The sequence below is a fragment of the Eptesicus fuscus genome, chromosome 4 (genome assembly GCF_027574615.1).
Source record: "Eptesicus fuscus isolate TK198812 chromosome 4, DD_ASM_mEF_20220401, whole genome shotgun sequence".
Taxonomy (NCBI): domain Eukaryota; kingdom Metazoa; phylum Chordata; class Mammalia; order Chiroptera; family Vespertilionidae; genus Eptesicus; species Eptesicus fuscus.
This window is the reverse complement of record NC_072476.1, coordinates 3,241,368-3,379,007: the sequence shown is the minus strand read 5'-3', so window position 1 is coordinate 3,379,007 and position 137,640 is coordinate 3,241,368. Positions and strand designations below refer to the sequence as shown.

General features: G+C 47.9%; 1 protein-coding gene and 2 pseudogenes across 1 annotated transcript; 2 read left to right on the top strand and 1 right to left on the bottom strand.

The window, feature by feature from the left end:
* The first annotated feature begins 18,969 nt into the window (after window positions 1–18,969).
* On the top strand, window positions 18,970–107,001 carry USP31 (ubiquitin specific peptidase 31). The gene is made up of 16 exons (XM_028127385.2): window positions 18,970–19,592; window positions 53,471–53,608; window positions 54,775–54,863; window positions 54,949–55,041; window positions 55,587–55,722; window positions 57,843–57,987; window positions 68,318–68,495; window positions 71,001–71,112; window positions 71,633–71,727; window positions 79,371–79,448; window positions 80,009–80,138; window positions 84,388–84,507; window positions 87,266–87,491; window positions 89,977–90,135; window positions 91,796–91,948; window positions 100,567–107,001. The coding sequence occupies exons 1-16, from the start codon at window positions 19,008–19,010 to the stop codon at window positions 102,108–102,110; spliced, it is 3,981 nt and encodes a 1,326-aa protein (XP_027983186.2). The 5' UTR covers window positions 18,970–19,007; the 3' UTR covers window positions 102,111–107,001.
* On the bottom strand, window positions 59,734–67,091 carry LOC129148650 (eukaryotic translation initiation factor 4E-binding protein 1-like; annotated as a pseudogene).
* Window positions 107,002–111,795: 4,794 nt separating the features above from the next.
* On the top strand, window positions 111,796–112,349 carry LOC103296200 (EKC/KEOPS complex subunit TPRKB-like; annotated as a pseudogene).
* The last annotated feature ends 25,291 nt before the right edge of the window (window positions 112,350–137,640 follow it).

The following is a 137,640-nucleotide window of genomic DNA, read 5'->3' as shown; positions in this document are numbered from 1 at the left end:
AGCTTTAGAATTATGTCCTTCCTTTCTTATGGATGTTACCTTGCCCCACGAGCATGAGGATGTTACCTTGCCCCACGAGCTCTCTTCATGCATGCTCATTAAGCCAGTCTTTTTAGAAACCTACTCTCCTTGATCCCTGGGGACTAGGGGACAGGATCCTTAGATTCGCTTATAATTTTCCCGGTGCTGCTTCTCTTGCCAGAGGCTGGCTTTCAGTGGTCAGCACCGCGGACAGCAGCCACAGATGTGTTCCTGGGTTCTCCCTTTAGGCAGGAGGTCTGCAATGGGACGCTCCTGTCCCACAAAATGCCACTTGCAGCTTGGAGATAGATACAGAAAGAAGGTGAAGTAGTGAAAGTGACCTCCAACAGCCAGGTCATTCAGCTGGCAGAGAGATGTAACAGAGTGCCTAGAAGTGTACAGTTGATGCTTGATATTTGTGCTTGCAATGGCTATGTTCTATAAAGTCACCATAAACGCTGAGTTAGTGAATAGCGAGTCATTGCTCCAAGGTGAAATACAGACTTCGGTCCCTGCGAGCCTCTGGTCACAACATATTCATTAACCGATTGATGCATACCTTTTATTTATTTATTTTTATATTTTTATTGATTTTTAGGGAGAGAGGAAGGGAGAGGGAGAGAGAGAGAGACAACAAACTGAGAGTGAGACACCAGTTGGCTACGTCCTGCACACACCCTACTGGGGATGAAGCCTGAAACCCGGGCATGAGCCTCTACAGAAAACGGGATGACACCCAACCAACTGAGCCACACCAGCCAGGGCTCAATGTCTAACTTTAAAAAATGTGTTTCTGTGTAAGACACCCTATTTGATAGATATGATTGATTCATTAACATTGAACTCACGGCCAACAGCACTGTAACTCATACCTGGACAAAGCCTATCTGACACTCATACTTGCTCTGGAAGGCACACCACCACCTTGCACAGCCACTCTATTTGAAATTGCAACCTCGAGAGAAATTTTCTGTTCCTCTCTGCTGCATTATTATTTTTTTCATAGCACCAATTTTCAAAATGGTGCATGTTACTGGTATCTTGTCTGTCTTTCCCCACTAGAATGTAAGCTCCTTAAGAGCAGGCATTTTTACCCATTTATCCCCAGGGTAGATGGAACAGTGCCTGGTATACAAAGGGGCTCAATGTGTATTTTATGAATAAATGAGTGAGTACAATAACAGAGCCAGTTCCAGTTTGGGTTACGGTTCGCTCCCCTGGCCCTAGAGGGTATGCCTGGGGAGAAACGAGTTGTTTCACCCAGGGGAAACGCCCAGCTAACTGCAGGCTGGAGGGTTGGATGGGTTGCGAAAAGACAGGTATATTACAATCTTTGTATTCCAAAAGGGCTTACCCTTGCAGCTCGATGATACACAGAGGGCCCGTTTCATGGGAGCATGGCTTGAGTGGTTGTATCAGGTCCTATGTTCAGAAGGGGCTTGTGCTATGTTTAATGCTCTGCTGTCATCATCTTGAAATTTTTAATAATTTATGAACAAGGGATTCTGCATTTTCTTTTTCACTGGACCCCACAAATTAAATAACTGTCTCTAGGTATGCAGAACAGGTTCCATGGTCTCCTTGGATTTAGGAACGTTGTGAGTGATGACGGTGGGAACTGCCACAGCTAACATGAACAGAATTCAGAGGACTTGGAACTTTCCTAATGGGAGAGGAGCCAGTCTGATCGAGAATAGGAACCAGAAAGTTCAGGTTCTGGAGGGGAAATAAAAGTAAGCTAACATTCATGAAAGTTTAAGTTATATGAGGGCAGGAATTTGGTCTGTATTAGAGAAAAAAGAATGGCTGCTTAATGCACTAGTCCAGTGGTCGGCAAACTCATTAGTCAACAGAGCCAAATATCAACAGCACAACGATTGAAATTTCTTTTGAGAGCCAAATTTTTAAAACTTAAACTTCTTCTAACGCCTCTTCTTCAAAATAGACTTGCCCAGGCCGTGGTATTTTGTGGAAGAGCCACACTCAAGGGGCCAAAGAGCCGCATGTGGCTCTCAAGCTGCGGTTTGCTGACCACTACACTAGTCTTTCAGCTTTTTTCTATGTTTGAAATTGTTCGTGTCCTGGCGGGGTAGCTCAGTTGGTTAGAGCATTGTCCTGATATGACAAGGTTGTGGGTTTGATCCTCAGTCAGGGCACATACAATGAGTGCACGCTTCTCTCCCCCAATCTCTCTCTCCTTCCCTTCCTCTCTCTCTGTAAAATCAATTAAAATTTTTCATAATAAAAAGTTTAGGAAATAAGTAAATCGTTAGCAATATGGGTCCATTGAGATAACATATATATTTCCATGTTTTTTATTCATTATTGATGAAGTTGATCTGTTGCTTTATGGTTTGCTCAATAACTTACTGAACAATTAATTGATATCCACAATGTTTTTAAGCATCTCTTAGCAAATAATTAATTTAGATGATCCCCAGGGAGTTTCCAATAGCTATTAATGTTTTCTCAGCTATCCCCCTTTTGAAAAAATGTACTTAAGTTTTGTTTGATAAAATTAATCATTGTAAAAAAATTAAACATTACAGAAAAAAATGAAAATATTGCTTAATAACCACGTACCTCAGACACAAATCCCACCTCATTCTTAACAATTTTGTATGTTCTTTCAGACTTAAAAGTTGTTATACAAATATAGAAAACTATATTACCTACATGGGCTTACATTTTTTTCTGCAATCGTCTTTTTTTTTTTTTAATCGATGTTTTACAGAGAGGAAGAGAGAGGGATAGAGAGTTAGAAACATCGATGAGAGAGAAACATCGATCAGCTGCCTCTTGCACACCCCCTACTGGGGATGTGCCCACAAACAAGGTACATGCCCTTGACCGGAATCGAACCTGGGACCCTTGAATCCACAGGCCGACGCTCTATCCACTGAGCCAAACCAGTTTTGGCGTCTTTTTTCACTTAATTAAAAATTATGGTCATCTTTCCACGTAAATCCATAAAGGGGTATCTTATTCTTTACAATGGCTGCATAGTATGTCTTATATCCCTTAGTCTATAGCTATTTTTCCTTATCAATTCAAGTAAGATTTAAAAACATGCTCTTGGTGTTATAAATTTTCCCAATTACATGTCTTAGTGGGGAGCTCTTTCAAATACATTATGCTGGGTACTATCAATCTAGACCAGTGATGGGCAACCTTTTGAGCTTGGTGTGTCAAATTGTGCCAAAAAACTGAGCATAACTCGGGTAGTGTGTCACTTTGAGGAAAAAAACATTATTTCACAAATGTTTCATCCTCGGCATGCGGCCGCCTCAGCGGCCATGTGTCATCAGAAATGGCTACGCGTGTCAGTGCTGACACGAGTGTCATAGGTTCGCCATCACTGATCTAGACGCACACATTCTCTAGTCCTAGACGTTTTCTTCTGTTGTTTTCCTGGTGGAAATGACTGCTCTTTACTTGGAGGAAATGGAGACAAAGTAGAGAGCTAAAGAAAACTATTAAAAATTGTACTTATGCTCAAAGAGATAAGTAAAGTATTGCATCTATAAGACAATAATATTATTTTTAAAAATAAGAATATAAATGGCTTTGGAAAATAACATTTCAATAGAAGAAATTTAAAATTAAATAAAAGCATTAATAAAAGATAATGTTTCAGTCTTCTGGTGTGGCTCAGTGGATTGAGTGTTATTCTGTGCACCTGGAGGTCACAGTTCGATTCCCAGTCAGGGCACATGCCTGGGTTTCGGGCTTGATTCCCCGTAGGGAGCATGCAGGAGGCAGCCGATCGATGTTTCTCTCTCATTGATGTTTCTATCTATCTCCCTCTCCCTTCCTCTTCCTCTAAAAATCAATAAAAACATTTTTTTTTAAAAAAAGATAATGCTTCAGAAATCTCCTAGAAAGTAGAATTAAAAAGAACACAGATGGGAAAGAAAAAAGAAAAGATAATGAAATTAGAGAATTAATTTATTGAAATTCAACATTCAACTTACAGGAGTTCTATAAAGAGAGTAAGTGCAGGATTCAGATTCTGTTTTCATTGGAAATTTTGATATTTTGTTCATCATGGATTTTTTTTGCATTAAGTTTTTTTAAAAAAACAAAACAAAGATCCGCCCTAGCTGGTTTGGCTCAGTGGATAGTGCATTGGCCTGCGGACTCAAGGGTCCCAGGTTCGATTCCAGTCAAGGGCATGTACCTTGGTTGTGGGCACATCCCCAGTGAGGGGTGTGCAGGAGGCAGCTGGTTGATGTTTCTCTCTCATCGATGTTTCTGGCTCTCTATCCCTCTCCCTTCCTCTCTGTAAAAAATCAATAAAATATATTAAAAAGCAACAACAACAAAACAAAGATCCCCTCACCAATGTGGGTGTGTCATCCAATCCACTGAAGGCCTGAAGAGAACAAAATGGTGGACAAAGGGCGAATTTAATTTTTCCTTCTCCTGCCCTGGAACATGGGTGTCTCTGGACTCAGACTGAGACACCACCAGCTTTCCTGGCTCTCCAGCTTGCAGACGGGAGGCTGTGGGACTTCCAGGCCTCCATAACTGTGTGAGCCACTTCCTGTAGTAAAGCTCCATAAATATGCATATCTCCTATTGGCTCTGTTTCTCTGGAGAGCCATCATGCACGAGTGTTCCGGTGCCCTCTTAAAATCGATGTCCAAGGTGACTGCCTCACTAGCCTCACCTTGTACCTGGCCCTGCCCTTGGGTTGCGATTGAGCTTCTGGGCTGCTCCTGAGATCCCTTCACTTTGGTGCTACAGGCTGTGGTTGGCAGAGTGGCCTGCCTGCCCTCTGCCCCCGGCCTCCCGGGGGTGGGATAAGCCTCAGCTCCCCAAGGGAAAGCCCTTCCTGCTCGCCATACAGAGCAGCTCTGCTTTCCGGATGGAACCTTGACTTACATGTTCTCTCATCAGCCGTGCTCTCCTTTTTATGATCACTCTTTTTATGGATTTATACCAGTTTATTCTTTTACTCTCATCTTAGTAAGGCTTTGTATGGAACAGAGGAAAACTTCAGATTTACAGGAAGAGTTGTAAAGATAGTACAGAGCTCTTACATAACATTCCCCATTTCCCCCGATGTTAACATCTCACACAGCTGTGGTACATTGTTAAAACTAAGAAACGAACATTGGTACAACACTAGTAATGTCCTGGCTTTATTTGTATTTTATCAGATTTCCTACTAATATCCTTTTCTTTGCCAGGGCCCAACCCTGGGTGCCATGCTGCATTTAATCATCACGTCTTCTTAGTCACCTCTGGACTCCGATAGTTCTCAGTCTTTCTCTGGTTTTCCGGACCATGGCCATTTTGAAGAGTACTGGTCAGTTACTTTGTAGAATGTCTGTATATTTGGGTTTATATGATTTTTTTCTTCATGATTAGACTGGGTTATAGACTTATAAAGAATACCAAAGAAGTAAAGCGCCCTCTTCATCATATTGTATTAGGGCTTGATATTAAATTTTATGTGTTTACTTGACAGGGTTCCAGGGAGCACAGATATTTGATCAAACGTTACTCTAATTGGCTTAATTTAACAATTCGTGAATCAGACAGCACCCCATCTAGCAGATAAAAAAAAGAGCTCTGAGGAGCTTTATGTTTTATATTTTAAAAGCAAATTAATCCTCCTGGAAAAGTATAAAAATATTTTTTGTGATTCTAATGCTTGAATGATAGTGGTAAAATTGTCTCATGAGACGAGAATGGATAGTCTATTTTTCAGAGGAGGTTGGGTAGAATCAAGATGGGAAAGATGTCTTTATATACCTTTGTCTAATTGCAGGAAGAATTGTGTCTATGGAACTGTGATGTTCTTCTCTGTTTCTGTCTTGACTCTTTGCCTTGGCCTTCTTTTTCTTTAAGTCATTTTTTATTTCTCAATGACAGTTGATGTACATTATTATATTAGTTTCAGGTGTACACCCCAGTGATTAGGCATTATAGACTTACTAAGTGATCATCCTGATAAATCTGTACCCATCTGACACCATATATAGTTATTAATTCCCTATGTCATATTTGACATCCCATGACAATTCTGTAACAACCAATTTGTACTTCTTAGTCTCTTCACCTTTTTCATCCATCCCCCCAAGTCCCGTCGCATCTGGCAACCCTCTAAATGTTCTCTGTACCTATGAATCTATTTCTGTTCTGCTTCTTCATTTATTTTGTTTTTTAGATTAAATTGCTGATAGATATGTATTTATTGCCATTTTATTGTTAACATTTTTTATCATTTCTTTTTCCTTCTTCTCCTTAAAGAAGACCCTTTAACAATTATTTTAACACTGGTTTGCTGGTGATGAATTCCTTTAGCTTTTTCTTGTCTGGGAAGCTCTAGCTGTCCTTAGATTCTAAGTGATAATTTTGGTTGTAGGTTCTTGCTTTTCATCACTTTGAATATTTCTTGCCACTCCCTTCTGGCCTGCAAAGTTTCTGTTGAGAAATTAGTTAATAGTCTTATGGGAGCTCCCTTGTAGGTAACTAACTGCTTTTCTCTTAATGCTTTTAAGATTCTCTCTTCATCTTTAACCTTTTCCATTTTAATTATGATGTGTCTTGGTTTGGGCCTCTTTGGGTTCATTTTGTTTGGGACTCTGCACTTCCTGGACTTCTATGTCTGCTTCCTTCATCAGGTTAGGGAAGTTTTCTGTCATTATTTTCTCAAATAAATTTTCAATTTCTTGTTCTCTTCTTTTTCTGGCATTCCCATGATGCAAATGTTGGTACGCTTGAAGTTGTCCAGAGGCTCCTTACACTATCCTCATTTTTTTTTTAGATTAGTTTTTCTTTCTGCTGTTTTGATTATTTTTTGCTTCCTTATATTCCAAATAACTTATTTAATTAATCTACTCTACTGTTAATTTGTTAATTCCATGTAACTTATTCTTCATTTCAGTTAGTGTATCTAACGTGGTCTGAAGCTGTCCACTGTGTACACTAGCTCTGGGGCCTCCCAGGAGGTGTAGGCCAAGGTCAGTCATAGCTTGTGCTCTGTACAAGGCCACCCAGCATGAGGTATATATATATCTACACACACACACATTAGAGGTCCGGTGCACGAATTCATGCAGCAGTGCGGTCCCTCGGTCTGGCCTGCGGGATTGGGCTGAAACCGACTTCCTGACATCCCCCAAGGGGGCCCGGATTGTGAGAGGGTGCAGGCCAGGCCAAGGGACCCCACCGGTGAACAATCAGGGCCGGGGAGGGATGCAGGAGATTGGCCAGCTGGGGAGGGACTGTGGGAGGGCTCCAGGGTGTGTCTGGCCCCTCTCACTCAGTCCCGATTGGCTGGACCCCAGCAGTAAGCTCACCTAACGATCAGAGCATCTTCCCCCTGGTGGTCAGTGCATGTCATAGTGAGCAGTTGAGTGGCCTTAGCATATCATTAGCATGTTATACTTTGATTGGTTGAACAGCCAACCAGGCGACTGGACACTTAGCATATTAGGCTTTTATTATATAGGATATATATATATATATATATATATATATATATACACACATATATATATGTATCTCCTATATAATATATATATATATCCTATATAATATATATATATCCTATATAATATATTTATATATATATATATATATATATATATATATATATATATATATATATATCAGAGAGCAAGGGAGAGGGAGAGAGAGATAGAAACATCAATGGCCGAAACCGGTTTAGCTCAGTGGATAGAGCGTCGGCCTTCGGACTCAAGGGTCCTAGATTCGATTCCGGTCAGGGGCATGTACCTTGGTTGCGGGCACATCCCCAGTAGGGGGTGTGCAGGAGGCAGCTGATCGATGTTTCTCTCTCATCGATGTTTCTAACTCTCTATCTCTCTCCCTTCCTCTCTGTAAAAAAATCAATAAAATGTATTAAAAAAAAAAAAAAAAGAAAAAAAGAAACATCAATGATGAGAGAGAATCATTAATTGGCTGCCTCCCTGCACACCCCCTACTGGGGATCATGACTGGATCTTTTTTATGGTTTTCATGTCCTTTTTAGTCCTGTTGAAGTTCTCACTAAGTCCCTCTATTATTCCCCTAAGTTCATTGAGCATCATTATAACCAGTGTTTTGAACTCTGCCTCTAGTAGATTGCTTGTCTCCATTTTGTTTAGGTCTTTTTCTGGAGTTTTGTTCTGTTATTTCATTTGGGACATGTTTCTTTGTCTCCTCATTTTGGCAGCCTCCCTGTGTTTGTATCTATGTCCCCATAGGTAGGGATGCTATGTCCCCTGGGCTTGGTAGAGTGGCCTAATGTAGTAGGTGTCCTGTAGGGTGCAGTGGCACAGCCTCCCCAGTCACCCAAGCTGGGTACTCAAGTTGTACCCCAGCCCCCGTGTGGGCTGTGTGCACCCTCCTATTGTAGTTGAGTCTTGATTGCTGTTAGCATGTCAATGGGAGGAATTTACCCACAGGCTGATCACCTGCAAGGACTGGCTGTGACCAGCCCACCCCACAGAGCAGTACTTGCTTCAGTGGGGCTCTGGTGTCCACTGAATCTGCCCCTTGAGTGTGCTGCTTGTGGAGGTTTTTGGGTGGTGGTACTTCAACATGGTCTGAAGCTGTCCACTGTGTACACTAGCTCTGGGGCCTCCCAGGAGGTGTAGGCCAAGGTCAGTCATAGTTTGTGCTCTGTACAAGGCCACCCAGCATGAGATATAAAGTGATCTTCAGATGGCTGCTACTTGTGCTGGACTTGGAGGTGCCTGGGCGAGGCCAAGGTTGGCTACCATTTGTGTTGGGCCTGGGGCCATTTAGTGAGATGTATGGGGCATGCTGAGGCCACATGTTGCTTGTTTGAGAGATTTTAGGAAAGTCTGAAGCATGAGCCAAGACAGGCCATTTGTATAGAAAAGCCACTGGAAGCAGCTTGGGTGGGCCCACAAGTTGGGTGGGGAAGAATCTCAGGGAACCACTAGGGCAGGACACACATTGATAGCCAGGTTGATGGAGTCTCAGATAAGGCACAGCTTGCTGGCTCTGTGGGAGGAGTATTTGGAAAAGGAACAATGGCCTCTGTTAGCACTTCTGTCAGAGAGAAAGCTGCTGCTCCAGTTCTCATTCTGATGCCAGACAAGTTAGTCCCTCCCCATATCTCTGGTGCCTTTCAAGCTGCTGCCCCAGTGCTGGGGCTCAGAGTGAGTGAATCTAAGTTAGTCTGTGTGCAGGCTCTTTAAGAGGGACTGCCCAGGATTCCAACAACCCTCTATCTCACTCGGGCATAATTTCTGCTGCATTTTAGAGCCAGAAGTTATGGACTTTTCTTCCTGGCATTGGAACCCTGGGCTGTGGGGGCCTGGTATGGGGCTTGGACCCCCTCACTCCTTAGGAGGGAACCTCTTCAGCCAAGACATCCTTTCCAATTTATATTTGCCACACACGGGTATGGTGAGACAGGACAGGTGGAATAGGGAAACTAAGACAGTTGGACAAACTGGCCTAGCAATTTACAGCAGATACAGGTCACCGCCATAGAGGTAACATTTAGGCCTTGGTTGTGTTTCAGCTCCAGGCCTAGAAAAGCAACAAAACCAGGTGGGAGACACCAGGACCAGCTGTAATGACTATGACCCCCTGCCCTGATACTGACCAATCAGTGGAGGCCACAGCCCTGAAAAATGATGAATATTCTGCTGACACCCTCCCCTGAGATCTCCCATAAACTCCAAGCCTTTAAAAACACTGAAAACAAAGAAGCTGGCACAAGCTCCCCCTTTGGGGAGCAGCCTGCACCATTATCTTCCCTCTTCTTCTCCCAGAGGCATGCATCTCCTAAACTCTAAGGGACCCCAGGAGACTTGCAACCAGGGGAGCAACGAGCAGCAGTAGCTCATCCCAGGCTAATGCCCTGAACCTGATCCCAAGACCCTTTTCTCTGACTTCCCAGAGCTAGGGCAGCCCAGCCTAGGCTCTCCTGCTGCTTCTTCTATGATAAGCCTTTCCTTGTTTTACTGCCCCCTGCTTTAATAAACGTCCCCTCATAGTCACCTGGACTTGTGTTGTGAAGATTTTCCTGCATGAATTCAGTCCACACACTGCCTGCTGGCCTTAGGCAGACGACCCACTCAGGCCCAGGTCCCCTGTCTGGTAACAGTGGGGCTAGCCTGCTTCAGTTTCCGCCCCTCCTACCAGTCTCAATGTGACTTCTTCTTTATACACTTAGCTGTAGGACTTCTGTTCAGCTAGATTTCTGGTAGTTCTGAATGGTGACTGTTCTGTAGTTGAGTTGTAATTTAGCTGTTGTGGGAGGATGTGAGTACAGCGTTTACCTATGTTGCCATTTTGACCGGAAGCCCCTGGTTGTTTCTGGATGAGACTAACATTTAAACGATACATTGAGTAAAGCTGATTGCTCTCCTCAATTTGGGTGGGCCTTGTCCAGTCAGTTGAAGGCCCAAATAGAACAAAAAAGTTGACCCTCTTCTGAATTCCTCCTGCCTGACCATAGGGGTTTGGCCATTAGTCTTTTCCTGACTTTGGACTCAAACTGAAACATGAGCTTTTCCTGGATCTCAAGTCTGCTAGACTTTGGACTAGAACTACCTCTTTGGCTCCCCTGGGTCTCTAGCTTGCTGACTGTAGACCTTGGGACTTGTCAGCTTCCATAATCATCATGCAAGTCAATTCCTTATAATAAATCTCTATGCAGACACACACACACACACACACACACACACACACACACACACACACACACGTAGGTTCTGACAAACACAGGGATCACGACATCAACATGCCCTATCACTGAGTGATGTTGACCTTGATCACTCGGTGAAGGTGGTGTCTGCCAGGACTTTCTACTTCAAAGTTACTATTTGTCCCTTTCCACACTTTGTTCTTTGAAGTGAGTCACTAAATCTAGCCCATACCCAAGGGATAAGATGTAAAAATTAATAGAGGAAAACAAAAATGTAACTAAGATCTATCTAGATACTTGTTTGTTTATCTAATTGTTAAGTAACAGATCACCCCAAAACTTAATTGGTTGAAACAACATAATTTATTTTGTGATCTGGATGGGGTTTGGCAAGGAAGGCTCATCTCTGCTCTACGGGGCACTATAGGGTGGGAGAGGGCTGGGGACTCACTTCCAGGATTGTCCATTCACCTGGCTGGCAAGTTGGTGCTGGTTGTCAACTCGAGCTCAGGCAGGACGTAGGTCTCAGGGCCTCGGAGTTGGTTTCTCTCCAAGGGACTCTCAATGTGGCCTGGGCTTTGTCACAGTGTGGTGGCTGGGTTCCCAGGGTGACTAACCTGAGAGAGCCAAGTGGAAGGTATATTGCCTCTTATGATCTGGCTTCAGCAGTCCCATAGTGCCTGCCATGTCTCCCGAGTGCTATCAGCCGAGGCAGACCTAAAACTCTCCAAATTTCAAAAGGGAGGGGCCTAGATTTGACCTCTTGATGGGGAGTGAGTGGCAAGGTTCTCTAAGAGCATGTGGAACATGAGTCACAAATTACCCCAGTAATGTTCCTACTGAAGGCTCTGGACTGGAGGCCTGCTCCACTGTGCTTAGAGGGAAAGAAAGAGCCCTAGATGGTTTGGCTCAGTGAATAGAGCATCGGCCTTCGGACCTAAGGGTCCCGGGTTCGATTCCAGTCTAGGGCACATACCTTGGTTACAGGCTCTTGCCTGGCCTGGGCCCTGGTTGGGGCTCATGCAAGAGGCAACCAATTGATATGTTTCTCTCACATTGATATTTCTCTCTGTCTTTTCTTCTCTCTTCCACTCTCTCTAAAATTCAATGGAAAAATATCCTCGGATGAGGATTAAAAAAAAAAGGGAAAGATATGAGCAGGTGGTAAAAAGGTTTACAAAACATACTAGTTTTGTACCTAGACTAGTTTTGTACATAACTAGATTTTTAAAAAGGAAATGAACCAAAGGATGTACTCTTCTTATCATGTATTTCTGAGTTTGTGGAGCAACCTTGAACTTCAGCTTCCTGAACATATCAAGCCTTTCCATGTCCCTGTGTCATTACACATTATTTTCTCTTCTTAAGGTTCCCTCACTCCCTTCTCGGCCTAGAAAACTCCTTTTCACTCTTCTAGACCCACTCCGCCCGCCCAGGCAAGAGCAGCATCTGGTTTGTTCGAGCCCTTATTTGTCCCTTGTGTTGTAATTTCTCTGAGACCTGTTTGGGTTTCCAAGTTCACTCACCACCGCTTGAATTCCTAAACCATAGGAACCACATCTTATTTATAATTATGAGTGCCCCGCCCCCCCCGCCTCCATTCTTATCTAGGCTTGTAACACCCACCTCCACACTATTTTTCTGGCCAACTCCTACTCATGCTTAAAAACCCAAATTGACTTACACTGTCTCGGTGAAGTGTTTGCTCCTCCTCCTGATTGAGTTATTAACTTCATATTCACAGGCTAGCTCGCTGACAATGCCCAGGTGTTATGGTGTAATTAATTAGATGCTATGCCAGCTTCTAAGGGCAGGGATTAAGTGAAAACATTTTTGGCTGAGACCAGTTCCTCAGAAGCAGACCCTGAGATGAGAATTCATGTGGAAGTGATTTATTAAGGAAGAGCTCTTAGAGAAACTCTTAGGGGTGAGGAGAGCAGGCCACCAAAAGGCAGAAAGGATGACATTTGGGGCAAGGTCCTGGAAAGAGTGCCTTTGGCCTCACCCTGCAGGGAGCTCTGGGGTGTAAGCTATGCCTCAGGATCTGTCAGGACGGGAGGCAGAGAAGCTAGGCTTCATACTCCTGCACCCAGCAGCCACTGCTTGAGAGGCCCCCAGGACATCAGCCCCGGCACCTCCAGCTCTGTGTGTCGGATGAGGCAGTGCCAGTGGCCCCAAGGCAGGCAAGGAGACAGCCACAGGTGAAGCCCCTGGAAGCAAAGCACACAGGGTCTGGCTCGGACACCTACAGCGCCACTCGGCATTCTGGGGTTTGGTGAACGTCTGTGAGAAGGAGAAATGACTGGTGGACAGGGGACGCCATTGCCATCGGCCAACAATAATAGAGTCGCACATTAAGAAATATATTTAAATCATTTCTGTGGTCCTGAACTGAAAAAGAAAATGGAATCTCAAGACAATTCTTCGTAAGATTTTGCTAGTAAACTGGAACACAGGAATGTTTTCCTAGCAAAGTAAAATGACTAGAATTAATTCAAGAAGAGAAAGAAAATTTACAAAGACCAATATTAATGGATGAAAGTTACAAAATATTTTAAAGAATGGCCTGCTCTACCAGGTCTAGAGAGTACATTGTGTGAATTCTTAGAACCTTTGAAAACACATTGATTGATTTATCCTCACCCGAGGATATGTTTTTATTAATTTGAGAGAGAGAGAAGAAGGAAGAGAAAGTAAGGGGGAGGGGCAGAGAGAGAGATATGAGAGAGAGAGAGAGAGAGAGAGAGAGAGAGAGAGAGAGAGAAATATTGATGTGAGAGAAATGTTGATCAGGTGCCTCCCATACAAGTCCCGACCCGGGATATAACCCGCAACCTATTGGTGTACAGACGACAACCGCAGGGCCAGGGCTGAAAACACATTTAAACTGTTGCAAGACCCTGAAGATAATAGGGACCCTTCACAGCTGTTTTTAAAAGGCTGGCAAACCGGGTAACCTGCTTTGGGCCCCTTCCTGCTGCCCTCTGGCGGCAGGAAGTCTGCCTCTCTCCCAATAAACTGTTTCAGCCAGAAAAAAAAAAGGAAAAAAAAAAGCAGCAAACTGAAACCTGACAAGGACAGTAAGCATGCACACAGACTGCAAACTGGCTTTCTTATAAAAAAAAATATAAATTGCCCTGGCTGGCTGCTCAGTGGTTAGAGCGTTGCCCTGCGGACTGAAGGGTTGTGGGTTCGATTCTGGTCAATGGCACGTACCTCTGTTGCAGGCTCGATCTCCAGTGCGTGTGGGAGGCAACCAGTCGATGTGTCTCATCAATGTGTCTCTCTCCCTGTCTCTCGCCCTCCCTTCCATTCTCTCTAAAAGAAAATCAATGGAAAAATATCCTTGGGTGAGGATTAACAACAAAAAAAAAGGACATAAATTTCTGTATGCCATGTTAGCAAGCAGATAAAGCAATACCTTCAATGCGATCAATATGACACACGCTGCATGGATAGTTTGCAGGGGACAGTCGTCATTTTTGGCTGTCAGCATTAAATAGTCTTTTTTTTTTTTGAGGGGATCTCAAGGCAGATGGAAGGCACCCTGTCCTCCCTGTAGGAGATGTGGTCCCTTCCCTTCTTCCCAGCAGCGAGTGGCGAGACCAAGGACGCAGCCCAACCACATAAATGCTTCCACTTGGGGCTTAGACTTGGGAAGGTGTGGTCGCAAGAATTCCATCAAAAATTATTCAAGATTAGCCATAGTGCCCATAGCAGCGCCAAGAGTCCAGCAGGGTGGCTGCCGCTGCGCAGTGGCGTGCCAGCTTCACCCATGTGCCGTTTTCCGGGGTGGGGGGGTGGGGTGGGGGGGGGCTTGGCTATGTGCTGTCTTCCTGGGTTTTCTAAGTCTGACCTGAAGTTTTTCTGACAGTTCTGTGAGCTGCTCGATACCCACACTTCCCACGGACTCCTTTTCTGCCTCAGTTAGTTCAGAGAAGTTCATGTTCTTCACTACCAAGAATCTATGACGGGCATACGGTCAGAGGAAAACCAAAAGCCGGGGCTCGTCTCTGCTGACGCCCGTTTGATAAAATTCCAGATCCATTTCTGATCACAGCCCTTTCTGAAGTAGGAATAAATGGATGCCACTTTAATGCAATAAATAATATATATCTCAAACCAAAAGCAGGCATCGTGCTTGCTAGTAAAGGCCTGGAAGCATTGCCATTAATGTCAGGAACAATCAAGCCTTCCCACTCTCATTACTACTACTTAACTGAATTCTGGAAGGGCACTCAGACAAGAGAGAGAGAAAAAAATGAGGTATAAACAGTATAAAGGAAGAGGCCAGGTTATTACTTCATGCATTGACACGAATGCCAGAAAAAAACCAGGAGAACCAACAGGAAATTAGGAGGAAGAACTACAGTACATCAGGTGGCTGATTACAAAATAATTCCTCCTAGAGACAAACAACTGAAAATATAATGGCATAAAAGTATCCCATTCATAGTATCAACAAATAGGAATCAATGTATTAATGTTGCACAGACCTATGGAAAGAAACTATGCTGTTCTAAGGACATGAAAAGCTTGTATAATTTTTAAAAGACACACTTTGTTTTCAGGGAAGATAAATTATGATGAGGTCAATTTCACCTAAATTAATCTACATAAATTAATACCCGCGAAGGATTGAATTCTGAGAGAACAACCAAACAGTGAATAAAGTACTGGGAGGTGTGGCCCTACCCAACATTTCAATATATTCTCAGTCTGTGTTATTGTGGATTACAGACACACAGCATGAGATAGGACAGACTTTTTAAATACCCTAAATATATGTGAGGTTTACTATGTGATTAAAAAGTGACATTTTAAAGCAGGGGGAAAGGTTAGATTGTCAAAAATCCGTACCTCTCAGTCACAGCACTAACGTTATCATATGGGAATGAGCTTACAATCTGTCACCTGCCCTAAGGTACAGGCCTCCTCACAGCAGCAGAGGCTCGTCTGATTCATTAGTGGACACCTAGTGAGGTATCCTTCATACAGATATTGATTACTTAGAGAGAGTGGAAGGGAGAGAGGGAGAGAGAGACACATCTATGTGAGAGAGATACATCGACTGGTTGTCTCCCACATGCGCCCTGATGAGGGCCGGGGATCAAACCTGCAACCCGGGTATGTGCCCTTGATTGGGAATCGAACCCTTTGGTGCACGGGCCGATGCCTAACCACTGAGCACACCGGCCTGGGGTCAGCTCTAATTTCTTTGAAGCACATGACAACAGAGGAATTCCAAGTAGCTTGCTTGGACTGGAGAGGAGGGCCCAGCAATGGGGTCATATTCAGGCTATGGCTCCACTTTAACTCCCACTTTAATAAATTAAAAAAAAGAACATTTGTTAGCACCTAATGGTAGCAGATGCATGCCAGGCTTGCATGCCAGTAAAGAAAAGTGTTCCGAAAAGCAGCCACCACCTGGAGAGTCACGTGGACACACCTGCTGGAGGAGGCTGAGGATTGCTCGAAGCAGGTAGGAGACGACCCCATCTCGGCCAATTCCAGGTCTGTCTGGGGCTTGGATTCTCCAGCTCAGCCTCTGAGTGTGGGTTCTCCTTACATCAGAGCCCGAGACAAAGATAAACAGCAGGTGTTGAACTGGGGTGCTGTCACAATGCAATGGCTGACATAGTTTATAGTTGTGGCTGAAGTTAGGGATGGGCTCCCGGCATGAGACACGAGGAATGAAAAAGCGTTTGCTATGCTCAGTTTCCTCCTAAAGCTGTTTATTCATTCAGCCAAACATTCATTAGACCCATGGTCAGTACTAGGCATCTATGGTCTGCAAAACAGACCTAGTCTCTGCAGACTGAGCAAGCGTGATGGGAGGCATGAATGTGAGTCTCAAACGGAGCGTGCTTTAAAAATAAAGCAGTGTAGGGAAGCTAACCTTGGGGGCTAACTTCCAAGTGGGCTTGACCCCTAGGGAGACCCAAGACCCTTCCCACCTCTGAAAAACAAGCAAGCAAACAAACTACAAGATGTTAACATGATGGTTGGATATTGTGATAAAATGTCAGGCTGTTTGAAAATCCACCAAAAACTATTCCTTTTTATGTCCCTCCTTCCCCCACGATCTTCATATTTGAAGAAACTCAACCATGTCTGCATGGTCGTGCGCACCGTTTTCTTCCTGCTGTCCGGATGGGTTAGTTCAACGTGAGTGAGGAGCGGATATATTGATTAGGAGGTGAGAATGGGGGTGGGGGGGCAGTGCAGAGCACCCTGGGGGTGTCACCGTAAGGGCCCTGCTTCCTGTGGGGTGGAGGCCAAAGGGAAAAGCCAATTACTTGGATGTCTAGCGTAAGGTGGGATTCGAGTTTTAAGAAGGGATCTCTCCCTTCTCTAGGAACCAGGTTCAGGCTAAGGGTTAGCAGAGGAGACTCTACAGAGGTCACACACCAGTGGCTTTGGGGCTGAAGGCAGCCCAAAGATGTACTTTCTCCCCTGCTCTATATTTTCTTCTCAAATTAAACAAACATTTAAAAATGGGATTTCCCCCTTCTCTTAAAAAAATCGGATGATCTGAGCCCTCATGTCCACGTGGAACAACTGGCTGGAGCCGAGCGGCAGCCCCCGCTAAGGATGCTCGTTTGCAGCATGCCCTTCCCCCTGTCCTCCCGGACACCGAGCCCAGCCACGGGCATTAACAGGCCCACACGATGACGGAAACAGGATTCTTCACCCACTGACATGGCTTATCCTGGTCCCTATGACATTTCTGGGTCTGTGACCTTGCGTTTAGAGGTCAAGTCCAGGGGAGTTGAAACTGTGAAGAAGCCACCTGCTAACCTGACAAGCTCAGGGGAGGCCTGCGTGGCAGTCTTGAAAACTCAGAGACCTAAAGTAACCACAAAAGATGGCCTGAAAATTAAATATTTAACTACAAACAGGTTATAGTGGGCAGTCATGTCCTAGGCCGATATTTTCCCTGACAAAGATCAACTTAGATCTTTCCTGAGCCCATTTGCCTTTTTGCCTCTAAGATAACATCTGTGAGATGTCTGTGAGATGTCTGGGTAACGTGTAACTTCCCTTTTGCTGGAGCCCCTGGGGCACAACCAGATGTGGTGGGCGCCAGGACAGATGCCTCAAATTCCTTCATTATCATGTTAATTGTTCCTGTACCCACCTAAGTGTGTGTCCATCATTTTACTTTTTATCCAATCCCAGGGGTTTCCCACCGTTTGACTTTATCCCACCTCCTTAATCCGTCACCAATGAATTTCATGTAGCCCACCTATGTCCCTCCTCTGATGGCAATGTATAAATACAGATGTAACCCGCCATTCTCCGGAGCATTATCTCAATTCATTGAGGTTCTGCTTCCCAGCATATGTCGACAGTTTGGCTCAAATAAACTCACTAAAATTCTTTACAGGTTTCAATGGTTTTTTTTCGTTAACAAAACAAACTTGGGCTTGAAACTTAGGAGCCCTATCGGCGCGAACGGCGCTGCACGGAGATGGAGGGTTCAGTGCTCGCGGGGCCCTCAGCCGCCCGGAGGCCGCCGCAGGCAGGCGGGCAGCCATGGTGCGCGCTGCACCGTGTCCGCTCCGGCGCCGGCCGGTGCCTGGCCCAGAGCCACTGTGTTCCGTGAGGGATGACGGTGGCCTCCGGCGGGACTTTATTTGTCATCCTCACCCTCCCGCAGGCGCCCCGAGGGAGACGGGAATGGAACCCGCAACCCCAGTACGTGCCCTCGACTGGGAATCCAGGAATCGAACCGGGACCCGCGGGCGGACGCGGCCTTTGAAGGCTGAGCTGAGGAGGCGGCAGTCCTGTGAGGCGGTCTCACTGCGACCCCGAGTGTCGCCTAGAGACGGCGGCCGGGACGCGCCGGGAGGGCTCCGTGACGGCGACGGTGGGCACCGGGTCAGGGTCCTGTCCACCCCGCCGGGTCTGGTCCACAGCGGCCCCCGCCGCCCGCCCCACCGCAGGCCCCGCCGTCAGAGAGCCGCCCCCGCGCCGCCGCCGCCTCCCTCCGCGCCGCGGCCGCCCGCACTAGACATGGCCCGGCGGGCTTCACGCCTCAGGACCGCGCCGGAGCCGCCAGCTACCTTCGCGGCGGGCGGGGGCGGCGGCTTCGTTCCCACAGTCAACATGGCGGCGGCGGCGGCGGCGGCAGCGCCGGGAGGGCGGCGGCGGCGGCGGGTCACGTGAGCGGCCCAGCTGGGCCGACCGCGCGCGCTCCCGCCCGCCCGCTGGCTCGCTCGGCGGCGCTCTGAGGCGTGCGGGGCGTCCGGCCCGGCTCGGCGGGATGCGGCGGCGGCCGTGGCGGGGCCGCGGGCCGGGAGGGCGGGCGCGGGGATGAGCGTGGGCGGCCGCCGCCATGTCCAAGGTAACGGCGCCCGGCCCCGGGCCGGCGGCGGGCGGGAAGGAGAAGCGCTCCTTCAGCAAGCGGCTGTTCCGGAGCGGCCGCGCGGGCGGCGGCGCGGGGGCCCCCGGAGCGCCCGGGCCGGCCGCGCCCTCGCCGTCGTCGGCGCGCTCGGTGGGCAGCTTCATGAGCCGCGTCCTCAAGACGCTGTCCACGCTCTCGCACCTGAGCTCCGAGGGCGGCAGCCCGGACCGCGGCGCCCTCCGCGGCTGCTTCCCGCCCGGGCCGCCCGCGCCGCCGCCCTGCCCGCCGCCCTGCCCGCCGCCCGCGCCGCCCGCCTGCGAGCCGGTGCCCGGCGTGGCGGGGCTCCGCAACCACGGCAACACGTGCTTCATGAACGCCACGCTGCAGTGCCTGAGCAACACCGAGCTCTTCGCCGAGTACCTGGCGCTCGGCCAGTACCGCGCCGGCCGGCCCGAGCCCGAGCCCGAGCCCGAGCCGCCCGCTGGCGCCGCGGGGGAGGTCACGGAGCAGCTGGCGCACCTGGTGCGCGCCCTCTGGACGCTGGAGTACACCCCGCAGCACAGCCGCGACTTCAAGGTGGGCCCCCCGCCCGCGCCCCCGCCCCCGCCTCCCTCCTCCCTCCTCCGAGCTAGAGGTGTGCGTGGCCCCGAGGCCGCGGCCGGGCCACCGGTCGCGAGGGAGGGGGGTCCATTGATGGACTGAGCGAGTGACGCATCCATCCATCGAGTGTTTATTCGGAGTCCCACCTGCCAGGCGGAGCGTCGGGGAGTGCACCCGGCTCGAGCCGGGCCCGGGGCCCGCTCGGGTCGCCGGTCGTGCAGCCTCGCCCCGGTACCCCGCACTGTGCCGGCTTCCTCCGGCCCGGCCGCGGCGGTGGCTGTGAGCTCCAGCAAGTCGGTCTGTCTTTGGGGCCCCCCACGCTTTACCCCCTCACTCGGAGCTTGGCACGGAGAGCGTTCACCGCACGGAAGCCTTCCGTGGCGCACTGGACCACGAGTCGTTGCTGCTCTGATTGTTTTTATGGTCAAGACTTTATGATAAGTTAACGGGCCCTGTCGGTGGTTTGAAGACAGTGAACCTGGTGACGCCACCACTGCAAGCGGGGCGGGCGTGGTTGGGGGACCCCGTGGAGGAGGGGGCCTGGGAACTGAGGCTTGAGCGGCGGACAAGGGCCTGGCGGGGCCAGAGCAGCCGCGCCCGCGCGTGGGGAAGGCGTGCGCTGGGCCCGGGGCTGGGGCCGGGCGGTCTGTAACGGGCCGCGGAGTCAGTACTTCAGGCTTTGCTGGCCAAGACGCAAAACCGAGGCTACTAGGTAGGTACCTGTATAACAAGAGAAAACCAATGTTTACAAACTTTTTATTGACTGAAATGAAGGTACAGTGATAGCTGAGTACAATGCTTTGTAATACAGTCCACTAATGAGAAGAACGGGATTGTTATTTCTGCAGGGGAGAACGGGGTCGCTTCATTGCCGTTCAAAGTTAGGGTGGGAGGCCGAGGGGAAAGCAGAGTGCCGTTCCCGGTGTTCTCCCTAACACGGGTTTAACACAAGTATTCGTTTTTACCCATTCTCAGCTCACCGGCCGCACGGGTACAGGCAGTGCGCTGGGTATGGCCCTTGGGTCCCCGCAGTGAGCGGGTTGGAGCTCAGGGCCGAGCCAGGTGATGTGGGACCATTAGGCTGCACTAAGGAAATGAATGGGCTCTTATTCTCAGCAAAAGGAGAAGATGGTTTGAGATTGTATGAGGATTCCTTTTAGGTGGGAAATAGAATTAAGTAGAATGAAACCACACAGTGAAAAACGTAATTCCTTTTTCCTTCTCTTTCTGCCCTGATCACGCTCAAGAGAAAGTCTCTGCGCGGCGGTTGCCTGGCTCTTTAACACTGCTTGCTCACTCCCCACTTTTTTTTTTTTTTAAACAAAGCGAGAACAAGCCTACTTTGCCTACTGAAGCCTCTACTACAGTTTAGTAGCCAACAGTAGCCGGAATGTAGTAAGGTGATGTGGTTGGGCTTGTTTGCACGTTTGTCTTGTATTCATGGCCAATGGTACTGGCTTTTCACTGATACTGTGAAGTTTCCTTTAAAAATCCTTTTGTTTAAGTGAGAGTGAATGACTTGATTAAAACATAAAATGGTAATCTGTCTGAGGAGCCAGAGCTTGGTCGAGGACTTCCCTTCTTGCTGAGGAACAGGCTGCAGGGTGCGCCCCTCTCCTTTAATACACTTCACTTACATTATGTTTATATTTACGTTGTTCTGCCCTGTTTTCTCAGAGAGAAAAAGTGATTGCTGTTTGGTCTTGGAAATTTGAATGGAAATACTTGACTAGTATAGGGACTGGAAAAAAATGAGGTCCAAGTCAGAAATCTCAAAATAAGTAAGTAGGAGAGGATGACAACCAGCCATCGACTGCAAGAGAAAAGTCTTCTTCTTTTTTATTTTCCTTATAGTTCCCTGTAAGTAGCCACAGCAATTACAAACTTTTTAAGGTCAGAGCCCAGTGTTTTAAGTTTCATTTTCTACTTTTTTCCAAATGTGAAAATCAGTTTCAACAGCATTTTGGTATGAGAACATTGCCATTGATTTTTAAGAGATTGTGTTCATTCTTTTATTCACTAAAAAGCTGGACAGAGCTGAAACCGGTTTGGCTCAGTGGATAGAGCATCGGCCTGCGGACTGAAGGGTCCCAGGTTCGACTCCGGTCAAGGGCATGTACCTTGGTTGCGGGCACATCCCCAGTGGGGGGGTGTGCAGGAGGCAGCTGATCGATGTTTCTCTCTCATCGATGTTTCTAACTCTCTATCCCTCTCCCTTACTCTCTGTAAAAAATCAATTAAAAAAGAAAAGCTGGACGGAAATAGGTCAGTGATTCTAGAAATGCCAAGACTAATTTGTAGATATGCTTTCGTAAAGTTGAACAGATTCTTAGAGGACCTATTTTTTTAAAAAGTGTGATCTCTGAACCTTAGTAGGTTTCACTTTGCACTCATTCATTCACCTCCCATTTATTGAAGATTTACCCAGCCATTTAGGATCCAGACCATTTCTGGTTTCTACTCTGTTATCCTTAGTTCTTAATGGTTTTTTGTCCTTAGTGTTTGCCACCTTGACTTCTACCTCGTCAAGGCAGGAAGCCATTAGGGAAAAAAAGTTCTCCCAGGAGCCCCTCAGCAGGCTTCTGCTGACATCTCATTGACTCTGACCATGTCACTTCACTCCTGGCTGCTGTGGAGGCTGTAGGTGGACATTTGGGCTTTGCTGCTTTAATAGAGGAGATGAGTGGAGGCAGCCCGCCCAAGCACACCTGCATGTGCCACACACATTCAGCTGGCGGGGACACTACCTGCCTGTGAAGAACCGAGTCTCGAGGAACCTGGCAAGTTTCTCAAGACACTGTCTCCACACTTTAATGTGCCTATAATTCACCTGGGCTTCTGTTCCAGAGCAGAGCTGGGTGGGGCCCGAGATGCTGCATTTCTAACCAGTTTGCAGGTAATGCTGGGTGGAGCGGGAGGGAGTACAGAACGTTTGGGAGAAGGAGGATGTGAATGCATTGTAGGCTCCCCTGGTTGAGACGTTATCCTCTGGAAGTTGAAAATCCAGAGCCAACTTTTAAGTAAGAGAGTGATAGGATCAGGTTTCTTCTTCTTTTCCTTTTATTTCTCCCAGTTTGGTAAGCCTGGTGGATTACTTTCTTTTTTTTCCAGAATGTTTTATTACAGCCACATTTAATGGCTGTGATTTTGAGCATTAAGAAAGTTGAACACCAAAGGAGGTGGATGTGAGGCCTGCTCGTCACCATGCCCTGCTGGTCCACATTCAGCCTCAGAATCCTGCTCCCTTTGGGGCTCCAGGCAGCCACTGCCCGGTGATTGGACTTGGCAGAGAAGTTAAAACCCGTTTGCCATCTTGAGATAGTTTATTTTGAGGTCTGGAAAAGCACTTAGTATGTCTTTGAATGTGCTTTGTAAATTTTTCAATTAGAATTCTTTCTTACTTTCTAACTGTATTAATTGGACCTTAGAAGCTTATCAGATAAATGGATTTTTTGGTGTTGGGAGAGCTAAATGGTGGTTAAGGCTGGATTTTCATTTCCCAGAATGAAATGGGTTGACTGTCCAACCTGGGTGTGCTTTAAGAAACTGAGATAGATGGTCATCTTTCAAGTAAGAAAGATAAGTTTTATAGCAGCCGTGCTCAAACCATGCTCCCAAAGAAAACTGGAACATAGTGATCTCCTGATAAAAGAACTGTGGGAACTCCATCCAAGGTTGCAGCAAAACAGAAAGTAATGGAATTTTCTCTCCCATGGTGTTTTCCTTGAACTTTGGTGCCTGGTGTTGCTTATTTATTAGTGAGAGTTCTCGGGTTACAGAGGGAGTGAACATGTAGAAATGAGGAGTGGCAGACAAGCTAGCATCGGGCTGACACTGGCTCAGTGTCACACCTTGCATTTTCATGGACTCATGCTACAGGCCATTGAGAGATGTTTCCTGGTTTGTACGAAGCTATTTAGTACATTGAAATTTCATAGTGGTTTTTAAGAAGTACTCTGAACTCAGGTATCCCCTGAATTCCTTTGAAAAATAGAAGAAAAAAGAAATTGTATAGGTCCTGTTTAGATTTTTGATAGTATAAATAGAAGGTACGTCTCTTCCTTTAGTTAGTGAAGCTCCAAGTCTCTGAAGGAGCAAGGAGGTGATAACATCATCATGTTTTTGACTTGGAAGGAGACTTGGGTGAATGTGAGCAGTCCCCGGCCTTTCCGGGTGATGGGACCGAGGTTCACCTGCTGGCTGGAGGCCGAGGGAGCAGAACCGGAATTTTGACTTCCACTTCCTCACCCTGCATTGCTGAGGCTCACACTGAGTCCTGTGTCTGGTTGCCTTATTAGTACAACCACTGAAAGGACAGGTCTCAACATAAAATGTCAGCTGACAGGTGGACATGCTGAAACGTGTAGCATTTTCCTCTCTGAGGTTGTGGTGCTGAGTGGTAATGAATATAAATAAGGTCAGCCACAGCTGCTCACACACGTGCCATTGCTGCTCGTACCTTGGCACTTTGCAAGTCTCTTAAAAACCGTTCTTTCTGACTGGTTCAATGTGTATACGAACATGTATACATTTCTTATAGGCTCATACTCCACAGGTAGCTATGCATATATACTCTCAGTCTCTTGACTTATTTCCCCTGTACCCTCACCTGGTACATTTGGGAGGAGAGGAGGATAGAGGCTGGGAAGGGTTGGGCAGGTGGGCAGAGGCCGGTCATACAGGGCCTTCTAGGTGCACATATGGGGTTTAGATTCTATTCGAAGGGCAGTGGGGAGTGGCTGTAGGACTTGGACAGAGTTCTGTTCTGATCTCATTAAAACATGGAGTGATCACTCAAATGCTGAACAGTGGATAGAACAGAATCAAGGAGACCAGGTAGGGGCTTCTGTGATAGATTACGTAAAAGTGGGGGTGGATGGAGATGGAGAAGTGGGTGGATTTGAGATATATCTGCAGAGGTAGACTCCACAGGACTTGCGGGGGGTGAGGGGTACATTGAGGCAGAGGGATGCATCCAGAATAACTCCCAGTTATTTGTCTTGAGCAACTGAGTGGTTACCAGTGCTTACTTGAGGAGCAGCAATTTTAGGGGTCAGGAGTTCATTTTCAGATGTGTTAAATAGGATATTCATGGGATGTCTAGTAGGCAGCTGGATAACGGAGTCTGGAGTTCAGAAGATTGAAACTAGCTAAAGAAAAGTAGGGAGCCATCAACTTCTCGGTGGTGCTTAAAGCCATGGAATAAGCTTTGAATGGGGTTTGATGATAAACAAGTCTTGGGTAGTTAAGAAGAGGGGTGTCGTCTCAGGATGGTGGGGAAACATTCTGAGCAGAGGGATAGAGTTGGCACATGGTCATGGAAGCTACTGGGCTGTCTGCCATGGAGGCTTGATTTGGAGTTGTCCCAGCCTTGGCACTGTTGACATATCTGGCATTATTGGCTGGGTGATTTTTTGTTGCGAGGTGCTGTCCTGGCATTGTAGGATGCTTGTTAGTGTCCCTGTCCTCTCCACATCCCACTGATGACAATTAAAAAATGTCTCCAGATATTTTCAAATGTCTCCTGGGGGACAAAATCACCCTTGGTTGAGAACCATTGATTTGGAGAGAAATAAATGTAGATGTCTGAGGAGATGAGAGGAGGCAAATTATGGTTGGCCTTGAAAGTCTGTCACAGTAATTTAGCCTTGAGGCTGCCATCAGTAGTGATTCAATTGAGGCTCTTGAGCTGTGCAGACATTGATTAGAGGAAAAAGGATTTAGAAAAAGTGAGTCTGATGGTGAGTAAAAAATGAATCAGATGGAGGACAAAATAAATGCGGGGAGAGAGCAACCACAGGTATGAGGTGAGGTAAAGCAAGAGGAAAAGGTGAATCCAAGAGACATTTGGAGGACATCATGACATTATTAAGGAGAATCCAAGAAATGGAGAGGTAAGGAAACACCGAGGTCTCAGACCTGGGTGATGGGGAGAATAATGAGTATCTCTGACAACAGTGGAGTAGCTGGAAGGGGGGAGTGGTTTGGGGAGCTTAAGGGGCAGAGAAGATCAGGCATTTAATCTGAGCATGTGGAGTTGGGGCCTGGGATATCCAAGAATGTCTTACTAGACTGTTGGGGATGTGCCACGAGTTAGGACTAGCTGTGTAGACTTGAATTCAGCTGCATATAGGCGATAAGTGTAAAGGTCAGAAGGCCAAGGCCAGGCCGTTAGGGGACTTAAAAATAAGATGACAAGAGAGGGAGTGGACCTGCTGAAGGGGCAGTCTGAGAGACTGGGGAAACCAGGAAGGCAGAGTCCTGGAACCTGGTTTACGTGATGGTTTGACTCCCTGCTTTTAGCCCTGAATACAGTGTAGGGCAGCAGAAATGCCAGTTTATACCCATTAAGAATCAAATTCAGGTTGGTATTTTGTAGACATGATATGGATTTATTAAGTGCACAAAATTATTGAGCACGCTTATTGATTCCTTTGCTGGTTTTGTGTTGCAAAGCACTGGGGATATGAAGATGGGTGAGATGGTTCATACCCTTAAGGAAATCAGGATCTAGAAGGGAAGACTGATGGGTAAAGAAGTAGCTGCATAGGATAGGATGCTGTGATAGATTGTGTACAAAGTGCTGTGCGAATGCAGGGGAGAGCACTTGAGGAATGGGAGGGATGTGGGGGGACCAAAGAGGTGTTATCTGGACTGTGTTTTGCAGGATTTGGTAGGTTGTTTCTGCTTTTTGGCCATTGAGAATAATGATGCTGTGAACGTAGGTGTGCAAGAATTTGAATCTGTGTTTTCAATGATTTTGCATCATGCGTTCCTTCTGTGTTTAACTATGAGGAACTGTCAGCTGTTTTCCACAGTGGCTGCACCATTTTATACACACAACGGCAATGCATGAAGGCTCCGATTTCTCCACATCTTTGCCAATGCTTTTTATCTTCTGGTTTTTGTTTTGTTTTATTTTGTTGTTGTTGTTTTTGATTAGCCATCCTAGTGTGTGTGAAGTAAAACCTCATTGGGGTTTTGATTTGAAGGAGGAGATGAAAGTAACTGAGATTTTGAAACAGGGTGTCTTGGGATGGATGGTGGTCTTCAAGACCAGAAGCACAGAATGGACAGCAGTTCTGGAGGTGGGTGGTACGCTCAGTGTTAGGCAGGTCACATAGTATCCTAATATATAAAAACCCAGGGTCTGTAACGACTGGCTGAAGGCTCGACCAAACACCGAAGTCAGTCCTGCAGTCAGTGCTGGGTTGCCTTGGCCACCCAGCACTGACTGCCGCTGGTACGGGCATGGTGACCCAGCACTGACTACCAAGGGGGCTGTGGATCATTCCCAGAGAGAGGCCCAAAGAGAGAGGAAGGGTCTGATCCGCAGCCCAGAGGATCAGGAGTTGCCTCTCTCTTTCTCTCCGGGCTTCCCCAGTAGCCGGGCCTCTGCAGGGGCTGCTGATCAGCCCTGCCTCTCTGATCAGGCCCGGAGACGCTGACTGGCATAGAAACCGACCAATCAGAACCAAATCTGGGTGAACTGTGAGGAGCCAATGGCTGCCTAGGAGGCAGAGCTTTTGATTATGACTGGCATAGAAACTGACCAGTCAGAACCAAATTGGCCAGCAGGGGAGGGCAGTTAGGGGTGATCAGGCAGGCAGAGTCAGGGGTGATCAGGCTGGCAGGGGAGAGCAGTTGGGGGTGAGATCAGGCCAGCAGAGGAGGGTAGTTAGGGGTGATCAGGCAGGCAGAGTCAGTTAGGGACGATCAGGCTGGCAGGGCAGAGCAGTTGGGGGTGAGATCAGGCCAGCAGGGGAGAGCAGTTAGGGGTGATCAGGCCGGCAGGGGAGAGCAATTAGGGGTGAGATCAGGTTGGCAGGGGAGGACGTTGGGGGTGAGATCAGGCAGGCAGGGGAGGGCAGTTGGGGGCGAGATCAGGTCAGCAGGGGAGGGCAATTGAGGGTGAGATCAGGTCGGCAGGGGAGGGCAGTTGTGGGCGAGATCAGGCCGGCAAGGGAGGGCAGTTAGGGGCAATCAGGCAGGCAGGTAGAAGCAGTTAGGGGCGATCAGGCAGGCAGGCAGAGAGGTTAGGGGCAATCAGGGAGGTAGGCAGAGACAGTTAGGGGTGATCAGGCAGGCAGGCAGGCAGGCAGGTGAGCGGTTAGGAGCCAGCAGTTTCAGATTGCAAGAGGGATATCTGACTGCTGGTTTGGGATCGGGCCTAAACCGGCAGTTGGACATCTCCTTAGGGGTCCCCAATTGGAGAGGGTGCAGACTGGGCTGAGCGAACCCCTCTTCCCCCCACTCCGGGCCACTAGTTTGATCTAAGAGCCCTAGGAAAACTTTTTAGTTATGTTTGTTGAATGTCTGTCATGTATCAGGAACTGTGCAAAGGGCATCATTTAAGTTTTTGGTGACTCATGTGGAAAGGAGCTGATCTGGTTTAATCATGGAAATATCTCTGCAGATACAGAGATGCAGTAATCCAGACTTAGTTGTTTTACATCTTCTTTTGTGTGGCTTACAGTTTTAGTTTGACTGCCACTTTGGTTTTGTTATTGGTGTGTGGTTTGATGGATTTTTCCTGTCCCCATCTCTACACTTGTCACAATGATGGGCTACTAAATAGGGCAGTGTTCTCTGTTTGTGTGGTTCTCCACAGCTGTTTCCTAGAGTAAAGACTCTGGAAAACAATGACCTCATGGTTTCCACAAGGAAATCTTTTATATATGGTAGTGGAAAAGAAATCACTCAAATGGAAAAGAAATCACTCAAAACTGAATAATTTCAAGTTGTGTCCTCTGTAGCTTTTTCCTTCAAAAATATTCTGGTTTGCTCTGCTAATTAATCGTTTACTGGATGTTCCTCAAATACTCTTAGTTTAACAAACGACTTCTTTGCAGTTGCAGTGGAGCGGATGGGCTGTGTTGTCTTTCATTTGCGATCTTTCTCTCTTTGGAAATCATTGTTTTGTGCCCTGCCCAGTCACTGAACATCTGTTGCTTCTTCCCCCCGTTGTTGAGATTGGAAGGCAGCAAACAGAGTGCCCACAAACCAACAGTTCACGCTTTAGGAGGCTTCACAGGATTGATCAGGAAATGCCTTGGCTGCTTCTGCTGTCAGGAACCCTTGCAAGCTCATCACCAGCTCCATAAATTCTTTGCTTTTACTCTTGGTCTTTCTGTCTTTAAGAGTAAGGCTGAGCTGTCTGATCCTCAGGAGAGATTTAAGAAACAATAATAATCATAATCCTGAAAATACCATTTGTGTGGCGCCAGATCACTGACAGTGTACATTCCTATACAGTTTTTCATTTAGTCTTCACAGTAGCCATGTGAAAGAGGCATTGCTATTCAATGTTTAAAACTAGGATTTTGGGATTCAGTTCTAGTAAGTATCAGAGCCAGAACTCCAAACTTGCATGGTTTTTTATGAAGATTAAATGAGAAGATAGAAGTAAGGATTTAGTATAAAAACCCACCCATAGTAACAATTCAAGAAATGGTAGGCGATAACAAAGCTGCTCATTTTAAGTCTGTGGTCACCTGAGGACCCTTCCCCGTTTCCAAACTCTGTTTCTTCCATTTGATAGGTTTTATTGCTTCCAGATAATCTTCTTAAAGTTTACCTGTAATTATATTTCTCTTCTCAAAAAAATGCCTCTACTACCCTGGCCAGTGTGGCTCAGCTGGTTGAGCTGAGAGGTCACTGGTTCGATTCCCAGTCAGGGCACATGCCTGGGTTGCAGGCTTGATCCCCAGTAGGGGGTGTTCAGGAGGCAGTGGATCCATGATGTTTCTCTCTCATCCATGTTTCTATCTCTCTGTCCTCCCTTTCTCTCTAAAATCAATAAAAACATTTTTATCTTAAAAAGAAAAATGCCTTTACCTTTTCTATTATATACAAAATGGTATAAATTTCTTAGCTTGGCATTTCAGCTTTTCCAGAAAAATGAAATAAGGCATACATAAAATCAGCGCCATTTAAAAAACTGTTAGATTTAATTAGACATAAAATGATTGTTTATTTGCTTTAAATGTTTCTATGTTTACTGTCAGTTTCTGTACTTATCTCGTCACAGACAGGTGACAAGTTCACAGATGGGCACCTGTCTGTGGATCATACTTCGAAAAACACTGCTGTGGAGCTTCCCATAGTCTGATTTTGCCTGTTGTAGTTTCGGTCAAATTTATGTCCCTGTGTTTCCTATAAAGTAGTAGTTAGATATGGAGGATTAATGAGGTTTAGGGTTAAGGTGTGTGTGTGTGTGTGTGTGTGTGTGTGTGTGTGTGTGTGTGTTTTAACCTCCATTTTTTTGTAAAACTAATTTGTGAGTAGTGTTATTAACCTCTATCAGGAAGCCTAGTCTTGTCTGGTTGTGTCTCTTGTAATGTTAGTAATGATTATTCCTAGATCATTAAGGGTCAGAACTGGGGATGTTATAATTTTAACATTCCTTTTTCACTTAATAGCTAGAACACGTCTATAAGACTTTTGCCCCTGGCAATTATTTGATTACCCCAAAGTAAATTTGGAGAAGAAAGGTAAAATAAATGCTTGATTTTTTTCCCCACCTTTATTTTCTTTTTATAAAAATTATTATTTTTAAAACCCTCACCTGAAGATATTTTTTTCCATTAATTTTTAGGGAAGGTGAAAGGGAGGGAGAGGGGAGAGGAGAGAGCACGAGAGCGAGAGTGAGAGAGAAACATCGATGTGAGCCCAGCCAGCATGGCTCAGTGGTTGAGCATCGGAGGTCATGGTTCGATTCCCAGTCATGGCACATGCCTAGGTTGTGGCCTCGATCCCCAGTGTGGGGTGTGCAAGAGACAGCCGATCAGTGATTCTTTCTCATCATTGATGTTTCCATCTCTCCCTGTTCCCCCCTCCCTTCCTCTCTGAAGTCAATTAAAAAAAGAAAGAAAGAAATGTCAATGTGAGAGAGACACATTGATTGGTTGCCTCTCTCACATGCCCTGACTAGGGCTGGGGATCAAACCTGCAACATAGGTACACGTGCCCTTGACTGGGAATTGAACCCATGACCCTTTGGTTCAAGGGCCAACACTCTAACCACTGAACAACACCAGGCAGGGCCCCACCTTAATTTTCTATTTTTCAAAATAATTAACTTGATTTCCAAATGTGGCTAGTGAGATTTTTGTTGTAACCATATGAACTTATGGGTTTAAATGCATATTTGATGTTATTCAGTCAGTTTCAGTTATTAACCTTTTTGTTGCTCAAACTGTCTCATTTTAGGCTAGAGGGACAATTTGGCTCCCAAGTCCATTTGACATCATACTAGTAGTCTGTGATTTTAGACCAGAATTCAAGGAGATTAAGGTGTTCCAGGCTCATGTTACTGTCTCCTGCGCCAGATCTGGAAGTATACATTTCTTTAAGGAGCCCTGGGTCCTTTTGGTGACAAATCGCACTGAGAGGCCACATGCTGGGCACCAGGGTGCACATAGTTTCCATGTCTTCTAAGTAGGTAGAGCTAGGAAATGTATAATTTATTTTATTTTTTGTTTTATTGTTTAAAGTATTACATGTAGTAGTACATATATCTCCTTTTTTTCCCCATTGACCTTCCCCCAGCCTCCCCTACCCCTTGTCGCATGTCCTCATCCCACCCCCCCAGTGTCTTGTGTCCATTGGTTGTGCTTATATGCATGCATACAGGTCCTTTGGTTGATGTCTTTTCCCCCCTCCCCAGCACTCCTCTGCCTTCCCGCTGTAATTTGACAGTCTGTTCGATGCTTTACTGCCTCTGTATCTATCTTTTTGTTCATCAGGTTATAATGTTCTTTATTTTCATAAATGAGTGAGATCATGTATTTTTCTTTCAAATAAGCCTGTCTTATTTCACTTAACATAATGCTCTCCAGATCCATCCATGCTACTACAAATGGTAAGAATTCCTTCTTTTTTATAGCAGTGTAGTATTCCATTGTGTAGATGTACCACTGTTTTTTAATCCACTCATCTGCTGATGGGCACTTAGGCTGTTTCCAAATCTTAGCTATGGTGAATTGTGCTGCTATGAACATAGGGGTGCAAATATCCTTTCTGATTGGTGTTTCTAGTTTCTTAGGATATATTCCTAGAAGTGGGATCACTGGGTCAAATGGCAGTTCCATTTTTAGTTTTTTGAGGGAACTCCGTACTGTTTTCCATAATGGCTGCACCAGTCTGCATTCCCACCAGCAGTGCACGAGGGTTCCTTTTTCTCCACATCCTCGCCAGCTCTTGTCGTTTGTTCATTTGTTGATGATTGCCATTCTGACAGGTGTGAGATGGTACCGCATTGTCGTTTTGATTTGCATCTCTTGGATGATTAGTGGCTTTGAGCATGTTTTCATGTGTCTCTTGGCCTTCCTTCTGTCTTCTTTCGAAAAGTTTCTATTTAGGTCTGTTGCCCATTTTTTATTGGATCATTTATCTTCCTTTTATTAAGTTGTAAGAGTTCCCTGTAAATGTTGGAGATTAACCTTTTGCACTTGGATGTCTAGTGTGACTCGACATGGTTAGCATCGGTAGCAGCTCGTATGTTGAGCCACACTCGACATGTAGTTTCACTGCGGGGGGAAGGGGGATTTTTGTCTATTTTTCCAGTATCTTTTCTTGTTTTCATTAGCATGAAAGGACAAGTAAAATGTAAATGCTGTCTCAACTGATGCCAAAAAAGAAAAAATGAAAAACGCATGTGAAATTTATTAGGAAACTAGTACATGATCTTGTTGGAGAATTCAGAGATGGTACACTAACTTCCAGGGGTAGATTATTATCCACTAACTTAGAGCAACGTTTAGATGGAAAGCTCCATATAATCACACCTCACCCTAACAAAAAACACAAAGATTGTGTTGTTTGTTCTAACAGAAAAATCAAAGGAGGAAGAAGAGAGACGATTTATATTTGCGAAACATGTGAATGTAAACCAGGTCTTCATGTGGGTGAATGTTTCAAAAAATATCACACCATGAAAAATTATAGAGATTAAAATTACTCTTTGAATGTATCAATAATTTGAAATATAAAAAAATCCAAATAAATAAGTTTGTATGAAAAGAAACTCCAGTTTTTTATTCTACTGTTGCACTTTGTAAAATCTGGGGTATTTAAAAAATTAAATCCCGAGTAGAATAAAGGAATCGAGAAAAAAGCAAGCGAATGCAAAGGGTTAAACCTTTATCAGTGATAACATTTGCAAATATGTTCTCCCATGCAGAGGGCTTTCTTGTTGTTTTGTTGATGGTTTCTTTTGCTGTGATAAAGCTTTTTATTTTGATGTAGTCCCATTTGTTTATTTTCTCCCTAGTTTCCATTGCCCTAGGAGCAGTATCTGTGAAGAAATTGCTTCGGCATATGTCTGAGATTTTGCTGCCTGTGGATTCCTCTAATATTTTTATGGTTTCCCATCTTATGTTTAAGTCCTTTATCCATTTTGAGTTTGTTTTCCTGTATGGTGTAAGTTGGTGGTCTAGTTTCATTTTTTTGCATATATCTGTCCAATTTTCCTAACACCATTTATTGAAGAGACTGTCTTGACTCCATTGTATGTTCATGCCTCCTTTGTCAAATATTAATTGAGCATAGTGGTTTAGGTCGATATCTGGGTTCTCTATTCTATTCCATTGGTCTATATGTCTGTTCTTGTGCCAGTACCAGGCTGTTTTGAGAACAGTGGCTTTGTAATACAGCTTGAAATCTGGTATTGAGATCCCACCTACTTTGTTCTTCTTTCTCAGGATTGCTGTGGCTATTCAGGGTCTTTTTTTATTCCAGATGAATTTTTGGAGAGTTCTTTCTAGGTCTGTGAAATATGCCGTTGGTATTTTAATGGGGAGTGCATTGAATCTATAGATTGCTTTGGGTAGTATGGACATTTTAATGATGTTGATTCTACCAATCCATGAACATGGTATGTTCTTCCATCTGTTTACGTCGTCTTCTATCTCTTTTTTCAGTGTCCTGTAGTTTTCCGCGTATTGGTCTTTTACCGCCTTAGTTAAGTTTATTCCTAGGTATCTTAATTTTTTTGGTGCGATGGTAAATGGGATTGCTTTTTTAGTCTCTCTTTCTGTAAGTTCACTATTGGTATATAGAAATGCCATAGAATTCTTGGCGTTAATTTTGTATCCTGCTACATTGCCGAATTCATTTATTAAGTCTAGTAGTTTTTTGATGGAGTCTTTCGGGTTTTGTATGTACAATATCATGTCATCTGCAAATAAGGACAGTTTTCTTTTTTCCAATTTGGATGCCTTTTATTTCTTCTTCTTGTCTGATCGCAATGGCTAATACTTCAGTACTATGTCGAACAGGAGTGGTGAGAGTGGGCATCCCTGTCTTGTTCCTGTTCTTAGGGGAAATGGTTTTAGCTTTTGCCCATTGAGTATGATGTTTGCTGTGGATTTAACATATATAGCTTTTATTATGTTGAGGTATTATCCTTCTATTCCCCCCTTGCTGAGAGTTTTTATCAAGAAAGGGTGTTGGATTTTGTCAAATGCTTTTTCTGCATCAATTGATATGACTGTGTGATTTTTATCTCTCAATTTGTTTATGTGATGTATCACGTTTATTGATTTGCGAATATTGTACCATCCTTGCATTCCTGGGATAAATCCTACTTGGTCATGGTATATGATCTTTCTGATGTACTGCTGGATCCGATTTGCTAGAATTTTGTTGAGGATTTTGGCATCTATGTTCCTGAGGGATATTGGCCTGTAATTCTCTTTCATTGTGTTGTCTAAGAAACAATGGTAATAAACTACCTAACCCTACAACTCAAAGAGTTAGAAAGAGAACAAGAAAAGCTCAGTGTAAGCAGAAGGAAGGAAATAACAAAGATCAGAGCGGAGATAAATGACATAGAGACCAAAGAAACAATACAAAAGATCAACAAAACCAAGAGCTGGTTCTTTGAAAGGATAAACAAGATTGATGGACCTCTAGCCAGGCTCACCAAGAAGCAAAGAGAGAGGACCAAATAAACAAAATCAGAAATGAAAGAGGAGAAATAACAACAGACCCCGCTGAGATACAAAGGATTGTTACAAAATACTACGAACAACTCTATTCCAACAAACTGGACAACCTGGAGGAAATGGACATATTCCTAGAAAAATATAACCTTCCAAAACTCAATCAGGAAGAATCTAAACAGCTCAACAGGCCAATAACTATGGAAGAAATTAAAGCAGTCATCAAAAAGCTTCCAGCAAACAAAAGCCCGGGGCCAGACGGCTTCACAGGGCAGTTTTACCAAACATTCAAGGAAGAACTAGAACCTATCCTCCTCAGATTATTCCAAACAATTCAAGAGGAAGGAACACTTCCAAGCTCCTTCTATGAAGCCAGCATCACCCTAATTCCAAAACCAGATAAAGACAACACAATGAAAGAGTATTATAATTTCTTTTAAAGATACACTAAATCATGAGTTCATGTTGATAATTCCAATTCAGGGTATCAGGTTTTTTATTTAACATCATTGATCTTATCTGTTTTTCCTTTCTCTCATACTGAAAATCCTGTTAACACCAGTGTAAATTCTTATTTGCGTTATCCTACAGTGCACTCCTAAGTCTCAGAATAATAATCCCAGTAGTAGTACCACTAATAGTGTGAGTCTTCGAAAAGATTTAAGATTTATTGTTGTTTTTGTTCATATAATATATGCCCTACTAGGACTGTATAGTCAAATTACTATATTTAAAAGTTGCTTGGAATAATTCTAAGTGTGGCTTTATTACTGTCTGCATATATATGTAAATTTATTTGTTTCTTTTTGCTTTTGATTTTGAGGAGTTGCTTTTTAAAATTTAATTCTATTGCATAATTATGTAAAAAAATAAATATATGGCCTGGAGCCAAATTTACAAAACAAGATCTGTTCAGAGAAATCTAGTTTCTATCTCTGATCCCTACACCCTGTCCCCTTTCTCCCTAAATTTTATGATTTATTCTTTCATTGGTTTTAATATACGTAAACATGTGAGTATGTATATATATTTGTGGTTGTATATTGTGTGTGTGATTGTATTTTCCTTTTATTGAGATAAATGCTAGCACACTATGTAATTTTCTCCATCTTGCTTTTTTCCTGTAGCTAACATGAGTGCTTACCCTATGTCTTGCACAGTGGATTATTTTATTTACTCCTGATAACAGTGTAAGGTAGACACATATTATTATTTCTGTTTTGCAAATGAAGATACAGGTGTTTCTTTAGAACTTGAATTCTGTGATTCTCTTTGTTTTCTACAGTAACTGGTCCTGTCCTCTATGCATGTTTATTAGTGAATGAATGGACAGGGAAGGAACTTTTGTATTGCTTTACTTTGAGCAATGACGAGGGCAGAGAAATACTATTTTTAAACTGTAAGGAAGAAAATTCAACCTTTTCTTTGAGGTCCATAGCTCTCTACAGGTGGGGAAGACTAACCCCTTTCCTGATCAGAGGTGCTCCAAGTGTGTAATTACAAAGCTACTAGAGGCCTGATGCACGAAATTAATGCAAGAGTAGGCCTTCGCAGCTGCGGCGGCTGCCTCGATCCTGCGGCTGCAGCCCTGGCTTCGTCCGGAAGGTCGTCTGGAAGGACATCCGGACATTTGGCCGATTTGCATATTACACTTTTATTATTATAGATATTAGCTTAATGTTCTTCATCTTACCCTAATACTATAGTCCCTGGTGCCAGTGCAGGTGCTTGGTGCACTCCCCTTCTTTTAGAGCCTTGACTGCATGGAAGTGATCACGAACTAGGATCGCTAAAGGAAAGATAGAGCCTTCAGCCCCGGCCCGTTTGGCTCAGTGGTAGAGCATCAGCCTGTGGTCTGAAGGGTCCCAGGTTCGATTCTGGTCAGGGTACATGCCTGGGTGTTGGGCTTGATCCCCACTAGTGGGTGTGCAGGAGGTGGCCAATCAATAATTCTTTCTCATCGATGTTTCTGTCTCTCCCTCTCCCTTCCTCTCTGAAATAAATAAAAAAATATTTTTTAAAAGAGGATAGTACAAGCAACAGCTCATGGGAAGTAGCTACTAGTTGATGATTTTAGGACTTTAATAGTGACAGGAAGGGCAGGAAGAGGAGAGGAGCCTTTTCCCTGCTGGAGGAGAGAAGGAGCAGGGCAGCCTTTTGTCTTCCATGCCGCGGGAAGAAGGGTTAGTTAGGTTGGGGACCTGTTGGTCCTTCCCCTAGCACAGTGATGGGCAACCTTTTGAGCTTGGTGTGTCAAACTTCGCCAAAAAACTGAGCATAACTCGGGTAGTATGTCACTTTGAGGAAAAAACATTATTTCGCAAATGTTTCATCAGAAATGGCTGCACGTGTCAGTGCTGACACGCGTGTCATAGGTTCGCCATCACTGCCCTAGGAGCTGCATTGTCATGTCAAGCAGAGTTAGGCTCTTGTAACTGCTGCCCACCCCTTCCTGGTGATACTACTGATTCTGTCTCAGACCTCAGGCTGTCAGCATCCCAAGATGGCTCTGGAAGGAGGGTGAGAGCAGTCTGTGTCCAGGTCTACTCCTTTTCTTTGGAAAATTAGTGAATCCATGAATTTGGAATTTAGTCAGAATCTGGTGCAGCTGGTCCTGAGTTAGTTACTGAGTCTTGGTTATCTTGTTTTCCCTTTCACTGCCATATAACACCAGCCTCACAGATCGTGGTGTTCAATAACCATTGGTTCCTTTACACCTGAGTGATGGGAACATTTTAGCAAGAAAGCCCAGTGAGCCAGCCCACCCACCAATCCCCCACCCAGCCTGGAAGAGCAAGCCTTACAGGAAAGGGGGGATGCCAGTAGGAAGAGCTGGAGGACCCTGCAAAAGGCCACTGTAGTTCTATGTGGAGGAGAAATGCGTTCCTCCTCAAGTTTTCTCTGGGTCTGGCCTTGCCACGCTGTTCGGTATCTCACCTTTGATGCGTGTGTGTTCTTGGTTTTGACCAATTGAATTGTAGACTGTTTTTGAAGGAGTGATATTTAAATCTCCAGTGTTACAGTGCTAGATGATTCCCTGGGGACTTCTCAGTATGGTATATTCTGTGCCATTGTTATGTTATTGTATGATCTTTTTGAGTTACAATAACCCATTCATCTGGTCTTTTGGGGGACTAGAAGTTACTTCCCAGATAATTATTATTACTATTTTAATATTTTTACTGATTTCAGAGAGGAAGGGAGAGGGAGAGATGGAAACATCAATGGTGAGAGAGAATCATTGATTGGCTGCCTCCGTCATGGAATAGAACCATGACCTCCTGGTTCATAGGTCAGAGCTCAACCAATGAGCCACAACGACTGGGCCCAGATAATTATGTATTTGAACATCAAGTCTTTAAAATTTAGACTTTTGGATTTGTAGCTTGATAGCATATTTTATACACTCACTTTCCCAGGAGAGGATCCTGGACACTCTTTACTGTTTCCTTGGTGATTTAGACTGTCATGAGCATCGTCTAATGTGCTCTTGGTCTGAAAGGTGGCTGTTTCTTTGGGGCTAGTGGGACTGTATAGGACTTGATGAACAGTTCCAGATTGCTGTATAGTTGAATTCTTATTCCTGCTCTTTATAATGCTTCCTCTTGTTCCCCTACCCTCTTCCTTCATGGTCCTTCCTTAGTTTTTCTCCTGCTTTATCCTGGGAGCCTATACCTTCTACTGTCTCACTCCTGTGTTTTGCAGTTTCTATTCGGCTTTTAGTTAGGTAACCAGATAAATAGAATCAGCTCTAAATAAGACTAAATAAACTGAATTAGGGCCTGAGACTCTGGCTAAGTTAAGAAACTTTAGTGTTTTTTCTTTCTAAAGTCAACTAGTTTTTTTAAATTTTTAAATGAAGTATAGACACATACTTCAGCATAAGCTTGATGAATTTTTCTTAAAGTGATAATACATCAACCTGATCAAGAAATGGGACATCAGCAGCATCCAAAAGCTCCCTCTTTTGCCCCTCCCCCCAAAAGGTAACCACTCCTCTGACTTCTAACACCATTGATTTGTTTTGCCAGTTTTTGAATGTTATTATGAGTAAAATAATGCAGTATATATTCCTTTTAAAAACAGCTTTATTCAGGTACAATACATGCCATCTACTGCACTCACTCAAAGCGCACAGCCCAAAGGTTTGGGGTATTCAGAGTTGTGCAGCCATCAGTGTTAGAGCATCTTTATTATCCCCGGGGGAACCCGTACTCATTTGCGGTCACTCCTCATTCCTCCCAACTTTGTCTCTGTAGATTGACCTGTTTGGACATTTCATAAAAGTGGAATCGTGACATGTGGCCTTTTGCATCTGGCTCCTTCCACTTAGCATGACGTTTTCAAGGTTCATCATGTTGTAGCATGAGTCATTCTTTCTTCCTTTTTATGGCGGAAAAATATTCCATTATATGAATATACCACAGTTTGTTTATCCATTCACATGTTGGTGAATATTGGGTTTATTTCCTTTTTTGGCTATTATGAATAATGCTGAAGTATGAACATTCACGCACAGATTTTTGTGTGGCCATGTTCTCATTTCTCCTGGGTATATTTGCCTATGAGTAGAATTGCTGGGTCATATGGCAGGTAACTCAATGTTTAACTTTTTGAGCAACTGCCCAACCATTTTCTGCAGTGCATCATTTTACATCCTCACCAGCTTTGTATGAGGGTTTCTAGTGTTTCCATATTCATGCCAACATTTGTTTTTGTCTGTCTTTTATTATAGCCACTCTAGCGGGTATGAAGTGGTATTTCATTGTAGTTTTGGTTTGCATGAAGCATATATACTTTTGTGTCTGGTTTCTTTTGATAAAATTTATTGTAAGATAACATCACTTTTGATAAGAATATTATTTAAGTTGTTGTAGAAAACTTGGAAAATATGTGTAAGTTCAAAGAGGAGAATTGAAAATGTATAAAAGTTGTTTGGCATATTACTTTCTTGCCTTTCCAAACCTCTTATCTGTGTGTTTCCACATAATTGGAGTCAAACTGCATATACAGTTTTACATATGATTTTATTTCATATGGTATTATGAGTAATTTTTGTCAAAAAATCTTCAGATCATTGTTTGATGGAATAATAACCTGTTTTGATGGTTTCTGGTTGCATGAACGTATATTTTACATAAAGCTTTCATTTTTATGAGCAGAAAATGGTTATTATCCATGACATAAATGAGTTATTAAAATCAGTAAGATAACTACAATTACTTTAGGCTATTTTTTAGGATATATAGAAGTGAAATTCCTGGGTCAGTGGTTATCTGTTTTGAAGGTTCTTCAGTCTAACACTCTTCCAACTAAGCTGTTTCAGCCAGGCCTTATTTTGAAGGTTCTTAAGTCGTATTTGTTACCTTATTTTACAGGATTGTGCCATGAATAGTGTGTAAGAATGTCTGTTGTACCCTCTGTTGCAGAATAGGCATCTTTACATTGATAAATGGAAAATCGCATTTTGTTTTGAATTGAATTTCCTTGTTGATAATGAGGTAGGGCAGCTTTAGCTGTTCTTTAAAGTAGAAGTACACGTATGCGATGGTAATAGTTCAGTAATTCAGGGAATTACCCTATTTTTGATTACACAGAATTCTCTGTTCTGTATGTATTCATGCACTCTTCCATTTAGCCTTCACATTCTACAGGCAGATGACCAAGGCCTGGACTAGCTAGAATTGGTCAAGATTGGGGCAGGCCAGGCCAGGCCAGGCCAGGCCAAAGCTAGAAAGGTTTTAAATTGTTCTTTGCTAGGAAAAGCCTGAAGCCACGTTGAGCTGGAGATTTGCACCAGTTTTTATGCGATCTGATTCTTGTGAGGGTTGGGAGAACTGGCGGAGGCCAGGGTGCATTTGGAGACCGCCTCTGTGTATGGCTTAGGAGTCAGTCCGGCTTACTCTCAGACATGCACAGCGTTGGGTGTGGAGAAGAGTGGTATGGCAGGCCTGGGCCTTGCATCTCCAGCCAGTTAAACTTTATTGAGAGTACTCTGGGTTTATGGCACTATGAACTCATAATTTATATATGCTTCAAATCAAGGTTATTTCCAGAATATTTTGGATTCCTTTATAAAATTAGCTGTTTGGTCAAAAACATTTTAGAGTTGTTTATCATCAAATACCATTAGATTCAAAATCAAGAGGCTATATACTTTGTCTCTTTGCACATGTGCGTGTATGTTCACACACACATACTGATTATACAAGACATACTTGCATGCTTGTCTCCTCCACGCCTTTTCTTCCCCACCATGTGCCATCTCCAAGAATGTGTGCATCATTTCACTTCTACCCCAAATAGGAGTGCCACTGAATCAAGAACATAGATTGGCCCGGCTGGTCTGGCTCAGTGGTTGAGCATTGATCCATGAACCAGGAGGTCACTGGTTCGATTCCTGGTCAGGGCACATGCTCAGATTGCAGGCTTGATACCCAGTAGGGGGCGTGCAGGAGGCAACCAATAAATGTTTCTCTCTCATCCATGTTTCTATCTCTCTATCCCTCTCCCTTCCTCTCTAAAATCAATAAAATCATATTTAAAGGCACAACTCTCCTTTTTCTCTCTCTCTTTCCCTCGTTTTTCTTTGATGCTGTCACATTTTTCCTCTAGTGATAAGGTCCAAAGCTTGTTTTTGGCTTTGGGTTTAGGATTAACATGGGCAGAGAACTGTAGTGTAAGGCTCCCTAGGTCGGTCTAGCAGACACGAAAGAAATTCTCAGTGGAGTGCTGCCTATTTCACTGGGATGAATTTTTGCTAGCCCCATCTTTTGTGCATAAGATTGGGGTTCCTTGGCCAAAATTCCAAGGTGTGCTATAATCAGATCATTCTTAAGTATCACCTAGTTATTGTTATCAACAAATTTATTTTAGAAAATGTGCAAAATACAGAAACGTGTGAAGAAGTAAGAATCACCTAACACTTGCCACACCTAAGATAATGCTTTGGTGTATATTTAGAAGGATACAAGACAAAAGGTATTTAAAATGTATTTTAAAAATTTGAAATCATGTTCATACATAGTTTTGTATCTTCTTTTCAATTAATTGTATTATTTATTTATTTCTCCATGTTTTCTAAATTAACTTTCTCATATCTATAACACTCCATAGTAGGAATCTATCCTCCTATATAATAAAGAGGTAATATGCAAATTGACCATCACTTCAACACACAAAGATGGCTGCCCCCATGTGGTCAAAGATGGCCGCCCCCATATGGACACAAGATGGCCACCACAAGATGGCCAGCAGGGGAGGGCAGTTGGGAGGGACCAACTGCAAGGGAGGGCAGTTGGGGGCGATCAGGCCTGCAGGGGAGAGCAGTTTGGGGTGACCAGGCTGGCAGGGGAGGGCAGTTGGGGGGACCAGGCCTGCAGGGGAGGGCAGTTGGGGGGACCAGGCCTGCAGGGGAGGGCAGTTGGGGGGGCCAGGCCGGCATGGGAGGGCAGTTAGGGACAATTGGGCCGGCAGGGGATCAGTTAGGTGTCGATCAGACTGGCAGGGGTGTGGTTGTGGGGGGATCAGGCTGGCAGGCAGAAGCGGTTAGGGGCAATTAGGAAGGCATGTAGGTGAGTGGTTGGGAGCCAGCAGTCCCGGATTGTGAGAAGGATGTCCGACTTACTGTTTAGGCCTGAACCCACCAGGATTGGGTCTAAACGGACAGTTGGACATCCCTCGAGGGGTCCCAGATTGGAGAGGTTGCAGGCTGGGTTGAGGGACACCCCCCGCCCCCGTGCACGAATTTTGTGCACTGGGCCTCTAGTCCTATCTAATAATAGACAAATATGCAAATTGACCGCACCTTCGCTATGCCCAAGCCATGCCCACCAACCAATCAGGATGAATATGCAAATTACCCCAACAAAGATGGCGGCTAATTTGCATATCAAGACAGCGTAGAAAGAAGCCAAGAGCTGCAGAAGGGAGCAAAGCTGCGGAGAAGCAAGCAAGCCAGGGGGAGGAGAAGGGAGGAGTGGAGGCGGGGCCAGGGGAGAAGGGAAGAGCGGAGGCGGGGCCGGGGGAGAAGGGAGGAGCGGAGGCGGGGCCGGGGGAGAAGGAAGGGGAGCAGGCTGGTGGAGAAGGCGGGGCGGGGGAGAAGGGAGGAGCGGAGGGGCCGGGGGAGAAGGGAGGAGCGGAGGCGGGGCCGGGGGAGAAGGGAGGAGCGGAGGCGGGGCCAGGGAAGAAGGGAGGAGCGGAGGCGGGGCCGGGGGAGAAGGAAGGGGAGCAGGCTGGTGGAGAAGGCAGGGCGGGGGAGAAGGGAGGAGCGGAGGGGGCGGGGGAGAAGGGAGGAGCGGAGGCGGGGCCGGGGGAGAAGGAAGGGGAGCAGGCTGGGGGAGAAGGGAGAAAAGCAGGGAGGCTGGCGGAGAACGCGGGGCGGGGGACAAGGGAGGAGAGCAGGCAGGGTGGGGTAGAGTGCAGCAGGAAACCCTATTGCAGGATTTTTCCTGCAACGGGAACGCTAGTATATATATATATATAAAAGGCTAATTAATATGCTAAGTGTCCATCCAACGGTTGCTGTGACATTCACTGACCACCAGGGGGCAGACACTCAACGCAGGAGCTGCTGAGCTGCAGTGATTTGGCAGTGGTGGTTCTTGGGTGACATACCCCAGAACAATATAGGAGGGAGCCCAATTTCTCACGGGGGCCACATGATTCTACCTTCGGCCGAGGGTTATGTTGTTGCTGGGGCACTGTCAGCCCTGAATCTGGTTTACTGCTCACTTGTGTTTGTGTTCCACACCCAGTACGACAGCAACTTTGCAGAGTGCCCTCTCGCACTCTGGGACCCCTCGGGGATGTCAGAGAGCCGGTTTCAGCCTAATCCCTGCAGGCCAGGCTGAGGAACCCCACCTGCCGGAGGGACCCTGCTCACTCCGCAGACACCCTTCGAGCCACAGTGCCACCCCAGGTGCAGCTGACCTGGGGAGGGACCACGGGAGGTTGGCTCCAGGGCATGTCCATCCAGTCCTGTCCAGTCCCGCCCCGCCCGCCACCTTCTAATTAATGTCCTTTCAATGTGCACGGATCTGTGCACCAGGCCACTAGTATATAATAACTTCTTAGATATTTAGATGAATTTTCTAGTTTTTCTTTTTTGACTTTTAACTGCTAAACTTATTAAACTTACTGTATGACTACCCTTTAGTTACATCAGGACTAAGTGTTAGCTTTTCAGGTTGTGTTGATTGTTAGCCAAAATTTTCCCTTCCTCAAAAAAAGAGAAAGGCATTATTTTTGGGAAGAATATTAGATTGTGTTGGAAAATAAGGAGCTCAAAGCACACACTCTTGTGGCAGGACAGACTTCCTCCTCACAGCAGAGCTATCACCCCCTTGCCATTAGCCGAGGAGAGGCAGGCGGAGTTCTCCAAAGCCAGACCCTTGTCTTTTGTTGGCTCTGTCACAGCCGAAACCAGGACACGGGCAGGACAAAAACCTTCACAAGCTGCAACTTGATCTTCTGACATAGTCTGCATTCCTCGTTATGCCTCAGATAACAACATCTCAATGAGATAAACGGCATTTTTGTTTCTGGGCCACATTTCAGTTGTAGGAAAAATGCAAATTACAACAAAACGAACATTAATTAACAAGGATTTGTTTAAGAGCAATAAACTCCCAGAAGTCTCAGGCTTGGTGCAACTGTAGTTTAGTTTCCTACACGGATTTATGTCTGCATGGAGAACTGACACTCGGAATAAAGAACCCCAAGGCCTGTGTGCTCCTGACTTGTATATGGAAAGGGAATCATTTGTGGAGGAAGGATTATTGACAGAATGGTTTGAAGGCTGTTTCCATAAGATGAGGTTGAAGAATAATGGTAACTTTGGACAAGTTACTTCACTTCTCTGAGTCCGAACGTTTTTCGTCTAAATAGTAATAATAATGACACAGCATAGGGAATTTTCAAGGGGTTGATTTTATAGGAAATAACACCTATAAACAATTAGTGTAATGCCTGATACATTATAAGCACTCAAATATTAACTGTAATTGTTACTCTTTGTATCAAGTATTGCATTTGTTAGGTGTGGGCGGGGGTGGGGCAGATAATATTGAAAATATCCCTATCATTGTATAGTGGTGGAGGCAGATACGATATTGTATTTCCTGATGACATGAATAAAATACAGTGTAATAAGTGATGTAATCCACTGAGGACCAAAGAGCCTCTCCTAAATGTTAGTGCTTTAGAAGTGAAGCTGCAGAGCTGTTCCAGCGTGGCCACGTTCTTTCTCCCTCTTGGCTTCCCATTTGAATTGTTAAAAAGAAGAATCACACGTGATAAAAGATGAGCAGTGATCAGATCCCACCGTAGGCCTGGATCTGCTGCCAGGACATGGCTTTTATTTTTAAAAATTTCCCAGATGATTCTGATGTGTAACCAAGAGTCAGGTGACAAAGCCTTAGGTATTTTCTCCTTTGCTTCCTCTTTGGGATTTTCCAAATATGGTGCCCTATAGCACCAGAGGGTAAGTCCTTTCTTTATTCTTGACTTTTGAAAGTTATGTAATAGCAGCCATACAGAGTTTTAGAATTTATGATGCTTTATGATTTGAAGCGCCACAATAATTTTTTTAGAAAAATATTGCCATCACCATTTCGCAGAAAAGATAGCCAAAGCTCAGAGAACTGCTAAGTAAAAAGTGGAAAGAAGACTTGAACTCAAGTGTTCAGGACCCAGTCTTTCTGTTTATTGCATTTCTAGTGGAAACTTCTGACCACTGTTCCATACTTGGGGGGTCTCCTCTTGTTGTCTGTTTTGTTCCTGTATAGCTTTATTATCTGTTGGGAAGTCTTGGCTCCTTGTTCATCTCGCTGAACCACTTGTAGTTTCTTTTTTATATTTCATCCTTTTATCCCGGCTCTAATGCTCTTGACCATACTTCCACCCTTAGTTACAATTTCTTAAAATGGAGTAATCCTTTCTCAACCCTTTTAGACAAGATATATGCCTTTTCCTAGTCTATATCCCAAGCAGTGAATTTCTGTCACCAAGTCTTTGTGGTACATACAAGTTTGTTTAATCTCCAAAGTTAGTTTTACAGCAGTGCAGATAGCTCTTGCTTTCCATGTCTGTTTAGTTCCTGAATTTGGGTCATGAGAACTTGGATGCAGGGATATCTTGATTTGAGTTACCCTGTGTTAGGCCCCTGTGTCTATAAAGGTCAAGGAACTCTGTACTGAAATAACTCATTTTTTCTTTCTTTTTTAAATAAAACATATCCAACATTTTGTGACTGTCTTTTTAAAAAAATTAAATACACTTTTATTGATTTTAGAGAGGGGGAGGGAGAGGTAGAGGAAGAGGAAGAGAAACATCAATTGGCTGCCCTCCTGCATACCTCCTACTGGGAGATCGAGCCGCAACATGGGCACATGCCCTGACCAGGTATCGAACCAGTCATCTCCTGGTGCATGGGATGACATTAAACCAACTGAGCCACACCGGCCGGTCTCCCTGTGGTTTTTTGACTCCCATTACTTTTCTTTCTCCTATAACATACTAAGGGTGGTTATTAGATTACTAGAGGCCCAGTGCATGAAAATTCATGCACCGGATGGGGGGGGTCCCTCAGCCTGGCCTGCCCCCTCTCACAGTCCGGGAGCCCTCAGGGGCGGTAGGCGATCCGGCGATCAGGGGAAGGCGATGCCCTCATCACACCTCTGCTGCTTCCCCTGCCGGCAGCACAAGCCTTGGCCGGCCCTGGTTACCTGAGCCTCGGGCCGGCCCTGGGCAGCTGAACAGCTGCCATCAGAGGCTTGCCTGTGCCTTGGGCTGGCCTTGGGCGGCTCGGGGTCTGAGGGGACTGGGGACTCTGGAGGCAGGCGCATGGAGAATCCGGACCCACCTCGGGGTGGGCCCTGTCGTGCCGCACGCCTGCCGCCCCGGCGGGGCTGAGGGGACTGGGCGCTGCCATCTTGTGGCTGTGGATGCCGCCATCTTTGAGGGCGTGGCAGTCAGTTAGCATATTCCCTCCTTATTGGCTGTGGGCGCCGCCATCTTTGTGAGGGCGTGACAGTCCATTAGCATATTCCCTCTTTATCAGATAGGATCTTATGATTTGTTTTGCCTGGGGTTAAAGGAAAGTCCCTGGGGTACCTGCAGCAGGAAGATGTCACCGTTTCGAAGGCACAGAAAGAGGAGTCTTTGTGTTTGTGTGTGTTCAGTGAGGTCTCCTGTAAACTTGCCTGCAGTTTGTGATGTAATGATTTAGGGTGAGGTTGACCGAGAGCAGTTTTTGCCCCAGTTGCAGAGGGTTGTGGAAGTCGCTGTGGCCTGTTTCATCGTGCCCAACAAAAATGTTGTTGGGCGGCTTTAGCACAGTGCCTGGAACATAGTGATTGTGGATAAACGCTGGATGAGTTGAAGTGATAGTGGCAGGAAGCATAAATCAAGTTGAATGCAAGCCTGATAAAGAACTTAATATTGTCTCCACCCTGAAATTTGATGACATTGTCCATAAATATTTGCTCTGACACATAATGAAGCATTGAATTTCAGCTAATCTGTTTCTTAGAATGCAGATGCTGAGGACTTGCCCTGCTCCCTCACTGGAAATAGTGAGAGAGGGTCCCGAACAGAAGCTGGTCATGCTTCTGGCAATTTGTGTACCCAGTGGTGTGCCATGATACTTGTTTCTACCCTTGCTGTACCCAAGACTTCCTCTTGGCAGTTGTCCTCTGCTTCCTCCACAAACAAACAATACAAATCAAACTTCCCCCCTTCCTGTCTGTAACTTCTCTGAACCATTACATATTCTTACCTCTGTTTCTGTCTCTCCCACCTCCTTTTTAAGGCAATTTACCTATTCTGAATCCCTCCTTCTGCCCTTACTGAAGAATCGTCTTTCTTGTCTTGGCCAGGTGGCTCACATGTTCGATTCCTGGTCGGGGCACATACCTGGATTGCAGGTTCAGATCCCTGGTCAGAGCATGTGCAGGAGGCAACCGATCAATGTTTCTCACATTGAAGTTTCTCTCCTATTCTCTCTTTCTTCCTCTCTCTAAAACCAATCCTACCTAATAAAAGAGTAATATGCAAATTGACCATACCTTCGCTACACCCACAAGCCACGCCCACAAGCCACGCCCATCAGTCAATCAGAGTGAGTATGCAAATAGACCCAACCAAGATGGCTACAGCCACACAGAGCAGGAGGGAGGCTTCGGTTTCCCAGGCAACGGAGGAAGCCAAGCTTTCCGCCTGCCCTTGCTGGCCTAAGCCTCCACTCAAGGCTACAAAGTTTCAATTATAGAAGGCAGCCATGGAGCAAGCAGAAGGCTTGGCTCCGCTCCAGGCTACAAAGTTTCAATTGTAGAAGGTAAATAAATTCCAGATACCAGGGCCTCAACTTGGGTTGCCAGGGGGCGTGGCAGGCCTGAAAACCACCATAGGCCCCTCGCCAGGCTGCCCCATGCCCCAAGGGAACCCCCACCCTGATCTGGGACACCCTTCAGGGCAAACCAGCTGGCCCCCACCCGTGCACCAGACCTCTATCCTATCTAATAAAAGAGTAATATGCAGATTGACCATCACTCCAACACACAATATGGCTGCCCCCTTGTGGTCAAAGATCCTGCCCCCATGTGGACACAAGATGGCCACTACAAGATGGCCAGCAGGGTAGGGCAGTTGGGAGGGACCAGGCCTGCAAGGGAGGGCAGTTGGAGGCGATCAACCCTGCAAGGGAGGGCAGTTAGGGGTGACCAGGCTGGCAGAGGAGGGCAGTTGGGGGCAAACAGGCTGGCAGGGGAGCAGTTAGGCATTGATCAGGCTGGCAGCGGAGTGGTTAGGGGGTGATCAGGCTGGCAGGCAGAAGCAGTTAGGGGCATTCAGGAAGGCAGGCAGGTGAGCAGTTGGGAGCCAGCAGTCCTGGATTGTGAGAGGGCAGTCGGACATCCCTCGAGGGGTCCCAGATTGGAGAGGGTGCAGGGGCCTCTAGTAAAAAAATAAGAATAAAGAAAAAGCATCGCCTTTCTTCAGGTGTCTCCTTTCTGTTAGCTTCTACTCTCACCATATAAGTGCCTCTGCTGTGTCAGTCGGTCCCCCTCTAGGTGGTCACAGCATCTTTTCTCCTTCCTTTCATAACTAAGCTTCTTGGATATGAGGAGTGGTCTTCTTTCACCCTCTCTGTCTGCTTCACTGAAATTGCACACGCAGTCAACCTCTTAATTTGCCATTCCAGAGGACCGGTCTCCCTGCCTGTCTTGACTTTCCTGCGGTAGTTGGCTGTTGCTTTCATCCTCTGGAGGTTTCCCCTCCCTCTGCCTGTGTGCTGCCGCTCTCTTACCTTCTTGGCTGCTTTTCTGTGACTTGTACCTCCTGTGCTAGCATTCTTCAAGGTTCTGTCCTGGCTGGGTTATTGCCTCTGCGCTCACGGGACAGGTATATGCTTCTCTGATTTAACTTCCAGCTCAGGTGTCTTTCCTGAGCACCACACTGAACTTCACTGGGATCCTGTAGGCACCTCACACACAACATGTCCAAGTGCTGCGGTCTTCCGCTGTTCCTGGCGTCATGTCCGCCTGTCAGACACTAAAACCGTGGTGCCTCCCACAGGCAGTGCCACCAGTCCCCTGTTCCTCTTCCATCCCGAGTCAGTGTGGCTAGTGCTGGTGTTTTTTCTCGATCCATTCCTTTAGTGGGAACTCTCTTTCTTTTGTAGCTCACCCTCTTGCAATGTCCATACTGATGGCTCTGGTTTTGATTCTCCTAAATGAGAACATAAGGCCACAGACCAAGTCATTTCAAAATTAAGGAAGACACCAAGTTTGGGAACTGCTACAGGGGGATTGAGTAAGGTGAGGGCTGAGAAAGAAGAAGTTGGACTTGGTGATTTGGGTGGCTCCTGACCTCGGGTGGAAGTTTTGTCCTGTGGTGAAGACTTGCCCCCCACTGAGGAATCTCGGGGTGAGGCTAGCCTCTCTCCTCTGTGTGCTGCTTCTGAGGTGGCATCCAGGCGGCATCCTTGTTTGTCTTCAGGGCCCTTCCTTTCCTTGCTCACTTCATTCAGTTAGTAAGTTTTGCCCAGGACACCTCAATATGCTCTCATTTTTGTCCTTTTGAGTTTTTCCTCCCTAAATTTGAATCTTCGTAAATCATCTTTATGTTTCATTGACATCTAATTGACCATCAAGTTGTGATGCTTCTTTTCATAATCAAATTAAAACTCTCCCCCTTTAATCTCTGTTATCATTATCTTTATTGGAAAATTACAATGGACAGCTTTTGGTTTACTTTATCATTCTTCAACTTTGAATACTACTGATCACTTTCTGCATGACTCTCTTCTCTTGACTCTTGGACATTCTTCTGATTTTTTTGCCACATCTTTGATGACTTTTTTGGTCTCCCCTAAATATAGCTGTTCTCTGGGTTCCATCTCATGATTATGTCTGGGTGATCAGACATACTCAATGGTTTTATTTTTAATTTAATAAATCTTTATTGTTCAGATTATTACAATTGTTTCTCCTTTTTCCCCCCATAGCTGCCCTCCACCTGGTTCCCATCCCACCTTCTGCCCTTACCTCCCCCACACTGTCCTCATCCATAGGTGTACAATTTTTGTCCAGTCTCTTCCCGTACCCCTACACCCCTTTCCCCCTGAGAATTATCAGTCCACTCCCTTTCTATGCCCCTGATTCTATTATATTCACCAGTTTATTCTGTTCCTCAGACTTTTAATTCACTTGATTTTTGGGTTCACTTGTTGATAGATATGTATTTGTTGTTCATAATTTTTATCTTTACTTTTTTCTTCCTCTTCTTAAAGAATACCTTTCAGCATTTCATATAGTACTGGTTTGGTGGTGATGAACTCCTTTAGCTTTTTCTTATCTGTGAAGCTCTTTATCTGACCTTCCATTCTGAATAATAACTTTGCTGGGTAGAGTAATCTTGGTTGTAGGTTCTTGCTATTCATCACTTTGAATATTTCTTGCCACTCCCATCTGGCCTGCATAGTTTCTGTTGAGAAATCAGCTGACAATCGTATGGGTGCTCCCTTGTAGGTAATTAACTGTTTTTCTCTTGCTGCTTTTAATATTCTCTCTTTGTCTTTTGCTCTTGGCAAAATTTTAATTATGATGTGTCTTGGTGTGGTCCTCTTTGGATGCCTTTTGTTTGGGGTTCTGTGTGCTTCCTGGACTTGTAAGTCTATTTCTTTCACCAGGTGGGGGAAGTTTTCTGTCATTATTTCTTCAAATAGGTTTTCAGTATCTTGCTCTCTCTCTTCTTCTGGCACCCCCATAATTCTGATGTTGGTACGTTTGAAGTTGTCCCAGAGGCTTCTTACACTATCTTCAACTTTTTGGATTCTTTTTTCTTTTGCTTTTCCGTTGAGTGTTTTTTGCTTCTTTGTATTTCAAATCTTTGACTTGATTCTTGCGTTTCTCTAGTCTGCTTTTGGGTCTCTGTATAATATTTTTTATTTCAGTCAGTGTATGTTTAATTTCTAGTTGGTCCTTTTTCATATTCTCGAGGGTCTCGCTAAATTTATCGGCCTTTTCTAGGAAATTCTTGAAAAACCTTATAACCGTGGTTTTGAACTCTATATCCAGTCATTTGTTTTCCTCCATTTCTTTTGTTTGTGATCTGTTACTTCGTCTCCGCATCTTTGCTGCTTCCCTGAGTTGGTAGGGTAGCTTTGTGTGCTAGGTGTCCTATATGGCCCAGTGGGTCGGCCTCCCCAGTCACCTGAGGTGGACACTCTTGGTGCACCCCTTTGTGTGGTCTGTGTGTACAGCCTTGTTGTAGTTAAGTCTTGATTGTTGTTGGTATCACTGGGAGGAATTGACCTCCAGGCCAATTGGCTGTGAGTATCAGCTGTGAGTATCAGCTGTGAGTATCAGCTGCGGGAGACCTGTGCTGGAGACAGCCTTATAGGATGAGACTTGCAAAATCCTCTGTGCTCAGCTTGGATGGGGCAGAGTCTCAGGGCTGAGCAGACAGTCTTGGCTTCCTGTCAGCCCTTCCCTTGCGCACACGCCTCCAGACCTCTGCCTTCCACGGCTCCCCTGAGTTTCCGCCTGACAGTTCAGAGTCCCCCAGGCTCGCCTGGAACTGGGGTTCAGTACAGTCGGAACTGGGGTTCAGTGCAGTCAGGAGCTTCTAACTCCCTTCTGCTAGGGAGAGCTAGCGGCAACCTCCGCAGTCAGTATTCTCTGCACGTGCGCCTCCAGACCCCTGCCCTCCACGGCTTCCCCGAGTCTCCGTGTGCCTTTCTCTCTACCTGACAGTCCAGACGCCCCCTGTATGAGCTTGGGTTCACAGGGTTTTGCCCGGAACTGGGGTTCAGTGCAGTCAGAACTGGGGTTCAGTGCAGTCGGGAGCTTCCTTCTCCCTCCTGCCAGAGAACGCCAGCCAGACACTCAGCCGCCCTTCCTCTCTGCGTGAGTATCTCCGTACCTCAGCCCTTTGCAGCTCCTCTGATTCTCTGCGTGCTTTCCTCTTTCCTTCTAGTTGTAGAATTTCCACTCAGCCAGCCTTCCTGTGGTTCTGAATGATGTCCGTTCTATCTTTTAGTTGTAGTTTTGAAATTGTTGTGCGAGGCAGCAGTTTAGGTGTTTACCTATGCCGACATCTTGGTTTCTCCTCCATACTCAATGGTTTTAACTACCACTCATCTGGTGATTTTCAAATCTTGTCCTTAGCACAGACTTCCATGGAGCCCAGATTTGTATTTTTCACTTGTTTAGCAGATACTTCTACGTGGAGGTTCTGAGAGCTGCAAATGCAGTGGATTCGAAAGGGAACTAACTCATCATCCTCTTTCCCAGACTTCTTCCTTTTTTATTTTGTCCTGATGCAAGTACCACCAGTTGAGCATCATCCAAATAAGACTCCAGGGTGACACTAATGCCTCCTTCCTCACTTTCCACATCCATTAACTCACCAATTCTATTGATTCTACTTCTTTAATTTCAAAATCTCAGATTTGGCCTCACATTTCTGCCCTCACTGCTTTAGCTCAGACCCCCATTATCTCATGCCTCATCATTTCATTTGTCTGAACTGCTTTTGCTTTGTGTAGTTGTCTCCTTCACAAGTCCAATATTCATAGTTAAAATTTGAGTGCTTAATTACTCATTTATATGTGAAATGTTTTGCATGCGTTCTCACTTAACCATCACACTAAATCATTATTGTCCTTTTCACTTTGGAGGGGAGTTAGCCTAGACCTCACACATAATAAGAGGCGGGACAGAGATTTGAACCAAGGCTACATGCTCCAGAGCCCATGATCTTACTTCATTTCAGTTTCACTGGCTACCCTCTCCCATATTCGAGTCTTTGAAAGCAAGTCACTATCATAGCCCATTCTCAAGGTCCAACTCCTGGAGGGGCATTAGTGACATAAATTATTTGGAATTCTTCTATAAGGAAGATTCGTCTCTTCCTCCCATTTATTTACTCAATATTTATATGATGTAGACTTGTTTATTTTATACTACCAATTCTTTTTTTTTTTTTTTTTTACTAAGGTGTAATTGACATAGAACATTTTGGTGGTTTTGTGTGTACAAAGTAACAATTGGTACTTGTAAAAATTCTCGTTTTTAAGATGTTCAAGTTATCACCTGTTTTTGCTATTAGAAGGTCTGATGAATGAATATCCTCTTAGATGTCGTGACTATTTTGATGGTTTCCTTTAGCTGTATTCCTAAAAGTGGGATAGGCACATTTAAGTCTTTGGTGCATGTTCTTGGGGGTGGGTTTTACATTGAGCACCTGTTTTTCTGTTGTTGTTTTTTAGCACCTGCTTTTACATTGCTCTTTCTGGGAAGTCCTCTAACACCCTGAGAGCTTGCATCCAACCCTCTTTGGGATGATGAGCAGTTTATCATAGAGCTAGGACTCACACTCTTCGTGCTGATTTATGTACCTATCTAGAGTATTGTGTCAAAGAATGCACTGCAGTACCGGGGGAATTCCCAGCATGATGCCCAGGAGTTTCTGTTGTGGCTTTTGGACCGAGTTCACGAAGACCTCAATCATGCAGTGAAGCAGAGCGGCCAGCCTCCTGTGAAGGTGAGGGTGCCCCGCCCAGCAGCCAGGGAGCCGGAGCCCAGGGTCCGTTCACCCAAACCTCTCAGGAGCTGTTGTAGTCGGCACTTAGTTACTGTAGTGACATTGAGTGAGCTCCAGGGGAGGGTAAGATTCACGGACACGTGGAGGGTTTCTCACGCTGGCTGCTGTGTGGGGAGCGTGAGATGCCAGAGGCACCGTCCCAGGAGCTTACAGTCTGATGAGAGGGGACACGTTTGCCTATATGACTAACTTTAGACTAAAATTAAGTGGTTCCTCCTCACTAAACTGTTATTAAAGCAAACACTTGCTTTCTAGTCCGGTGAGACCCATAGCCTCTAGATCACTGGAATGGACACAGTCAAACAGGAACAAGTGTAGGAACTGAACGCCCAGAATATTCGTACTGAGAAAGAGCGATTTATCCTCAATTTTTATGCATGTAGCCTTCCTGTGATGGGTAAAATGATTTTTATAATGGAAGTAATTAAGATAAAGAGTTGCCTTTCTCGCAGCTTTTAAAGTTTTTGATAATTATGCTCAGTACTTCAAAATTGAAATTTCTTGTTTCGGTAAGTTGTTAAATTATTTCAATTCAAGGTCCTTTTGTGCCTGAACACTGTTCTGTCATAGAACTCTATGCTTGTAGCTGACTCTCTCCCCTACCAAATGGAGATGAAGTCAAAGTCAGGCTCTGTGTCTTATTTTTGTACCCTAAAGCCCTCTACCGTGCTCTCTGCATGTAATAGCAGGTACTCAGTGACTGTTAGTGGAGAGACATGGAAAGGTTAGTGAAATATGAAGTAGAGTGATTAAGTACCAAAATCAGCAGCTAATACGTGCTAGGAACTCAGTGGTCAGGATTAATTCCCTGGAAGAGGTTAGAGCAGGACATCGAGAGTTGGAGGGAGATTGGAGTGTCCTAGGGAGGAACCGCCTGGATGGGGTGGAGAGACGGAGATGTGGGAGAGCCTGTGAAGAGATGAGTTCTTGTGACCCACGTCCCGGCTGCTGTGTTCTGGTTCCTTTAGCAGACACCTTTCACTGGAACATCTGGACCTGATGCATAGCTTGTATAAGACGTCAGGGACATTTGTGCCACTGTCAGGGTCATCTTCAGTCAGTAATTGGTACTTTCAGTCTGTGAAATTGTACTTTCTTCTTTTAAGCCACCATCAGAGTCTGATATGATGCCTGAGGGACCATCTTTTCCTGTCTGTAGCACTTTTGTACAAGAACTTTTTCAAGCCCAATACAGGTATGAGCACTAAATTTCCTTTATGTTGCCTGCTTATGAGGTTGTAGGTGATGTTAATGTGTATCTTACATTTTGTTTTTTGAAGATCCTCCCTGACATGTCCTCATTGTCAGAAGCAGAGCAACACTTTTGACCCTTTCCTCTGCATTTCTTTGCCAATCCCTCTACCCTACACAAGGTAAGAACAGATGTAATAAAATTAAGGTGGCACATTTCTCTGTGTTCCTTTTCCTCTGTAGGCTCCTAGTAGGCTTACTTATTTAGACAAGTAATGGGATTAATGATACGTTACATACAAGCATTGTTAAAACCTTACAGAAATTTATGAATGCCTGTCTGAGATTGCAGGGTGCATGGGACCGGTGTGTCTGTTCACTTGGTCATCATCCATAGCATGGGGAAAGGGAAAGGCTGTTGAGTGCCTTCTAGATTCCCTAGAGCCCTCACCTTGCACTTTTAGTTACTTGCTTTATTTGAACTGTTTCTCAAAATTTCCAAGTATTGATATGTTATACTTTTGTGTTTTGAAGCTTACCTTTTCCAGAAACCTCTTAATTACTGTTTGAGAGTTTTACTTAGGTCCAGATGAGTTTTTCTATTGACTTCTAAATAAAGGTGTGGGTTAACTTCAGTTTTACATTGATTTCCAATCAGGTTTGTTTTGCTTCTGTATTTTAGTTGAAATAAGCAACTAATAAGAAGATGTGACTTTGATCTGTACAGGCCTCTCTATGTCACCGTAGTGTATCAAGGAAAGTGTTCTCACTGCATGCGGATTGGCGTGGCCGTGCCTCTGTCTGGGACTGTCGCCAGACTTCGGGAAGCAGTGTCTCTGGAAACAAAGATCCCCACTGACCAGGTAGTACACCTGCGAACACTGACGCACAGGGAGCCCCGGAAGGGTGGCTTTCTGTCCTCCTGGGATTTTTAGCAGTTCCCTGCCAGATACGGTTAGATAGAAATGTCAAACCAGTTGCTTCTGTGGTGAGGAAAAGGACAGTTAAGACCCAGAGGAGAAAAATGTACACAAAACCTTTCCATGTTTCTTTAATTGTGTATACTAGTACATTTTTAAAAGGAAAAGCTGTGACTTTATTTATAATTTCTTAGCCCTCTTAATCATCCGGATGGAGGCTTATGTGGGAAGAACATCCCTGTGGTATTTGAAAGCCAAAGAGGCTTAGAGAGCCTGAGCAGTGGCTCTTGACAACCCCTTGCCATCATGTGACTAGAATGGGTATCTGGCTAGTTCCTGCACAGAGATGCTCAGTTCCGTTTGTTCTCTGGTTAGAGCTGGACCCATCTCTTACTTTGTTTAGATAAGAAAAAGGAATTTGTGTATTCCTTTCATTTTGGGGTAAATTTTTGGTGTTTTAATTGGCCTGTTTGTGGCGTGACATATTTTTGCATACATTCTTTATTCAGTTCACTGTTATGAGTTTATTTGGAAAAACATTGCCTATTAGGATTTACTGAGGAAAGATGATTCGGTGACTGAGTGGCTTCTCCCTAGATCACTTCTGGAAGCTGCCATACCTGCACAGGAAAGCTCTCTGTACGGGTGCCAACAGCCTCATCTCGGAAGTCACTGCAGTAAAACAAATAGTAGTGTTGCCCCAAGAAGCAGATATCACACATTTTCACAGGCCCAGCACTGCACATGTACAGAGTGTTCACAGTTTTCCTTCAGCATAAGGGGAAAGGCAGAGAGGGACGGAGGCTTGGGTGTGTGTCCAAGGCAAATCTGCTTGTCTCTTTACAGCCTCAGTGCTGCCTGGTTCTTTTTGCATGCGCTTTGAATGAGTGATAGGATTACAAGTTTTTTTGACCTCATTGTTCTTGCTGGAGAAAGTGACTTATGTTTACATGTTTGCCTGCAGAAAACAATGTGGTCATTAAAATCAGACAGAACATGTGCCAGGAGTATTTTCCTTGGGCTGTTTGTGGACTCCGCCACCAGCGCCTGTCCCCTCACAGACTCATCATGTTTGTGTTAGTGCAGGAAACCAAAGGGGTCCAGTCCAAGCCCTTCATTGGAATGAGGCTCAGAAAAGCCATGTGACTTGTTCAAGGTCACAGGGCCGGTTGGTGGCAGGCCGGGACTGGAACCTCCTCATGCCCAATCCAGTGCTTTTCCTCTAGACAGTGCCGCTGAGCATGTAACCAAGTCCCTGAATGTCTCCATTGTTTTACCCATCTTTTGTTTTCCTGTGTTACTGTGCAATACTCAACCATTTCAGAAACAAAACTTAGAAAGTATCTCATATAAAGTGTCTGAGAACTAGGGGTTACTAACTTTAATATTACACTGTAAATTCATTCCTGTTTTTTTTCTGTGCTTATACTACATTTATTGTTTTATAAACATGAACTCATTGTTCTTTACCTTCTTATTTACTTAGTAGATTTATTTTTCATGTTAATGCAGTTACTTATAGCTCATTCTTTATAATAGCTTTATAATTCCAGTAGGGCTATAATATATTTAAGTAGTACCTATTGTTGGACATTTGAGTTGATTTACATTTTTTCCTAATACAAATAAGTATTGATGGTTATTTGACATTTTTTAACCTGGAAATAAGAAAATTTAATGATGTAGGAGTCAGTCTTGGAGCCAGCTGTGGACTCTGTCATTGCCAGAGATTGAATATTTGTATAACCTCAGGCAGGTCACTGCCTTTTCTAGTGTCTTCCCCTGTGAAACCGGGGTCACTCCCATCTCCTGGGTCTCTTCTCCACCAGAACTCAGAGAACTCTGTATTTAGTGCCACCACATTCTGAGAACATTGCTCTTCAGTGACAGGGGATGGTGTGCTTCCAAAATTCTCTTATTAAAGGCAAATAATGTGGGCCCTGTGATGTGTCAGAGGCCTCACAGGTTAGGTCCTGATGGTCTGGGGAAGTTCATGGAGAATTAGGAGATCCATTCATATTGACTTCCTGTTTATTCAGTTATTTACATTTTCCCCATTTTAGATTGTGTTAACAGAAATGTACTATGATGGGTTCCACCGTTCCTTTTGTGACACAGATGACCTGGAAACAGTCCACGAAAGCGACTGCATTTTTGCCTTTGAGACTCCAGAAATATTCAGGCCTGAAGGAATTCTCAGTCAGAGAGGTAAATGAGCGTGTGTTTCCATAATGCCACATAATAGGTGTGTGGGTCAACCACTGTCTGCCTTTTCAGATGTCTGTTACATGATAGCATCATTTTTTAAATTGTGGTAAAATACACATAACACATTTTTTAAATCTATCTATATAAAAGGCTAATATGCAAATTATCCCCTCAGGAGTTCAACCGGGAGACTGGGAGTTCGATCGCTCACTATGATGTGTGCTGACCACCAGGGGGCGGTGCGGAACCAAGGAAGGCCCCGGCCAGCAGCTGGCAGCTGGGGAAGGAAGGCCCTGGCTGGCAGCTGGAAGGCTCCAATCGGCCCTGATCCTCAGCCAGGCCTAGGGACCCTACCTGTGCACGAAATTCATTCACCGGGCCTCTAGTAATGGGATAAGTTTTATGGTAACATATTTTCCTAGAAGAGGACAGTTCTTACTGCTTTAGGCAAGGATATTACCTTAATTCCTAACATTTCTGAGACTATTTTCTCCCTTCCGTGGACACTTTGGCATCTTATTACAGCACTCAAGTTATTTATTTATGTATTGCTGTAAATTATTTTTTGTATTGTGCTTACCAACTCTGATGCTCAATTTCTAAATTCTAAAACCTTTAATGTGGAAACCTTCTCTTGATACTTGCTTTTAAGAAATCTGACACAAACATGTCGCATGCTTTAAACTCTCCCTGTTGTTTGCTGATAATTTATTTCCCCATCTTCTGTCTCATTAGCTTCCCCTTGTCTCCCCAAGAGCCCCTTTCCCTCGCCTCTCCCCTCCCCCCAGTCCTAAGCAATCACTTTGTGTTTCTGTACATTTCCCTCATCTAGACATGAATGGAATCGTATAGCATGTCACCTTTTGTGACAGACTTCTTTCCCTTAGCATTATGTTTCAAGGCTCATCCATGCTGCAATGTGTATCAGTCCTTCATTCCTTCTTATGGCTGAATATTATTCCATTCATGTATAGACCACAATTTGTTTGCCTATTTATCTGTCAATAGACATTTGGGTTGTTTCTATCTTTTGGCCATTATTAAGTAGTCCTGCTGTGACCATTCATGTATAAATACTTTTTTGAATAACCTCTTTTCATTCTTTTGGGTTATATAACTAGGAGTGGAAATGCTAGGGCATATGGTAATTCTCTTTAACTTTCTGAAGAGCTATCAAACTGTTTTCCACGGCAGCTACATTGTCTTTATTTCTAACAACAAATATATGAGGGTTACAATTTCTCTCCATTCTTGCCAACATTTTTTATTTTCTGTTTTTTTATTATGGCCATCCTAGTGAGTGTGGAGTGGTATCTCATTGTGTTTTTTTTTGTTTTTGCCCAAGGGCAAAGGTGGCTTTTGTTTCCTCTGTTGGGAAAGTCGGGGAGGGGAACTTCCCCAAGCACACAAACCTAGCACAGGGGTGGTGTGCCCTCAGCGGAAGAGAGCAGATGGTCAGTCAGAAGGGGCCCTCCAAGTCCACTTCCTGGCCCAGACTGCAGGAGGTGTCTCTTGAGAGTCACTCCCCTTGGGGAGCCAGCTCCTGCATGAATGGAGGCATAAAGAGGTACCTGCTGGTGTTCACCAAGAGGAAGGGGGAGCAGGTGCCCTGGCTGAGGGAGCAGAGGACTAGGGTGGTTGACCCCACACCCATTGCCTGCCCAGGATGATAATTGGCAGTGTGAGTCTTCTCTGGAGAAGGGCCAGAGAGGCCCAGAGTCATTGCTTGATCTGATGGCTGGTCCTTTAAATGTCTTTCTCAAACTGTGACTCTTCACCGCCTGCTGGCTTTGCAGGTGGTTCTGGCTGGCTTCTGTGGGAGGCTCGTCACTTACAGGGCTAGTGACCCCCCGAATGGTGGGCAGGTCCCATGGGGCTGTTTTGGTCACAGGTGAGTTCTGACACGCCGTCAGGAACTTCCAGTCATAGATGATCCCGGTACCTCCTGGGGTGGTGCTGAAGAGCGCGCTGCCGGGGTTGGTGGTACTGGACTGTCGAGAGTTGAGGGGGGAGCTGCATGCTGTCCCTGAGGACCACCTGGTGAGTGGCAGGGGTGGCCCGGCGTGGGGTCTGGCTGCAGCTGCTGCCCCGGATGTGGACTTCCTTGTGTAGTGCCAGCAGCCAGAACGTGACCCTCCAGCCCCTGCAGCCTCGCTCCGGCCCGTCCCCTCATTGGGGTTTTTATTTGCATTTTCCTAATGATATAGGATGCTGATCATCTTTTCATGTGGTTGTTGGCCAGTTTTATATCCTCTTCAGAGAAATGTCTGTTCAAGTCCCTTCTCTATTTTTAAATTGGGTTGTTTATCTTTTTGTTGTTGAGTTGTAAGAGTTCCTTATGTATGCTGGGTACTAGACCCTTATCAGATATCTGATTGCAAAAATTTCCCCCATTCTTTAGATTATCTTTTTATTTTTTTATGAAAATTTTTATTTTTAAGTTACAGTTGATGTATAATATTATATTAGTTTCAGGTGTATGACACTGTGATTAGACATTATATAACTTATGGAGTGATCACCTTGATGAATCTGATACCCATCTGACAACATATATACTTATTACAATATTATTGACTACGTTCCCTATGCTGCACTTTACATCCCCATGACTGTTCTGTAACTACCAGTTTGTACTTCTAAATCTCTTCCTCTTTTTCTCCCATCACTCCCAACCCCTCTCTCATGTGACAACAATGTTCTCTGTATTTATGAACCTTTTCCTGTTCTGCTTGTTTGTTTATTTTGTTTTTTAAATTCCACATTTAAGTGAAATTATCTGGCATTTGTCTTTCTCTGTCTGACTTATCTCACTTAGCACAGTAACCTCTAGGTTCATTCATATTGTTGCAAATGACAAGATTTCATTCTTTTTTATGGCTGGATTACATTCCATATGTACCACCTCTTCTTTATCCATTCATTTACTGATAGACATTTAGGCTGCTTCCATGTCTCGGCTATTATAAATTGTGCTGCTATGAACAGAGAGATGCATGTGTCTTTTCAATTTAGTCCTTTGGGTTTCTTCGGATCAATACCCGGACGAGGAGTTGCTGGGTCCTTCTTTGTCTCTTGTTATAGCCTTTGCTTTAAAGTCTGTTTTGTCTGGCATAAGCTTTTTTGTTTGTTATTACCATTTTTATGAAATATCTTTTTCCATCCCTTTACTTTCAGTTTGTGTGTGTCTTTCGATCTGAAGTGAGTCTGTTTTAGACAGCATATGTAAGGGTCTTGTTTTGTTAACCATTCAGTCAATGTATGTCTTCTAATTGGAACATTTAACCCATTTGCATTTAAAGTAATTATTGATAGACATGTATTTATTGCCATTTTATTATTAATATATTTGATCTTTTTTTATTCTCCTTTTTCTCCAAGAAGACCCTTTAACATTTCATGTAATACTGTTTTGGTGGTGATGAACTCAGTTAGCTTTTCTTTTTTGGGAAGCTCTTTACCTGTCCTTTGATTCTGAATGATAGCTTAGCTGGGTAGGGTAATCTTAGTTGTAGTCCTTGCTTTTCATCACTTTAAATATTTCTTGTCACTCCCTTTTTGCCTGCAAAGTTTCTGTTGAGAAATCAGCTGACAGTCTTATGGGCGCTCCCCTGTAGGTAACTAACTGCTTTTCTCTTGCTGCTTTTAAGATTCTCTCTTTGTCTTTAACTTTTTACATTTTAATTATGATGTGTCCTGTATGGGCCTCTTTGGGTTCATCTTGTTTGGGACGCTGCACTTCCTGGACTCATATGTCTATTTCCTTCACCAGATTAGGGGAGTTTTTTTTGTCATTTCTTTCAAATAAGTTTTCAATTTCTTGCTCTGTCTCTTCTTCTTCCAGCAACCCCATGATGTGAATGTTGGTACACTTGAAGTTGTCCCAGAGGCTTCTTACACCATCCTCATTTTTTTAGATTCATTTCACTTTTGATTGAGTTTTTTCTGGTTCCTTATATTCCAAAACACTGATTTGATTATCTGCTTCATCTACTCTACTGTTAATTCCATGTAACTTGTTCTTCATTTCAGTTAGTGTATTCTTCATTTCTCACAGGTTCTTCTTTATGATTTCCATGTCCTTATTTTTGCTGTTGAAGTTCTCACTAAGTTCATTGAGCATCCTTGTAACTAGTGTTTTGAACTCTCTATCAGGTAATTTGCTTGCCACCATTTCATTTAGCTTTATTCCTGGAGATTTCGCCTGTGTTTTTTGTGTTTTTTTTTCATTTGTGTCATGTTTCTTTCTCTCCTCATTTTGGCTGCTTCCCTGTGTTTGTTTCTGTGGATTAGGTAGAGCTGCTACATCCCCTGGAATTGGTAGAGTGACCTCATGTAGGAGGTGTCCTGTAGGGCCCACTGACACAGCCTCTCCAGTCACCTGAGCTGGATGCTCCAGGTGCGCCCCCTGGTGTTGGCTGTGTGCATCCTCCTGTAGTAGTTGAGCTTTGATTGCTGTTCACACATCATTGGAAGGTCAGTCAGCTGTGAGGAATGGCTCTGACTATAGCAGAGGAGCTGCTGTGCAGGGGCTGACCCTATGGAGCAGAACTTGCTTCACTGGGGCTCTGGTGCCAACTGAGTCTGCTGCTTGTGTGGGTTGCTTGTGTTGGTGATTGGGTTGTAATCCGGTGTGGTCTGAAGCTGGCTACTCTGTGTCTCTGAGGCCTCCTGGGAGTTGCAAAGTCAGCCACCACCTGTTGCCTGCCCAGGGCCAGCCTGCATGAGCTACAGAGCGATCTGCATGCAGGTGGTTGCTCCTTGTGCTTGACTTAGAGGTGCCCAGAGGAGGTGCTCAGTGTGGGAGGACTCAGAAAAGGAACAATGGTCTCTGCCAGCACTTCTGTCTGGGAGAAAGCTGTCTCTCCAGCTCTTGCCGTGATGTCATACACTTCAGTCCCTTCCCATATGTTCCTGGTGCTTTTCGAACTGCTGCCCAGCTCTGAAGCGCAGAGTGAGTCTGATTAAGTCTTTGGAGGGGCCCTTCAGCAGCCCTCCTTCTCACTCAGCCACAGTCTGGTTTTACAGCCAGAAATTATGGGGGCTTCTCTTCCTGGCACTGGAACACCTCGCTCCGTATGGATCCAAAGCCAAGATAACCCTCCCGGTTTTAACCATCACATGTGGGCTGGGGCTCAGCCTGCTATGTGTTGCCGGCTCTCCTATGAGTCTTGATGTGGATTCTTTTTATATTCTTAGTTGTAGGCCTCCTGTTCAACTAGATTTCAGGTGTTCTGCATGGATAGTACCTTTTGATGCATAAAAGTCCTTAGTTTTGATGAAGTCTGATTTATCTTGTCATTGCTGTTGCTTGTGCTTTTTGGTGTCATATGTAAGAATCCATTGCCAAATCCAAGTCCATGAAGATTTATCCCTATGTTTTCTTCTAGAATTTTTATAGTTTTAGCTCTTACATTTATGTCTTCGATCCATTTTGAGTTAATTTTTGTGTATGGTGTGAGTTAGGGGTCCAGTTCCATTCTTTTGCATGTAAATATTCAATTATCTCAGCACTGTTTGTTGGAGAGACTATCCTTGGATGGTCTTGGTGCCTTTGTCAAAAGTCCTTATTTTAGTACCTCTTTTCTTTCACCCCCTAATTCTAGAGGTCTCTGGTGCCTCTAGTTCCTGAATCTTTTGGTAATTGTATATAATGCATTGGCCAGCTTTCTCCACTCTTAGCTTAGGAGTCAGTTTTCTCTGGTTACTCCTATTGACATCATTTTCTAGACAGTCTGTTATTTCAGTATTCATTGTTCTTTGACGTAGGAGCTCTGTTGTCTGTTTTTCAGTTGTTGTGTTCTCATGCATGTGCTTTTGTTTATTTAAATTGCATCACAGTAAAAAGACCCAAATCACCTTGTCCAGAGTCTTTCCTCATTTCCTCCACTCTCGGCCGGCTGTTTCCTCCCTCCCGTGCTCTAGCCGTAGCTTCTGGACTAGAATGTTGTGCGGCCATGACCTGTTTTCTCCCGTGTCTGTCCCACCATCCAGTGAATTCTCTGCAGTTGGGACTACATTTTGCTTCATCTTTCTGTACCCAGCAGCTGAGTATAGTTCTTAATATACAGTCTAGTTAGTGTTTGCTCTACTGAATATTACCCCAAATCCCCCTTCATTCCCCAGTTACTAGAGTTTACACTCAGTTTCTCTTTTTAAGTGAATATGGGGAGGTTCAAGGTTATCATATTCTAGCCAGAGAGTGCCTTTGTTAGAAGAATATACCACTTTGTGAGTATGTGTTAGTCTTTGTTGGAAAGGCCTTATACTATTGGGTTCAGTGTGAATGAGGCTGCTACTTTCCCCAGTTTACAAATGAGGGAGGAGACTTAGATGAAGGGGTCACACAGCTGGTGGTAACTGGGCCTGCACTTTGAATGCAGAGCTCACCTCTGCAGTTGATGGGTATCCCCTCATCGCACTAGGAATCCTGACTACTTTTAGCACAACAGGTCTTCCCAGCCTCCCGTCTGCCGAAAGCCTGGGAAATGACGCCATTCATTGTCTCAGATCCAGACTTCTATTACTTTTACTTCCTTACACTAAAGTTTAAAATGGTTAGGAACTGAAATCTGCTGTTCTTTTGTGATTTCTTCATGGTGTTCAACATTAAAAAGTATTTTTCCCTCTAATAGCTCGATGAAAACTCAGTGTTTCCATATTCCTAATTCCTGTGTTATTGTTCTTTAAATACGTTTTTATTGATTTCAGAGAGGAAGGGAGAGGGAGAGAGAGATGGAAACATCAGTGATGAGAGAGAATCGTTGATTGGCTGCCTCCTGCATGCCCCCTACTGGGGATCAAGCCAGAAATCTAGGCCTGTTCCCTGTCTGGGAATTGACCTGTGACCTCATGGGTCGATGCTCAACCACTGAGTCACAGGCCAGTCTAGTTCTTGTGTTCTTTATTTTAAAAGGTTAATTTATCTGGAATTTATGTCAGTGTTAACTATGTATTCATCATTTTTAATCCTCACCTGAGGATATGTTTTTATTGATTTTTAGAGAAAAGAGAGATAGAAACAATCGATGTGAGAGAGAAACATCAATTAGTTGCCTCCTGTATACACCCCCAACCAGGGATTGAACTCGCAACCTAGGTATGTGTTCCCAGGAATCGAACCTGCAACCTTTGGTGTACAGGACAACCCGCCAACCAGCTGAGCCATCTGGCCAGGACTATGTATTCATGATTTTAAATTGCTATAATGTTGATGTATCTTCGTAGGTTCAGCAAGTCACATATTACTGGACTAGAGGCCCGGTTGCACGAAATTCGTGCACTGTGGGGAGGTGTGTCCCTCAGCCCAACCTGCACCCTCTCCAATCTGGGACCCCTCAGGAGATGTCCGACTGCCTGTTTAGGCCCAAACCCTGTGGGATCGGGCCTAAACAGGCAGTTGGACATCCCTTTCATAATTTGGGACTGCTGGCTCCCAACTGCTTGCCTGACTTGCCTGATTGCTCCTAACCACTCCCCTGCCAGCCTGATTGACACCTAACTGTTCCCCTGCCGGCCTGATCATCCCCAACTGCCCTCCCCTGACAGCCCGGTCACCCCCAAATGCCCTCCCCTGCATATTCCCTCTTTATTAGATAGGGTTTTTTCTTTAACATATTGGACAGTGTACCTGCTGTGGTCTTGACAAACCAGTAAAATGTAAACCCAAACTAAAAGTGTCATAAAATAAACTCCTTAAACAGGAATTTCATGAGACCTTGGAAAGGTGGTATCATGTGGTTGTTGGGCTTATATTTGAATAAGTAAAAGGTTTATAGGTGATTTCACACTTTTTCATATTTTCTAAAAGTTTCCTTTTCCTTTATAAACAATAGACATGTAATCAACTGTCCATCTTTCCCTCCAAAAATTATTTTGAAAGGGCAAAGGCAATTGGAGCCAAGTCTGTGAAGTAATGTAGGTGTCAAGGTGGAAGGCTTTTTCACATAGAGGTCTACTAACACTGTACTTATCCATTTTCCCACAAACTTTTGGCCCATTTTTTCCCTTCTGCTAGAAATACTCCTTCCAAGATGCCTTTCTCCTCTTAATAATCTCAGTCCTCTCTACCTATGAAAGTTCTACTGGGCCCTTTGAGGGTTGGCCAAGTCTCTGTGGCCCTCTCCCCATCCTTGCTGCCAGATCTGCTTGCTCCTTCCTCAGTGTTCCCACAGTGTGCCGTGGACACAGCTCCAGCACAGTCCACACATGCAACCTGTTGTCACCATTTCCTGGGAACGTCCTGTCCTATTCTCTTCCCTTTATAGGGGAATCAAGCTGGAGTTTTGCAGGTTGGAAAAAAGCTGGCGGTGGCTGAAAGCGGAATGTGCCTAGAGGGGCGCAGACGCCTCCCAGCCAACAATCCTAAAGCCTGGGTCATGGCTGCGAGTGGATCGCATGGGAGAGGCGCGCCCACAGCCCTGGCCAGCTGGAAGCGGAACACGCTAAGAGGGGCGCAGGCGTCTCCCAGCTGACAGGCCTACGGCCCTGGCCACAGCTGGGAGTGGATCATGCCTGGGAGGCGCGGTTGCCTCCCAGGTCCACAGCCATGACCGCAGCTGAAAGCGAAACGCGCGGAGAGGGGCGCAGGAGCCTCCCAGCCAACAGGCCTAAGGCTCAGGCCACGGCTGGGAGCGGATCGCACCAGAGAGGGGCGGCTGCCTCCCAGGCCCACAGCCCTGGCCTCGGCTGGAAACAAAATGCGCTGAGAGGGGCATGGGCGCCCCCCAGCTGACAGGCCTACAGCCCTGGCCACGCCTGGGAGCGGAACGTGCTGAGAAGGGCGCAGGCGCCTCCCAGCCGACAGACCTACAACCTGGGTCACTGCTAGGAGCAGATCGCGCCGGCGGGCATGGCCGCCTCGCAGGCCCACGGCCCAGCTGGAAGCGGATCTCGTGGAGGGGGGGCCGGCCACCTTGCAGGCCCACGGCCCGGGCCGGGGCTGGAAGCGGATCGTGGGAGAAGGCGTGGGGGGGCACAGGAGCCTCCCAGGTGGACAGCCAGGGCTGGGGCTGGGAGCAGATTGCGCCAGGGATGCACAGCCGAGGCTAGTAGCAGATCATGACGGGGGCGCGGCCACCTCCCAGGCCTACAGCCTGGGCCATGCTGCCGGCTCTCATCGGCAGCCCTCCCTGGGACTGGGGGTCTCTGGCGGGCCTGAGAGGACTGGATGCCGCCATCTTGTGTCTATGGGTGCCGCCATTTTTGTCATGGAGTGATGGTTAATTTGCATATTACTCTATTACTAGATAGGATATTTAAGTTATTGCCAGATTTCTGCTATGAATACTTTTGTGTAAATACTTTTTATTTTATTCTCCTCCTGGTGATGTTACTATATTTGAGGTGGTGGTAGGCTTCATTATATAGTTGGAGTATCATTTCCTTAGACTTTCAAAGGATTAAGGAAATTAACAATTACTTAGGCAAGCTTTTATTGAGTTCCTACAGAGTTCAGGGCTCTTGCTTGGTGCTGAATTGCTTAGTGCCTCTGATTGACAGCTCTGCTTTCAGCAGTCTGTATAGGGCCTGCCAAACACATACCTGCATTCACGTTAATGTTGTTGGTGCAGTTTAGGTGATTGTATTGAAGTTCTGTAGTTGCTGTGAATCTAGTTAAATGTAGTTTCTTTTTTTAATCCTCACCCTTGGATGTGGTTTTTTTGTTTTGTTTGTTTTTACATTTTATTTTATTGATTTTAGAGAGGATGGGAAAGAGAGAGAGAAACCTCCCTGTGAAAGAGAAACATCAATTATTGCCTCCCGTACACGTCCTGACTGGAGATCGAACCCCAGTCCAGGTATGTGCCCTGACTGGGAACCATACCCCCAGCCTTTTTGGTGCATGGGACGACACTGCATCCAGCTGAGCTACCTGGTCAGGGCAAATGTAGTTTCTTATAAGTTTGGCCCTTAAAGCAGGGAGAAAAAGCAGCATTGGAATATTGAAGATCATTCCACTTGTATTAGCCTTTCCTTTTACTGCTTAAAAAGTTCATCTGGTTGCTGGTTGCACGCCCGGCCACACTTCACGTTGTTGTGGTGAATCATCTCTGCAGACTTGCCCTTCTTACATGGGACCTAATGGTCACTGCAGACAAGAGCTTTAATTTTCAGTTTCTGACGGTAAGGCCAGCTTAAATAATGACGCTGGAGAAATGATCTGAGTGGCGAGAGGAGTCATCTCAGAGTAGATTTTGTTCCTTCTTCAACTGCAGTTTAAATTATATAATGACAGCTTCTTAATTTCTCTATTGGGTAAAGTACTTGGTAATGAATGAAGGAAAAGAATTTTAAAGAGATGAAGTAAGTTTTTTCTATTTTGTTTCAGGAATTCACTTAAACAACAATCTGAACCACTTAACGATTGGCTTGGCCCATCATAGACTGTCTTCTGCACACGCAGCAGCAAAGCAGGGGAAGGTGGAGCTGCCCGTGACGAGAGCAGAGAGCGACAAGATCGTCCTGCTGGTGTGCAACCGCGCCTGCACCGGGCAGCAGGGAAAGAGGTGCAGACAGCTTCTTTTCAGCATCTGCGGAGGCTTTGAAAAGTCTCATGTTTTCAAAAGTAGGGATAAAAGCACCCTTACTTTAGTAGTTCATTTTTGATTCTGATGTTTAGAAAGAGGATGTGTATAAGGTGACCTGATTGGAGGGGGTGGGAGGGAGAATATAAAATTAGGATGATAGAATCTGAGTGAGAACGGCTCTTCAAGCTCTGGTAGTTTTTAAAGGCTCCTGTCATATGTCTGTTTCCAGCACAAGCTCCTCTAGTGGCCCCAGACCTATACACCTCTATACAGCTGCTTTCTTAGCAGCTTTCTCTTCCTTCTTTAAATTCTTAACACATTACTTGGATGGTATGTACACCACAATCTTAGGTTCCAAACGGAGCTCTCTCTCCCTGCACCCTGGCCCTCCAGCGTTTCCTGTCTAAGCAGTGGTGGGTGCCGCTCTTGGTGCAGCGGCATAAGCCAGGAAGCTGGGAGTTGGAAATCTCTCAGGGCTGTTCCCTCTGTAAGCACTTCCCTCTGCGGGGGTTTCGACTGTCTTTTAAAGTAGCCTTCTCCCAGTAGTGATGTCACCTGCGTGATAAGCACAGTGTGGATCTGCTTGGGGAGGAAGGCACTTGTTGTTTCTACTCATTGTCAAGGTAGCATTTATATGAGCCTTTTAAAAGGTTGCTTTGGAATAAATTCCTCTTTTAAAGATGCTGAATAATGTAAATGCAAAATGTGTTGATTTGTGCATTTTTGATGCTCATTTAACAAATACTCGAGTGTTGCCAGTGTGTGGGGCACTGTTCTAAACACAGGGGCTACGTAGCAGACAGACAGGATCTGCCTTCCCAGGAGCTTACATCCTAATTAGGACAGAGTGACTACAAGCAAGGAAACACATTTAACTTCAGTCCTTTCCACTTTGAAGATTTTAGAACTGGCTGGGATGATAGAGTGTGCTGGGGCTGGGGGCACTGTTAGGGAGGGAGGTCGGTGAGGGCTTTCTTGCAGCAGCTGAGCCTGAGAGGAGAGGGTGAGCTGTGTGACCCTCTGGGGAATAGGATCTCATGAGAGGGGACTTGGAGTGCAAAGACGCTTAGCCTGGAGGAGCCTGGCATGTGTAAGGGACAGGAGGGAAGGGCTGTTAGTCTCTTAGAAGTGAAGACATGGTCACTGAAATGTGGCCAGATGGTTTACATGTGCTTGTAACTTCACGTCACAGTCATCGTTAGGCAGATAGGTTGGCGCACTGTGAGTGTCACTGTGAACAAACTTTTTATTCGGAGTTGGGTTTCTTGGTGATCTTAGCGCCTCTACTTTGGCCTGAGTCAGAGTTTATCTGATTCCTCACTCACTCACTCAGCATCTACCGTGTTATAGGCTACCAAGATAGCGAACCACATTTCCTTCCACCAGCGAGCTCGCAGTGCATGGTGGAGGCAGAAGGAGGATCAGGCACTGTAAGTTGGTGCTGTGGTGCCGAGAGCACAGGGAACAAACTGGCAGGTGCTTCCGCAGGACACCTCTGCGGGGTCTTGACGTGGGTGAGTGGGGCCTAGCCCAGGAGCAGGCTGGGAAGGCTTTCCAGGCTGCGGGAATTGGCTGAACAAAGACCTGGGTGTGTGAATTGGACACATTCAGGGCACACAGCACGTAGGTGTGAATGGCTGGAGCTTGGGGAGTGAGGGCAGCCCAGCGTGCTCCACCATGGCTGCATTTTAGAATGGCCTGGGGACTTCTAAAAAGTCTGTGCTTGAGCCATCCACCAGAGTGACTGCAGCAGGGTCTCGGGGGGGCTGCCCTTGGCACCCTTGTTCAAAACTCCCTCAATGCCGTTGCCTGCAGCCATAGCCAAGAGCCAGGCACCACCTCCTGTTCTCCAACACCTGACAGCCTGGCACCGCAGGGGCCACGTGGCTCTCCCTGGCTGCCTGCCTGCTAGGCCTGCTCCTCCTGTCTGCTCCTCTGGCATTAACCCCTTGCTTGTTTGACCTGTGCTGTTCCAGACTGCTGTCCACTCCGGCCTTCTTTCCTCATTGTCTCCACTGATCCTGTGTCTTGCTTTCTATATCCTAGCCTTATGCTCCCCCAGAAGCCATTTTGATGTATGAGCTGTTAAATTTCATTTAGAAAACCCAGCTTCTCTTCTGACTGTTTCATCCACTTATGAGGGTTATATTAAATTTCCTGTTTGTTTTATATTGAGAACAGCCCTAAAACCAATTATATAGTGATTCCATTTAAGAAGGTCAGTGGTTGAGCATTGACCCAAGAACCAAGAAATCACTGGTGTGATATCCGGTCAGGACACTTGGCCGGGCAGTGGGCTTGATCCTCAGTAGGGGGTGTGCAGGAGACAGTCGATTGATGTTTCTCTCTCATCGATGTTTCTACCTCCCTGTCCCTCTCCCTTTCTCTACTGTCGGTAAAAACGTATTTAAAACAAAGATCATGAGAAAGGAATACAGCATAAAGGAATTGCTATAATTTAATTGAAATGGTTGTGTGTGTTAGGTTTGGACAGCCTTTTGTGCTGCACTTGGAGAAGACAATAGCCTGGGACCTGCTGCAGAAGGAAATCTTGGAGAAGATGAAGTATTTCCTGAGGCCCACGGTTTGCATTCAGGTGTGTACGTGCTCTGGTATTCCGGCCCAGCATGCGTGTGTACGAGTGAGCAAACAGTCTTTGCGGGGAGTTCAGAGTTCAGGCCTCTGCAGAGCTCTTCAGTAGGGCTCTGGGACGAGGACTGAGCCTCGTCTGTGAAGCGAGCTGCCGCTGCACGTTTCCCTTTCGAAGGTTGTCTAATCATCGTTAGCACGCGATCAGCTCGGACAGCTTTTGGAGAACATCCCTCTGTATATTTTCAAAATCAGGGTTTCAGTGTTAAGGTATCCATGGGAAACTGACATTAAGTTAATGTTCCACGACTGCCGTGTGTTACCTGTCTTGCATAACATGTTTGATGTGTAAATTGCATTTGGGTAAATCATATTTAAAGTGTATCAGAGCAGCTCAGCAACCTGACAGCATTATGGAGGAGCATTTTACAAAAGTTTGCCCCCCCTCTAACCTGGTTTGGAAAGACCATTGTGAAACTGATGCCCGTAGAGAAATCCAGCCTAACTCTCCTCCCCGTTCGCTGCAGGTGTGTCCGTTCAGCTTGCGTGTGGTCAGTGTGGTGGGAATAACGTACTTGCTGCCCCAGGAGGAGCAGCCACTGTGCCACCCAACGGTAGAAAGGTAAAACATCACCTTCTAGAATTTCACAAGCGCTCATGTGGGATTTCTAGTGACGTCTGGTATGATGTCCACACAAGTGTGTTCTTTGGGCTCATTTAGAAATTAAGTCCTTATTTTACTTTTGATTCATGTTAGGATATGATATGTTTCAGGATCCTTTTTGGAAAAGCCTAGAGTACTCATGTTAAGGAAAGCAAATTGCTGTATATCCCAGGACTACAGATAAATGACACTTTCATATTCACCAAGGTTGACGTTTCCCCAAGTAGAATTCTCATCATGCCACTCCCCCTCGCCGTCCTTGCAGGGTGACCTGTGTGTAAAAGACAAAGCCGGGCTCCACAGTGCAGGGCGTGCTTCAGTTTGGGTTGTGACTGCTTCCTCTGTCAGGCCTGCTTGCTGCTCCCACCATCCTACCCCTTCGGCGGCGGCAGGGGCCGCGGCTGCTTGGACACACAGCACGGCTTCATGACCGTATCTTTCCTCTGTCCATCCTTCCCCTGTGGTCAGATTGTTCTCACACTGTGCTTCCCTGTACTTTCTACACACTTCTTTTTTTTTTTTTTTTTAATATTTTTATTGAGGTATTATATGTGTACATATCTTACTATTACCCCCCACCCCACACCCACACATGCCCTCCCCCCCCAGAGTTTTGCGTCCATTGTTTATGCTTATATGCATGCATACAAGTCCTTCGTTTGATTTCATAACTCCCCCACCTTTCCCAAACTTTCCCCCTGTACTTTGAAAGTCTGTTTGATGCTTTACTGTCTCTGTATCTATCTTTTTGTTCACCACTTTATAATGTTCTTTACTATCCCTAAATGAGTGAGATCATGTGGTATTTTTCTTTCATTGACTGGCTTATTTCACTTAGCATAATGTTCTCCAATTCCATCCAGGTTGCTGCAAATGATGAGAATTCCTTCTTTTTTATGGCAGCATAGTATTCCATTGTGTAGATGTACCACAGTTTTCCGATCCAGTCATCTGCTGATGGGCACCTAGGCTGTTTCCAAATCTTAGCTATTGTAAATTGTGCTGCTATGAACATAGTGGTGCATATATCCTTTCTGATTGGTGTTTCTAGTTTCTTCGGATATATTCCCAGGAGTGGGATTACTGGGTCAAATGGGAGTTCCATTTTCAGTTTTTTGAGGAAACTCCATACTGTTCTCCACAGTGGCTGCACCAGTCTGCATTCCCACCAGCAGTGCACGAGGGTTCCTTTTTCTCCGCATCCTCGCCAACACTTGTTGTTTGTTGATTTGTTGATGATAGCCATTCTGACAGGTGTGAGATGGTACCTCATTGTTGTTTTGATTTGCATCTCTCGGATAATAAGTGACTTTGAACATGTTTTCATGTGTCTCTTGGCCTTCCTTCTGTCTTCTTTTGAAAATATTCTGTTTAGGTCTGTTGCCCATTTTTTTATTGGATCATTTATCTTCCTCTTATTAAGTTGCATAAGCTGCCTGTAGATGTTGGAGATTAAACCTTTATCAGTGATAGCATTTGCAAATATGTTTTCCCATGCGGTGGGCTTTCTTGTTGTTTTGTTGATGGTTTCTTTTGCTGTAAAAAAGCTTTTTATTTTGATGTATTCCCATTTGTTAATTTTCTCTTTAGCTTCCATTGCCCTAGGGGCAGTGTCAGTGAAGAAGTTCTTTTGGCATATGTCTGAGATTTTGTTGCCTGTGGAGTCCTCTAGTATTTTTATGGTTTCCCGTCTTATGTTTAAGTCCTGTATCCATTTTGAGTTTATTTTTGTGTATGGTGTAAGTTGGTGATCTAGTTTCATTTTTTTGCATGTATCTGTCCAGTTTTCCCAACACCATTTATTGAAGAGACTGTCTTGACTCCATTGTATGTTCATGCCTCCTTTGTCAAATATTAATTGAGCATAGTGGTTTGGGTCGATATCTGGGTTCTCTATTCTGTTCCATTGATCAATATGTCTGTTCTTGTGCCAGTACCAGGCTGTTTTGAGAACAGTGGCTTTGTAATACAGCTTGAAATCTGGTATTGAGATCCCACCTACTTTATTCTTCTTTCTGAGGATTGCTGAGGCTAGTCGGGGTCTTTTTTTATTCCAGATGAATTTTTGGAGAGTTCTTTCTAGGTCTGTGAAATATGCTGTTGGTATTTTGATGGGGAGTGCATTGAATCTGTAGATTGCTTTGGGTAGTATGGACATTTTAATGATGTTGATTCTACCAATCCAGGAACATGGTATGTTCTTCCATCTGTTTACGTCTTCCTCTATCTCTTTTTTCAGTGTCCTGTAGTTTTCTGCGTATAGGTCTTTTACCTCCTTAGTTAAGTTTATTCCTAGGTATCTTAATTTTTTTGGTGCGATGGTAAATGGGATTGCTTTTTTAGTCTCTCTTTCTGTAAGTTCATTATTGGTGTATAGAAAAGCCATAGATTTCTTGGCGTTAATTTTGTATCCCGCTACATTGCCGAATTCATTTATTAAGTCTATTAGTTTTTTGATGGAATCTTTTGGGTTTTTTATGTACAATATCATGTCATCTGCAAATAAGGACAGCTTCACTTCTTCTTTTCCAATTTGGATGCCTCTTATTTCTTCTTCTTGCCTAATTGCGATAGCTAATACTTCCAGTACTATGTCAAACAGGAGTGGTGAGAGTGGGCATCCCTGTCTTGTTCCTGTTCTTAGGGGAAATGGTTTTAGTTTTTGCCCATTGAGTATGATGTTTGCTGTGGGTTTATCATAAATAGCTTTTATTATGTTGAGGTACGAGCCTTCTATTCCCACCTTGTTGAGAGTTTTTATCAGGAAAGGGTGTTGGATTTTGTCAAATGCTTTTTCTGCATCTATTGATATGACTATGTGATTTTTATCTCTCAATTTGTTTATGTGATGTATCACGTTTATTGATTTGCGGATATTGTACCATCCTTGCATTCCTGGAATAAATCCTACTTGGTCATGGTGTATGATCTTTCTGATGTACTGCTGGAGCCGATTTGCTAGAATTTTGTTGAGGATTTTGGCATCAATGTTCATGAGGGATATTGGCCTGTAATTCTCTTTCATTGAGTTGTCTTTATCTGGTTTTGGTATTAGGGTGATGCTGGCTTCATAGAAGGAGCCTGGAAGTGTTCCTTCCTCTTGAATTTTTTGGAATAGTCTGAGGAGGATAGGTTTTAGTTCTTCCTTGAAAGTTTGGTAAAACTCTCCTGTGAAGCCATCTGGTCCCGGGCTTTTGTTTGCCGGAAGCTTTTTGATGACTGCTTCAATTTCTTCCATAGTTACTGGCATGTTGAGCTGCTTAGATTCTTCCTGATTAAGTTTTGGAAGGTTGTATTTTTCTAGGAATATGTCGATTTCCTCTAGGTTGTCCAGTTTGTTGGAATAGAGTTGTTCGTAGTATTTTGTAACAATCCTTTGTATCTCAGCGGGGTCTGTTGTTATTTCACCTCTTTCATTTCTGATTTTGTTTATTTGGGTCCTCTCTCTTTGCTTCTTGGTGAGCGTGGCTAGAGGTCCATCAATCTTGTTTATCCTTTCAAAGAACCAGCTCTTGGTTTTGTTGATCTTTTGTATTGTTTCTTTGGTCTCTATGTCGTTTATCTCCGCTCTGATCTTTATTATTTCTTTCCTTCTGCTTACACTGGGCTTATCTTGTTGCTCTCTCTCTAACTCTTTGAGTTGTTGGGTTAGGTAATTTATTACCATTGTTTCTTGTTTTTTGAAGTAGGCTTGTAGAGCTATGAACTTCCCTCTCAGGACTGCTTTCATTGTGTCCCATAGATTTTGGATTGTTGTGTTTTCATTGTCGTTTGTTGCCATGATGTTTTTTATTTCTTCCTTGATGTCTTTGGTAACCCAGTCATGGTTTAATAACATGCTGTTTAGTCTCCAAGTATTTGATTTCTTTGGGTTGTTTTTATTGTAGTTGATTTCCAGTTTTATGCCACTGTAATCTGAGAAGATACTTGATATGATTTCTATCTTCTTGAATTTGGAGAGACTTTGCCTATGTCCTAACATATGGTCTATCTTTGAAAATGACCCATGTGCACTTGAGAAGAATGTATATTCTGTGGCTTTGGGGTGAAATGTTCTGAAGATGTCTATTAATTCCATCTGTTCTAGTGAGTCATTTAGGATTGATGTTTCTTTGCTGATTTTTTGTTTAGAGGATTTGTCCAATGGTGATAGTGGGGTATTGAAGTCTCCTACTATGATTGTATTACTGTCAATCTCTCCTTTGATATCTTCCAGGAGTTTTTTAATGTATCTTGGTGCTCCTGTATTGGGTGCATATATGTTTACCAGAGTTATTTCTTCTTGTTGGATTTCTCCCTTTAGTATTATGAAGTGGCCTTCATTATCTCTTGTTATGTCCTTCACTTTGAGATCTAATTTGTCAGATATAAGTATTGCAACCCCAGCTTTTTTTTCATTTCCATTTGCCTGGAAAACCTTTTTCCATCCCTTTACTCTCAGTCTGTATGCATCCTTTTTTTTGAGGTGGGTTTCCTGTAGACAGCAGATATCTGGGTTTTGTTTTCTTATCCAGTCTGTTACCCTGTGTCTTTTGATTGGGGCATTCAATCCATTTACATTTAAAGTTATTATTGATAGGTACTTATTTGACGCCATTTTTATTCTATACCCCTGTGTACCTTCTTTGCTTCCTATTTCTTTCTTTTTTTTTTTTTACAGCAGACCCTTTAGCATTTCTACACACTTCTTATAGTACAACACACTATTAAAATAATGATACATGTATGACACATAAATATAAAAGCTCATGTTACTGTTTTTATTATGATTTTTTCAACAAATGTTGTAGTGCCTGCATTTCAGTATTTCAAAAAAGTCTACAACGTGGTTCTGTTTGAAAGCAGGTTACTGTTTGGTTTTGTTATTTTAACATCTTTTTTTTTTAATTGATCTTAGAGAGAGGGAGGGAGGGAGGGAGGGAGTGGGGGGGCAGACATCAGTTGGTTGCCTCCTGCACATGCCCTGACCAGGAATCGAACCTGTATCCTTTCGGTGTACGGGACAATGATTCAACCAACTGAGCCACACCAGCTGGGACAAGTCACTGTTTGGTTTTAAAGATGAGAATTAATAGATTAGATAATGCTTCAAAACATTGCAAAGCATAAGAAAATTAGATGAGTAATATTGACTATTTTGTGTGTGTGTGTGTGTGTGTGTGTGTGTGTGTAAAGGCTCCCTTTGTGTTCTCTGACCATTCCTTTTTATAAGTACAGCCTTTTCTTCTTTTTTTTTTAAAATGTATTTTTATTGATTTCAGAGAGGAAGGGAGAGGGAGAGAGAGATACAAACATCAATGATGAGAGAGAATCATTGATCAGCTGCCACCTGCACTCCCCCTACTGGGGATCAAGCCTACAACCCAGGCATGTGCCCTTGACTGGAACCGAATCTGGGACCCTTCAGTCCGCAGGCCGGCTAGGGCAGTAATATTGACTATTAACCCTTTGCACTCGCTTGCTTTTTTCTCGATTCCTTTATTCTAATGCTAACCATGTCGAGTCACACTCGACATCTGAGTGCAAAAGGTTAATCCTGAGTTTCTCAGGAGATGGAATGTGCCAAGGCAATCAGTGGGGCTTTATGAAGGAAGGAGGTGGAACTTGAGCAGGACCTAGTGGAAGTTCAGGTTGGCGCAGACCGAGTCCAAGGACAGGCACGGTTTATGGGGAAGGGGTGCCGGAGCAGACTTGGTTCCCAGAGAAACTGTTTGGGTTGGTGAGAAATTGGACAGAGTTGGAAAGGTCCTAAAGAACATCTAAGAGTGACTATGGATAGCTTTATAACAGGATTCTAAATTTCTTCCAATCCCTTTTTCTATACTGGACATTTTAATGTAAGGTTTTTTTAGTCCCACCGTAACCTACTTATTGTATATGAAGTTATTATAATGGTCTCACTAGAAACTTTTTCTGATGGGGAATGATGATGAAGATGTTCAGAAATCACATGATTTCAGATTTCAGATAGGATGACCATATTTAAGTAAAAGCATTTATTTAGAAAACTAGAAGCCCACTGTGCAAAATCGTGCGAGACCCAGACCACCATGGGACCCAGCGCGCCATGGGACCCAGCGTCAAGTCCCCACCCACCTGCGTCAAGTAGCCCACCTGCGTGTGCCTTGCTGCGCACGCAGCCTCACCCACCCACATGCACGCACGCAGCCCCGCTCACCCACATGCACGCACGCAGCCCCTCCCACCCGCGTGCTCGCTCGCCCACCCACGTGCACGCATGCAGCCCCGCCCACCTTGAAGACAGTTGTGGACGGAGATAAGAATAGTTTCCTGCTCTAACCTTTCCTTCTCAGAAGCACTTAAGTTGACCTTTGTTGAAAGATGAGAATTGAACAGAGCAACACTTACTTGTTCCCATGAAGAAATATGACGTTCAGCAGGTGCCTTTTGGCGTTTGGTCATGACGGCATCACGGCCACGGGGTTTTTATAATAGAGACTAGAGGCCCCATGCATGAAATTCGTGCATGGTGTGGGGTGTCCCTCAGCCCAGCCAGCACCCTCTCCAATCTGGGACCCCTCAAGGGGTGTCCGACTGCCCGTTTAGGCCCAATCCTAAACGGGCAGTGGGACATCCCTCTAACAATCCAGGACTGCTGGCTCCCAACTGCTTGACTGCCTGCCTTCCTGATTGCCCCTAACCTCTTCTGCCTGCCAGACTGATCACCCCCTAACCACTCTCCTGCCAGCCTGATTGATGCCTAACTGCTCCCCTGCCAGCCTGTTTGCCCCTAACTGCCCTCCCCTGCAGGCCTGGTCCCCCACAACTGCCCTCCCCTACTGGCCATCTTGTGGTGGCCATCTTGTCTTCACATGGGGGCAACCATCTTTGACCACATGGGGACAGCCATCTTGTGTGTTGGAGTGATGGTCAATTGCATATTACTCTTTTATTAGATAGGATGGAGGCCTGGTGCACGGGTGGGGGCCAGCTGGTTTGCCCTGAAGGGTGTCTTGGATCAGGGTGGGGGTTCCCTTGGGGAATGGGGCGGCATGGGCGAGGGGCCTGTGGTGGTTTGCAGGCTGGCTACGCCCCTCGGTGACCCAAGCAGAGGCACTGGTATCTGGGATTTATTTATCTTCTATAATTGAAACTTTGTAGCCTTGAGCAGAGCCAAGCCTCCTGCTTGCACTATGGCCACAGTCATTTTTGTTGGGATTTATTTATCTTCTATAATTGAAACTTTGTAGCGGAGGCCAAGGCAGGCCAGGGCTGCGGGAGCTTGGCTTCCTCCATTGCTGGGGGCAACCCAAGCCTCCTGCTCTCTCTAGCTCTGTGGCTGCCACCATTTTTGTTGGGATATATTTATCTTCTATAATTGAAACTTTGTAGCCTTGAGTGGAGGCCTGGGCCCGCCAGGGTGTGCAGAAAGCTTGGCTTCCTTCATTGCTGGGGAAACCCAAGCCTCCTGCTCTCTCTGTGGCTTCAGCCATCTTGGTTGGGGTAATTTGCATACTCGCTCCTGATTGGCTAGTGGGCATGGCTTGTGGGTGTAGCAGAGCGATGGTTAATTTGCATATTACTCTTTTATTAGATAGGATAACGTGACTCCCCTTCCTCCCCATCCCCTTTATCTACAGGGCATTAAAATCATGTGGACCAGGTGGCACTGCTCATGTGAAATTAGTGGTAGAATGGGACAAGGAGACAAAAGATTTGTGAGTATTTTTTACTTAGTGTTTATAGAGTCATTGTTTTAATTATTTTAAAAGCATGCCTTTGATCTTTCAAATTAGCAGAAACCCAAATTTCTCTTCAACTGTTTAGTGTCTGGTGTGTTGCTAATCCTTTATTTAAGTAGTTTATTATTTCTCTCCTATACATTCTGTTGTTTGCTGCTAATGAGATAGAAGCTATATATTCGTTTGTGTGTGTGTATGTTTATTCATTGTAGGTCCAATTACTTTGATTTGTATTACAGGCCCATTAACTCTAGTGAGTTAGGCAAGATGTGTGCCCTTAGTTACAAAGGACAAGAGTATATGGTTTAATTAGCACAGTTCATGGCCAGTCCCCAAAAAAACCAACTCAACAAGTTATTTCTTCTTGAAAATAATGTTATAGAGAATTTTTCAAGAACACGTTGGAACATGGGAAATTGCTTTCTTACACATTGACCTTCTTGTTTATGAAATTATATCTATGCTGTGAAGCTGTAATTGTATTTTGTGTCAGTTTTGCAAGATATTGCTGATAAATGCTTTGCCCCCAATGGCAGCTTGTTTGTAAATACTGAAGATGAGTATATCCCTGATGCAGAGAGTGTTCGTCTGCAACGGGAGCGTCATCATCAGCCTCAAACTTGCACTTTATCCCAGTGTTTCCAACTCTACACCAAAGAGGAGCGGGTGAGAGCTGGGGAGCATTTCTTGGGTGGTGCGGTGGTAGGGATGGGGGCATAGCAAGGTGACAATGAAGAAACAAATTATGTCCCAGAAAACTCCCGAGTCGTTTTGCATTTACATAGGTTCTGCACACGTATGAGTACTTTAGTGTTAGGTTTTAAATCATTTTCCTTAGTAACTGGAACAGTAATTCTCAACTTTTTGGTACTAAGAACATAGGTGTGAGAACCTATCTAAATTAATTATAATTAAATAAAATTGGAAGTTCAGTTTCTTAGTTTCGTGTGCTCAGTAGACACAGTGTACATATAGACAGTTCTTCTATTGGGCAATTCTTTGGACCATTTAGCACAGTGCTTTGCAGATAGTAGGGATTTGGTAAATATTTGCATGTAAGGATGACAGATATACAGACAAGTCTCTGTGGATGGGGCTCAAGCCTGTGTGGTTTTTAAACCTCTCCAGGTTTGTGCACCTTGAGAAACCTTGACTAAAACACTTGTAGTTCATCTTGAGGTGATGTTAGGATCAGACTTTTATTTAAATTTTTAAAAAATTGATTTGAGAGAGAGAGACATGGATTTGTTGTTTCATGTATTTATGTATTCATTGGTTGATTCTTGTCTGTGTCCGGACTGGGGATGGAGCCTGCAACCTTGGTGTATTGGGATGACGCTCCCGACCAGGGTCAGGTCAGACTTTTGACTACTGATTGTTACTGTTCACTCTAAGTGCATAGCGAGTTATGCAGTTTCGGGTGGAAGAGGACTTGAACGCTTCTTTCTCTCTGATGGTTGGGCTCTACTGAATTTCAGAGAGGTGCTTGTTCAGCCACTGTTTGTACACCTTTAGTTGTGAAGCGTTTGCCTACGTAGGAGACTTACCATTTCCTCTTTGGAGGTCCCTGATGGAGACTGAGGTCAGCCTGGACTACATCCCCAGGTCACTGTGACTACATGTGTTCTCTCTAAGAATAGTTGGGGCCAAATATTTGTCTATCTTTTAAATATTTGAAATGCATTCCATCTTCTCACTGAGCCTTTTCACCCCCAAGTTGTCCATAGCTGGTTCCTTTAATAATAAGTTTCATAAGACCTTTTTTCAGTTTGGAGCTTATATAAAATAGTTCAGTGGCTTTGCAACCTGTTGATTGCCTGCTCTGTATAGCACCTTATCCTGTTTAGATTTTTTTTAATTGATTTGGGAGATGTTGGAGAATGGCACAAACCTTAGAGTTGAGCAGACCTACTAGATGGCAACACTGGTATTCTACAGAACGTCTCACTGATGGGAAGGATGAGTTCAAGCTAGCAGGATATATTTTCACTAGAGGCCTGGTGCACGAAAATTCGTGCACTCTGGGGGGCGGGTCCCTCAGCCAGGCCTGTGCCCTCTCATAGTCCGGGACCCTTCAGGGGATGTCACCTGCCAACTTAGGCCCGCTCCCTGGGGTATCGGGCCTAAGCTGGCAGTCAGACATCCCTCTGGCAGCCTGGTAGCCCTTGGGGGATGTCTGACTAATGACTTAGGCCCACTCCCCCCGGGCCTAAGCCATAGTTGGACATCCTTAGCACTGCTGAGGAGGTGGGAGAGGCTCCCGCCACCACCGCTGTGCTCACAGCCGTGAGCCCGGCTTGTGGCTGAGCGAAGCTCCCCCTGTGGGAGTGCACTGACCACCAGGGGGCAGTTCCTGTGTTGAGTGTCTGCCCCCTGGTGGTCAGTGTGTGTTATAGTGACCAGTCGTTCCCGGTCATTCTGCTGTTAGGGTCAATTTGCATATTACCCTTTTATTATACAGGATAGGGATTCATTCATTCAGTACATGTTTATTGAGTACATACTGTGTGCGAGGTACTGCACTAGGTCCTGGGGATTTGGCTGGGACCAAGAAAGTCAGTGTTTTACTTTACTCAAACAAGGAAGTAAAGAAAGTGGAGGTCATGGGTGAGGAAGGAACTGGCATGGCAAGAAACAGAAAGGAAGCCAGTGTGACTGGAGCACAGGGTGAGGAGAGACAGTGCTGGTTTTTGAGTAATCCTGAGTGTCCACCGTGGCGCCTGGCACATGGAAAGCATGCAGTCAGCATGCACTGGGATGAATAAGTAAATGGGGGTCATTGGGGAGTTCAGTCATTGGATCCAAAAATAACAGTGCAACGTAGGAGAGGAGAGGGTGTGGCCTGGCCGGCAGGAGGCTGTGTGACAGGAACTGTGGACGTGGGTTGTCTGCAAGCTCACATTGGTCAGCAGTGTCTGTAAGGGCTGCGTTAGACATTGTCCAGACCTCACAGTGATGGCACCGCTCTTCCCATCATCTTACACGCTCCCTGTTAAGACCCTGGCAGACCAGGCACAACCTGAGCGAGTGGCCAGGAATGGCGCCTTGGGAATCAAGACGTGGCGGAATGTATTTTGACAAAGGAGCCTGAAGGACTCAGGCACTTCAAGGATCATCCTGTGGAGGAGAAGGTGGACTTAATTTTACCTAAAAAAACAGAACTTAAAGATTGGAATTACAGGGAATTACTCTGTCTTAACATGGAAGAACTTGGTAATGAATTGTCTGAAACTGGAACAGCTTCCTGCTGAGCGAGCTCCCCTTGTGTGCCGGCAGGAGCTAGGCCAACGACTGTGTGGTGTGCAGGTCGGGAGCTCTCAGTAGCAGTACAGCTCGATAGTACAGGGGTCAGAGCGGTGTGCTAGAGACTGGCATTGTTATTACACGTTTCACGGCGTTCTTAGTCTCTTACAGAAGTATTGTTTGTAACGTGTCAGAAATTAACACAGCAACTGCTCCTTCCCCAGTGCACTGGGCTGGGTGGCCATGCGTGCGGACTGTTCCTGTGTCACACAGTGTGGACTTACCCGATGACAGAGGAGGCCCCTTCCGGTCTCACCTTCTGATGCACTCTCACCCCCCAGACTCGTGCAGACATGACTCCCCTTGTGAGAAAGCACTCCCTCCGCTCGGCTCCCTTCCCGCTGGCCTGCCAGCCCTCCTCGCCTTTCTGCCCCCTGCACGTTAGTGTCCCAGCGCTTTTCTCTCCCCCACGAGCCCTCAGCGTCTGCCTGGCCACACTCCCCACTCTGCTCCTGAAGTTCTCAGTCTACACTTGATCTCTCCGCAGGCTTGGTACTGACAGCCCTCCGTCCTCACCACTCCTTTCTGGTATCCGTGAAAGGGAGTGCTTCCGATTGCCCTGGTTTCTGCCTCTGCATCCTCAGGCTCTGCTGGTTTCTGAACGTTTGTATTTCCCTTAAAAAGAGGCATTCCCACCATCTGCCTGGCCTTCTTTCTCGTCCATCCCAGGGGCAGGGCCTTCCACTCCCTGATCTCCCTTACTTCGCTGTAATGTGGTCCCAGATCTGATGCAGCTGCTGATTCCCAGAGCAGGTTTAAGAATCTTTCACCTCTTAGCCCCTGGAACCTAACATGTTCCCCTCCTGAAACCTGGCCTGCAGAGATGACACATGTAGATGCAGATGACATTTACAAAGATCGTGTTGTAGCAGAAGGGGAGGATTGTTGAGCAATTCAGTGCCGGGGGAGAGAACAGTTAGGAGGCTGGTGATGTCCAGGTAAGAGAATGAGTGAGGACTTCAAATTCAGGTGGAGTTTGTCAGGGTAGAGAGGAGGAGACAGGACGAGAGATGGCAGAGAGAGAATAACTTTACGTGGACATAGAGTGGGAGGAAGAGGGAAGGGTTTGAGGGTTTGGGATAACCCCCATGGTCTGCCTTTGGGGGTGTCCTGGTGTTTGCTGAGACAGGAAAGGAGGAGAAAGGGGACTATGTTGATGGAAAGGTGATGAGTTTGGGGAATACGCTGAGTTTGAGGTGCTTCGGGGTCATACTCTCTAGACCAGGGGTGGAGACCCTGGCCCCTGTGCCGTATAAGGCCTGTGAAATCATTTGGTCTGGCCTGCCAAGGCATGAGGGGTGAGTTAATTAAATGACCAAATTTAGCAAGTTTACCAGATATAGCAAGCTAATTTTTAAGTTAGTAATTTTGTGTGGCCCTCGAATGATGTCATAAATATCCAAATGGCCCTTGGCAGAGAAAGGTTCCCCATCGCTGCTCTCGGCAGTCATCGGGCCTTTGAGAGAGAACCCACCCAGCAGGTGTGGGGAGCCCTTGTGTGCAGTTTCCAGACAGGAGCTGAGTTGCGGGCACTGGCCGAGCAGTGAGTGCAGCCACGCCCTCAGGAAGCTTCGCCCTGAGGCGCTCACACTGTCGTGCCCCTCGCTTCCAGCTGGCCCCCGACGACGCCTGGCGCTGCCCGCACTGCAAGCAGCTGCAGCAGGGGAGCATCACGCTGAGCCTGTGGACCCTGCCGGACGTGCTCATCGTCCACCTGAAGAGGTTCCGGCAGGTGAGGACGGGCTGTGGCCACGCGGGCCCTGGGTTCTCGGGGGTCCCTGCTTGACCCTGTGCCCCTGTCTGTGTTACACACGTCTGCCCTTGTGGGGCACCCTTGTTCTTTCCAGAGTTAGAGTGTCCTGTGGCCCTTTAAAGCCTATGCATTTTCGTTCATACTATGGATATTTTACTTTGTTCTGGAGCATTTGCTATAGGGTTGTAAATATTGTGTTTCAGTTTTGGTGAGCGTACTTTGGATTTAAAAAAAAAGGAGAGCTCCTTTCTGGGGGTGGGAGGATGGTGTTTCTCCCTGAAGGCATGATGGGGGCGTCCTGCTCCCAGGGGCGGTTGAACAGTTGGGGAAAGGAGTTAGAAACATGTACAAAGAAGATCTGCCCGGAGTGACATTGCTCTGTGAGTCAGTGTCCCCAGAACGGCTGTCTGTCCTGAGGTAGGCTGGTCCGGGACAGCCTCACTGTGTGAGGGCTAACGGGAGGTAAGCGTGGAGGGGTGTGGGCCTGGCTCTAGGAAGTTTTGTATCTGAGATTGGGGTAGGCATGAGGGGAGCAGGGTGTGCAGAGCCCCGCCCCTGAGGGAGTACGGCCATGCCAGAGGCTGGCAGCAGCCAGTTTGGCTGGCGCACCAGAGGGTTGGAGAGAGAGGTGCGAGCTGAGGTGGACGACGTGGGGGGGGGGGGGGGCGCGGGTTGTCCGCGCAGACAGAGTGGGACTCTGACGAAGGGCTTAGAAGTGACAAGAATGAAGGCAGGAGATCTGAAGGGGCCAGTGCAGTCCTCAGGGCTGGGAGGGGTGCTGATGGCTGGGGCTGCAGTCGTGGCAGAGGAGTTGGAGAGACCGGGAGAGGGGTAAGAGGCTTAGGGCTGCTGACCACGTGGCCTGCACATGGCTCCAGGGCTGGGGCTTTCACACAGATTTGGGGGCCAGCTGTGTGTTCCAACTGCACATGCCCATTGGGGTCTGCAGGTGGGGAGCTGTTGAGGGTTGGGACCCAGCCTTCTCTGTTTCCTCCCACACACACAGACTAATTTAGTTTGCTTTCTGTGTCTTTTGAAGGCACAGCGTCACCCTCCCAGCACCCTGAACGGTACCCGCAGGGTGTCTGACTCTTTTCTCTTGCCCCTCTCATCCAGGCCCTGGCAGTCACCTCCTCTGCTTGGTTACACCTCTCCCTTGCCTCCTGCATCTGTCCCCTGCTCCCCGTTTTTTTTTTTTAAAGATTTTTAAAATTGATTTTTAGAGAGAGGAAGGGAGAAGGAGAGAGAGAAATATTGATGTGAAAGTGAAGCATCGATTGGCTGCCTCCTGCAGGCCCCCTACCAGGGATTGAGCCCACAGCTACGGCACGTGCCCTGACCAGGAACTGAACCAGCATCCTTTCAGTGCACGGGACGACGTCCAACTGAGCCACCAGGCCAGGGTTCTCCATTCTTGCTGTCACCCTGCCAGTTCAGACTTTTGGTACTTTTTAGCTGGTTGCAATTGCAGTGTCTTTTTAAAAAAATATGTTTTTATTGATTTCAGAGAGAGGAAGGGGGAAGGAGATAGGAACATTGATGTTCCATGCCCCCATCTAGGGATTGAGCCCGCAACATGGGCATGTGCTCTGACCAGGAATCAAACACGCCACTTCCTGGTGCATGGGCCGATACTCAACCAACTGAGCCATGCCCGCTGAGCTGCAGTGTCGTTAACTGATTGCTTAACTTAGACGACTTTTTCTACCATGTTTTATGCACTACTTACACAGTTCTTCGCCTATAGCTCCAATGACATCACCTCCTCAAAGCCTTGACTAAGAACAAAGTTCAAATTCTTTAGCTTGAGCTTCCTGACCACCTAGGACCCATCTTACCTTTGTCTTATGAAAAAATTTCTTCCCTTAATAGATCCGTATCTCCTTGGGGTAGCCATTATCCATACCTGATTAATCTTTTTTAATAAAGTTTAATATGTTTTTATTGATTTAAGAGAGGAAAAGAGAGGGCTGGAGAGATAGAAACATCAATGATGAGAATCATTGGTCGGCTGCCTCCTGCACGTCCCCTACCAGGCATCAAGCCCGCAACCCCGGCATGTGTCCTGACTGGGAATCGAGCCGTGACCTCCTGGTTCGTAGGTCGATGCTCAACCCCTGAGCCACGCCAGCCAGGCCTGATTGATTTTTTAAAGCTCCCACAGACACACGAAACATTCCGAAAATATTCAGCTGACGGTTGGATTTCACAGGATTTCCCTATGAATGTGTGGGAAAGACAGATTACCCAGGATTGTCAACTAAACGAATAGATTAAGCTGAATCAGTGTTAACTTTTCACACTACTGCCGGAGGGGTGGGTCAGACGGGAGCACTGCTCAGTGAGTGGCTGGCTTGCTGGGCGTCCGGCTTCGTCTTTCCCATAAGTTATTACTGTCATGCCTTTGTGACAGAGGTATCAGGACGAACCACCCGAAATTGTCACTTGGTGAGTCAGAAACCTAAAAGCCCTTTATCAGGTAAGAAGTGGTGACTCAGGGAGTCTCATTACCCCTTATATGTAGGCCATTGCTGGTTCCATTTTTAGTGATCTTAAAACCTGTTCCTCCAGACAGTTCAAACAGCTAGTCTGTTTCCCTATTTTGTGTGTGTCTTGGGGAACATCAGACAGGTAACTCAAGCCACTTCAGCTGCTAGAGCCCATGTTCCACACTGAACGCATTCGCCACCTGTTTGCAGGAAAATATCATCAGGATTTGTCTTTCTTCTTGTGACAGGAAGGAGACAGGCGTGTGAAACTTCAGAACATGGTCAAGTTCCCCTTGACTGGCCTGGACATGACGCCTCATGTGGTTAAGAGAAGCCAGAGCAGCTGGAGTTTGCCATCCCACTGGTCTCCATGGCGACGACCTTATGGACTCGGGAGGGACCCTGAGGACTACGTCTATGACCTGTATGCTGTGTGCAATCATCATGGCACCATGCAAGGGGGGCACTACACAGGTCTGCAGTGCGAGGGGCCGGGTGTCTGTGCGGATGATGCCTTCAGGCGTGTTTGCTTGTGACAGGGTCACGCTGCCTTAGAGCCTCACTGCCCCTTCAGTAGCCAGTGTGCCAACTGCGAGGGCAGTTTTCATCCTCTGGATCTTTGTCCAAGAGCAAACAAGTGAAAACCCTCCTCCTTTTCCTGAGCAGGCCCATCCGTGGCGTCTGGTGGACTGGGGAGTGGTGTGTGCAGATGGACAGCACGCTCCGCTCCCCGAGGACTCGCGGGGCTCACCTTGTTGCACTCCCCACGTATGGTTTCACTCCCCTTCCGTGAGCTCCTGGCGCCTCCCTGGTTTGGAGTGACTGAAGCACTTTTCAGTACCTCTAAAGGGACTTGGAAGGGTTTCTTTCTGTACCAAGGCTACATTTACATTCTCATTTTAAAGCAGTTATGTTCATCATATGAAATTTAGACACTAAAGAGAGGGAGAAAGAACAGTGCCATCATCCATGGGCTATTGCCCAAAAATAACCCGATAACAGTTTTTAGAATTGTGCCGAAGTATACATAACAACATTTACCTTTTTAACCATTCCTGTGTGCGGGTCAGTGGCACATCTTTATGGAGTCGTCATCTGCCTCCTTCCCCCTTTCCCACGCTGAGCCCCACCTCTGCTTGTCTGGTATGTGAGGTGGTAGTCTTAGAGGAGAGAGCACTTGACGGGCCTCAGCGCAGGCGGAGGACGGACACCGTGCGTGCGTGTTCATTGGGGATGCTTCCTGTGATGCCTGTTTTGCACGGGCTCTGGACTTACGTGGTGCACGCATGGCTAACCCGTGTAAGGGCTCTGAAACAGTGCTTCCCAGGTATCTGTGATGAAGAACCTGTGTTTTTTTTCTTTTTAAAAATTTCCAGTCCTTCATGAACCAATACTTTTGCAAAAATACAATTAAAACATGGCAGTATCAGATTGCTATAAAGTTTTCAAGTGCTTTTCTCAGTTTTGCTGTTTATCTGTGGACTGGCACCAGTCTTCCAGCCGCACTTTGCGTAGCGCTGTTCTAGAGGGCACGTCACTAATAGTGCTGGGAAGAGGGCAGCTAGAATTATTTCCTAAGTGCGTCGTTGGCCCACTAATGAGTGGTCGCGCTCCCTGGTGCTCATGCTGTGGCTGGGACAGACCATCTGAAGGGAGCAGACTGAAGCCAGTGCCAGGTTTCTCTGTCAACTTCTCTCGGGCGTCCCCTGGCCGTCCCAGCCCCACTCCAGAAGAGCAGCCATGGACCAGACCACTGCCCTGGCCCTGCCCATTCCTGTGTGTAGCTCCATGGTTCCCCCGGCTGGTTCCAGAGTCCAAGCTGCACAAGACTTCCCTTCCTACAAGCACAGATTCTCACTCTGCTCTCCTTCCGGCCTGTCTGCTGGAGCCCTTCTCACCGGTGCCTCATCCCTCAGGGTGCCATTCTTAGAAAATCACTCCACTGCGCCTCTCGGGGATTGCGTGCCCTCCCTGGGGCCATGCTGAGTCTGCCCCGTGGTCAGCTAAATACCCCAGCCCTCCTTTACCCCACCCAGCGAATGGTGTTGTAGCAAGTGTGGCACTTCTCTGGGTCAGGCTTGTCACACCCTTGATACATCCTTCCAGGATGTCAGGGACATTGCGTTGTCCGTTCTTGCTGGCTCTTGAATGCTCTGTATTTCTCTCTCAGGCTTAGAATGAGAACTGGGGAGAAGCCGCATACATCCATGAGCTCAAATGGTCTCGTTTACCAAGGAACTTCCCTGAGACATGGTTTATGCTGCCCCCAAGGAAAGCAGTGTTGGGTAGGGGACTAGACAATTCTGAAATGAGCTGGGCCCTGCCCTTCACCAGCGGCATGACCTTGGGCAAGCTGGTCGATCTTTCTGAGCCTCTAAAATGGGAATCCTTATAGAGCAGGTCTCATAGGATGACGTGCATGTGTGGCACATAGTCATTTCTAAGCAAGTGTTAGCTGCTGTTATGATTAATACCATTACTTCTGGTTCTGTTATCTTCTGTCTCTAATAAACACCCAGCTCTTACAACATGCTTCCCTCAGGGTCTCTCACCCCTAGCACTGCTGACAGTTTGGCCGGACAATTCCGTGCTTGGGCACCCCTGCCTCCCACCGGAGGCCAGGAGCCCCTTCCCCAGGCGGGGACAGTCAGAGTGCCTTCAGACATGTCCACATGTCTCCGGGGTAGAATTGTCCCACTGGTTTGGTCCCACCAGAGACCCACTGGTTTAAATAAATAAGTATATTTTGTTTCCTAAGATTAAAAAGAACTTTATCTCTCTGGAATTTTTTGAAATATTTGGCCTGAGCGTGATACAGATTTTGGATTTTTACCTCTTTCCCTGTCACTACATGCAGCCTTTAAAAGGTCTTGAGTTAATTATATGAGCCAGAGAAAGGGTCTCGGTGGGGAGTGGCCAGCCGGCGCAGTGCGGGTGCTGACGGGGCTCTCCTTGGCAGCCTACTGTAAGAACTCCGTGGACGGGCTCTGGTACTGCTTCGATGACAGCGACGTGCAGCAGCTGTCGGAAGAGGAGGTCTGCACGCAGATGGCCTACATCCTTTTCTACCAGAGGCGGACAGCCATACCGTCATGGTCGGCCAACAGCTCGGTGGCAGGTAAGGCCACCCTATTATTGGGCAATTTTCCCCAGAACAGAAGATTGTCCTTAATGTCCACAGAAATTCCCAGGAGGTGTCATGCCTCTGTCAGTTTGATCAGATTAATCCTCACATTTGCATTTAATCTTGAAACCAAAATGATTGCAGTTAAGGAAATGAGGGTGGCGTGTGCGAGCAGCTGTGACCAGCAGAGTTCACAGGGCGGGGAACTAGTGCTGGGGAGGGCCACTCGTGGGGAAGTGGGCTACGAAGCAGCATGGCGTGCACTCTGCAAGTAGAGGAATGAGAGGTTTGGGAGTAGGACGGAGACTTGGCTTTGCCACATTTTGGTTGGGTGACCTGGGGGTGCGTCCTGTCCAAGGCACATATTTATCATCCGTAATCCTGGTGCAATACCACTGCGTGCCTCTTGGGGTCCTTGCATGCATCAGGTTAGGCCAGTGGTCGGCAAACTCATTCGTCAACAGAGCCAAATATCAACAGTACAACAATTGAAATTTCTTTTGAGAGCCAAATTTTTTAAACTTCTTCTAACGCCACTTCTTCAATATAGATTCGCCCAGGCCGTGGTATTTTGTGGAAGAGCCACACTCAAGGGGCCAAAGAGCCGCATGTGGCTCTCAAGCCACAGTTTGCCGACCACAGGGTTAGGGAAATGCACCTTAAAGCCTTTTGTAAAGGGTTAAACGCCGTTAGAAATAACCTTTCCCCCCTCCCCCCCCCAGTAAAGTTGACCTATTCTATTAGGGGAAGAATTGAAGGCTAAGGTAATAGTACAGATGGTTTGAGTTGAGTTTGAAGGGGTCTAGTCTGTTGTTTTAATAAACGCAGGAATCAGTGCTCACACAATCTAAACAAGGGGCGGGTGCTGCTTAGTGCAGGGTTTGAGTGTCAGAGAGGAAGACCGGACTGGGATGTGGGAATGTGGTCAGGTTAGGGATTGTTGACCCCTGCTCCCCCTGAAGGTTGTCAGGGCTAAGTTAGAAGCTGCTGAAAGGAGGCCCCTCTGGAGCAGTGGCCCCTGCTGGAGTCAGACCGCCCCCAGTGCACCCATCTGTCTGCCACTCACTCGTTACCGAGGGGGGCTCCCAGTGCTCTGAGGCCTGTCCTCGGTGCTTCCTGGCGCCTGGGGTGTGCTCAGAAAGGACACCCCCATGAGGGCTACTTGAGACCGTCATGCTGCTTCCTGTTCTCAACTTAAGAGCAGTTGCTGTTGCTCTCATGTGTATTTAAGGGCGTCCTGAGACACAGGACAGATCGACAGAGCCGTGTTGTGTTTGTATATCAATATTGCGAGAATGACTTTAAAAGTCAACCAACAGCGAGGCGGAGGAAATAACAGCACGGCTGCTCTCTGTCCTTCCTGTGTCAGTGAGGCAGGCACCGTGTGTAGTGCTCCTAAGTGTGTGCAGGAGGGAACGTGAGCGATTGTCTATGCCTGTTCTATTGCCAGCCCTTGCGGCTTGGACGTGCGTTGTGAAGTGTCCATCCTGTGCTCATGCTATCTCTGCAGCCGTGCGCCTTTCGTCTTGGCAGGGGCTGCTGGAGCAGGCGCACCGGGGTCTGGCAGCTCGTGCTGACCTGCCGTGCTCAGGTCGCGGGCGTGCTGTGCGGGCCCGGGTCCTGGCCTGACCTCGGTGCCCTCCCTTCTCTGCAGGCTCCACGAGCTCCTCCCTCTGCGAGCACTGGGTGAGCCGGCTCCCGGGGAGCAAGCCCGCCAGCGCCACCTCGGCAGCTTCCTCCCGACGAACCTCCCTGGCCTCGCTGTCTGAGTCCGTGGAGATGACGGGGGAGAGGAGTGAAGATGATGGTGAGTGTGTGTTTTGTGTTTTGCTGACAGACTTCCAAGAGGCAACCCGGGGACAGCACCGGGTCCCTCCTGTTTAGGAACGAAGTCCGGGAAGGTTGTGGGTGGCGCTGCACAGCGTCCAGTCGGCAGTGATTTCTGCTGTGCACGGGGCGTGCCGTCTCCTCTGACCTAGGACTTCTTTCTTCTCTTTCATCATTTTCGACTTGGAAGGTCTGGCGTGGAGGCTGGGGCCTTGGCTCTGTACAGTAATGAATACAGTTTTTTCAGAGTGCTTTTTAAATCTTCCAGGCAGTGGTGAGGGGACTCAGTGCAGCGCGCCTGTGCCGGGCCTGGCAGGGAGCGCCCACCCGCCCGCCCGGCGTCTCGCCTCCCCGCCACGCGGTTTCCCTGAGAGGACTCTGGCGCGTCCTTTTTCAGAAGCGTTCAGTCCAGAAACTGGTGCCTCTCCACAGAAGTAGTTTTGGGGAATTCTGAAGATAAGCACAACATAAAAACTTTGGAAATCTGATAAAAATGGAACTCATTTTACCTGCACTTACCCGCTGAGTGGTGGCAGCACGCACGGCCCTTAGTTCCGTCAGCGGCCAGGTGGGTGGGAGCACGGCAGCCAGCACTGCGAGAGCTGGGAAGGGAGACTGAGCTCAGCTTCTGGATGAGACGCTGACTCACCTTCCTTCCAGCCAGCCTCACTCTGCGGCCGGCATTGTGACAGCTGTAACTGCTGCTCGCGGTGATGGGTCTTCTGAGAACTCGGATGGAGGCCCCCCTCAAGGCAGGGGCTGGGGGATGTGCCAGCCTGGGGATGTGCCCCTAGCGTCAGCTCCGCCAGCGCGGACTGGTTGCTTCTGTGCTTCTATAGTAAGAGGACTGGGCTATGGCTGCTAAGCTCCTTTCTAGCTCCTGAAGCTGCACTTACTACGGTAGAGATTATTTCCGCACAGCCTTCCAAGCTAGACTTCATTGTCATTTTAACAGTGAGTGGGCCTAACAGTGGTTTGCCGACCTGCTTTGAACCAGAGGTTGGAGAGTCGGTGCCCTCTTCAGTGTCATCATCTCCCAGGGGTGCTGGTGGTGCCACAGGACGGCCTGGCCCGAGGCTCTCCTCCCGGCAGACTCTGACATATTCCCCGCTGCCCTTAGCATGTGTGTATGGGAGGTGATTTACAATATTTTCTTTGGAAGTTTTTTTTTAATTCTTTATTGTTTAGAGTATTACATATGTCTCCTCCCCCCCCTTGACCTCTCCCCAGCCATTCCCACCCCCCAGCACATGCCCTCACCCCTTTACTGTCTATGTCCACGCGTTATGCTTACATGCATGCATACAAATCCTTTGGTTGATCTATTACCCTCCCCTCCCCGCCGCAACCCCCATCTTCCCTCTGAGGTTGGACGGTCTGGTCAATGCTTCTATGTCTCTGGATCTAATTTTGTTTATTGGTTTATGTTGTTCATTCCATAAATGAGTGAGATCATGTGATATTTATCTTTCTCGACTGGCTTATTTTGCCTAGCATAATGCTCTCCAGATCCATCCATGCAGTGTAAATGGTAAGAGTTCCTTCTTTTTTTACAGCAGCGTAGTATTCCATTGTGTAGATGTACCACAGTTTTTTAATCCAGTCATCTGCTGATGGGCATTTAGGCTGTTTCCAAATCCTAGCTATTGTAAACTGTGCTGCTGTGAACATAGGGGTGCTTATATCCCTTCTGATCAGTGTTTTTGATTTCTTGGGATATATTCCTAGAAGTGGGATCACTGGGTCAACTGAGAATTCCACTTTTAATTTTTTGAGGAAACTTCATACTGTTCTCCACAGTGGCTGCACCAGTCTGCATTCCCACCAGCAGTGCACGAGGGTTCCTTTTTCTCGGCATCCTCACCAGCACTTGTCGTTTGTTGATTTGTTGATGATAGCCATTCTGACAGGTGTGAGATGGTACCGTATTGTCGTTTTGATTTTCATCTCTTGGATGATGAGTGACTTTGAGCATGTTTTCATATGTCTCTCTGCCTTCTGTGTATGGGGTCGGTTGTTAACGTCATCTCTTTCATTTCTGATTTTGCTTATTGGGTCCTCTTTGTTTCTTGGTGAGCCTGGCTAGAGGTTCATCAATCTTGTTTATTCCTTTCAAAGAACCAGCTCTTTATTGCTTTCTGTATTTTTTTTTTGCGGGAGGCGGTGTCTATGTCATTTATTTTCACTTTTTTATTATTTTCACTCTTTATTATTTCCTTCCTTCTGTTTACTCTGGGTTTTTCTTGCTCTCTTTCTAATTCTTTGTTAGATAATTTATTACCATTTTTCTTTCTTTTTTTTTTTTTTTTTGAGGTAGGCCTGTAGTTCCCTCTCAGGACTGCTTTCACTGTGTCCCACAGATTTTTGGATGATTGTGTTTTCATTGTCATTTGTTTCCAGGATGCTTTTTATTTCTTCTTTGATATCTTTGGTAACCCAGTCATTGTTTAATAGCATGCTATTTTGCCTCCAGGTGTTTCATTTTTTACATTGTTTTTATTGTAGTTGATTTCTAATTTTATGCCATTGTGATCTGAGAAGATGCTTGGTATGATTTCTATCTTCTTGAATTTGAAGAGACTTTGCCTGTGTCCCAATATGTGGTCTATCTTTGAAAATGTCCCATGTGCACCTGAGAAGAATGTATATTCTGTAGCTTTGGGGTGAAATGTTCTGAAGATGTCAATTAATTCCATCCTATCTAGTGAGTTATTTAGGATTGCTGTTTCTTTGCTGATTTTTTATTTAGAGGATTTACCCAGTGGCGTTAGTGGGGTATTAAAGTCCCCTACTATGATTGTATTGCTGTCAATCTCTCCCTTGATATCTTCCAGAATTATTTAAAATGTATTTGGGTGCTCCTGTATTAAGTGCATATATGTTTACCAGAGTTATATCCTCTTGTTGAATTGCTCCCTTTAGTATTATAAAGTGGCCCACCTTCAGCTACCCTGTGTCTTTTGACACAGGGTAGCTGAAGCATTTAATTGGAGCATTTAATTGGAGTATTTAATCCATTTACGTTTAAGGTAATTATTGATAGGTACTTGTTTGTTGCCATTTTTATTCTTTATGCCTGTGTTCCTTCTTCCCTTTCTATTTCTTCTTTTTACAGCAGTTTGTTTAGCATTTCTTGCATTGCTGACTTGATGGTAATAAACTCCCTTAGCCTTTATTTTTGGCTGTGAAGCTCCTGATTTCACCTTCAATTTTGAATGATAGCCTTGCTGGATATAGTATTCTTGGATTCAGTCCCTTGCTTTGCATGACCTTGTATATTTCATTCCATTCCCTTCTGGCCTGATGTGTTTCTGTTGAGAAATCAGTTGATAGTCTAATGGGAGATCCCATGTAGATAACTTTCTGTCTCTCTCTGGCAGCCTTTAAGATTCTTACTTTGTCATTGATGTTTGCCAATTTAATTATGATGTGTCTTGGTGTTGGTCTTTTGGGGTTCATCTTATTTGGGACTCTGTGCGCTTCTTGGACTTGTGTGATTTTTTTTTTCTTAACATCAGGGAAATTTTCTGTCATTATTTCTTCAAACAGGTTTTCTTTATTTTTTCCTCAAATATATTTTATTGATTTTTTACAGAGAGGAAGGGAGAGAGAGGGATGGAGAGTTAGAAACATCGATGAGAGAGAAACATCGATCAGCTGCCTCCTGCATACCTCCTACTGGGGATGTGCCAGCAACCAAGGTACGTGCCCTTGACCGGAATCAAACCTGGGACCCTTCAGTCCGCAGGCTGACGCTCTATCCACTGAGCCAAACCAGTTTCTGCTCAAACAGGTTTTCTATTCCTTGCTCTGCTTCCTCTCCTTCTGGCACCCCTATTATGCAGATGTTGTTTTGTTTTGTGTTGCCCTAAAGCTCCCTTAGGCTTTCCTGCATTTTAAGTTTTCTTTCCAATTGTTGCTCTGCTTGGGTGTTTTTTCCACCTTGTCTTCTAACTCGCTGATGCGGTCCTCAGATTCTTTTAGTCTACTATTGAAACTTTCCATTGTACTCTTTATTGCAGCTATGTCTTATTGATTCTTCTTCATTTCTTCTTGATTCTTACACATGTTGTTGAATTTGCCTTCAATCCTTTTCAGCATCCTTATATCCATTGCTCTGAATTCTTTCTCTGACAACTTGCTTGTCTCCATTTCATTTATTTCCTTTTCTGGTGAGTCCTCCTTTTCTTTCGTATGGGGGTTATTTCTTTGTCTCCCCATTTTTGTTGTTCCTTTGTGATTGTTTCTATGTATTAGATCAAACTAATATGCCACACAGATTTTTTGAGTTTGTCTTATATAGTAGACTAGAGGCCTGGTGCACAAAATTCGTGCATGGGGGTGTGTGTCCCTTAGCCCAGCCTGCACCCTCTCCAATCTGGGACCCCTCAAGGGATGTCCGACTGCCCGTTTAGGCCCGATCCAGGTAGTATCGGGCCTAAACGGGCAGTCGGACATCCCTCTCAAAATCCAGGACTGCTTGGGTTGATTTTGAAAAATTTGTAGCACAATCTTGCCTTCTTGCCTGCTTGCCTGCTTGCCTTCCTGATTGCCCCTAACCACTTATGCCTGCCAGCCTGATCACCCGTTAACCACTCCCCTGACAGCCTGATTGATGCCTGGCTGCTCCCTTGCCAGCCTGATTGCCCCTAACTGCCCTCCCCTGTAAGCCTGGTTACCCCTAACTGCCCTCCCCTGCAGGTCTGGTCACCCCTAACTGCCGTCCCCTGCAGGCCTGGGTCCCCCTCAACTGCCCTTCCCTACAGACCCGGTCACCCCAACTTCCCTCCTCTGCCAGCCTGGTCACCCCTAACTGCCCTCCCTTGCAGGCCTGATCACCCACAACTGCCCTCCCTTGCAGACCTTGTCCCTCCCAACAGCCCTCCCCTGCTGGCCATCTTGTGGTGGCCATCTTGTGTCCACATGGGGGCAGCCATCTTTGATGACATGGGGGCAGCCATCATGTGTTGGAGTGATGGTCAATTTGCATATTAGTCTTTTATTAGATAAGATGTTTTGTGGTTGCATATAAACATAACCAATGGATGCAAAACTCTGGGGGGTGAGGGCATATATGGGAGTGGGGTGGGGGGTGGCAATGGTAAGATATGTACACATATAATTCCTTAATAAAAAAATTGGAAAAAAAAAAAGATGTTTTGTGGGACCCAGTAGTGCAATCTCTCAGGTCTTCTGGGCTGGTATTCTAGGGATGCCCCCTACTTGGGATATTTGGGTTCTCTTGGTGTTGTTTGGTCTTGAGTATTATTGTCCCATTCGTGGATGGAGTCTCCTCTTAGCGTGTCTGGTTATGTGGCTCACTCTCTACCATGTTCACCAAACAGCACAAAATACAACTAGACAAGACATAACACAAAGGGAAAAAAACATGTACTCATGACACCGATAACCCCAATAAAAGTGACCACCAGAGAAAAGAAAATTAGGAGAGAGAAAAAGAGAAAAAATGAGGAAAGAAAAAAAGGTAAGAGAGAAAAGAAAAAAAAAAGTATATGGGGAGATAACACCACAAAACAAACAAACCAAAAAATGCAAACAGTGAACACCCAGAAAGTGGGGGGACAGAATCTGTAGAGGCAGAGCTTATGTACAGAAAGTAAGGTTAAGGAATTGAATGAATATGGTAAGGACCATGGTTCAGTATAGAGGCATTAGAAAGAGAACGAGTGGATAAGAAGAAAAGAAATATAATAAAAAAAATTAAAAGATAAAACAGAAATTTTTAATTATTCATTTATTCACTTATTTTTGGAAAAGGAGAGTAGAGGAGAGAGCTGATAGGCTTGAGTTTAGTGAGTGAATCTAATTAAACAATTAGAAGAAGAGAGCAGGAGAGGAGAGGAACAACAAAAGCATAAAAAGAATTGACTATCGAAGAAAGAGGAAAGAGAAGGGTACATGGACTTGGAGCAGGGGAGAGAAAGATATACGAGTAAGCCAACAGAGACTGCAATAATAATAACACATCAATAAAGCAGATAGAGATCAATTTTTAACAAGGGGTAAAAGGAAAGGAAAGAGAAAAACTAAAGCGGGGACAGGAGTAAAGAAAAAAGGATGAAAAGGAGAAATGAGGAAGAAAAGGGTGGAAAAAAATAAAAAATAAAATAAAAATAGAATGAAAAAATAACACACACAAAAATATAAAAGATTAAAAAAATAAAGAAAAAAATTTAAAAGATTAATAAGTGAAGTGTCATTCGCTTTTAATGCCCCACGGGGGCTGGTTTAAGACCCCACTCTTCTGTCTGCCACGTCTCAGTTTCCTGTTAGGTAGTCAGCACCGTGTTGAGTTCCAAGTGATCCATGGCTCCTCTGTTTGTGTCTATCTCCACAGCCTTGGCTGTGAGCAGGCGGGACCAATCTGTCCGCTTTGCCACTCTGCCTGCTGTCAATCTTAATCTCAAGCATCTGCTTCTGACAGGGCTTTAGGTGGGGGTGGTGCTTTATCGCTTTCCAGGACTCAATGGTCCCTCTTCAACCCAGTCCCCGAGGGCTCTTTGGGGCTATTCGTAGTCTTTGTGTCCTCTGTACAGCTCAAGGTGTAGGTTGGGTGTGACTGAACGGCTGTCTTGAGGCTGCTGGGAGGGCTGGCTCTTCAGGAGAAAATGGCTGCTTAGGTTTGGAGGGTCAGGAAAGTCTCAGTGCTGGATTCCCATCATCTCCCCCTGACCCACTCTCCTCCACAGCCTCTCACCAGACCCCACAAATCCGCACCTATACCTGCACAGCAGCCTCGGTGAGTGCAATTAAAAGGTCCTATGAACTGGGTTTAGCAAATAAAAGGAGACAAAATAGAGGCACAACAACCACGTGGCTACGAGTTCCTCTCCCCGCTGGCACCCCGTGGCTCAGGCAGCTCTTCAGGCCGCCTTTCTGGGTGCAGCCTCTCGCAGCTGTGGGCTTAGATCTAGAATCTCCAGCCGCCAGCAGCCTGTGGACTTCCCTCCCACAGTTGGATGTTATGCCTGTCCCCAAGGGAGGCAGACTTGGTGGCCTGCAGCTTTCTTCTGACCCTCTTGGCCTGGTGGTCACACATCTCTCTCCAGCCCAGATCCTCGATCCTACCTTTCTCCAGGCGTCTTCTGCCCTTCCCAGTTGTGAATTGTCTCACCAGCTGTGTCCAGTTTGCCAATTCTGGGTGGATGTTATTCGATTTTGCTTCTTCTGTCTGCTCTGGGACAAGGCACAGGACACGTCTGCCTATTCAGCCGCCATTTTTTTCTTCAAGGGCTGGAATTTTTTTTTAACTTTTAAATATATTTATTGGTTTCAGAGAGGAAGGGAGAGGGAGAGATAGAACATCAATGAGAAAGTACCACTGATCGGCTGCCTCCTGTATGCCCCACACTGGGGATCAAGCCTGTAACCCAGGCATGTGCCCTGACTGGGAATTGAACTGTGACCTCCTGGTTCATAGGTCGATGCTCAACCACTGAGCCACGCTGGCTGGGCTCTTTGGATTTATATTATTCTAGTTATGAGTATTTTTAAATAGGTTCTAAGTCACTCAGGATAGGAGTATATTGTCTCTTTAGTTCTTTGTGTGGATCTGCTTTCATAGTTAACAAGTACAGGCACCTGCATGTGGCAGTGCGTGTGGGCTGGAGCTGCGGCTCCGGTGTTCGCTCTGCCTCTAACTCTGTGCCGTCTTGGGCAAAGACTGCCTTCTGTGAGCCCCAGATAGCCTTAGTGAGTTAAGCTGACTCAGCCATTCACATTTATTGAGCATCTGTGGAGTGCCAAGTACCTTGCTGGGCACAGGACTTTTTTGATTTTATTCTCACTAGAGGCCTGGTGCATGAAAATTCATGCACTGGAGTGGGGGTCCCTCAGCCCTGCCTGCCCCCTCTCACAGTACAGGAGCTCTCAGGGGCGGGAGGTGACCCGGCGATCAGGGGAAGGCAACGCCCCATCACACCTCTGCTGCTGCCACTGCTGGCAGCGCAAGCCTTGGCCGGCCCTGGTTACCTGCACCTCGGGCCGGCCGTGGGCGGCTTGGGGGCTGAGGGGACCGGGGGACTCCGGAGGCAGGTGCTCTGATGGGGCTGAGGGGACTGGGCACTGCCATCTTGTGGCTGTGGGCGCCGCCATCTTTGAGGGTGTGACAGTCAATTAGCATATTCCCTCCTTATTGGCTGTGGGCGTCACCATCTTTGCAATGGTGTGGGGGTCAATTAGCATATTCCCTCTTTATTAGAAGGATTAGATAGGATAAGGTTTCATTGGAACACAGCCATGCCCATTTGTTGATGTGTCACCCATGGCTACATTCATGAGATGGGGGCCCACAAAGCCTAAAGTGGTTACTGGCTGGGCCTGTACAGGAAAACCGTGCCAATCCCTGGTGGAGAGCAGGCAGGCAGAGACAGTTTGCCGGTCCCTGAAATAGAATGCACCTGTTGGGTAGGTAAGGGAGGGAACTGGCCTCAGGAAAGTGGACGTCCCATGACTACTCCTTGAGCCCAGACGTGCTGCTCTGAGCATCTGTCGTCCCAGATGCTCGCCTTGCTTTCCCGGTAGGTGCTCCCGGCCTCGTTGCTGTTTAGCTTAACGATGTTCTCTCTGTGCACACAGGAGGTTTCTCGACTCGACCGTTCGTGAGGAGTGTCCAGCGCCAGAGCTTGTCATCCAGGTCTTCTGTCACCAGCCCCTTGGCCGTCCATGAAAACTGCATCAGACCTTCTTGGTCCCTGTCTGCCAAGCTGCAGATGCGCTCCAGCTCTCCTTCCCGGTTCTCAGGGGACTCTCCGGTTCACGCCTCTGCCTCCACCTTGGAGAAGATCGGGGAGGCAGTGGATGACAAGGCCTCCGTCTCTTGCTTTGGTAGCTTGAGGAGCCTTTCTAGCAGTTCCCAGGACCTGGGTGGCGTTCCCAGTCGGCGGGAGCACAAGGCTGCAGGCCGGGCCCCTCTGGCTGTCATGGAAGGCGTGTGCAGAGACGAGCCAGAGGCCCACAGATTGAACTCCAGTGTGGCAGACACACAGAGCAAACACTCAGCACAGGGGGCTCGCTTGCCCTCCGTCTCTGATCCATTCGATAACAATAACCAGATAGCTTACGTGGATCAGAGCGATTCTGTAGACAGCTCTCCCGTCAAAGAGGTGAAACCCCCAAGCCACCCAGGCTCCCTCACAAAGAAACCAGAGAGCACAACCAAGAGTTCCCCCAGCTCCAAAGGTGCGTCTGAGCCAGACAGAAGCTTGCGGAAGGGGAGGTCCGTCTTGGCAAGCCGGGGGTCATCTCAGTCCAGCACCTCCCCTTCCTCTCCGGTTCCTGCCAAAGTTTCTGTGAAGCCCTCCCGCTCCCGAAGCAAAGCGGAGTCTTCCAGGGCCCCCGCCCCTCCCAGGAAGGAGTCCTCCCCCAGAGCCCAGGACTCGGTGGCCTCTCCTTCGCCCCAGAAGCCGAAGTCGGCTTCTTCCCTCACTTGCACCGCTTCCTCCACCCCTGCCAAAAAAGCCTCGGGCCCTGCCACGAGGGGCCCCTTCCCCCCGGGGAAGGGCAGGACTTCAGATCGGAGCTTAAGTAGAGAGGGCTCCAGACAAAGCCTGGTTTCTGACCGAGCCAGTGTCCCCTCCAGCTCCAAGCCCAGCTCCCCTCGGGTGAGCCAGGCCAGGGCGGGGGAGGGCCGGGCGGATGGGAAGCAGGTCAGGAGCTCCTCCATGGCCAGCCTGCGCTCCCCCAGTGCGAGTGTGAAGGCCGGTCTGAAGAGGGACAGCAGGTCGGATGAAAAGGGGCTGTCCTTCTTCAGGTCAGCCTTGAGGCAGAAGGAGACCCGGCGCTCCGCTGACCTGGGCAAGACGACCCTGCTCGCTAAGAAGGCCGGTGGGAGCGCTGTCAAGTCGGCCTGTAAGAACGCCGGGGAGGACAAGGCAGAGAGAGGGCACCGGCCTCCAGGCTCCCAGCAGCCAAATGCCAGTTCCGCGGGGAAAGAGCAGCTTGTCTCCAAGGACCCTGCTTCTGCTAGACATTCCCTGCTGTCCAGTCGCAAGTCCAAGTCTTCCCCTCTAGACTCCGGAGCACTCTCCTCTCCTGGGGGCAGGCAGTCCTCCGAGAAGTCCTCCCAAAGGTTACCTTCGAGCATGCCAGCCTCTGCACGGCCGCCTCCGAAGCCTCAGTGACGCCGCTGCGCTCCAGCGACCTGTGACGCGTTTATTTATTTAGAACCTCCCTCCCCCCACCAAAGCCCTCTATGCTTTTGTTTTGTATTTTTTGGGTCATGTGCCTGATGTGTGTGCTTGCGTGCATGCATGTGTGTGTGTGTGTGCGTGTGCGCGCGAGCGTGGAATTCAATTGCAAATTGTTAAAAGCGTCGCCTTATTCTGCCATTGAACCAAATAACAGCCATAGGCAAAGCATCAATACTGAGCTAACTGGAAAAATTACAGAGGATACCCTGGCCAGTCCCTTCAGCAGTTGTACATACTTCTTTTAGAGAACGCTAATGACTCGGACACTAGGGTTTGGAACCTGGGACCAGTCAAGCTGTCATTACTGTGCTCTGTAGAAGGATGAATTATTTGACCTGGGGTTCAGCTGAGCAGGACTTGTCCCCAAGGGGACTGCCATGTGGCACCAGGAGTTCTAAAAACTGTGACACTAACAATGAGACAAACCGAGAGAAAACGGTTGCTTCCTGCACTTTGGCCCCATCTACCAGTCTTTGTAAAGGGCAATATTTTAACACTAATGTTTCTCAGGTATTACACTCAGCCAGGCGAGGAAGGATGTGTATCCGTGAAAGGACTGGAGAGGAAGGTGGCCTGTCAGTGACTGTCATTCCTCCTCCTGCCACACACGGGCACTGAGAGGTAGAAGCGGTCTTTCATTGTCACATCGGCAAAGGTGTGGGTCCCAAGATGTGGCAAATGGTGTGTTCAGAAAGCCAGTCACTCGTAGTTAAGTTTTTTCCCTTCCCAATTTGCTAGTGGAGGCCATTGGGAGTTTGAAAAGTAGTCGAGCAGTAGAGGAATCTCTTAAAGATTCCTGGGAAAAGAAAAGGGATTCTCACCGCACACGTGAATCTCTCCCATGGTCCTCCTCGGTGTTGCCTTTCCTGTTAGACGTTGGAAGCTCCATGCCCACGTCTCCACAGTCTGGTCAGTTATGAAGAGGAAAGAAGTTGCTCAGGCCGGAAGTCAGTGGTAGTGAAGCGACGTGTAACCAGGTATTGATACACGTTCTGATCCTGCCTGTCGGGCTCAGTGACTGCTCTTCAGTAATTCACTCACTTCTTCGTGCTTAAGATTGAATCTCTCACCAGAACTCGGCGGGGTCCGCACATGTTCCGTCTGGCCCTGTCCATGCCAATTGCATTTCCTGGTTAGAGAACCTCACAGACATCTCGCAGATAAGCAAGATACCTGGTTTTCCAAGCTTTCTGGAGGTATCCTGGCAAGTTTTAGTTTTTTCCTCCTTTTCCTAAATGTCAAGAGAGTCTTGGTTCTCATTCTATTTGAATAGCATTTGTCACTTTGCCATGAAATACAGCATGCTATGTTTATATGCTCTTAAATACTAACTTCCCAAAACTCACAGGTTCCTCAAGTTCTCCCAGAACTCCTGGCACTCGGACCCATGTGTAACCCCCTTCGGTCCTGCTGTGTGTGAGGCGGCCACACACGGCGGTGAATTCTGCACTGCCTGTTGTTGTTCCATGAATACCTCTTGGGGAATGTTCCAGTAGGTTACCTAACTTTATTTTGCTGCTAATTTGAGCATTAGCAGGTGACTCACAAGTCTGGAGGCCATTTTTGTTGAGGGTAGCTGGAATTTTAGACCCTTGCGAGGTCAGACTCAGCTTGTGGAGGTTGCCGTAGTGCTCCCTGACATTTCCTGAGCGCGCGTGTCTGCCCCGCGCCCAGTCCTGTGGCTCCAGAGCAGCGCTGCTCTCCGCGGCCCAGTGACTGCCGATGCCCGGCTGCCGGGGTGTTCTCGCCTCCGACCGCACGTGGACAGCCGGTGTGTTTGGCACTGGTTTTCTGTATCACAAGTGTGGGATCGCCAGGATCAGGAACTCGGTGTTTGTCCAATTGGAGCCTCTCATCTTTCTCTCGCAGGCAAACCACATTTGAAATCTGTATCTGCAAAGTGTTAGAATTATAGTTTGGCTACATAACAGGTTTTATGAACACCTTTTGGGGCTATAATGATTTAAGCATGAATGGAAAGTAGTTTAATTTTCACAGTGGTAAATATTTTTATTCTTGAGTGCTTCAGGAATGGATTTTCCATTTGGTTTAGTGTCTTAAAAAGCACACTACAAACTCCTTTAATTTTCCATGAGATCTAGAAATAAAATTTCAGTATCTATAAAATTGTATGCTTATGAATTTAGTCCTCGTTTCAGATTTAAATGGAAAAAATCAGGAAATATTATGGCATTGTCTAGGCATCTCTAAGCTGTTACATTTCTGCGCTTAAGCAATGAAAAGTTTATCCCTGATCACCAGGTACAAACGCTAAGCCACCGAGAAGGCTGCCTTGCCCGGAAGTTTGCAGGTGCTCTTTGAGGTGTAAAGTGTGGGAAATGGTTACTTGGTTCAGTTCAGGTCTTTGGTAGCTTAGGGACTTGGTGTTGGTTTTGTTTTCCCCCGGTGATGTCCTGCGTAATGAGCATACGTGTGTTTGGGGTTGGAAATCACCTGCAAGCATGGTGGGCCTGGGTGTCTGGCCTCATCCGAACACTCATTTCCTGGTGAGCACAGAATAGCCCCCAACCACGAAGTTCGTCTCTATGTCCACTTAGGGAACGTTTCACTTGGGTTTCTTTCCAGTGAACACCCAGGCACTGAGGCTACCGCGTTCCCTCAGTCCCGGGCCTTGTTCGCAAGCCCTCCCCAGTGTGCGAGCGCGGAGGCTGTCAGGCTCCTGTCATGCAAGACCATCGCCCACCTTTTTGTATTTTCTCCCTAAAAGCAGCCTGAGTGGAATGCTGTGCTGGACCAGCAGGAGTGTGTGTGTTTCGGTAAAGAGTTGTAATCATGAGGCTGCCCTCAACTCCTGTGATCATCCTTCCATCTCTTACTCCTTCGTCCGCTCGTCCTGACACGGTGGTGGAGGGCCTGCCCTGGGACTGAAGGCCAGCGGCCGGCTCAGGCGTTCGCTGTGGCCGAGGAGCCCTGGGCGCGCAGCTGATGGACCGGGTGCCGATGGCGCCGTCAACGAGTGACAGCGAGCGGGTTCTGCTGGTTCGGCCAAGTCCTCTGGAGCGAGTGTGTTCTGGAAACCAGAAGTGCCCCTCCTCACCTCCGGAGACCTCTCCGTCCGCTTTTCCAGACAGCTGTCCGTACTTAGGACTTGAAAATGGGGTCGCCCGCGGTGGCATGAGATGGATGTGGGGATGTTGTGGGGAGGGAAGGAAGAGGGGGGAGGGGGTTTGAGTGAAAAATTGTCATCCCTCTATCAGGAGAAACAGGAACAGCATGTGAAGGACGGCAGTGGCAGCCTTTAGGAAAATGGAGCAGAGGAGAGCTGTGAGCAAAGCTCATTTACATCAAATAAACATGTTTTTCAAGTAGATGACATCTGATGTCACCTTTCATTCTGATAAAATTACTGAGCAGCTGACGTTACTGCTTTCTGGAGTTACAATTGTCGGATGCAAAGATAATTAGTGTTTCTGGGTTGGGATTTTGAGATAGTATGCAAATGACAAGCAGTTTCTATAAAACGGTCTGTGAGGTGGGTTGAACTTGGAGTCATTTGGAATTGAAAAGAGCAGAATTTGCTGACTAACCAGTGCCTGTGGCTAACACAAAAGGTAGCTGTTAGTGTGCAGGCTGTCTAAGTTCATAAAGGGCGCATTGTTGCTAAGCCTGCGGAGTATTTTGGGGTAAACGCTGTGCTTTTATTTCAGTTGAACAGCCAGTCTCACTGCCTTGGCTCAGCGCCCAGAGGTGTGTCTTGCAGCTGCAGTGGAGCCTGCGCAGCCATGCTTCCCCCACGGGACACAGGCAGCTCTGCATGGCCTGCGGCCGACCCAGAAAGCATGCTCTCACTGCCTGTGCAGAGCAGCTCAGACAGTGTCCGCTACACTAAATGCGCTCCTTAAAGGCAACTCTAGGTTATGGAGCTCTATTTTCGAATTGGTATTTATTCAGTGTGGTTTAATTGGTGTAGAAGAGCATGAATGTGGTCTCCTGTTTTGCTTCGCACATGTTTCTCTTGGCCAACCTTTTTGATCATTGGCAAGACTGTAAAGTAAGCATTTGCAAGCAGGAATGGGTTGGGGATGTTGAACACACTGGTTTATATACTGTATTTAGCTTGAAGACTTTCGTAAAGTATAGGAATGTTCTAAAAATAACCTGCCATTTTCTATAGATTTTAATTGTTTATATCCTCTAGGGTTCTACTGTGGTCACAAGGAGAGAATGTGGCTTCTAGTAGTGCTAACAGTTTAAAATGCTTTTTTAGAGACTTAGAGCTACTATTATGGAAAGCAGTGGTCAATGAAGACTAAGCTCGTGGGATCATGGTGGCGTCAGAGGGTGGGTTAGTTCTAGCTCCATCTCACGTTTGTTTTAACCTGGCGCTTCCCAGTTTGGGGGCAGTGAGAGCCATAACGGACTAGGGAGGCTTCTTCACCTCACACCGACGCCCCGATCTCTGAGCCTCTTCCAGATTTGGACACCCGGTGGTGATGAGACTTGTCTAGGGAACTTTTAGCCCGGCCCCTCCCCCTCGCACACTATGCAGTCTGGTCCGGCCCAGGGATGACCGCGCGGGTTAAAGCTCCAGGTGTGTCACGTGCGGCGTTGAGGAGCCCTGCTGAGAGCCAGGGCGGAGTCCCGGGTTTTGAGAGAATGATGGTTTCTTTGTAATAATTATAATAGCAAACCCTAGGCTGTCCCCACATTTCTTGTTTAGATCATTCTCTACTTGTCTAGGATGTAATTTCAGGAAGTATTTTTAAATTTAAAAATGAATGTGAAGCATTTTTATTTGGAATCTTTTGTAACCCTCATTGGCATTTTTTTCATATAATTTTAATAAATCAGCTAATGCTCATCCGAAAGTTTGGCTGCATACATTACCGATGGAGGCCAGCGGGATGGAGCTAAACCTGGTGAGCTGACTGCTGCCCAGGACTTCAGAGCAGTCCCTCTGCTCCTTGGATGGCTTATCTCACTGTTGCTGCCCCGAGAAAGAAACAATTCGTTCCCCTGGTGTTTGCATTTCAAGGCACAAAGATAGAAAGCCACGCAGGCTGGCGGGCTCCCTAGCGAGGCGGGAGCAGTGAGGCCTGCGACGGGAGTTCCCCAGGTGCTACTCTGCCTCACACTGGCCACTGAGCTCCGTCCATCACAGCACTGGTTTCTCCCGGGGCGCTCCGCTGCACACGGGCTGCTGTCCTGGGAGCTGCCGTCACAGACTCCCGAGGCGGCTCGGTGTTGTCCACGCACGCATGCTCAGTGCTGAGTTTCCTTAGCCGTGCAGTCGTGGGAAGGAGGGTCCTCTGTGGCCGAGAAGTGTGTCGTACCTTTTAAGTTATTTTAGAACAAGTGCATGCGATGTGCCACTGACTTTCTGTTATTTACCTGTGTGTCTTATTATTCAAGGTGTATGCACTTTTGAGAAGCAGAATTTATATTTTTATGTTTAAAGAGTTTTATTTCTGGAACAGCAGTTGATTATATTGCATACAGTTGGAATTAAGGGAAAAGTGGAAAATGTAACAAAATACAATAAATTTATTACACGATGCCCTTCAAGCCATACTCCTCTTTCTCCCCTTTGCCAAACTGCATTTTTTGGTGTTGGTTAACCTCAGAAATGAAACATATCGGTAGCGCACTGATACATGCAAAATGCCTTAAAATTGTACTGCTAAGTGAAGAAAGTAAGTTGCATGCAGATACTCTACATTTTTAAGACAAAAAGTCACATCCATGCTTTTTAACTTTCACAGTCAAGGATTCGCATCCATGTCTCCACGGGGTAACTCAACCTGGCTGCCGACAACTCCACATTCTAGTCCAGGCCCAGCCTCGCTTCCTGTTCTCCCCTCGGGCCGCACCTCTGTGATGGGAGGAAACAGCGGGCCAAAGGGACCGACCCTTTCTGGGCCCTCTCTCGCCCCTCAGCTTTGCTCTGCACGTTCTGTTCTGGAATTTCCAGCTCCACCTCCGCGCGGGCAGGACGCCCTGTGAGGATGCCATACCAAGTGTGGCCGCGGGGGGCCGCACTCCCATGGCAGCAGCTGCAGGCATCGGTTTCCCTAGAGGCGGGTGCAGGTCACCCGGCATTGCGGCCCGGAGCGGGGCAGGGAGGCTCCCAACCCAGGACGGTGAGTGGGCCACGTGTCTTGAAGCCCAGCACGCAGCACTTACAAACGGGTTGTAAGCGGGGGAATTTTGCTTTAGGTTTCATTAAAGAGTTCAACCATGCAGTCCACTGACTATTCAAGAAGCTCCATCATGCGAAAGTTTGATGTCAGAATACACAGGTTGGATAGCTAAGCAAATATATGCGGAACGTCCTGTTTCCTCAGAATTCGGAGGGTTACCTTCAAATACCCGAGTGACCAGTACCACCTGACGGGTTTCCTGGAGAAAGCCGGGCGTGACCCACAGGATGGCCTGGCGGCCGGTCCGCCCAGCGCCCTCCCCACCCGGGCGGCTCTTTGCTCTCCCCTGGGGGGTGGGGGTGCTCTGGTTCCCTTTTTGCAGCCCTGTGCCAGTCACCTCATAGATCTCCTGACTCCGTGCGCTGGGGGGCTACCTCGTGGAACCTTCTAGATTCAGTCTTGATTTGGTCTGGTCTTCGCCATGCCTCCCATCCCCGGACAACGTTCTCTACACAGGGAGAGCGAGAGCCACCCTCTCCCAGACAGCGCTCAGGGATGGGGCCTCCTTGGCTAACAGCTCCGTTTTTCCTAAAGAAAGTGGGGAGGACGGGTGAAGCCAGCATTGCTGTCGGAACCTCTGCAGGGCAGGCACGTCAGTTCCTGGGCCTCAGGGACGGTGTTGGGTGTTGGCCTCATTCCTTCAGAGAGGGCCTGGCCGGGGGTGTGACGGGGTGTGGGGGTGTGGGGGGTCCCCTTTACTGTCCCCCTCAGAATGGAAGTCCAGGCTCTTCATTTAGCAATGCCCCTGTGCCCAAATGCGGTCTGACTACACCCAGAGGCACATTCTTACATTTCAGCGCTCCTGCCTGCCATTCCCCGTCCCCCTCAAGGCATTGCCGTCCCAGCCCACTTCCGGGGCGCCCAGAAGGCCTGTCCCCGAGACGCCTGCGGGGCGGACACACTCCCTCATCTCCTCGGTGTCTTTCCTCAACGCCAGTCTCAGGCCCTTCCTTGAGCACACTTGTAAACATTGCGACCCCTTCCCTCCCCCTCCCTTTCTCTTCCTGCCACGTCTCACCACCTGCCACAGCATACGTGCACATACGTGCAACATACAGCACACATGCCCATCATAGCCATCCCTTGGTATCGGGGGATTGAGTCCGGGACCTCTATGATACCACAAGTCCCTTATATGAAATGACATAGTATTTGCATACAATCTACACACATGCTCCCATGTACTTTAAATCATCTCTAGATAACTTATAATTCCTAAAACAACGTAAATGCTGTGTAGCTAGTTGTTTGCTGTATTGTAAAGTCTACATGTTCAGTATGGACACCACCATGATCTTCTTCGTAGGCCTAACTGTATACAGGTCAACAATGTAACTTTCAACTATTTTTGATCCACTGTTTGGTTGAACCCACATATGTGGAACCCATGGATGCCAAAGGCCAGCGGGGGACGGCATGCCCTTAGGAGGGGGGTGTTCGCCTCTTCTGTTCCCTGGGAGAGTGAGAAGCACATGGTAGTTACTTAGTAAACATTTGCCACCTGGATTAACGAATTTTCTTTCAATGTATTTTTATTGATTTCAGAGAGGAAGGGAGAGAGAGAGATAGAAACATCAGTGATGAGAGACTCATTAATCAGCTGCCTCCTACATGCCCCCAACTGGGAATCAAGCCCACAACCCGGGCATGTGCTCTGACGGGAATCGAACTGTGATCTCCTGGTTCATAGGTCATTGCTCAGCCGCTGAGCCACTCCAGCCGAGCTGGGTTAATGGATTTGCTTGGGTCATCACTTGACTGTTCTGAGTGTGCCATCCTGTCGAGGAGAGGAAGACCACCTGCGCTGTAGGGTGTGGCCATGCCAGGCTCCGCACAGGTCAGGAGGCGCAGGGGCTGGCAGGGGCCTCGTCTAGAAGGACCTTTTATGACCAACTGCATTTGTCTTGAAGCAAATGAGAAACCAGGAAAACATTTTAATTATTGTTGTTTGTTGTTGTTAATTCTCACCCAAGGATATTTTCCCATTGATTTTTAGAAAGAGTGGAAGGGAGGGGGAGAGACAGAGAGAAACATCGATGTGAGAGAGACACATCCATTGGTTGCCTCCCACTGGGAATCAAGCCTGCAACCAAGGTACGTGCCCCCGACCTGGAATCAAACCTGTGACCTTTCAGTGTGTGGGTCAATGCTCTAACCACTGAGAAGCCCGCCAGGTGACATTTTAATTTTGGAGAGAGTGAAGACCCAGTTTGTGCCTTAGCACCATCACCATGGCAACGATGTGGGGCCATGCGGTCCCTGCAAGGAGCGTGTTGTGGGAGCCTGGGGCCTCTGTGGCAGGGCTGAGGCAGCGTTGGGCGGACAGGGGAGCGAGCGCCTGGAGGGTGGCGTGCTCAGGTCCGGAGCAGGCCGCTGCGCTCAAATTCTGGTCCCATGACTTCCCGGGGGACAGCGTGGGCAGGGCCTGACTTGTCTGCATCTCCTGCCTCTCCTGCACATGTGGCCAACAGTGTGCACTTGACCGTGGGAGCTTGAGTGAGGTGCTGGTTGCTTACATTTAACTTAACTCCTAGTGCATTTGGTTTTATCTGCTGTCTTGTTTCTTCTTGCTATGTGGCCCTCCTGTTTTATATGCCCTTTTCTCTCCTTTCTAGCCTTTCTTCTAGATCAACCATTTTAAAATTCCAGTTTCTCACTTCTGTTAGCTTGTTTGTTATACATTCTTTTACTCTTCATCTCATGGTTACTGTTGTGATTTCAACATGAGTTCCTGATTTATGAGTTAAGAGAAATGAGATTTCACCCCTTCTGGACCCTCGGACACTTAAATCCCACTTTTCCTTTCCACTGTTTGCTTCCCTCCCTCCCTCCCTCCCTCCCTCTCTCCCTCCCTCCTTCCTTCTCTCCCTTCCTTCCTTCTTCTCTTTCTTTCTTAATATATTTTTACTAGAGGCCTGGTGCACAAAAATTCATGCACTCGGTGGGGAGTCCCTCACCTGGCTTGTGCCCTCTCGTAGACTGGGACCCTTCGGGGGATGTCCACCTGCTGGCTTAGGCCCGCTCCCGGGGGGATCAGGCCTGAGCTGGTAGACATCCCTCTGGCAGCCCAGGAGCCCTCAGGGGATGTCCAACTAATGGCTTAGGCCTGCTGGGAGTGGGGCCTAAGCCGTTAGTCAAACATCCTTAGTGCCTCTGCGGAGGCCGGGGAGGCTCCTGCCACCACCGCTGTGCTGGCCAGCTATGAGCTGGCTTCTGGCTGAGCAGCACTCCCCCTGTGGAAGTGCACTGACCACCAGGGGGAGCTCCTGCATTGAGCATCTGCCCCCTGGTGGTCAGTGTGCGTCATAGCATCCGGTCGTTCCCGGTCTTTCTGCCGTTAGGGTCAATTTGCATATTACCCTTTTATTATATAGGATTGATTTCAGGGTTCAGGAAGGGAGAGGTAGAGATGGATAGAAACATCAATGATAAGAGAGAATCATTGGAAACGGACGCGGGAGGCGGCGAATCCTGCTTATCTATGAAATGCAGTTAACTCATCAGCTGGACCTATTTCCCGAATGTAGGGTGACCCTTCTGTTATTTAAAGATGTAAAAAATGCTGGAGACTTGAGAAAAAAGGCCATGGAAGGTGCTATTAATAGTTCATTGATAAACCCTACAGTGATTGTTGATCCATTTCTGATACTTGTGGCAGCAAACAAAGCAGTTCATCTCTACAAACTAGGAAAAATGAAGACGAGAACTCTATCTACTGAAATTATTTTCAACCTGTCCCCAAATAACAATATTTCAGAGGCTTTGAAAAAATTCAGTATCTCAGCAAATGACACTTCAGTTCTAATTGTTTACATTGAAGATGGAGAAAACCAAATAAAGAAGACCTAATAGCTAAGGTAGAAGGTTAGCAAGTTTCCCTGAAAATCTTCCTGAAATAACAAATAGTACAGAAGTAAAAAAGATATATAAACTATCTTCACAAGAAGAAAGGATTGGGACATTATTGGATGCTATCATTTGTAGAATGTCAACAAAAGATGTTTTGTGAAATGACAAGCCTTAAAAATGTTCAGCATTTATAAAAAAAAAAAAAAGAGAGAGAGAGAGAGAGAGAGAGAGAGAGAGTCATTGATTGGCTGCCTCCTGCATGCCCCCTAATACTGGGGATTCAGCCTGCAACTCAGGCATATGCCCTGACCAGGAATCGAACTGTGACCTTCTGGTTCATAGGTCGACGGCTCAACCACTGAGCACTATCGGCTGGGCTGCTGTTGTGCTTTCTAAGTCTATGTACACTGAGTGGCCAGATTATTATGATTTCTGAACGCGTAATAATCTGGTCACTCTGTGTGTGTGTGTGTGTGTGTGTGTGTGTGTGTGTGTGTGTGTGTGTTTTAGAGGCCTGGTGCATGAATTTGTGCATGGGTGGGGTCCGGCCAGCCTGGCCAGGGGGAGGGGACATGGGCGGTTGGCCGGCCTGCCTGCTGGTCGAACTCCTGGTTGAGGGGACAATTTGCATATTAGCCTTTTATTATATAGGATATACACTGAGTGGCCAGATTATTATGTGTTCAGAGATCATAATAATCTGGCCACTCAGATTGAACATATGTAGGTACAGAACTCCTATAACTAACATTATTATTAATGCTGGGGGTCAGTATACACTTAGATTTGTCAATGCCCACGGCCTGTTGCTCTCACGCCTTCCTGTGTTCAGTGTTTCTTCCGCGATCATTTGCCTTCTGCCTAAGGAATTCCCTGGCGTGTTTCTTTGTGGAGCCTGCCCACTCCCTTTCATCGGACGGGACAGTCCTTCTATTGCCTGTACTTTGAGGGGTATTTTCACCGAGAACAGAATTCCAGGCTGGAAGTTATTTTCTTTCCCTCTCCTTCCACGTCTTCTGCCTTTATTATTTCTGTCGATAAGTCAGCAGCTAGTCTCCCAGCTGTTTCTTTGGAAGTGTGTCTTTTTTTCCTAACTGCTTGGAAGATGTCACTCTTTGTTCTCCATCAGTTTTGTTATGATGGGCCTACCTGTGGGCTTTTTGTTTTTTATCCTGCATTTCATGAGTGTGTTTGGGAACTTTTCAGGCAGTATCTCTAAATATTGCTTCGGCTTTGTTCTCCCAGCCTCTTCTAGGACTTGGTAAATGGCATCGCCATCCGTCCACTTCAGCTTCTCCGTCCAGAATCCAGGGATCCATCGCTCACCCCTTCCTGACACCTGAGCCATTTGCAGGCTCTGCCCAGCTCTGCTTTCACAGTCATGTCCTCATGTCCTCTCTCTCTCCACAGATAACGCCCGAGTCCCAGTCACCAGTCTCCACGGGGCTTCTGCGTTGTTCTCCCCCTACTCCAGCTCAGAAGCCACCTCGCAGAGTGTCGACCACAGGCCCTTGGCACGTGCTGCTCCCTCTGCCAGGAATGCTCTTACCCCACGTGCTCATATGGCAAGTCCTTCCTATCTCAGTGGAACAGCCATCTGAGAACAGCCCTCCTCTGGTCTTCCCACCTGCAGTCACTCTTCGTCTCATCACCATTTTATTTCCGCAGACTCAGTCTCTGGAGTTCTTACTTCTCTCTTCACGTATTCACCCCGTGCCTTCCCGCTGCAGGCGGTGCCCTTTGGGCAGAGCCTTGTCTCTGCTCTGCTCCTCGTGATTTGGGTGCTTTCAGCGATGAGCAACCAAATGTCCAAAGTCTGTCCGTTTCAGTTTTGTCGGACGTGCACCAGGCGCGAGAGAGTAGGTCACTTCCCCAAAGTCAGCCGGACGGGGGTGGCAGGTCTCCGACACGAACCTGTTTGCTTCCTCGCACTAGAGGCAGCAACGCCAGCTCCCGGCGCTGTCGGAGGGAGGGCACTTCACAGTCAGCATCCACAGCTGCCTCTAGTCACATGGCTCCTAAGGGGGAAACCCAGTGTTTCCCACCGAGGCCTGTTTTTCTCAGGTTCCACATTCCATTTCGCTGCCTCGGCTCCTCAGTCCCCGGAACCCGACAGCTCTGTCCCCCATGCCCGTGGGCACTGGGCAGGGTCCGGGCGGGTGTCTTACAGGAGGCCTGTCGTTGGGGTTTGTCTCGTGCACGTCGCCATCAGAGTGAGGCTTTCCGTGTCGGGGCAGAAATATCACAGGAGCCACATGCCCTTGTGGGCGCCCCGGGGAGAGGGGGCGGCGCTGGGCGGCAGGTCCTCTGGGGTCCGGCGGCTGCTGCTTCCCTTTGTCCTGAGGCACTGTCTCGGGGAGACCGTGTCAGACACACAGGTCCTGTGTCTCCCCAAGCCTCGGGGCCTGCAGCGCGGGGGAGTGGGGAGGCCCCGGGCCGCGGCTGGGCTGGGGCGGCCAGAGGCTGGCCGGTGGTGTGGCCGCCCGGTGCCGGCCAGGGAGGCGGCCGCATGGGCCCCGGTGCCTGGGAAGCACCGCAGCCGCGGGCCCCCGCCCGGGTCCGGAGCAGCCCAAGCGCCCGCCGCCTGGATGAATGAACGAATGAGCAGCGGCTTGGAAGGACCTCCCCGGAGAACCAGTACCGGTCCGTGGGGTCCGTGGCTGTCTCCTCGTCGGCCAGCCATGGACCATGTGTGCCGCCTGCTTCTGGGAAAGGAATGGGAGCGGCTGGCACTGAGAACCCGGATGGTTCCAATGAAGACGAACACCGCCACCCTCCTGCTCAGCGGGGCGAGGACAGGACAGGGGTGCAGGGCGGGGCGGGGGCGCGGGCTGGGGTGCAGGACAGGGATGCAGGGCGGGGCGGGGGAGCGGGCTGGGGGCGCCCCCAGGGCAGGGCGGGGCGGGGCGGGGGGGGGCGCAGGACAGGGGTGCAGGGCGGGGCGGGGGGGGCGGGGGGGCGCAGGACAGGGATGCAGGGCGGGGCGGGGGCTGGGGGCGCAGGACAGGGATGCAGGGCGGGGCGGGGGCTGGGGGCGCAAGACAGGGGTGCAGGGCGGGGGCGCGGGCTGCGGGCTCAGGACTGGGATGCAGGGGGCGCGGGCGGGGGCGGAGGCGGAGCGTGCGGCCTGGGTCTCCTGTGCGTTTCTCCTGTCATCGCCAAACAAGCCCTGTGCGCTGCAGGGGGCGGCAAGGAGCGCCTGTGTCAGGCCGGGCTCCTCAGTGACCGTGCAGGCGCGGGCAGCGGAGGCGCCTGCTGCTTCCCAGTGACAGCACCCCCCTCCCCCACCGCCTTCTCCGGAGCTGCCTGTCCGGCGGCCGGGCTTCGGCTCCGCCCTGGCCCTGTGGGTGGGCAGGACCTGTCTGTGCCGCAGCTGGCCGTGTCTGCAGTGTGCTGTCCCTCCCGCCCCAGGGGCAGGAGAAGCGGCTGTGGCCATAGCTGGGTGACCAGCTGACCAGTGATTGCTGAGCCATGAGCCTGAGCAGACATTGGCCGGAGTGGTAAAAGGACTCCCCTCATCCAGTCTCCCTGAACCCCATAGCGTCTGGCGGGCCAGTGGGAGGATGAGACAAGGACCAGTGAGTGCAGAACAGCGGGTGGCCCTGAGCTTAGTGCTGCCTGCAGGGGAGCAGTGAGGGCGCTGTCAGTCCCTGCGAAGCAGCCAATTGCAGAGGAGCTTGTAAGGTAAGGGGGCGGGAACAGCTACAACATAGAAGGGTTTTCACAGAGGAAAACTCCACACACTGTCTGTCTAACTGCTACTGAGGTCAGTGAGATGACACACAACCTAATGATCAAACATGGTATTTCCTTCCCCTCTGGTCTCCCAACCCATCAACTCGGGGAATCTATACTAATAGAAGGGTAATATGCTAATTAGACAGGGCGACCAGCCATCTTCCGGACATCCGACTTCCTTCCAGACAAAGCCATGGTGGTGGGGCCGAGGCAGAGCAGTTTGGCAGAGGAGGGCAGTTGGGGGCCATCAGGCTGGCAGGGGAGTGGTTAGGCGGCGATCAGGCTAGCAGAGGCAGTTAGGGGCGATCAGACAGGCAGGCAGGCAAGTGGTTAGGAGCCAGCGGTCCCGGATTGTGAGAGGGATGTCAGACTGACATACACGGAGGGGTCTTAGATTGGAGAGGGTGCAGGCCGGGCTGAGGGACACCCCCCCCCCCAATGCACGAATTTCGTGCACTGAGCCTCTAGTCCCGTATAATAAAACCTAATATGCTAAGTGTTGACCGGTCGATCGGTAGCTATGATGCACACTGACCACCAGGAGCCAGACGCTCAGTGCACAGGCATGGAAACATGGAACAGATTGATGAATCTCAGAGGGAAGGGGGGAGTGGGGAAGGTGGGAAGAGATTAACCAACGATCTTATATGCACACTAGAGGCCCGGTGCACGGATTCATGCATCAGGGGGGTCCCTTGGCCTGGCCTGCACCCTCTCGCAATCTGGGACTCCTCGGGGGATGTCTGACTGCCCGTTTCGGCCCGATTCCCGCAGGCCAGGCTCAGAGACCCCACTAGTGATTAATGAAGCTCACTCTTGGTTACTGGCATTGACCTGTCTTTACCTCATTCCTGAGAAAAGTCTTCAGACACGCGAAGAAATTCATCAGAGAGAAGGAGCGGCCGAGGGGTCGGAGCTGGTGCCGCGTGTGAAGCCAATCACTGCAGTGAGATTTAGGGGATAAGGCAGAGGAACAGCAGCAGCGTGTGTGCTGCAAGGAGATTACCAGCGAAGCCTGAGGCATCTTTGGAGATACAAAACGTGATTGAAAAAGTATTGGATCTCATAGTTAGATGAGTGAATTAAAAAGTCTTTATCTAGAAACTCCTCAACACCCCCACCCCCACACACAGAGCAGCCGGCTCCTAATCTTCTAATCCTCTCCTAATCTATTTTCTGTCTCTATGAATTTGCTTATTCTGGATATTTTATATAAATGGAATCAGATAATATATGTACCTTTTGTGTTGGCTTTTTTCACCTAGTATAATGTTCTCAAGGTCCATCCCTGTTGTAGCATGAATTGGCACTTGATTTCTTTTTATGACTGGAATATGCCGTTTTGTTCTCCATTCACTGGTTGATGGACATGGGAGTTGTTACCTGGGATGATCTTCCTAACAATTGTGCTAACTCATCCGACACGAAGGTCCAGGCCAGTGTAGGGTCACACTATGGACACAGCCCGGGGTGCCCGGTGCCAAAAGTGCCAGGGCGTGTGGAGAAACAGGCTTGAAGGACCCAGACTCAGAAGGTACCATGCCAGAGGAATGCCTAAGCCTCTCTACTCCCTGGAGAGAATGATATGTAAGCTGGTTGTAAAGGAGACGACCCGGCCCGGGGGTCCTGGAGCTTCCCACCGGGCCTGCAGGGACCGCGGCTGCCGGAAGTGACAGCCGTCCTCTGACATCGGCACTGCCGTTCCGGGTCTCGAGACGAGGGCACGGCAGCACAGAGGTCGTAGGCTTCCGGTGCCTACTCGAGCAGCAGGGGCGAGCGCAGAGCCACCCGAAAGGAACGGACGGAGGCCAGACTCACAGACTGACCGGGCTCGTCAGTCGTGAGCCCTCCGCACAGAGCTGGCTTGTCACGCGAGCTCGAACAACAGCCACGAGAAAATGGACAATGCGCTTGGAATCAAAAGACCAAGACTTGAGTCCAGCACTGGTCCTTCTGAGCTGTAAAACCTCAGATGCGACAACACGGATGGCCTCAACAGAGTCACAAAGCACGAGGCAAGTCTACCAAGAGCCCGTCACATTTGTGTTACTTACAGGTAAGGTTAGATGTTACCACCGTCTGCTAGAATTTCACGTTGTTCCCATTTTTCTTTGGTCTCTCTCTCTCTTTTTAAATCTCACCTGAGGATATTTTTCCATTGATTTTTAGAGAGGGTGGGAGAGAGAGGGAAAGACAGAGAGAAATATTGATGTGAGAGAAACACATTGATTGGTTGCCTCTTGCACGCACCCCGACCAGGGCCCAGGCCAGGGAGGAGTCTGCAACTGAGGTACGTGCCCTTGACTAGAATCAAACCCGGAACCCTTTGGTCCACAAGCCGATGCTCTATCCCCTGAGCCAAACCAGCTAGGGCTTATCTGGTCTCTTGAAAGATGGAATTGGTTTTATATTTTTCCTAGTAAGATAATTCTCATAAAGAATCTTGTGTGTTTTGAGAGCTTGCTTATTTCTAACATGTACTTTTAGTTTCTTATTGCAAAGCTTTTCTTTATAAACATTTAAATCATTAACCAGATGTGTAGCTTCTTAAACTAAATAACGTATGTCATCAGCCATATCACACGAAGTTGTTGATCATAACATTTTGAATGGAGATGCTTAGATGCTATTATATCTATATATATAAAAGGCTAATAGTGTCCCCCTCAGGAGTTCGACCAGGAGACTGAGAGTTCGATCACTCGCTATGACGTGTGCTGACCACCAAGGGGCGGTGCGGAATGAAGGAAGGCCCTGGCTGGCAGACGGAAGGCCCTGATTGGCCCTGATCACCGGCCAGGCCTAGGGACCTTACCCATGTACGAATTTCGTGCACTGGGCCTCTAGTATATTTATAACTACAGGCAGTCCTAGGGTTACGTCGCCATCTCCCATTTATTTATAAAAAAAAAAGTTCCATCATTTCGACGTATGTACGTATGTGCTTTATGTTTTTTATTATTTATTTACCACAAATAAAGGTCAGGAATTGTTATCTTTCTTTTAAATTTTTTTTACTGTTTCACTTCATTACTGCTGTGTATGTGCTCCCTGTGAGTGACGTAGGTGCTTATGTAGGTGAGTTTCGACTTACGGCAAAAATCATGTTACGTCGCGCTATAGAAACAGATCTCCGACGTAACCCGAGGACCTACTGTATACGTAATCAAGGTGAAAAGTTTTGCAGGATGAAAATGAACTGCTGTTGTAAGGATTTGCTTTTCCAGCTTGTTTTCCCCCATGTTTGTTGCTTACCTTCAATCTTAATATTTTTTTGTTTTTGAAATATTAAAATATGCCTCCCCTTCTTGTCTTGGTATATTCTAAAAGGCCAAATAGCAGTTCTAAAGTACTAGTAATGTATTGCCTGTATTGTGTGTATGGGTGATAGAACGATTTGTACTTTCTGCTTGTGTTTCTACTTTCCCCCTAAATTTTCTTTAATGAGCTTGTTCTTCTTCAAGTAGTTCTTAAAAAACAACAACAGAGACTATCAAAATATTTGCAGCCAAAAATGCAGAAAAACATTTTACAGAGTTATGTCAGGTGATTAGTCAATTAAAATACCATTTTTTTCTGGATTTGGAATATTTTTGTTAATTATAAATTTTTTCAAAATGTGTGATTCGTGGTTTATTTTCTCATTTTTTAAAAAAATATATTTTTATTGATTTTTTACAGAGAGGAAGGGAGAGGGATAGAGAACTAGAAACATCGATGAGAGAGAAACATCGACCAGCTGCCTCCTGCACACCCCCTACCAGGGATGTGCCTGCAACCAATGTACATGCCCTTGACCTGAATCGAACCTGGGACCTTTCAGTCCGCAGGCCGACGCTCTATCCACTGAGCCAAACCGGTTTTGGCTACTTTCTCATTTTAAATGAACACTTTTTAATCTAAAAAAACGTCCTTTAGAACTAGAAACAAAAATTATAAAAGACAAACGATATGAAGTTAAATTAAATGATTCAATAGTCATATAAAATGAGTTCCAGAAACACATAATGAAATAAATGGAGTGGAAGAAAGTTTACTTGACATGAATACTTAAATCTTTATGTCAAAAAGACTCAGGGTTAATTGAAAAAAGATCTTCATTGGGACATATTTTTATAAATTCTAATTATAAAAAAATATTAAAATCACATAAAATATGATTATTAAAAAAGAAAAGTAGGTAAAGTAGATTGCTCCCCTAAATATTAGAAGGCAATGGGTAAGAGTTTACAGAGTTCTGAGGAAAAATGGTTGTGACCCCAGAATTTTATACCCTCCCAAACTATTGTTGTTGCATGAGGATAAGAGACAAATAATTTTAGACATTTAAGAACTCAGAAACGATACCATCCATATATAGTTATAAGAAGTTTACTTGAAGCAGTTTTCCAGCAAAATGAAGAAATTCAAAATAAGGAACTGAACAAACATAGCATCCATGAAACTCAGTGGTTCCAACTAATCCATAACATTGAATGTGAACAGATTAGACATTCCAATCAAGGCAGAGATTGTCAGACTGAATTTAAAAACAAGGTCCCACCATATGCTATTTATTTTAAGACTCAAAGAGAGAAGTTGGTTGGCAGTAAAAGGGAATAAAAGAAATAGCATGCAACCAGGTACCATAAGGAAGCGGGAGTGGCTATTCTAATATCACCCAAAATAGCATTTCAAACACACACAAAAACCAGATGGTAGAGGGGCATTTTGTAATGATAAGAGGATTGATACATCAAGGAGATATACTGGTAACAATTACCAAACAATAGACCCCAAAATACATGAAGCAGAAATGGACAAAATTGAGGGAGAAATAGATAATTCCACAATATGTGTTGGATAATTCAATATCCACTTTGAGTGATACATACAACAACTAGAGAGAAGATTAATCAGCAAATAGACTTACACAAAACCCTGTGAGTGAGTTAAACCTAACAGAATCCGTGGGCCACTCCAGCCAGCACCAGCAGAATACACATTCTTCTCAGGACTTCATTGGTGAATTCTACCAATATTTAAAAAAGAATTAATATCATTCTCTTCCAAAAAAACTGAAGATGAAGGAATACTTTCCAGTTCATTCTATGAGGCTAGTATTACCCTGATACCAAAACAAGACAAACAACTCACAAGAAAAGGAAACTACATACCAATATCTCATAAATAAATGTGGAAAAATCCTAACAGAACTGGTAAATCAAATCCAACAATATACAAAATGGATTACACACCACGACCAAGTGGGATTCCAGCCAGGTAAGTCTGGTTGAACACACTAAAGTCAATTAATTTAATGCAACATATGAATGAATGGAATAAAGGACAAAATCCACATGATTATTGCAATAGATGCAGAAAATGTATTTGACACCGTTCAACTTTCCTTCATTATAAAAACACTCAAGAAACTAGAGCTAACATACTTAATGGTGAAAGACTGAGTGTTTTTCCCCTAAGATCAGGAACAAGAAGGGTGTCTGCTCTCACCACTTATTATCAACCTTATACTGGAAGTTCTAGGCAGGGCAATTAGGCTAGAAAATGAAATAAAAGTCACCCAGATTGCAAAGGATTACATACCTGTTTCCAGATGACATGGTTCTACATGTGGAAAAACCTAAAGAATTCACTAAAAAACTACTAGAACTGATAAATGAGTTCAGTAAGGTTGCAGGGTACAAGATCAATATAAAAATCAATTGTATTTCTGTACAATAGTAAATGAACAGCCTGAAAATAAAATTAAGAAAACATAGTCATTTACAACAGCATCAAAAGAATAAAACATTCAGGAATAAACTTAACAAGAGATGCAAGATTTGTACACTAAATCTATAGAACACTATGGAAGTAAATTAAAGAAAATTTAGATAACTATAAAGATACTAGAGGCCCGGTGCACGAAATTCGTGCATGGGGGCGGGGGGGGGGGTTGTCCCTCAGCCCAGCCTGCACCCTCTCCAATATGGGACCCCTTGAGGGATGTCCTGGTGGGATCGGGCCTAAATGGGCGGTTGGACATCCCTCTCACAATCCAGGACTGCTGGCTCCCAACTGCTCACCTGCCTCTGCCTGATTGCCCCTAACCACTTCTGCCTGCCAGCCTGATCACCCCCTAACCACCCCTCTGTCAGCCTGATCGATGCCTAACTGCTCCCCGGCCGGCCCGTTTGCCCCTAACTGCCCTCCCCTACCAGTCTAGTCACCCCTAACTATCCTCCCCTGCAGGCCTGGTTGCCCCCAACTGCCCTCCCCTGCTGGCCCTGTCACCCTTAACTGCCCTCCCCTGCTGGCCTGGTCACACCTAACTGCCCTCCCCTGCAGGCCTGGCCCCTCCCAACTGTCCTCCCCTGCAGGCCTGGTCCCCCCCACTGCCCTCCCCTGCAGGCCTGGGACCCCGCCCCAACTGTCCTCCTCTGCAGGCCTGGTTACCCCCAACCCAAATGCCCTCCCTTGCTGGCCTGGTCTCCCCAAACTGCCCTCCTCTGCTGGCCCGGTCACCCCTAACTGCCCTCACTGCAGGCCTGGTCCCCCCAAACTGCCCTCCCCTGCAGGCCTGGTCCCCCCCAAAAGTCCTCCCCTGCAGGCCTGGGTCCCCCCCAACTGCCCTCCCTTGCTGGCCTGTTCTGCCCCAACTGCCCTCCTCTGCTGGCCTGGTCACCCCTAACTTCCCACAACTGCCCTCCCCTGCAGGCCATCTTGTGGCGGCCATCTTGTGTCCACATGAAGGCAGTCATCTTTGACCACATGGGGGTGGCCATCTTGTGTCTTGGAGTGATGGTCAATTTGCATATTACTCTTTTATTAGATAGGATCCCATGCTCATGGATTAGAAGGTAATCTTGTTAATATGGAAATACTTCCCAAATTATCTACAACTAGAGGCCCAGTCTCGAAATTTGTACAAGGGGCCAGGCCCTCGCAGCCACTGCAGCTGCCTTGGCCCTCGCAGCCCGGGCTTCGTCTGGAAGGTCATCCGGATGGTCGTTCCGCTGTTAGGCCGTCCAGTCTAATGAGCATACTATGCTTTTATTACTACAGATAATATCGCTATCAATAATATCTTTATCAATAATATCACTATCAAAACAACAGCCAGCTTCTTCGCAGAAACTGACACCAGATGTGCAGGAGCTTTCTTGTTTGTTCTCTTTTCCCCCCACACCAAGCAATTCTCTGTGACACCAGCTGGTGTCCTACAATTTGATTCAATTCTGACACTAACTGGAGTTAGGGAAGGCCCCACAGGTTAAGGGACCAGTCCCACGAGACTGCCCCCTCCTTCAGATTCCAGTCACAAGTGGTGGGTCTCCAGGTTACTTACAACTTCAACTTGGCTACAAATCAGAGGTCCCCATGACATCCTCACTGGATTTGATTATTTGCTAGAGCAGCTCACCAACTCAGGGAAACAACTACTTGTGTTTACCAGTTTCTTAAAGGGTATGGTAAAGGGTACCATACAGCCAGATGAAGAGACACACGGGTGAGGTCTGGGGGGTCCCCAGTGCTTCCATTCCTTCAGAGTTGGGGGAGTCACCACGGATGTGTTTGCCTGAGACCCATACTATTGGGATTGTATAGAGGCTTCCTCACCTGGGGACCATCCATCATTAGTTCCCCTTCCCGGCCCTCTCCCCTTCTGGAGGATGGCAGAGGGAGTGGGACTGACAGTTCCCAGCTTCTAATCATGGCTTGGTCTTTCTGGTCACCAGTCACCACATTAGAATGAAAGACACTGCTGTCACCCAGGACTTCCAGGGGATTTAGGAACTTTGTGTCAGGAATCGGGGTCCAATACCAAATATCAGAACAAAAGATGCTCCTTGTGTACTTGTCACCTAGGAAATTACAAGGGTGTTGGGAGCTCTGTTCAGGTACTGGGGACAGAGATCATATATATTTTTCTATTATCTCACAACAATGTGCTTCTGCAGGACTGTTATCCCCTGAAGATGGGCATTGCCTATCCTGTGTGCATGCTGAATTCTTTCATCACCCAGAACTGCTTCAGATGTGACTAATACACACCTCAGTGGCTTATACAAACACTAGAGGCCTGGTGCATGAAATTCATGCACTCGGGGTGTGGGGGTGTGTCCCTCAGCCTGGATTGCGAGATGGCGCAGGCCAGGCCGAGGGACTCCACTGATGCATGATCAGGATCAGGGAGGGACCCGGGAGGTTGGCCAGCTGGGGACCGACCGCGGGAGGGCTCTAGGGCATGTCTGGCCCATCTCACTCAGTCCCGATCGGCCGGACCCCAGCAGCAAGCTAACCTACCGGTGGGAGCGTCTGCCCCCTGGTGGTCAGTGCACGGCATAGTGAGTGGTTGAGCAAACTTAGCATATCATTAGCATATTACGCTTTGATTGGTTGAATGGCCAACCGGATGACCGGACACTTAGCATATTAGGCTTTTATTATATAGGATGAGTCTATTTTTTTTCTTCGTATGAAAAATCTGGAAGTTGGCAGCTGCTGTTTTTGGTTCAGATGCTCAACATCGTCAAGGCAAATATTTCTGAGACTTGCTTGGCCTCTCGACAGAGGAGAAGGAAGGAGACAGGGCAGCACCGATATCGGAAAAGCAAAAGCTTTCCCGGAACTCCACTTCGGTGTGTTCACAGGCCGCCTCTGGAAGTGGGGCTGGGAGGCAGGACAGCCACACTACCTGCCGCAGTCCCAATGTCTGCGCCAGCCTCTGCTCCAGAGCAGGCGGTATCGCCACAGCTCTTCACAAACACCTGCTGAGTGGGTGCCGGAGAATGTTTATTCACAATGTTCAGTGCTCAGGTGCTGTTGAACCCGGGCATCTGAGTTCTCTTTGGCCAGTGAAGTGGGTGCAGAAGAGGCGTAAGCCGGGCTGTCTCTTCTCTGCCTCTGTGGCCATGGGACATGTGTCAAGATGGAGCTGCCAACGTGGGTCACTGCCTGGCTGGGAGGTGAACGCCCAGTTTACCCATTACAACCGTGTGGTGAGCAAGGAACATTCGTTATTTAAACAGAGACGTTCTTTCTGGCTGTTTGTTACTGCAGCCTACCCTACCTGGACCGATGCAATGTACGCACCAAGTTAAAACGTCCACAACAGCCCTGGCCAGTGTCGCTCAGTGGTTAGGGTGGCGCCTGCGCACCACAGGGTCACAGGTTCGATTCTGGTCAAGGGCATGTACCTAGGTTGTGGGTTTGATCCCTGGCCCCGATCAGAGTGACTGTGGGAGGCAACCAATCAATGTGTCTCTCTCACGTTGATGTTTTCCCTCCTTTCTCCCCTCTCTCTACTCCCTCCCCCCTCCATTCCCCTCTCTCTGAAAATCAATGAAAAAATATCCTTGGTTGAGGATATAATTTAAAAATATCTACAACAAATCCCCCAAATTAAACTTTAACAAACCATATTTCCTGGTTGCTTCAATAGCAAGAGGATGCCTAAATTAAGATAAATGATAGCCACTTGGAAATAAAACAAAATAAAAATAATTGTTGCAAAAGTTGAAGTCAATACTGAAAAGGTAGGCTATTTAGACATTTAAGACGTTGAGACCCCTGTATGAAAACACACATCGGGCCATGACTAATGTAATTCTTTGTAAAATCCATATTGTAAAGTTCTTATTAAAATAAATATGCTTAAATGTTGAAAGATTGAGAATAATAATATTAAAAATTCAAAACAAGAAGCTGGAAAATGATTAGCAAAATAAAAGTGAGGGGAGGAAATTAATAAAGACAAGAACACACATTAATCACAAGGCAAAAAGTCAGTGGAGTGGATCAATTGAATCAGGAAGCAGAACTATGAAAAGATAAATCAAATAGACAATTCTCTGGAAAGTGGGGCTCTTGGAGCAGGTGAGAACATAGACAGGTGCTCAGTGCAGAGGATGGCAAAGGACAGCACACCCCGGGACGTTTCTGGTGGCGTCTGACACAACTATCAAAATGTGCATGCCTTGCCCTAACCGGTTTGGCTCAGTGGACAGAGCGTCGGCCTGCGGACGGAAGGGTCCCAGGTTCGATTCCGGTCAAGGGCATGTACCTTGGTTGCGGGCACATCCCCCAGTGGGGGGTGTGCAGGAGGCAGCTGATCGATGTTTCTCTCTCATCGATGTTTTCTAACACTCTATCCCTTTCCTCTCTTTAAAAAAATCAATAAAATATATTTAAAAAAAAAATGTGCCTGCCTTGAAAACGTGATGACCAAATAAATGCTGGAAGGAACTGAATGAGTTCTCAAATGGGAAGGCTTGTGAAAAAATAACTTTTCTGCAAAAACATGGGGCCCGGACCTAGCGAGCAGGGCACGGTGGGGAGCCCCCTTCCGAGGGCCTGTGGAGAGGGAAGCGTCTCTGTCCTTCTGGTCCCGGAGATTGGCCTCATGGCTTCGGCCCCACGGTCCCTGGACTGTAGCCAAGGCGATGGGCGCTGGGCCGCTGTCCCGCCCCTGCTCCGCATGGGGAGCTGCCGAGGATGCCCAGTGGAGGCTGTGGCTGGCCACCGCTGAGCACATGCCCCTGCGGGCTGGACGGCCCGGGTGGAGTTCTTTGATGCAAAACTGAACTCCTTGTGCATGGCCTGGCTCGTGGGTTGAGTCTATGCCACGGATCCGAGGAAGCTGGTAGAGAAGTTTGGGAAGTAGTGGGTCCACGCCACTATCACCCCCAAGGTCTTGGCCACGTCTGGGGGCCCCAGCTACCTGCACCGCAGGACTCTGCCCTTCTGTGTCAATGTCCTATACACGGGGGATAGTCTTGACCAGGCGTCCGCAAACTACGGCCCGCGGGCCACAGGCGGGTGTTTTTGCCGTTTTGTGTTTTTACTTCAAAATAAGATATGTGCAGTGTGCATAGGAATTGTTCATAGTTTTTTTTAAACTATAGTCCGGCCCTCCAACGGTCTGAGGGACAGTGAACTGGCCCCTGTTTAAACAGTTTGAGGACCCCTGGTCTTAACTGTCCCACCACCCTTCTCTCCTTCTCTTTCTCCGAAATCCTGCCCAGGATCGCTGAGTGCTGACACACTCTGTGGGTGTTCACAGCAATGCTTCAGCCCTCCACTGAGCTGCCCCTCACTTCTGAGGCCTCCAGGCAGCAACCTGCCCTGCTGGTGCCGGGGACCAGGGCCCCTTCTGAGCTCAGGCCCCTGAGCCCTCCTCTCCCCTTTGCCCAGGCGAGGGGCAGCTGCTGTGACTGGGAGAACGGGGCTCACCCTGAACTCTGGACCTCACTCTGCACCCCTGTTTCCCGTGCAAGACTTCTCCAATGCCCGGGTCCCGAAAGGCAAGGTACAAACGCATAGGCTCCTGGCCTAGAGGAGAGCCCGCCATTGGGATCGATGGCCGGGAAGGAAGGCTGACCCTGCCTTCACTTGTGCATGTGTCCAGTCATTCATCTGCTGGGTCATCCACTTAAAAATACTTATGTGAACACCTACTTAGTGCTGGGCTTTTTCTAGATACCGGGGATTCAGCAGTGAAACCAACAGAAAAATTCTTGCCCTCCTGGAGTGAACATTCAGGTAAAGCAGGGGGGGAACAATAAACAGAATAAAGGGGTGAACTGCAATGTGTGCCGGGAGTAAGTTACGGAGAGAAATAAGACAGAGATGGGAGGTGGGGTGGGGCGGTGTTGCGGATTTAAATGGGGTGGTTAGAGGGCCCACTGAGAGGTGACATTGATCAAAGGCATAAAGGAGTGAGGGGGGCGCAGGCTCCGGAGAGATCCCAGGTCGGGGGACAGGGGAGCCCTCCGGAGGAAGCCTGTGAGACACAGGCCGCGGAGCCCCGGAAAGGGCGGACCTGGAAGGGGCGGTCGGAGGGAACAGCGGCGTGGAGGCCGGGTCAGAGCCCCGCTTTCTTCTGAGCCAGGGGGGTTCGGCGCTGGGGGACCGTGGGGAAGTGGGAGACGCAGGAGGCCGGGAGGAGGCATCTACAGACCTGGGGCGGCGGGGGCGGCGCGGCCTGACAAGCGCCTGGACGCGCTGCTGCCGAGCGGGAGGGGCGGGGAGGGGGCGGGAGCCGCAGTGGCTCCCACACCGCTGCTGGCGCCAAGGACCACAGCTTCCCCTGGAACCTGGAACCTGCAAGGTAACAGGCGCCCCTACGCCCCTTTCAGCCTTCTTCCTCGCAGAGGATTTGTATGTTCCCGGGACTTCCTCCAGGGGGCGCTGCTCCCCACCGCTGGACAAGCCTGGCCGGATGGGAGCTGGAGCTGAGCCGCCCGGTCCTGCTGGCCTGTGACAGAGCATCACTGCGGAAGCTGCTCAGGGAGGGAAAGACTCCATCGGGGCTGAGAGACTGAGGCAAGCGCACAACTAGATGTTCCGTTACCGTCAGTCTCGAGCCATTTAAGCTTCAGTTCAATAAGGAGTCATTACAAAGATCGAATAAGGAACGAAAATGTAAATAGTGTAACTTTGTGTTGCATTTCAACCATTCCTCGGGCTCGCAGGTGCAAAGGCGGGTGCGCAGGGGAGGGGCGCTGCGGGGGAGCCGCTGGCCGCAGTGGAGCAGGTTGGTCTGAGAGTTCTGTCTGCGGGAGAGGCAGCTCATGAGACGCTGGATCGTGGACCAAGTATGTCTAACAAACCCTCCGCCTGGAGGCTTTGGAAATAACCTCCGACCTTCTCATGACAGAGTTGCTTCACTGCAGCCGGAAGAACACCTGCTCCGGCACCTCTGTCCCAGCCAGGGCTTTGGGATGGAGGCGCCCCCCCCCCCGCCCCTGCCCCTCACGTGTGGAGGCCGGTCTGCAGCCAGCAGAGCCCACACCCAGGCACCTCCCCTGCCCCTCCCAGGGGGACAGGGCCTGAGTGTAGTCCTCCTATAAGTCAGGCCTTTGGGGTTGCAAGTGACAGCAAATCCCACTCCAATTGGGTTCAGCAAAATGGGGACCCTGCCGGCTCATGGAACTGCACATCCAGGAGCTGCACTGACGCCCACAGGAACCCCAGCCCTCAGCCTGGCCTGCTCTCCTCGGAGCGGCCGCACTCAGCCCCGCTCGATGGCCCTTCAGCAGCGGGAAGAGAGGAACAGCTTCTCCTCCTGGCTCCCGCCGAAGACCCGGTGGCTGTGTGCTCTTCCCCATGGCGTCTCGGTGCCCCGGGGAGGCGCACCCATGGGTCAGGCTGCGGTCACAGGCCCAGCCTGCGGCCCCGAAACCCCGGTTAGGAGGGGGGCGGGGCAGTTTCCCAAAGGGCAGTCGGAGCACCGTTCCCAGAGGTGGTGGGTGTTTGCGGGGTCACAGCAGCAGGTGACCCCACATCCTTGCCTCCTGGTTTTCACTGTCAAGGTCAAAGCTTGTAAGGCCCTCCCCGCCCAGTCACAGCGGGCATGTGTGCCTTCCACACGAAGGCAGTGGCCAGTGGGAGGCGGCCCCGGGCCGCGTGTTGAGCCGACCCTGCCCTTGACGTTGCACATCTTCCAGGCTCTGCACCCTGCGCTGTGCTCCCTCACCCACTCCGGGGCTCCCCGAGAGCGGTTAGGAGCGTGGCCACATCAAGTGAGGCCGGGGGGTGTCTCAGGCGCGTGGGGCCAGGCCTGGGAAGAGGCCTGCTTTCCGTGGTGTTAGCCTTGGCTGGCGTCACAACTGTGGTGTCTGGGCAGAGACGGGCCAGCTTTTCTGTAAAGGGCCAGATGGTAAACACCAGGGTGGGCTTTGTAGGTCTCTGTTCTCCGTAGACAAGACGTAACCTACAGGCGTGGCTGGGTGCCGATGGCACTGTCCTTAGGGAAACAGGCCACAGGCCAGGACTCGGCCACGAGCACCACCACAACCACGACCGGCTGCTCTCTGAGTAGAGCAGGTGGCGGGCCAGGCCCCAGGGAGCTGCAGGCAGTGGGAGAGCAGCAGGTTGGCCAGGAGTGGCCCCTGCGTGACAGAGGGTGGGGCTGCGGGTGGGAGGCAGGCGGGTCGGAGGAGCCGTGAGACCACGCTGCAGACCTGCGCGGTCTCTGAGCCCAGGGCGAGTGCTGGCTTCCCAGGCAGGAGGCCGGCCTGGGCGGGAACGGCCAGGCCCCGGACCGCCGCCTGGCTCGGTCAGGGGCCAGGGGCCGGCTCAAGAGGAGACCTTGGATCAAAAGCTGAGGACGCTGAAGAGGCTGCGGGGAGGCTGTCAGTTGCTCACACTCCGCAGCTGTGTCTCCTGAGGGGACGCGAGGGGCGCAGCTCTGTGCTTCCACAAGCCCCCCATCAAGCAGCGGACAGGGGAGGGCAGGGAGAGGACTTGCCTGCCTCAGAGTAGAATGGAGGCCAAGGGGTAGGTTCCGTCAGGAGCCGTCAGCGCGGGGCGGCTTGCCTGGGGCTGTCCTCTCCAGACGCAGCAGCTGGTGAGAAGCCAGGGGCCTGGGGCCTGGCCAAACTTGTCTTGACCACCACATGTGAGGTGATCCAACTCACTTGTCCAGTTTTACTTATTTTTAAAAAATATTTTAAAATGGATTTTTAGAGAGAGAGGAAGGGAGAGGGAGAGAGAGAGAGAAACATCGATGTGAGAGTGGAACATTGTTTAGCTGCCTCCTGACTGAGCCCACAACCTGAGCGACAGGTCCTGCTGGCAGCTCCCTGTTCGCCCTGAGAGGCGCCTGAGGGAGGAGCCCGCGCTGGGGCGGCCCGGAGCCCCTGCCCGGCTGTGGGCTGCCCTGAGCAACCCACTCAGCCCGTGGCCACTCACTGCAGTTTGCTTGGGACTCCCACAGGTTTAGCACCGAGAGTCCTACATCCCGGCCCACCCCTTCCTGCAGACCCCACACCTGGTCACCCTGCCCTCACCCCAGACCTTCCCTCCGGCCCCTTCATGAGACTGCAAAGCAATTTGCAGAAAAGAGAGGGGCAGCATTTTTCTTCTTTTTATTTTATTACACAGTCATGCATGTCGATTGCTGGACATAGAGCCCCAAAAGCACCATGCTAAAGTGGCTAATACGCATTAAAAAGATGCACAACTTCCCTCTTAAAGAAATGCAAGTCAAAACACAACGCCACTTCCACCTCTCAGATCTGGAAAGAAAACGAAAACACGGAGAACGCTTAGTTTAAGCTGGAGAGGCTGCAGGACACGCGTGTCCCTTCATCTGTGGTGGGAGTGAGTGTGGTGGAGGGGCTGCAGGACACGCGTGTCCCTTCATCTGTGGTGGGAGTGAGCGTGGTGGAGGGGCTGCAGGACACGCGTGTCCCTTCATCTGTGGTGGGAGTGAGCATGGTGGAGACTGCATGACACGCGTGTCCCGTCATTCTGTGGTGGGAGCGAGCTTGTTGGAGGGGCTGCAGGACACGCGTGTCCCTTCATCTGTGGTGGGAGTGAGCGTGGTGGAGACTGCAGGACACGCGTGTCCCTTCATCTGTGGTGGGAGCGAGCGTGGTGGAGACTGCAGGACACGCGTGTCCCTTCATCTGTGGTGGGAGCGAGCGTGGTGGAGACTGCAGGACACGCGTGTCCCTTCATCTGTGGTGGGAGTGAGCGTGGTGGAGACTGCAGGACACGCGTGTCCCTTCATCTGTGGTGGGAGTGAGCATGGTGGAGACTGCAGGACACGCGTGTCCCTTCATCTGTGGTGGGAGTGAGCATGGTGGAGACTGCATGACACGCGTGTCCCGTCATTCTGTGGTGGGAGTGAGCGTGGTGGAGGGGCTGCAGGACACGCGTGTCCCTTCATCTGTGGTGGGAGTGAGTGTGGTGGAGGGGCTGCAGGACACGCGTGTCCCGTCATTCTGTGGTGGGAGCGAGCATGGTGGAGGGGCTGCAGGACACGCGTGTCCCGTCATTCTGTGGTGGGAGTGAGCGTGGTGGAGGGGCTGCAGGACACGCGTGTCCCGTCATTCTGTGGTGGGAGTGAGCGTGGTGGAGGGGCTGCAGGACACGCGTGTCCCTTCATCTGTGGTGGGAGCGAGCGTGGTGGAGACTGCAGGACACGCGTGTCCCTTCATCTGTGGTGGGAGTGAGCGTGGTGGAGGGGCTGCAGGACACGCGTGTCCCTTCATCTGTGGTGGGAGTGAGCGTGGTGGAGACTGCAGGACACGCGTGTCCCTTCATCTGTGGTGGGAGCGAGTGTGGTGGAGGGGCTGCAGGACACGCGTGTCCCTTCATCTGTGGTGGGAGTGAGCGTGGTGGAGGGGCTGCAGGACACGCGTGTCCCTTCATCTGTGGTGGGAGTGAGCGTGGTGGAGGGGCTGCAGGACACGCGTGTCCCGTCATTCTGTGGTGGGAGCGAGCATGATGCAGGGGCTGCAGGACACGCGTGTCCCTTCATCTGTGGTGGGAGCGAGTGTGGTGGAGAGGCTGCAGGACACGCGTGTCCCTTCATCTGTGGTGGGAGTGAGCGTGGTGGAGACTGCAGGACACGTGTGTCCCTTCATCTGTGGTGGGAGCGAGCGTGGTGGAGACTGCAGGACACGCGTGTCCCTTCATCTGTGGTGGGAGCGAGCGTGGTGGAGACTGCAGGACACGCGTGTCCCTTCATCTGTGGTGGGAGTGAGCATGGTGGAGACTGCAGGACACGCGTGTCCCTTCATCTGTGGTGGGAGTGAGCATGGTGGAGACTGCAGGACACGCGTGTCCCTTCATCTGTGGTGGGAGTGAGCATGGTGGAGACTGCATGACACGCGTGTCCCGTCATTCTGTGGTGGGAGCGAGCGTGGTGGAGGGGCTGCAGGACACGCGTGTCCCGTCATTCTGTGGTGGGAGTGAGTGTGGTGGAGGGGCTGCAGGACACGCGTGTCCCTTCATTTGTGGTGGGAGTGAGTGTGGTGGAGGGGCTGCAGGACACGCGTGTCCCGTCATTCTGTGGTGGGAGTGAGCGTGGTGGAGGGGCTGCAGGACACGCGTGTCCCTTCATCTGTGGTGGGAGCGAGCGTGGTGGAGGGCTGCAGGACACGCGTGTCCCTTCATCTGTGGTGGGAGCGAGCGTGGTGGAGGGGCTGCAGGACACGCGTGTCCCTTCATCTGTGGTGGGAGCGAGCGTGGTGGAGGGCTGCAGGGTGTCAGAGGCCCACGGCGCCTCTCCCAGCGTTTGGATGTGCACTCCTGTGTCCTGCAAACCTGCTAGGAAGGCGCCCTCCGGGAAGCCTGGCATGGGTCCGCGAAGGTGTGTCTGGGAGAGTGTCCCACACAAACATCTTGCTGTTGGAAGGAAAACTGGGGCTGATCCAGGAGCCCGCGGCTGGGTGACAGCAGGACCCTCGCACGCGGCGGGTGGAGGCGTCCTCGCCAATGCCAGGCATCAGAACCCCCGGGCTGTGGGCCGTCCTCGGTGCTTTGTTGTAGTGGGTCTGGTGCGGAGCCGGACAACCTGCATTTCTGAGAGGCCCTCGGGTGATGGGGGCCCCAGGACCACACTGTCAGAGCCGCTATGTGGAGAGAAATGAGCAAACCTCCCTCACGTGCGACCCAGTCCGGCTCCGGCAGCAGCCGCAGAGACAGAGGCCTGGGCAGCGTCCAGCGGGGTGAGGGGTTCCCTCTGAGCCGCCCCCCCCCCCCGGCCTGCAGCCCCACAGTGACCGCACCCAGGCTGCGGGGCCGGGCCGGGCGGGCAGGACGCGGGCGCCCCCAGCCGGCAGCCGCGCTCAGGACAGAGACCGGTGTCACCGGAGTGCTCACAGCATCAGTGTTTATTCCTGTCGGGCGACAGCTGGGCAGAACCCACGTGTCCTTCGATGGGCCAGTGGTTTACCCGGAGGGGCCTGGGCTGCGATCCACGGGCAGCAGCAGAAGGGCCGGCCCCGCGGGGTTAGGCTGAGGAGGACAGCCGGTCCCTGAAGATGGCGTCCTGCACGGCTCCACTGCTGCATGCTCTTCAAATGGCCACATTATACAGGTGGGCAAGGGAAGGATGGAGGGGGGGGTCGTGGATCCAAAGCGGGGGGCAGGGGGGAGGTGGCGTGGGTCGGAGGCGCGGGGGAGGATTGGAGCCGGGGCATGGGTCCTGGAGCTGAGGGGCGTGGGCTGTGGCTGGGGAGCAGCACAGGGTTCTGTGGTGAGGGAGCTTGACTGACTGTGACGGGGCCACCAAGCCTACACACAGATGTGTCTGTAATTTCTTAAAAGAGGAGCTTAAAAACTGTCCGTGAGAGAAATGGACGGAGAGGGCACAGAGGCAGGAGGCAGGCACACGCCCAAGTTCATGCCCTGGGCCATCGGGTCCAGAGTCTCGGGCTCCGTCCTCTGCTCTGTGTCCCCTCCCGTCCGATAGAAAACGGACGCTCTTTATTTCTGGGAACATGGCCTCCTCTCTCCATCTGCCTGCAGTGATGTGATCCAAAGGGGCCTCCTCCTGCCCACACTCAAGACTGGGCATGCGAGTCCTCCACACAGAGCCAGGCGTGTGGGCCTGGAGCAGAGTCCTCTTGGAGGACTCACCATGGACACCGAGAAACAGACTCTTCAGGTCCGAAAGGACCATTGAAACAGAAATTGAGCACCATTTCCCCATTGAGCGCCATTTAGAGACAGTGTGTCTGAGAATGAAGTGAACATAGAGGAAGTCAGAGGCGAGGGATGGAGGAAGAGGCGAAACCTGGTGATGCAGATTGAGCACCTGTGCCTGTACCGACACCTGCACCTATCTGTCATCTATATTGTCCATACCTGTGTGTATGTCTATGTTATAGCTATAGCCAGACCTACTATATGCATCTATATCTATATCTATATCCATATCCATATCCATATCTAATCTATGTCTATATCATCTCTATATTCTTAACTAAGACATCCAGACCCATGGATTTCTTAGGTGTGTGAAGCAATATATTGACTATTTTGGTGATTAGGAAGGTTGAGCACCATTTCTATTACTTGCAACCCAAAGAGTCCAACACGGGGGCCCGTGGACCGGAGAGCCGGGGCATGGACCCCTTGCTACATGCCTCCTCCACGTGGCCCCATCCCAGCCTCCTCCACATGGAGTCCTTCATGAGCTCACAGCCCTGCACGTGCGGGGACCTGGCCAGCTCCCAGATGGCTGAGGATTCCAATCTGAGCTTCCCTCTGTGAGTGTCCCGAGCCCAGTGCGAGGAGGGGCAGAGGGCGGCCGTGTCCTAAGAGGGAAGCAGCCCACCAACCCTCCCCCCCCACCCCCCACACCAAAGCGGGGCGGCTCCCACCAGGGGAGGAGTAGATCCTGGAGGGCAGAAAGGAGATGCTCTCTCCACACCGCGCTCCGCCTGTGCTCCTCCGCCCACTGAGGCTGGGCTAGTTTCCCTTTTACTGGACCAGCCCAGCCCCAGGCCCAAACCAAGCCGGAGCGGGGAGGACAGCCTGGTCCTGGAGGGGAAGAAGAGTGTTACCCTCTGGCTGGCTGGTCTTCAGGACCCGGGAGTCCCAGGCCGCCCTTCTGTTGAGATGCTCCTCTCTGATCAAGAGGCTCCTGGGCCCAAGTCCGGAGCTCCCGTCTCTCAGGGTTGCAGAATGAGGCTTCGGACAGCTCGGCATCCTGCATTCCCGGCTCCCAGGGCCTCCGCAAAGGGAAGAGCGAACGGTGGTCCGCAGACATGTTTCCTCGGCTCACACAGCTTTTGGAAGATGGGATTCTTTGACGTCACTGAAAAGTAAGGATGCCTCGTTTCAAGATGTAGACTTTTGGATCGTCTTGGCCAACCTGGAGGATCTCGTGAGGCAGCAGCTGTGCAGTGGCTGCCCCAGCGGAGGGCACGCAGCTGTCAGCCCGCTCTCTCCGGGCTCCGGTGTTGCTCTGGGTTGGGGCCCAGCTGTGTGTGCCTGGATCTGCCTCCATCTGCCCGTCCTCCCCGTGGGAGCTGGGGGGTCCCTGAAGGCTGCCCAGGCCTCCTCTGAGCCAGGACCACAGGTTCCACGGGACCTTCCTTCCATTCTCCGCTGGGTTGACCTTTGGGCTCCAACGCTCTGAGACTCAGGAGCCTGCAGGGAGGAGCCCGTGAGAGAAGAGATGCGACATCTCAGCAGCCACAGTGCTTAAATGAGTGGCTGGTGACGTGGCTCAGACCCCGTTTTCCTGTGTATTGGGCCCACTTAGGCTCTGGGCCGTTGAAAAGAGGTGTTGAGGGCGTTTACTGTTTCCAGGTACTGAGACTCCCTCCAAGCTGATCTCCAAGGGGCGATTTTCTGACTCACAGGCCCCAGGAGGCACCTTGTCCCAGGGCAACGATGATCAGTCCGCCCCGTGTTCCGTCCCCTCCTGTGCAGCACGGACACTGGCCATGTTGTGCCCGCGGCTGCAGGCTGGAAGGCGTGCTGTCAGGACGCAAGGCAGACACCCACTGCTGCTCCGTCCTGGACGGACGCCATCTTTTGAATCCTCAGGTTGGGATTTTAATGCTGCTTAGAATATTCAGCGCACACGGGCCTGGAGTAGCCGTGGTGCTTGGGCCCCCCTCCTCTGGCCTGTGGACACCCACGGAGCCATGAGACTGGCGCTCCTCATAGCAGACCGTGGCCAGGCTCTGCCAGGTCACCGCACCCAGGAACCCGCACTTGACCAAACCACACCCACCCCGGTAAAATGTCCTCGAATAAAGACCGGGACTTAACTGATACAGGCTCTAAATTTTAGAGGAGAGTTAAAAGCATTTATAGGCAGCAGAAGTAGAGTTTTTCACCAGGTGGCTGCATTTGATAAGACTGGCAGATGGAGAGTGCAGTGCTGATGGCTGGCTTTAAAGGCTTTGCGCACTGAGGAGAGTATGGTGCTCCCGGGCCTGCCACTGTCATTATTAATTCAAAAGAAAAACAGCACCAACGCATAACACACACGGGCACGGGGGCAGTAGCTCCCTGCTGGATGTGCTAATTGGCAAAGGGGAATGCAGTGATTGAAATGGAAACAGTCTAATTGGGGGCTGACACTGCTTAGCCGGTGTCCCACCACTGCCTCATGAGTCTCTGGCTCTGGCAGCATTCACTTGCTCATTCATTCATTCATTCATTCATTCACTCATTCATTCATTCATTCATTCACTCATTCATGCTATAAGTATTAATTGAGCTCGGCACAGCAGTTAACAGAAGGCAAACATCTTTGCCTCCATGGGGCTTATGTCCTAGTGCTGGGGAGACAGGCAAGAACAAAGTGAATCTGTGCAGTACACGGCGTGTTAGGAGTGACAAGTGCTTCGTTGAAATAGGCGGGAAAAGGGCACAGCAGTTCTGCAGGCTGGAGGAAGCGCCACCAGGGAGGGCTTCTCAGAGGTAACATTTAGGGAATGTCCTCAAGGAGCCGCGCGGGCAAGCCAGTGGCCCCGGAGGGACAGGGTCCGCACAGGGACAGGCTCTGGCTAACCCCGGAGCAGCCAGGACACAGGGCTCCTGACCCTCGGGCAGAAGCCCGGGTAGCCCAGGGCAGAGGCAGCCATGCCAGCCACCACTCCCATTTCACGTGAGCCTCTGCTCACCACCAGGGCCTCAGGGCTGCCGGCGAACCTGTGACAGCCCCCTCTCCTGTGGGGCAGGTCAGATTTGTCCAGTGAACACCAACTACGCACCGACTCCGTGCCCGAGCCTGTCCAGGCACCAGCAGGTCACAGACGGGCAGCAAACCCGACACAGAACATTGGAGTCCAGTATGAGAGGCGGAGAGGGGGCCTGGACCGCAGCCTGGGGAGGGCTCAGGGGCCGCCCCATCTTTGACCTCCTCTCATGCCGCGTCTCCCCTGCTCACACTCTGGGCACACTGGCTTCTTTCTAGGTCTCAGAGGTAAAGTGTCTACCTGTGTCAGGGCTTTTGCTGGTTCTTTTAA

What these genes read in the sequence shown, in the direction of transcription:
- USP31 (XM_028127385.2), top strand. Translation starts at nt 19,008, where the DNA reads ATGTCCAAGGTAACGGCGCCCGGCCCCGGGCCGGCGGCGGGCGGGAAG. An exon ending in TGCCACCCAACGGTAGAAAG is followed by an intron (nt 71,728 to 79,370) that starts GTAAAACATCAC and finishes CTTTATCTACAG; the next exon opens with GGCATTAAAATCATGTGGAC. An exon ending in GGCCAACAGCTCGGTGGCAG is followed by an intron (nt 90,136 to 91,795) that starts GTAAGGCCACCC and finishes CCTTCTCTGCAG; the next exon opens with GCTCCACGAGCTCCTCCCTC.